General features: G+C 40.5%; 1 protein-coding gene across 5 annotated transcripts; it reads right to left on the bottom strand.

Moving 5' to 3' along the window:
- Positions 19,414 to 80,725, bottom strand: RAB6A (RAB6A, member RAS oncogene family). Of its 5 annotated transcripts, none has more exons than XM_005667096.3 (8): positions 80,032 to 80,725; positions 43,037 to 43,095; positions 41,438 to 41,491; positions 39,238 to 39,343; positions 37,312 to 37,423; positions 28,617 to 28,710; positions 23,501 to 23,567; positions 19,414 to 21,491 (listed from the first exon to the last, which is right to left on the bottom strand). In XM_005667096.3, the coding sequence occupies exons 1-8, from the start codon at positions 80,099 to 80,101 to the stop codon at positions 21,427 to 21,429; spliced, it is 627 nt and encodes a 208-aa protein (XP_005667153.1). In that variant the 5' UTR covers positions 80,102 to 80,725; the 3' UTR covers positions 19,414 to 21,426.

Below are 102,935 nucleotides of genomic sequence, written 5' to 3' on the forward strand. Positions count from 1 at the left end.
CAGTACAAATAAAAGTCCAAGGATGAACTTCTGTTCACCCTGTTGGACGTTAGCCTGACCTGGGTCTCGTGGCCATCCCTGGATCTACAGTGATCTGGAAAAGATGGTCTAAAAACAACAGGATTTAGAGCAGGGGTGGGTAGTGTCCCAGAGAAAATTGAGGGCACTGTTCCCAGAAGTAGGAGGAACAGGGGAGACCTGGGTGGCAAAAATATCAGGTGCCCACCTCAGCCTTATTCCCAGACACCAACTTAGAGGGATACGTAAACAAACAGCAATGACTCCATAGATGAGACAGGAACATGGTGCGGTGGGAGCTCTGAGGGAGACATATCCAACTGGGCCAAGGGTACTGGGGAAAGATTTGAGACAGGAAGTAGAAATTTTATGGGGAGCCTTGAAGGATGAGTAGGAGTTTGCCAAACAGAGAAAGGAGAAAGAACAGATAGAGGAAATGGCATGAACAAAGGGCTAACAACATTTTGGTCCTGAGAGCTCTGTGAAGTTCAGGAAGTCGTTTGCTGTCCCAGCAGGCTGCCTGGTGAGGAGGGATGGCGGATGCGCCAGGCTGTAGAGATCCTCCCACAGCTGGGTTAAGGGCTCTCTGCTGTGTGCACCTACGGTCTCAGGGCTACGTTTGTCATGGTTCTTTCCACTCATCCCACCAAACAGTGCAAAAAAGATGCAAATGGATGTTCCAGTTGCAGTTTGCTTCAAAATTTCTCTACTAATGATTTTAGCATGAATTTTTTTATCTTCCAGCCATTCACTAGACAATTAAATTATTCACACACATATTAAGACAAACACTAATTCTCACAGACAACACAGTATAATCTGGAGGTGGCCTGTGGATCACATTGTTTTGTCTGGCAGCACAGTGTTTTAAAATTTTGAATTAAAATGTGATATCATTATACACCCACCTAAACGGTTAAAGGTGAAAAAGTCAGCATTAAGTACTGATAGGTAACAACGGGAAATCTCATATGAGCATAAACTCGTATAGCTGATTTGGAAACTAATCAGTTAATCCAAACACATGCATAGCTCGTAACCCATCAGTTCTACTCCTAGGTACCCTCAACAGAAACATATATGTATGTTCACACACACACACGTATGAAAGTGTCAAAGAAGCACTGGAAAACACTCAAATTCTAGAATAGGTGGACTCATTGGTGTATTCCATTTACAAAGTGGAATACTATTCAGTGAGAATTAATTATCCATAAGTATATGCAAAATCATGAATGAATTTTAAAAAATCAAAAGACAAGGGGAATGATGGGAAAATAAAGTGATGCTATGGAAAGTTTCCTGTACCTTACATGAAGCAGTACAATATTAAGTATATGCTGATAGGTCAAAAATGCACATTAGAATCTCTAGAGCAACCAATGAAAAGATGAAGAGGTCAAGCTTAAAGAGCTAAAAGAGGAATTTTAAAAACAGATGTAGCAAAGAAAACAAACACCAAAATTTCAGACTTATATCCAAACATATTAATAATTACACTAATTGTAAGTGGACAAAAAACAAAATTAAGAGACAGAGATTGTCAGAATAAACAAGACTCAGCTATATAACTGTATATAAAAAACATACTTTAAAATAGACAAATAAGTTGAAAGCAGAAGGACAGAAAAAGATATACCATGTAAAGAGTAAGCATCAAAAAGCTAGAATAGCTATTGTAATATCAGACAAAACAGACGTCAGGACAAAAACTGTCAGAAATAAGGAGGGACATTTCATAAAAATAAAAGAGTATATATATCAGGAAGATTGTAGCAGTGCTATGAGAGAGATTATCTATAAATGAATACATTAAAAAAGGAAGATCTCAGTAACCTAACTGTACACCTTAAAGAATTAGAAAAAGAGCAAACTAAACTCAAAGCTGATAGAAGGAAGGAAATAGCTTAAAGCAGAGATAAATGAAGTAGAGAAAAGAAAACAAAATAGAAAAATTCAATGAAACCAAAGTTAGTTCTTTGAAAAGATCTACAAAATTGACAAAACTTTAGCTAAGGTGAGGAAAAATTTTAAAAAAGATAGAGAAAGGAGACTGAAATTACTAAAATCAGAAACCAAAGTGGAGACATCACTATTGATTATACTGAAATGAAAAGGATTATAAAAGAATACTATGATCAACTGTATGCCAACAAATTGTATGACCAAGAGGAACCTGTACAACCTACCCAAACTGATTCATAAAGAAATGGAAAATCTGGGAGTTCCCATCGTGGCTCAGTGCTTAGTGAATCCAACTAGGAACCATGAGGTTGAGGGTTTGATCCCTGGTCTTGCTCAGTGGGTTTGGGGATCTGGCTTTGCCGTGAGCTGTGGTGTAGGTTGCAGATGCGGCTTGGATCCCGCGTTGCTGTGGCTCTGGCGTAGGCCGGTGGCTACAGCTCCGATTGGACCCCTAACCTGGGAATCTCCATATGCTGTGGGAGCCGCCCGAGAAAATGGCAAAAAGGCAAAAAGGCAAAAAAAAAAAAAAAAATCTGAATGATATATAGGTAGTAAGGAAACTGAATCAGTAATCAACCTTCTAATAAAGAGAAGCTCAAGACCAGATGGCTTCAGTGGTGAATTCTACCAAACATTTAAACAAGAATAAACATCAACCTTTCTCAAACTTTTCCCCCCAAAAAAAGGAATACGAGGAAATACTTCCAAAATCATTCTCTGAGAGCAGTGTTACACTGATATCAAAGCCAGACAAAGACAATACGAGGAGTTCCCGTCATGGCGCAGTGGTTAACGAATCCGACTAGGAACCATGAGGTTGAGGGTTCGGTCCCTGCCCTTGCTCAGTGGGTTAACGATCCGGCATTGCCGTGAGCTGTGGTGTAGGTTGCAGATGCGGCTTGGATCCCGCGTTGCTGTGGCTCTGGCCTAGGCCAGTGGCTACAGCTCCGATTGGACGCCTAGCCTGGGAACCTCCATATGCCGTGGGAGCAGCCCAAGAAATAGCAAAAAAAAAAAAAAAAGAAAGAAAGAAAAAACAAAGACAATACGAGAAAACTTAAGACCAGCATTCCTTATGAACAGTGATGTAAAAGCTATCAAAAAATTATTGGCAAACTGAATTTAGCAGTGTATTAAGAGGAATGTACACAATGAGCAAGCAGGATCTACTTCTGGAATGCTAGGATGATTCAACGTGTGAAAGCTGATCAACGTAATACACTACACTAATAAAATAAAGGAGAAAAAAGACATGATCATCCTAAGTGATGCTGAAAAAGCATCTGATAAAACTCAATATGCTTTCATGATGAAAACACCCAAGAAATCAGGAACAGGTCTTCCTCAACATGATAAATACTGTTTATAAAAGCCATAGCTAATATTATACTCAATGGTGAAGGACTTTCCCCTAAGATCAGAAACAAGACAGCATGCCCATTTTTCTCACTTCTACTGGAAGCTGTAGCTGGAACAATTAGGCCAGAAAGAGAAATAAGGAGTTCCTTCTGTGGCACAGTGGGTTAAGGATCCAGCATTGCTGCAGCTGTGGCACAGGTTGCAGCTCTGGCTCCGATTTGATCCCTGGAAGACATAAATAAATTTCTATGGTCTGAATGTTTGAACCCCAAAATTCAGCCATTAAAATCCCACCAGAAACTAACACAACATTGTAAATCAACCATACTTCAATTAAAAAGATAATCTATGAGCATTTAAAAAATAAAATCCTAATTTCCCCAAGGTGATAATATCAATAGATGGGACTTTGGGAGGTGCTTAAATTATGAGGGAGGAACCCTTATAAATAATATCATTGCCTTTATAAAAGAGACTCGAGAGAGATCCCTAGCCCCTTCTGCCTTGCGAAGATATTACAAGAAGTCTGTGACCCAAAAGGGGGCTTTCATCCAGCCAACTAGGCTGGCATCTTGATTTCATCAGTCTTTCAGTCTCCAGAACTGTAAGCAACAAATTTCTGTGGTTTATAAGCTACCCAGGCTGTGGTATCTTTTTGTAGAGCCTAAATGGACTAAGACAGAAAATTTTACACCAAAATGTGAGATTGTTGCTATAACAAATACCCAGAGACGTGGAAGCAGATTTGGAGTTGGTTATGGGCAGGGGTTGAACAAGTTTAGAGGTGCACGCTAGAAAGGACCTACCTTGTCGTGAATGAACTGTGAAGGGCAATTCTCATGAGGACTCAGGAGAAGAGGAGAGCTGGAGAGAAAGCCTCAGTCTTCTCAGAGAATACTCAAGTGGTCGTGACCAGATCGTTGGTAGAAGTGTGGACGGGAGACCATTCTAACGAGGTCTAAGGTGGAAATGAGTGTGTTACTGGAAACTGGGGAAAAGGTGATCCTTATCATAACGTTGCGAAGATCTTGGCTAAATTGTGTTCATGTTCTAGTTTTTTTGTGAAAGGTAGAACTTGTGAGTGATGAAACTGATGTTTGGCTGAAGAAATTTTTTTTTTTTTTTGGTCTTTTTTCCTTGTAGGGCTGCACCCGTGGCAATATGGAGGTTCCCAGGCTAGGAGTCTAATCGGAGCTGTTGCTGCTGGCCTATGCCACAGCCACATCAATGCCAGATCTGAGCCGCATCTGCGACCTACACCACAGCTCACAGAAACGCCAGGACGGGAACTCCTGGCTGAAGAAATTTTTAAGAAAAATGTTGAAGGAGACTGCCTGGCTTCTCTAAAATGCTGTTTTACAGTAAACTACGTTTGAAAAAAAAATTCAAACGAGTAAATGTGAAGATTCTAATGCGGCTTATTCAATACTCAAGAATCGTGCAGCACTGTATCTGGCAGATTCAAAGGACCTCTGAGTTATACGAACTGAAAGGCTTTTTTTATAGGCAGAAGAGAGTAGGAAAAGAAGTTTCTAGCAAAGAATGGATTGTTTCAGGCAAGGTGCCCTTCCTATGGGGGAGAGATGGGGTTTATTGGGTGAATTATCTAACTAGTGCTGATTGACTGGTTAAAGGTCATGTTTCAGGGAGAGGCTGAAACTGCAATTAGGTCAGGTATGACATCTTGGTTTGCTGACATTGGGGCTTAGCACAAGTGTCTCCATTTTGGGTCTGTTGTTTCTTTTTTAATAATCCTTCCCAGAGTTGCTATTATGGCTCAGTGGTAATGAATCCGACTAGTATCCATGAAGACACAGGTTCAATGCCTGGCCTCGTTTAGTGGCTTAAGGATCCAGCATTGCTGTGAGGTGTGGCGCAGGCCAGTGGCTGCAGCTTGGATTTGAACCCTAGCCTGGGAACTTCCATATGCTGCAGGGATGGCCAAAAAAAAAAGAAAAAAAAAATCCTTCCCCTTTTGATCAGACTTAGCCTGAGAGATGTGATCAAAGTTTAAGTTACTAGCACCATTCCTAGCTACCAGGTGCAGCAAATAGTGTTAACCACAGCACAAACTGACCTCCTTGTTCAGCTAAAAGATAACCAAAGGCTATCCTACTATCAAGAACAACTTCAGTCAAAGACTCTAAGCATTTTCGTTGGACAGCTGTTGTTTTAGGAGCAGTTCTGCAGTATGTTCAGTTGTTAAGGGGAGAGGTTCCTGATTTGCATTTACTCCTAAGTAGGAAAGCAGGGCTCTGCCAAAGGAAGCAAACCCTAAATCATGAATGCCTCCTGATAGGTCCTTCCTAACTTGAAGATATAAATTCTGGGGAGCTGACCAATGTGGTATCTTAGTTCATCCGTAAATAGTTAGGGGCACAGTTAGATAATCTAAGAGGCACTTTCCAGTTACGTGCCAGCCATCTAGGCATGCAGAGGCCCAAGAAGAATGATAACCACCACAATTAAGGATAAACTCTGTCAGGGCACACACCATTTCTACAAAGGTGGCGCTGTTAATGGACAGATTGGAGTTTTTGCTAATAAATTCAGTAGCTGAAAAGGTTATTCCTCTTGGCAGTGGCCTTGGGAATGTCCTGGGAAAGATAGTATCATCTTTCTAGGCCAATGCCAGAGTAAAGGAAAAAGGGAAAGAAAGAAAAAAAGAAAGGGTATCATGTTTAGTTAAAGTAGGCAGTTGACCTGATGTGGAAGTGGTTTACATAGACGTCAGCTACTTCTTTTCTTAGTCACTATGATTGGTAGGTCTCTAGCATCTGTAGAGGACCAGACGTCAGGTGGTGTCCTCTTTACCTGTGAGATGTGTACCCGAGGTTCAAGTCCCTAACGTTTAGCTGCCATCTGGACAGCAAGGAGGACCTAGGATAGCAAACTCCCAAGGAAATTTAATCTTTGTTCTTAGTGATTCCAAGTCAGAAGGGTGGAGAAAAAAATGGAAACATTAGTTTAGAGAATCACAGCCAGACATTTGATGAAACGAGAAGAATTCAGGACCCAGGCAAATTTCCAGATATATAACAAAATCTCAAAGATAATTAAGAGGACTAGAATCTAATATCTACAAAGTGGCAAATAAATTTTTTCTGTCTAAATTGCCTCCATTTTTTACCAAAGATAATTATAGTAAAACTAATTTGTTTGTGGAGTTCCTGTTGAATGAAGGAAGCTTATTTCCTACAAACAAGGACATACATGTGTGTCATGTGTGTGTGAGAGAGAGACAGAAAGGGGCGAGACATAAACATACAGAGACACAAACAAAGACCTTACAGCTTAGCTTTTGGTTGAAACTTTTAGCCATGAGGCTGATAGGGATGGACGAGGACAGTCACACAGGTCGCTGTCAGAGTCCCAGTAAGGGACACAGAGGGAGAGGGAAACCTAGGGGACTCTGGGAGCTCACGCTAAGTTAATAACTGCTCCAGGGGGCCTTCAGAACTAGGCGGGGTTGCTTGCCTAGTGGAGGCACAAGATATGCCTCAGGTCATTGGGTCGGGGGTGGGGTGAGGCCTACATTCAGGTTCAGACCAAGGACAGGAGTGTAAGGACCACCTTTCTGCTGATTTGAATAAACACCATGACAGTCCTATTTGACCTTATAGGGTCAAATACTCTCTTAAGGGATACCCAGGAGGAGCTACTAGTTGAAGAAAGATGAAGAGGTGGTCTTTTTCCACCCCCACTCCCCTTGGATTATAAAACTGCAGCCCACCTAATCCTCAGGGCAGAGTCTCCTTGCCTACCCACTTGCATCTCTCACAAGCAACTGTTTTTTGTTTACTTTTTTTTTTTTTTTTTTTTGCTTTTTAGGGCCAGATGCACAGCATATGGAGGTTCCCAGGCTAGGGGTCAAATCAGAGCTGTAACTGCCAGCCTATGCCACAGGCATAGCCACGCAGGATCCAAGCCGTGTCTGCGACCTACACCACAGCTCACGGCAATGCAGGATCCTTGATCCACTGAGCAAAGCCAGGGATCGAACCTGCATCCTCATGGACACTATGTTGGGTTCTTATCCCACTGAGCCACAACGAGAACTCCTATTTTTTCTTTTTTTTAATGGCTATATCTGCAGCATATGTCAATTCCCGGGCCAAGGACGGAATCTAAGCCACAGCTGCTCACCTATGCTACAGCTGTGGCAACACCAGATCCTTTAAACCACTGTGCCAGGCCAGGGGTTGAACCTGTGGCTCTGCAGTGACCCAAGCCACTGCAGTCATATTCTTAACCCACTGTACCACAATGGGAACTCCTGGAACATTTTCATAAATCCTTCAAACAGAGGTTTTAGAAGTCTTTTCTTTCCCTCTGGGTACATAGTTTTATTTTAGCTTAAGGGAGAAGGCCTAAAAAATTCTCTTAAATATCTTACTAGTTTCCAGCCAGGACACACAGTAAATATTTCTGGCAGTATTAAATAACCCTTCCTTGGATGTAAGAGGGGTCCCCAATGAGGGTACAAAGGGTACTACCTTCCTAAGATCCAGAAATAGCCAAAAGAACTGACACCCTGTGTATCCAACACAGGCGCAAAGCCAAGTCCCATTCGGAGAATTAAAAACACGATGCGCAAGAAAGCAATCGCTATCCCTGGGAGTGGAAGGATCAATAACAAGTGGGTCTAGATTTGGAAAGAAAGGGGCAGTGTAAAATGTTATTTTCCTCTCTCAACTGGGCACTAGAGGTGGGGATTTCAGAGAACTGACCTGGAAAGAATTCTCACCCTTTACTGGCTTCTACCAGTTTTCCCAGGAGCCTCTCTGCATCTCCAGCATTGGGCAAGGTTTTTCATTAATTTCAATTTTAGTTCCCTTTGGCTGTTTAAGGGAATAACATAGAAGTCTATCAGAAAATCCCTCAGTGTGTTGTCAACTTGGGGAGGGCCCCATTACAGGGCCTTCACTAAGGCCGCTAGCTTGGCAGACTTTTGTTTACAGTTTTGTAGTCAGTTCTGAGTAGAAAGACAATTCAGACTGAAGACTAGTAGAATGATTACTCAAAGGAGGCTAGAGGGGAGTAGCAGGAGTTAGGAGAGTCTAATAGTCTTTGGGTTTAGGTACATTTTGTGTCTTTAATTTTTTACTAGCCTTTACAACAAATCTTTAAAGTTATTTTGGAATTTTGAAGCCTTTTGAAGGCTTCCTCATATCGATTAAAATAGGTGTTCTGCTCTGTTTGATTTGAGAGTGTGGACAAAGAATGCCACCTGCCACATGAGCATGCAAAAGATATTTTGGCCATCCATCAATACAGCCATCCCCACCCTCCCCAGTGGTGCACCCTACGAGGATTCAGGACGGGAAAGGACAGGACACTGGCCCTGGACAGTTAAGGTACACATCAAAGGAATTATTTCAACGAGCCCAGACTCTTGCATCTTCCCATTCGTAGAAAAGCACTAAATTCATTAATATGAGATGTCTGGGTTTTTTTTTTTTTCAGTAACAGTAATCTTTTGATGTCCTATCTGGTTTTGTACAAACTCCTATAAGTCCTGGCTCCTCCCTTACCTCTTTAGAGTAGTCCCTCAGAGTTGAGGGGCTGTCTTCTGGGCTTAAGTCCTCAGAAAGTCTGCCAAATAAAATTTTCAACTTAAAAAAAAAATCCTCGGCAACCTAAACACCCTGTGGGAAAGGAAGGTGGCAGTGGGCACTGCACATGCACGGCCCCCCACCCCCAAGAGTTGAGAGAGGCCGACTCCGGCTGCCCGCCGGCCCAAGCCAAGCAGGGTCAGGATGGACCGTCAGGACGGACGAGGACGTGCTGACCACCCTGAAGATCCTGACCATCTGCGAGGGTGGCGTGGGCAAGTCCAGCCTGCTCTTGAGGTTCACAGATGATACTTTTGATCCAGAACTTGGAGCAACAATAGTTGGCTAATAACAAAGAGGGGAAAACTAAATCACAAACCCCATAATCCACTACACTAGAAGGCAGCTAACACCCCAAACCACGGAATAGGTGGAATGGCTGCCAGAAGCAGTGGAGACTAAGCGGGCCTCCTGTGGGAAGAAGTGGAGAGGATGCCACAGCTGCAGAGCTTGGAGCCAGCAAGAGGTGCTTCGTGAAACTGAGAGGTGCCCCCGAGGTGCACAACCTGATCCCTTATTTTTAAAAGCAAAGCACATTTCCTAAGCTAATGGCAGGAGTTTCCCTGCATCTGGTTTGATCATAGGAAGATGGGGAAGTGAAGCTAAGCAAGGAGTCACACAGACAAGCATTTTTGCATCTGTCCGTCTCTGTAGCAGTGGAGGAGACGCCTTTGCTTTGTGAAAAACCTCAAGGCCGCCTATCTCCTTTGGCTGTTGAGAAGTAAAAAGCTAAATGAATCTCATGTAAAACCCTGAATCAAGACAAAATTTTGCTGGTGCAGAACTGAGCCACTGTGGCCTTCTACATGAACCTCCTGCAAATACCTTGTTCAGAATAGCTCGGCGCTTTCAACAATGACTTAGCAAAGAGAATCCAGCTCAAGGCCACTACCACAATTCAAGAATAGAAAAGGAAGAGAGAAACAGAAAAAGAACAAGTGAAGAATGCTCGTCAGAAAAAAATATTGCTGTAAAGAAGATGAAAATAGGACCACACTCATGGCATGCAGAAGTTCCCAGGCTAGGAGCTACAGCAGCTGGCCTACGCCACAGCCACAGCCACAAAGGATCCAAGCTGCATCTGCAGTCTACACCACAGCTCATGACATCGCAGGAGCCTTAGCCCACTGAGCGAGACCAGGGATTGAACCTGCATCCTCATGGATCTCAGTTGGGTTTGTTACTATTGAGCCATGATGGGAACTCCAAGGACCAAACATTGTGCCATGAATCTAAGACCCTTAGTGGAAATATTTAGCACTGAGAGTACAAAACAGTGATGTAAGAGGTCAGGCTACATGAGAAGATGCAGTGTAAGAAGAATAAATAAGAAAATGAAACCATCACTGAAGTGAAGGGGAAACTGGAAGGGTCACAAGGAACAGTAAAGACTGGAAAACACAATAGAGAGTAGAGCAAGAAAATAATAGGGAAATCAGAAAAGGAATTACATATGTCTATTTCAGTCTCAGAAAAAGAAACATAATGAAATACAACCAATATTTAATGATAAAATCCAAGGTAACATTTCTGACATAAAAATAAACATATAAATACACACAAAGTTGTAAGAAAAAAAAATTCTCCATTTTTATGTTGTGCTTTTTTTTTTAGTTGATAGTAGCCCTTGCTTTCAAGCTTTTTTTTTTTTTTTTTTTTTTTTTTGGCTGAGCCTGCAGTCTGCAGAAGTGCTCAGGTCAGGGACTGAACCCACACCACAGCAGTGACCATGCCAGATCATTAACCACAAAGCCACCTGGGAACTCCTGTGACAGCTTACCTTAACAAGAGCATCTTTGGGTTAGGTGACAAGTGCTCTAGTAGCTTTTTTTTTTTTTTTTCTTTTTTTCTTTTTATGGCCACACCTGAGGCATATGGAAGTTCCCAGGCCAGGGGTCAAATCGTAGCTGTAGCTGTAGGCCTATGCCACAGTCATGGCAACACCATATCTGAGCTGCATTTTTGAACTATGCCACAGCTTGCAGCAATGCTGCATCCCCAACCCACTGAGCAAGGCCAGGGATTGAATCCTCACTGACACTATGTTAGGTTCTTAACCCACTGAGCTACAACAGAAACTACTCTACCAGTTTTTAAAACCTCAACCTATGCCCATCAATTTTGTGGCTGCTCCCAAAATTTCCATTAGCAATAGCTTTTACCTACACAAAAGACAATGGACCCAGTCCAGTTTAAGCTGTGACCTAGTCTGTTTTTTAAGTCAGACCCAGTCCAACTCCAGCCAGCAACCACCAACAGTTCCAACGTGGAATCTGGGGGTTGCAGAAAGGATTGAACCAGTAGATCCCAAAGAATGGGAACTGTGGACTGATTCCAAACAATGGGGAATTACAGCTGCCACAAGCAGTTCCCAATGTGGAATCTGGGGGTAGAACCAAATGATGGCATTTCCCCTTCAAACTGTGGAAAGTCAATTGGATTGGGAACTCAATGCAAAGAAAGCAGAGCTCAGAACTGAGAGGAACTTATCCATAACCTTTGGAAATTGTGAGAAAGAGAATTCAAAAGGGTTTGTAGGTACAATGCTTGTGTTCATTATCCCTAAAGCCATTGGAAGTCTCCTTTGGTCCCACTGCTGCCACCAAATCTGTTAAAAAAATAAAATTCAACTGATTAAATTTGAAGATCTAATGGGCTTTATTCAAGAGTTCCCCCTCTGGCACAGTGGAAAGGAATCCAATTAGTATCCATGAGTATGCGGGTTCTATTCCTGGCCTTGCTCAGTGGGTTAAGGGTCCAGCATTGCTGTGAGCTGTGGTGTAGGTTGCAGACGAGGCTCAGATCCCGTGTTGCTGTGGCCATGGTGTAGCCTGGCAGCTGCAGCTCAAATTTGACCTCTAGCCTTGGAACTTCCATATGTCTCAGGTGTGACCCTAAAAAAGCAAAAATAAATAAATAACTGGTTTTATTCAATGACTCATGAATTACACAGCATCCCATCTAAAAGACAGAAAAGAGCTCTAAGGAGCTGTACACAATTGAAAGCTTTTATGGCAGCAGGGGGTGGGAGAAGGAGGTTTGTAGAAAGAATGGTTGTTTTAGGCAGTGACATTCCTATGTGGGACAGTTGGGGTCTACAGGGTGGGTTACCTCACTAGTACTGGCCAAGTAATTCCAGATCAAGTGGTGAAAGATCACATTTCAGAGAGGCTGACACTGCAGTTAGGCTAGGTGTTAAGTCTTGGTTTTGCCAACATGGGGCTTAGCACAAGTGACTCCATTTTGGGTCTGTTGTTTCTGTGAAGAGAGAAATGATTTAAAGGTAGAATTCTTAACTAAAAGGGAAGCAGAACTTTAAAATCTGAAAAATCCTCAGCCTATCCACATTGAAAGGATTAAGAAAACTCATTTGGGAGAGAATACAAAGAGTGTGGCAGGATTTGATAAGAAGACAGATTTAGATCTATCATTCCAACAGAAGCTAGGAACTATTCAAGACAATGGGGAAACTGGTTGGTCATCTAAAAGACAGTGTATCATCAAAGTCAATAGAAGAATGACCCCAAAGGCACTCCCATCAGAGTCCCAAAATGAAAGGATGTGGGGAAGAATTATTTCAAAGGAGGAGCTTCTGCTGCCTGGCACCCTCTCACATTGCAGGCTCTGGTCCCCCCAAAGTCTGGTACCTAGCACCTCAGCTGCCCTAGATGTAGTGTAAAATGTGGTGGTTGCCCTTTCAGAAGGCAGGTGGTAAACCTTGGCAGCATCTACAGCATCAGGTGTGGCTACATCCACTTAGATTCCACAGGATGGACACTCCTAGAACCTCTGGTGTACAACCCAGAGGACCACTTTGGGGTACACTCCCACCATGGCAATTCCCAGCAGAGCTGTGATGGTGTGGCTACCCTTAAACCCCCCAACTGGTAGAGCCACTGGCATGAGATTCCACCTCCAGAGCCACAGGTGCAGGACTCTAACCTATGAGAGCTGGGGTGGGGCCACTCCAATTAGTCTTAAACAAGTCCCTGCCTCAGTATGCCTTAAGGTTTTGGACTTGCTTGGGATCTGTTACCACTTTTTTCTTTCCTATTCTCCTTTTTGGAATAGGAACGTCTATCCTATGCTGTTCCATCATTGTATTTTAGAAACATATAACCTGTTTAACTTTCAGGTTCATAGGTCATTGCCATAAATGGAATCTACCCTGAGTCTCACCCACGTTAAAAATTAAGACAGAAACTTAGAGTTGGGAGACCAGAAGAGGGAACGCTCACACCCTGCAGTGATAGCCAAGTCCAGCAAGACAGATTAGTCTTCCTTCCTGTCAAGGACTCAGCCAATGAAAAGCCAGACTTTGATTTTCAGAGCCCTCCCAACTTGCTTCTCCCTCTATAAAAGCATTCTTGGAGTTCCCTTGTGGTACAGTAGGTTTAAGGTCTGGCATTGTCAATGCAGCTTCTTGGGTTGCAGCTATGGCATGAGTTTGATTTCTGGCTCAGGAACTTGCACATGCTGTGGGCACAACCAAAAAGAAAAAAGCATTCTCCTTCCCTTGCCACGAAGGGACCTGCATGTGGCTTGCCATGGCTGCATAACTGCCAAATCGCAATTCTCTGCTGATTCTTAATAAACCCATTTTTGCTGGAGAAATAATGGGCAGTGTGTTTGCTTTCAGTTAACACTCAAATCTAATTTAGATGAGACTTTGGACTTGGACTTTTGAGTTGACACCAGGACAGATTAAGATTCTCAGAGTTACTGGGATGGAATGAATATATATTTTGCATGTGAGAAAGCCATGAATTCTGGGTGGGCAGGAGCAGAATGCAATGGTGTGAATGTTTGTGTCGCCTACCCAAATTCTTATGGTGTATCCTCCAAAAGGTGACGGTGTAGTAGGTAGGGCTTTGGGAGGTGCTTAAATCAGGAGGGTGGATCCTTCATGAATAGCATTAATGCCTTTATTTTCCATTTTTTTCTTATTTCTAGGGCCTCACTCATGGCATATGGAAGTCCCCAGGCTAGGTGTCTAATCAGAGCTGTAGCAGCTAGCCTACACCACAGCCACAGCAAGACCAGATCTGAGCCTCATCTGTGACCTACACTACAGCTCATGGCAATGCTGGATCCTTAACCCACTGAGCAAGGCCAGGGATTGAACCTGTGTCCTCATGGATGCTAGTCAGATTCATTTCTGCTGAGCTACGAGAGGACTGCCAGGATTAGTGCCTTTATAAAAGGGCCTCCAGAGAGATCACTCACCCCTCCCACCCTGTGAGAACATAGCAAGAAGGCGCTGGTGATGAACTGCGAAGAGTGCCCTCACCAGGTGACTGGGCTGGTGCCTTGATCTTGGACCTCCCAGTCTCCAGAACTGTAAGCAAGAAATTTTCTGTTGTTTTAAGCTGATCAGTCTGTGGTATTTTGTTATATAGCAGCCTGAACAGACTAAGATAGAAAGACATCCTTTGTTCATAGATTGGAAGACTTAATATTAAGATTAGCAGCAAACTCACACTTCCAGACTTCAAAACTTACTACAAAGCTACAATAATGAAAACTGTGGTCATGGTATAAGGACAGACATACAGAGGAATGGAACAGAACAAATAATTCAGAAATAAATCCTCCACATATAAAATCAATTGACTTTCAATAAGAGTGTGAAGACCATTCAATGAGGAAAGGCCAGTCTTCAACAAACATTACTAGGAAAACAATATCCATACACAAAAGAATGAAGGTGGAGGATCCTTAACTTACGCCATATACAAAACTAACTCAAAATGGATCAAAGACCTAAGAGTCTTAAGAGTTAAAGACCTAAGCTTAAGAGTTAAAGCAATAAAACTGTTTGAATAAAACAGAGGAAAAAAATCTTCATGACACTGGATTTGGCAATGATTTCTCTGATACAAAACCAAAAGCACAAGGGACAAGATAAGTGGATTTGATTAAAATTTAAACTTTTGTGCATGAAAGGACACTATTAGGAGAGTGAGAAGAAACCATACAGAATGGGAAGAAATATTTGCAAATCTACATACCAAAGAATAAGTATCTATATTAAGAACTCCTATGAGGAGTTCCAGTCATAGCTCAGCAGTTAACAAATCTAACAAGGATCCATGAGGACAAGGGTTTGATCCCTGGCCTTGCTCAGTGGGATAAGGATCCGGCGTTGCTGTGAGCTGTCATGAAGGTCACAGATGTGGCTTGGATCCCTCGATGTTGTGGCTGTGGTGTAGGCTGGCAGCTGCAGCTCCAATTCAACCCCTAGCCTGGGAACCTCCATATGCTGCTGGTGCAGCCCTAAAAAGCTCAAAAAAAAAAAAAGGAATGAAATTCTGATAAATGTTATAACATGGGTAAACACTGAAAAACATCATGTCACGTGAAGGAAGCCAGACACAAAGGACAAATATGTATGACTTCACTTATATGTGGTACCCAGAGTAGGCAAATTCACAGAGGTAGCAGAATAGAGGTTATCAGGGAGTGGGCAAAGGGAGAAATGGAGTTACTGTTTAGAATAGCTTATTTCCTAGAATTTTATATAAATGATGACATAAATTTTCCTCTTCTTTGTCCAACTTTTCACTAAGGATAATTTTCTGAGATTCATCTATGTTGTATCAACAGTTCATTCTGCCTTATTAAAGCATACTATTCTGTAGTAAGCATGTACTATGATTTGTTTATATATTCATCTTTTCATGAACATTTGGATTATTTCTAGTCCTTAGCTAATGTAAGTAAAACTCCTATGAACATCTGTGTGCAGTTCTTGTATAGACACATGCTTTCATTTCTTGTGGGTAAACATTTTGGCTATTTTTACATAACTATGTTTAATTTTTTTTTTTTTTTTGCCTTTTTAACATATATGCAGTGTGGTTTTAATTTGTATTTCCCTGGAGTTCCTGTTGTGGCTCAGTGGGTTAAGAACCTGACTAGTATCCATGAGGATGCAGGTTTGATCCCTGGCCTCGCTCAGTGGGTTAAGGACTCAGCATTGCTATGGCTATAGCTCTGATTTGACTCCTAGCCTGGGAACTTCCATATGTCACACCTGTGGCCCTAAAAAAAAAAAGAAAAAAAAAAGTAATTTGTATTTCCCTAGTGGCTAATGATGCCAAGCATTTTTCATGTCATTTTTCTACTAAGTTGAATTCTTCACATATTCTGAATACATGTCCTCAATCAAGCATGCCATTTACAAATACTTTCTCAGATTGTTGTTTTTAATTCAGTTCCTTGCCTGGCTGTCTTACTGAGAACCTCATTTCCTCGTTTGCTGGAGGCTTCCCACAGCATCTTGCTATGAAGCCTCCCCATAGACAACTCACAACGTGGCGGACTGCTGCACAGGAGCAATGAGAAGAATCAGGTTTCGTGAACAGCACAAAAAAGCCAGTAGTGAATCTAACCTTCAAGGTGACACAACCTTTGCTGTATCCTCTTCTTTAGAAGCAAGCCACCAGGTGCAGCCTATATGCAGGAGGAAAGGATCATGCAAAGGTATGAGTACCAGGAGGCAGATACCATTTCAGAAACTGTATCCAGAAGATACAGATACCTACAATAAACACTATCTTCGGAATTCTTTGTCTTCAGTACTATAATTTTGACTTTTATCGTACTAGAATTTCTGAATGTTGCTGCATATACAATCTTTTTCTTTGCTTTCTCATGAGTTTCTCAATTTAATGCTCTCACAAATTCAATCAATATATCCAGCTTACTACTTATCTATGTTTTTTATTTCAACTACTATATTTTTACTTAATAGCTATATTTGTTTTTTTAGGATTCTTGTTCCATATTCCTATCTTATCTCTTTAATAATTATTATGCTATCTTTATTTATTTTTGCTTTTTTTTTAGGGTTGCACTCAAGGCATATGGAAGTTCCCAGTCTAGGGGTAGAATTGGAGCTACAGCTGCCGGCCTACACCACAGCTACAGCAACTCGGGATCCAAGTCACATTTGTGACCTACACCACAGCTCACAGCAATGCCAGATCCTTAGCCCACAGAGTGAGGCCAGGGATTGAACCTGCATCCTCATGGATACTAGTCGGGTTCATTACTGAGTCACAATGGGAATTCCTATTGTGCCATCTTTAAATTACTGGTTCTTTTTAAGTGTTTCTGCTTCAGTTGGTATTCACTCTTTCGAGGCAGTTTTCAGGGATCCAACTACACTGGCTTGTAAGTCCAAATTCTCCTGGGCTATGGGCTATAACTCTGGGAAGGTATACAGAGCAAGGGTCAAAGATTAGAATGTAAGGAGTTCCCTTCGTGACTCAGCGCTTAACAAACCCAAGACCCATGAGGTTGCAGGTTCAATCCCTGGCCCCGCTCAGTGGGTTAAGGATCCGGCATTGCCATGAGCTGTGGTGTAGGTTGCAGACGTGGCTCAGATCGATGTTGCTGTGGCTGTGGTGTAGGCCAGCAGCAGTAGCTCCAATTTGACCCTAGCCTAGGAACTTCCATATGCAGCAGGTGCAGCCCTAAAGAGGAAAAAAAAAAAAAAAAAAAAAAAAAAAAAGGCTAGAATGTCAATTATCTAAGGTGGGGAAGGAATAAACCCTGGGAGAGTTCTGGGAACCACAAGATCACATATAACTGCTCCCATTCAGTATCATTCCACCAAACCAAACTTGACTTCAGGACCTTAGCTTTAAACGCAGTCTTGGAAGCAGTAGCTCTTGCCAGAGGCATTTTTCCTAGATTACAGTCCACTAACTGACGGGTTTTGGAAGGGTAAAGAGTGAGTGAAAGGCCTAGGGCAGGCAGATCATTCCCCACTTAGTTCTTCAACTCCTCACTTATCAGAGATTTTATACTGTCCTGTGTTATCCATGTGGATACCTGCACCTGTAGTCTGGGCTGTGGCTCCCATTTCTATAGCAGAGGGAAAAACCTGTATGCAAAGGTAAGCCCTTTTCTCTTGAAGGGGCCAAAATAATAAATATTTTTGGCTTTTTGGGCCAAAAGATTTGTTATAACTACTCAATTCTCCCTTTGTAGTGAGAAAGTATGGCGGAGTTCTAACAAAATTTAATTTAAAAACAGAAACAGATAGCGGGAGTTCCCTTCGTGGCTTGGTGGTAATGAACCTGACTAATATCTATGAGGACGCAGGTTTGATCCTTGGCCTCGCTCATTGGGTTAAGGATCCAGAGTGCTGGGAACCTGTGGGTGTAGGTTGCAGACTCAGTTCAGATACTTTGTTGCTGTGGCTGTGGTGTAGGCCCACAGCTAGAGCTCCGATTCAATCTCTAGTCTGGGAATTTCCATATGCCACAAGTGCAGCCCTAAAAAGACAAAATAAATAAATAAATAAATAAATAAACAAACAGGTAGCAGGCTGGATTTGGCAGGACAGCCATTTGTCACCCCTGTCCCAAGATAAAGGTGGAATTAGGAGTGAAGAGGCATAAGCAGAACTTAAACTGCTTTTTTTTTTTATTTATTTATTTTTTATTTTTTTGTCTTTTGTCTTTTTGTTTTTGTTGTTGTTGTTGTTATTGTTGCTATTTCTTGGGCCGCTCCCAAGGCATATGGAGGTTCCCAGGCTAGGGGTCCAATCGGAGCCGTAGCCACCGGCCTACGCCAGAGCCACAGCAACGCGGGATCCGAGCCGCGTCTGCAACCTACACCACAGCTCACGGCAACGCCGGATCGTTAACCCACTGAGCAAGGGCAGGGACCGAACCCGCAACCTCATGGTTCCTAGTCGGATTCGTTAACCACTGCGCCACGACGGGAACTCCATCTTTTTTTATTTTTTTATTTTTTTTTGTCTTTTGTCTTTTTGTTTTTGTTGTTGTTGTTATTGTTTTTTTTTTTTCTTTTTGCCTTTTCTAGGGCCTTTCCTGCGGCACATGGAGGTGCCCAGGCCAGGGGTCTAATCGGAGCTGTAGCCTCCAGCCTACGCCAGAGCCACAGCAACAGGGGATCTGAGCTTCGTCAGATCCTAGTCAGATTCGTTAACCACTGAGCCACAATGGGAACTTCTTAAACTGTTTTTCTTAACGCATCCTATTACTGCCTCCACCAGTAGCCCTATCTTTCGAGTTATAGCCACTTTCCCTTACCATCAACAGCTGAAGAGTCTTCTGACCCCCCAAGGGTTTCTCATTTCTGCTGTTGTTTTGTTATTTTCCTGGGTTCCATGTTTCCTTTAATTCTAGGGAGGAAGTAGCATATGCTAATTCACCACTTTGGCAGGAATGGGAAACCAAGTCAATAATAGTTTTCTTTTGTGTTTATTTATACATTTTTGGCAGCAAAATTGTGTTTATTAAAAAAAAAAAACTGTACTATGAACACATATCTCTGCTTCAGTTGAAGAACCCAGCCAAATAAAAAGACCAATATTAAAAGCAGCATTAACTAGTTACTGCCTTAAAGATACATAAAAAGAATCAAATGCTACAGTGTGTAGGACGATCATCACCCCCATGTCAGAAAACACAACCTCTTCCAAATAAAGAATATGACCCATCTGCCATATTGAATTGATATTTATTTCAGGACATGCCATGTCAAAATAAAACAAAAGAGTCAACCCTCGCCTCCAACAATAATATTGTATTATAAAAGCACTTTACAACTCCATCCCGTCTTTAGTATAAGTTACTGGGGTATGTGGGCTAATGATTATCTGAAAGCATTTCCCTATTCAGACCCATAATCCAAGTGCTCTCTGAACATTACAAGGTGACAGTAAGTGGGAAGTGGAGGAGGAAGAGGAAAGAGAGGGGCGTAAGATTCTTCCAGTTAAGGGTGTTGCAATGAGGGGATGGGAAAGTATGAAGATATTTTTGTTGTCTTTTCATCTTTATACTGTGTTAAGTAATGCTTACAACATAAATTCAGCAGGCTTTTCCTGAGCTGTAACTCAGAAATTTTCTTCCTGCAAACAATGTATTTACAAATGTGTTTATTAACTTACACAGCAATCTCACAATAACTAGTAGTTTAAAATGGTGCACTCTTAGTATATTTGTTTGCAGTGTTTTAAGGGAAATACATATTGCCATTGTGATGACGCTCTAAACAGCCTGAATAAAACATCTAAAAATTGAAAGTAGTTTAAAAAAAGGCAAAGAAATAAATTATCAACAAAGAAAAGATTAACTGTAGCTTAAATATAAAACTAAATCACTGGTTAATTAACCAAACTATACAGATCTAATAAAAAGCAAAGCCAGATGGAGAGAACCAACACACACACACAAAAAGCTGAAAAATAAGGCATAAATCTGCATAATATTAAGTTTTATTTTCATTCTCTCCTTTTCCTCTTCTATATATGCTTTTTCAGATCTGTCTCTAGGGGCTTATAAGAAAAGTTTCCATTTTAAATTTGACCTCAAATGTCCTGAGCAAAATATTTGCTATTCTGTTGAGGAGTCTTTAGCTTTAGATATTATTGTTTCTACTGGTTACAGTAGTTTTGATAAAGGTGCCAAATTTAAATTCTTCCACTAGTTGTTAAAGGAATTTGATTTCTACAGGGCCTTGCCTGCACAGCATTAAAAAAAAAAAAAAGAAAGGAAGGAAGAAAGGAAGAAAAGAAAAAGAAAACTCAAGAGAAATCTATTGCTTAAAAAAAAGTTTTTGCTTTTTTTTAAACAAACAGAATAACTATTTTGACAATTTAAAAAGCCTGGGAGAAGTAGTTCTTAAAATACCTCTTTAAAACCTACTCTGAAGCACTTTTATTTTTCTCTCCCAGAGTTTTACATGTGAAATGTTCACTTGTTTTGGTCAGAAATCTATTTTATGTTCATTTACTTGTACGTACACAGGACGTTGTTCATTAAGACTCATTCTGAAAATGTACCAGAACGCTTTTCTTATTCCAGCACTGCCTACTATGACAGTTAAGCTCTGATCTTGATTAAGGTCTAAATAATTTATATCAGTGCTCAAGAGTAATCTTGGGTATCTTGGCCCAAAGCCTAGAGCAAGGGGTATATTAAAACAGAAGGAAAATTCCAGTGGGCTTGGTCTGACTACTGCTTTGCCGAGTCTTGTTTGTTTTGAGGGAGGGAGGGCAGGAGTAGAGAACACAGTCAAGGAGAAGTGAGTGAAACAGGAAGAGATCAAGTAGGTAGGCAAGTGCTCTTGTGAACAACTGCTCCTTAACCAAGCCACATACTGTTGAGATTTCCATCATTTAGAAGTACATTCTCATAACATTAAAAAGGAAGAAAAATGTTAAGAAAATGTATCTAATTGTTAAAGTTATCACTGGAATATGCTGGAATCATTTGGCTTTTTGTAAAATATAAGTAATGAAGACACTGACTTTTTTGTGCTTGTGAAGCTAATAGATCATCTCCATGTGACAGGCAGCAATGATGAATTGCAATACGTTATTACTGAAGGGAAAAGGTTCAAGCCAATATTCACACTGCAGTCAATGAAAGAGTAAGGGGGCCAAAGCAGTGAGCTTCTGGAGGAAAGCTAAAGATGCCACGGGGGATTAGCAGGAACAGCCTCCTTCGCTGACCGGTTGCTCCTGAGGCTTTTCCAGTTTTATGTCAATCACTGAAACAAAAGTTAAGGAGATATAAATGGGAAAGTACAATTCCAATTCTGCTGAACACTGACACCTCTGGTAAGCCTCCCTTCCATTCCTATTTGGCGTCAGAGTCTACCCAGCTACTATTTTCTTTTTCTTTTGTCTTTTTAGGGCCACACCTGCAGCATATGGAGGTTCCCAGGCTAGGCGTCGAATTGGAGCTGTAGCCGCCAGCCTATACCACAGGCACAGCAACGCTGGATCCGAGCAGTCTCTGACTTACAACCACAGCTCACGGCAACACTGGATCCTTAACCCACTGAACAAGGCCAGGGATCAAACCTGCAACCTCATGGTTTCTAGTCGGATTCGTTTCCACTGCACCACGTTGGGAACTCCAACCCAGCCACTACTTTCTATACAGACAGCTCACCATATGAGGTGCTCAGGTGGAATAAACTTGCTTATATGTACTATATGCAGCAAGATTCAGAAAAACATTAATTCCTAATTTTGGGAATCTATACTAAGGGAATTATTCTACAGAGGCAAGAAACCATATAAAGATGAAACTGACACAACTGTGTAAATCAACTATACTCTAAAAAAAGATGATGTTTCTTATAGAATTATCTACAATAAAAATCTGAAAATAGCCTACAAGAGAGTTCCAACACAGGGAGAGAACTGAATAAATGATGGGGCTTCAACTCAATGGAATACACTATGCTCTTAGAATAAAGGGTTGGAAAACAAAACATTTAGAAGTCAGAAGAGCTGAATAAAAAGTGCTATGAGGGAGCTCCCATTGTGGCGCAGTGGAAACGAATCTGACTAGGAACCAAGAGGTTTCGGGTTTGATCCCTAGCCTCGCTCAGTGGGTTAAGGATCTGGTGTTGCCATGAGCTGTGGTGTGGGTCACAGACATGGCTTGAATCTGGCGTAGACCAGCAGCTGTAGCTCCAATTCGATGCCTAGCCTGGGAACTTCCATATGCCGAGGGGGTGGCCCTAAAAAGACAAAAAACAAAACAAACAAAAAAACCTGCTACGAATTCAGTGTTCCCTGATGGCTTAAGTGGGTTAAGGATTCAGCAATGTCACTGCTCAGGCAAGGGTTTGGTGCCAGGTCTAGGAACTTCCATATGCCACAGGTGTGGCCAGAACAAAAACACAACACCAAAGTGCTATGAATTCTATGGCTTAATAAAACGTCTGTATATGAAAAACAATAGAAAGTAAATATAAGACAAACCATGAAAATACCACAATTCAAAAATCTTTCAAATAACTAATATTATATATGCTTCACTATGTCCCATTTCTAAAAGCAGAGATGGTGATAAAACTCCAGATTGAGTTTTTTTCTGCCTATACCAAGTAAAAAGCTCAAATATTAAGGAAAAAAAAAAAAAAGCAGGGGGGGAGAAAGTATGATATAAACCGGGGGTGAAAAGGCCAGATACAAGGGGAGTCAAAATTAAGAAGCAAGAAGCTGGGATTCTAAGAGTTTCCTGCTCATTAAAAATTAAGCAGAAGTTCCCATCGTAGCTCAGTGGTTAACAAATCCGACTAGGAACCATGAGATTTTGGGTTCGATCCCTGGCCTTGCTCACTGGGTTAAGGATCTGGCTTTGCTGTGAGCTGTGGTGTAGGTCGTAGACGCGGTTTGGATCCTGAGTTGCTGTGGCTCTGGCATAGGCTTGGCAGCTACAGCTTCAATTAGACCCCTAGACTGGGAACCTCCATATGCTGCAGGTGCGGCCCTAGAAAAGGCAAAAAGATCAAAAGCAAAAAAAAAAACAAAATGAAACATAAAAAACAAAAAATCAAGCAAACAAGCAAACACAAACCCTCTCAATTATTAATTGCAGTGAGCAGCATGCATTTGATCTCATTTGCTACAGACAAATGCCAAGCTTTTTTGCTCCTAATCCTTGGCTGTAAAAGGTAATGGTATAATATTTCTAAGCCATCCAAGTGGGGCTGTAAAGATTTGTGTTCACAAAAATTTTCTGATGAAACAAAAAGGATACTGTCTTCTCTGCTTCTATCCTGTGTGCTTTCCATTCCAGGCAGAGCTGCTGCAACACGTCGGAAGAGCTGTGGAAAAGAGATAATTGGGAGGGGAATTTTTTTTTAATTACTCAATGAATTTATTACATTTAGAGTTGTAAAAGGGTAATTTTAACAAATGGTATCAAGTAAAGGTAGATGACCATTGGATGGTGAGTTAAACGATATGGCTTCTGGCTTATTCCTTAGACTTCAGCATAATGAAAGCACATTAAAATGTCAATTTATTCTATAAATAAATACTGTATGAAAAGTAGTATACCAAGTACCAAGAGGAATAAAGGTATGATCCTTGCTTTCCAACTGGTCAAATTAGGTATGAGAGAATAGCTAGGAAATAAGCAGCAAAAATATCATTTGAGTCATAAAAACAAAGTATTATGGGAACTCAGAGAATAAGGAGAAATTTGTTCATTTAGTTAAACAGTATTGTGGCATTCCTATCTTTTATAATGAGTTAAAGTCAATCCAGTCAAAATTACCCTTTATAATTCCTTAGGAAATCATTATGTTAGAAACCAGCGTATTTCCTCTCAAGTCCAATAGAATTGGCTTTTCCTTCAACATTGGAAAGAGGAGTAGTAGAAGTAGTTGGCTTGTGTTTTGAGGCATGATGTTATGAAAGATATCTTCAAAAGGAAAATCACACTCAAACCTGGTGAACTGTTCACTTGGAGAGACATATGGGAACAAAAACTGCCTGAAGCAACAAGAGACTCATACTTTCTTCTTTGTGGCCAAATCTAGCTAATCACTTATTGGGTAGAATGGCAGGTGAAACTGCCAGATTATTTCAATCACTTCTCTGTTAGACCTGTAGTGTAAAATTCCTATAAATTAAATGCACATATGATGTAACTACCTTGCACCAAGTACCTGCTTACTTAGAGTCTAAAGTTCTCTAAGGATACAGAAATGAACAAGATGTAGTTTTTTTTTTAATTCCCCCTGCTCTTTAGGGCTGCACCCGTGACATATTTAAGTTCCCAGGCTAAGAGCTGAATCGGAGCTGCAGCTGCTGGCCTACACCACAGCCACAGCAACGCAGGATCTGAGCCGTGTCTGTGACCTTCACCACAGCTTGAGGCAATGCCAGACCCCTGACCCAATGATTGAGACCAGGGACTGAACCCGCAACCTCATTGTTACTAGAAGGATTCATTTCCACTCTGCCACAACAGGAATGCCAAGACGTAGTTTTTAAATTCAAGGAGCTCACGGTTTGGCAAAGGAGAATGACTCAAAACATTCTTTGTGCTACAAGTGATGAGGGCTATAAAATAAGGAAGTTGGAAATGATGAATACAGATGTAAGAAGGCCCTACAGAGGAGGCTGATAAAAATCCTCATGCAATGACATTTGACTTGGGACTTAAAGGCAGTTTTTAAAATTTCATTTGGCTGAAAAACATACTGTACAATGCACTCAAAGTTGAAGTGTTCCATAAATGTTGCTGAATTAAAATGAGAAGAAACAGGAGTTCCTGTTGTGGTACAGCGGAAACAAATCTGACTAGGATCCATGATGTTGCGGGTTCGATCCCTGGCCTTGCTCAGTGGGTTAAGGATCCAGGATTGCCATGAGTGTGGTGTAGGTTGCAGACGAGGCTCAGGTCCTGCATTACTGTGGCTGTGGCGTAAGCCGGCAGCTGTAGCTCCGATTTGACCCCTAGCCTGGGAACCTCCATATATTACAAGTATGGCCCTAAAAAGCAAACATAAATAAATAAACAAAAATAAAATGAGAAGAAACAGAAAGAAGGCCAGAGCTGAAGAATGGAACTCTAGTAATCTGTTTAGAGAAATAAATATAGAAAAGGAGCCCATCTTTATCCGTTGGCAATAGTCTGATGGTTGCCCAACATCACTCATTATTAGAGAAATGCAAATCAAAATTACAATGAGGTGCCACCTTACACCAGTCAGAATGGCCATCATTAAAAAGTTTCAGGGCGGGAGTTCCCGTCGTGGCACAGTGGAAACGAATCCGACTAGGAACCATGAGATTGCGGGTTCGATCCCAGGCCTCACTCAGTGGGTTAAGGATCCGGCGTTGCCGTGGGCTGTGGTGTAGGTCGCAGACACGGCTCAGATCCTGAGTTGCTGTGGCTGTGGTGTAGACCAGCGGCTACAGCTCCAATGAGGCTCCTCATCTGGGAATCTCCATATGCCGAAGGTGCGGCCCTAAAAAGAAAAAAAAGAAAAAAAAAAGAAAAAAAAAAAAAAGTTTCAGGGCGTTCCCTTGCAGTGCAATGGGTTAAGGATTTGGTTTAGTCACTGCTGTGGTGCAGGTTCAATCCCTGGCTGGAGGATTTTTGAAAGCCACAAGCTTGGCTTTAAAAAAAAAAAAAAAAAAAAAAAATCTACAAATAATAAATGCTGGAGAGGATGTGCAGAAAAGGGAACCTTCCTATACTGTTGGTGGGAATTTAAGTTGGTAAACCACTATGGGAAAGCATATGGTTCTTCAGAAAAATAAAAACAGAATTACCATAAGATCCAGCAGCTCCACTCCTGGGCATATACCTCGACAAAACTATCATTCAAAAAAATGTTTATAGCAGCACTATTCACAATAGCCAACGCATGGCAACAACCTAAATGTTTATTAACAGATGAATGGATAAAGATATACATTAATATACAATGGAATACTACTCAGCTGTGAAAAAGAATGAAATGATGCCATTTGCAGCAATATGGACGGAACTAGACATTATCACACTAAGTGAAGTCAGAAAGAGGACAAATATCATATGACATCACTTATATGTGGAATCTGAAATAGGGCACAAATGAACATATCTACAAAACACACTTATAGACATCAAGAACAGACTTACCGTTGCCAAGAGGGGGGAGTGGGGAAAGGATGAATTGGGAATTTGGGGTTAGGCGATGCAAACTTATATATAGAATGGATAAACAACAAGGTCTTATAGTACAGGAAACTATATTCAATATCCTGGGATAAACCATAATGGAAAAGAATATAAAAAAGAACGTATATATGTCCATAACTGAGTCATTGCTGTACAGCAGAAATTAACATAACATTGTAAATCAACTATGTTTCGATAAAAAAATAAATTAGGGAGTTCCTATTGTGACTCAGCAGTAATGAACCTGACTAGTATCCATGAGGACATGGGTTTGATCCCTGGTCTTGCTCAGTGGGTTAAGGATCCGGCATTGCCATTAGCTGCGGTGTATGTCACAGACATGGCTCGGATCTGGCGCTGCTGTAGCTGTGGCATAGGCTGGCAGCTGCAACTCTGATTCGACCCTGAGCTTGGGGACTTCACTGCCACGGGTGTGACCCTAAAAAAAAAAAAAAAAGCCAAAAAAATTTAAAAATTAGTCTGAGGGGGTAGGACTAAGGAGGACCTGAGTAAAATATAACTGTCTTGGTTCTATAACATTTAGTAGTATTTTAGAGACATACCAAAGTTAGGCATTAGCCTCAATAATCAACCAAAATCAGCTATTAGACTTAAAATTGCAGAATGCTTACCTTAACATCATTTCTGGTACTCCAGAAATTGTGCATGATCAAAGATCATGTGGTTGTATAAATTACCATCAATCAAATCAATGTAAGATTAATTGTATAAGGTGGGTTCACTTGCATTAATATATGAATACTCAGTTTCAAACACAGATCAGGAGTCTAGATATAGATATAAGAATAAATGCTACAGGAGTTCCCGTCGTGGTGCAGTGGTTAACGAATCCGACTAGGAACCATGAGGTTGCTGGTTCGATCCCTGGCCTTGCTCAGTGGGTTAAGGATCCGGTGTTGCCGTGAGCTGTGGTGTAGGTCACAGACGCAGCTCGGATCCCAAGTTGCTGTGGCTCTGGCGTAGGCTGGTGGCTACAGCTCCGATTCGACCCCTAGCCTAGGAACCTCCACATGCTGCAGGAGCGGCCTGAGAAAATGGCAAAAAGACCAAAAAAAAAGAATAAATGCTACAATAATTAATATCTGTGAAAGTTGTGAATTTTATGAACCAAAAAACCCTTAAAATTTATGAAAGCAAGAGTTCCCATTGTGGCTCAGTGGTAACGAACCCAACTAGTATCCATGAGGACGAGGGTTCAATTCCCAGCCTCGCTCAGTGGGTTAAAGATCTGGCATTGCCTCAAGCTGTGGTGTAGGTCAGAAACTATAGCTCTGATTCGGGAACTTCCATCTGTCTCAGATGTGGCCCTAAAAAGACCAAGAAAAAAAAAAAAAGAAGAAAAGGAAATGGTATTCCAAGCAAAGAGAACAACAATATGAAGATATGGAGGGAATCAGTGACAACTGAGTATTATTTACATATGTCTCAAGACAAGGAGAGATGGGAAGTAAAGAGCCCAACATGTAAACAATATAGAAGATTTTTCATAAAGCTCTACTTATTCAGTTTCAACGATTTTACTTTAACCCTCTACTAATAACCTAGAATTAAAAAAAACAATTTATTGGTCTGTAAATTCTATAAATCTGGGACCACTACTCTATAAGACATGTAGCCCTGAAGAATTTAGTGGGTGAGTTTTTGGTTACTCCATCTTTTAGAAAACAGTTTGATAATGTGAGGTCTCCCCATATTTTCCTGTCCCCAAAACACTCCTGCTACAAACACTGTTAAAACTCTAGCAGTTTATTAAAGATAAAGTAACCAGAATGTATTTTTACAACAATAAACAAAATGCCATGCCCGAGAGCAAATACTTGCCTTACCACAATCTTACCATCAAACACTAAAATAAGTGTTTTACTGAAACAATGCAGTAGGGATATAGTGAGAATATGCTCAATTTACAACTTAACGATCACACAAACTTGTAATCATAACAAAATACTTGTCCTATGAACAATCTTAAGAGTCTGACAAGTCTTTTCTCTTTTGCCCAGACTGCCACACTGAGGTTTTTTACTGTTCACTGAAATGTTGCTAATTCATAAGGCATGCTATTGCCAACTGTAAGAAAATCTTACGCTAGAGAATAAAACACTCGCACAATTATTTTATACCATGTTTTTGTAATCTGATAACCTCAACCCACTCATACTCAAAGAACACTTACTTGCTTTACATTGTATCCTGCTTTTGCACTAGTTTCAATAAACATAACATTCAGCTCTTTGGCTTTCCTCTCTCCTTCCTCAATTGACACTTGCCTGTAGAAAAAAAAAGACGAAGAAATTCATCTTTTTGAAAGATGATAAAAAGATTTATAAACAAGGTTCTGAAATAACTTTTGTTCACATGGTGCTGGTTATATATAGGTAAGAATAGTTTGAACATTCATTAAAGTGCAATACACTTAAAATATGTGTAGGAGTTTGCTGTGGTGAAGTGGAAATGAACCTAACTAGTATCCATGAGGATTTGGGGTTGATCCCTGGCCTTGCTCAGTGGGTTAAGGATCTGGAGTTGTCGTGAGCTGCAGTGTAGGCTGCAGACGAGACTAGATCCTGAGTTGCTATGGCTATGGTGTAGGACAGCAGCTTCAGCTCCGACTGGACCCCTAGCCTGGAAACGTCCATATGCCACAGGTTCGGCCCTAAGAAGAAAAAAAAAAAAGAAAAAAATATCTGTGCACTTCTGTATGTTATACCTAACTGAACATTTTTTTGAAAGGCTTTTTTTTTTTTTTTTTTTTTTTTTTTGCCATTACCGCAGCATGCAGAAGTTCCCAGGCAAGGGATTAAACCTGCACCACAGCAGTGACTCAAGACAGAGCAGTGACAACACTGGATCCTTAAACTGCTAGGCCACCACAGAATTCTGAAAAGACATCTTTTCATGACTTGCTTTTAGTTGCTTAGCTCATCTTAGGGCTGCACCCTTGGCATATGGTTCCCAGACTAGGGGTTGAATCAGAGCTACAGGCGCCAGCCTACACCACAGCCATAGCAACAAGGGATCCAAGCCGTGTCTGCGACCTACACCACAGCTCATGGCAATACTGGATCTTTAATCCACTGAGCAAGGCCAGGGACTGAACCTGCATCCTCATGGATACTAGTCGGATTCTTAACCTGCTTAGCCATGACAGAAACTGTTCACCTTGTATTTTTTTAATTTTTAAAATCTTCATAGCCTGCTATTTTCTCTTAAATTATAAGCACTTAGGTTTGTGATGAAAAACTTTTTAATGGCTAGACAATTTGTCAATTTACTACCATAATTTGTGTAACCAGTCCCAAACAATTAGAAATGTACATTGTTTTCAAATTTTACACTGCTGGGAAAAATACTGCTAGGATAGTTCCCATTGTGGTGCACAGGTCTTGGAAGCAGTGGGATGCAGGTCCCATCCCTGGCCCAGCACAGTGGGTTAAGGATCCAGGGTTGCCACAGCTGCGGCTCAGGTCACAACTGTGGCTTGGATCTGATCCCTGTCCGAGGGAAATCTATCTGCCGAGGGGTGGCCAAAAACGAAAAAAAAGAAAAGAAATGATCCAGAGTACACAAAGCACAAAGATGTTCAGAGCAACTTTTTTGGCCACCCAAAAAAGATGTTCCCTCTTTTTCAGTCTTTCCTATCTCAGTGAATGACAGTTACTCAGGCCAAAAATTGAAGTGTCCATTGTGACTCTTCCTTCTCCCAGATCCCATATCCCACCCACCAGTATACTTTCCATTAACTGCAGCAGTACATCCTCTAGTTTTATCTTCAAAATGTGTTTGGCCACTGATCACCACACAAGCTACTACAACCTCGGTCCAAGTCATCATTTCTTGCTTGGAATAAAGCCTGGATCAAGCCTCCGCTTTTCTACCGTTACGTATTTCAACAGAGTCAACAGTGACCTATGCAAAGTACGTTACTCCTCTGCTCACACCCCGAATCTTATTCAGAAAGTCTCTGCCCTACATTACCTGGCCTTCGATATCTTTTTTGTGTTTTGTTTTAATTTAACCTCACTGCCTACTACTCTGTCTATCATTCTCTTTACCAGCTACACAGGCCTCCTTGTTGTCTCTTGAATAAGCTAAGTGTTTTCCCAAGTCAGTGATTTTGCGCTTTCTGAGCCATTGGCCCTAGGACTTTTTCCTCCTCGAGATACCCGCATAAACTTCCTTACTTCCTCAGCATCTTTACTCAAAAGTCACTAGTCATCTTCTTGGGGAGGTCTTGCACTGTTATCTCATCTCATATTTGAAGCTTGCCCTTAACATTTCATATTGATTCCCCTTTTACCTTTAGCATTTATTTTTTTTTAATTTTTTTACTTTTTTTTTTTTTTTAACACAACCAAATTTTATAGCATGTCCATTCCAAACCCTCGGTGCACTGCCCCCTCACCCCTCAACCTGTCCATTTGGAAACCGTAAGTTTTTCAAAGTCTGTGAGTCTGTTCTGCAAAGAAGTTCATTGTGTCATTTTTTTAGATTCCACATGTAAGTGATAGATAGCATTTGATGTTGGTGTCTCATTGTCTGGCTTCATTTAGTATAATAATTTCTAATTTTTTTTTCGTCTTTTTAGGGCCGCACCAGCAGCATATGGAGGTTCCCAGGCTAGGGGTCCATTTGGAGCCACGGCAATACCAGATCCAAACCGCATCTGTGACCTATACCACAGCTCACGGCAACACTGGATCCCTAACCCACTGAGAGGCCAGGGATTGAACCCGAAACCTCATAGTTCCTAGTCAGATTTGTTTCCACTATGCCATGACAGGAACTCCAGCATGATAATTTCTAGGACCATACATGCTGCTAAAAACGCCAGTATTTTTTTCCTTTTAATGGCTGAGTCATACTCCATTGTGTATACGTACCACATCTTCTTGATCCACTCCTCTGTCAATGGACATTAAGATTGTTTCCATGTCTTGGCTATTGCAAATAGTGCTGTAGTGAACATCGGAGTACATGTGTCTTTGCGAGTCATGGTGTTCTTTGGATAGATGCCCAGGAGTGGGAGTGCTGAATCAAATGGTAGTTCTATCTGTAGTTTTGTGAGGAATCTCCATACTGCTTTCCACAGTGGTTGCACAATTTACAATCCCACCAACAGTGTACTAGGGTTCCTTTTTCTCCACACCCTCGCCAGCCCTTATTGTTTGTAGACTTTTGGATGATGGCCATTCTGGCTTGTGTAAGGTGGTACTTCCTAGTGGTTTTCATTTGCATTTCTCTAATCCTGAGTGATGTTGAACATCTTTTCATGTGTTTTTTGGCCATCTGTATGTCTTCTTTGGAGAACTGTCTGTTTAGATCTTCCGCCCATTTTTGGATGGGGTTGTTTGTTTTCCTGGTATTGAGCTGCAGAATGTGTTTATAAATTTTGGAGATTAATCCCTTGTCAGTGGATTCATTTGCAAAGATTTTCTCCCATTCTGTGGGTTGTGTTTTTGTCTTGTTTAGGGTTTCCTTTGCTGTGCAGAAAATTTTTAAGTTTAATTAAGTCCCATTTATTTTTGTTTTTATTGTCATTTCTCTAAGAGGTGGATCTGAGAAGATGTTACTGTTGTTTATGTTGCAAAGTGTTTGGCCTATGTTTTCCTATAGGAGTTTTAAAGTATCTGGTCTTATATCTAGGTCTTTGATCCATTTTGAGTTTATTTTTGTGTATGGTGTTAGGAAGTGTTCTAATTTCATTCTTTTACATGTGGCCGTCCAGTTTTCCCAGCACCACTTACTGAACAGGCTATCTTTTCTCCACTGTATATTCTTGCCTCCTTTGTCATAGATTAGTTGACTGTAGGTGCATGGGTCCTTTAGCATTTATCACTATCAAACATACTATATATTTTTTTACTTATTTATTGTCTAGTTTATTCTCTGGAATAAAAGTTCCTTGAAGACTTTTTTTTTTTTTCTGTTCACTACTCTATTCTAGAGGAGCATCCTCTGAAATGTAAATGATACTCAATAAATAACTCCTGAATGAATGATTATTAGCCTGCAAATCCTAAAACTAGTTAGGATTAGGCAAAAATCCTAACTAGTTTTAGAACTCCAAGTCTTCGTAATAAATGGTTCAAAGTTAGCTATAGCATTGGTCCCAACTGTGGTTTGTCAGAAGCAACTAGAAAGATTTGTTAAAATATGGATTCAGGAGTTCCTGTCGTGGCTCAGTGGTTAACGAATCTGACTAGGAACCATGAGGTGGCAGGTTTGATCCCTGGCCTTGCTCAGTGGGTTAAGGATCCAGCGTTGCCATGAGCTGTGGTATAGGTCACAGACGTGGCTCAGACCCCTCGTTGCTGTGGCTCTGGCGTAGGCTGACGGCTACAGCTCTGATTAGACTCCTAGCCTGGGAACCTCCACATGCCGCAGGAAGTGGTCCTAGAAAAGGCAAAAAGACAAAAAATATATATACACACACATATATATGATATATGTATATATTATATATGTACGTAATATATTATTTATATATATTATATATTATATATATGAATATATATTTTATATATGTGTATATTTTACATATATGGATTCAGGGCCCTACTCTGGACTAACTGAATCATAGTATCTAGAAGCAGGATCAAAAATGTTAAAAATTTTAAAGTTGACCATGATACTTTATAGCCATAAAGAGGATATAATAAGCCATATTTACCAAGTGATTCTTGGGTTTGAAACATCGGAATCACTGGACTACAGGGTCAGGAAGAATATTGAGCATCTATATGCTTATAGTGAGACAATGAAAAAGATATATTCTGGTCTTTCCTCCTAGTTTCCACAAAAAGAGTATTTAATTGTCAAAGAAAGTGATAAAGCCATTTAACTGAATTTTTATTAAAATGTTTCTTCTGATTACAAAAGCAATTACTTTTTTTTTCTTTTTGGCCATGCCAGCAGCATGCAGAAGTTCCCAATCCACAGCAGCAACCCAAACTGCTGCAGTGACAACACTGGATCCTTAACCCACTGTGCCACAAGGGAACTCCTAAAAGCAATTACTTTTAAAGGACCAATCATTTCAATAAACCCTCTATAATTCCACTCTCTTCCCAAATATAACTGTAGTTAAATTCCATGTGTCTTAGGCCAAAGAATATATATGTAAACATATATATGCCATCTTACTTTTTTTTTTTAAACATAAAGGATTCATGCTATACACACTGACCATGTTTTTTTTTGTTTTTTTTGTTTTGTCTTTTTGCTATTTCTTTGGGTCGCTCCTGCGGCATATGGAGGTTCCCAGGCTAGGGGTCGAATCGGAGCTGTAGCCACCAGCCTACGCCAGAGCCACAGCAATGCGGGATCCGAGCCGCATCTGCAACCTACACCACAGCTCACGGCAACGCCGGATCGTTAACCCACACTAAGCAAGGGCAGAGACCGAACCCGCAACCTCTTGGTTCCTAGTCGGATTCGTTAACCACTGCGCCACAATGGGAACTCCTGACCATGTTTTTTAAAGCTGCGTGTATTAGATAGAGCAACAAATTCCTCTCATTCCTTCTAGTGGCTATAAAATTTCATTTATAAAATGCTACTACTACTGTCATCTAGACTGATTTTAATTCTTTAATATTATAAATAATTTTAACAGTAATAATTCTTGTATATTCATCTTTTCAAATTTCTATGGGTATATCTGCAGAATAAAGTACTGGAGGTGGGTGTGAGTCAATGAATTTTTTTTCTTTTTTTTGTGGCGATGCCTGCAGCATGCAGAAATTCCTAGGCCAGGGGTCAAATTCAACCCATAGCAGTGACAATGCTGAATCCTTAACTGCTAGGTCACATGGAAATTCTCAATGAGTATTTTATTTATTTACTTATTTAGGCCACGCCTGCAGCATGTGTAAGTTCTTAGGGCCAGGGACTGAACCCATGCCATAGCAGCAACCCAAGCCACTACAGTGACAATGCTGGATCTTTAACCCACTGTGCCACAAGGGAACTCCTCAATGAATATTTTAAATACCAATACTGTTAAACTGTTTCCCCCAAAAACTGTATTTGTTACATATTCAGTATGAAACTTCTTGTTTATTCTGACTCCTGATAATACTGTGCATTAACAATCTTCCGAATAATGGCTGATCTAATAGATGAACATGGTCTTTAATTTATACGATCATGTTTATATTACCTTTTTATTACTCAAGCTTATCAACCTTCCCCTTTATGGCTTCAGGATTCCAGGTTATGTTCATAAAAGGCCACTAACAAAAGATTTCCTTTCAATGCTTTTTAAAAAACATTAAAACTTTTACTCATTTAAAAATTATTTTGTGGAGTTCCCGTCGTGGCGCAGTGGTTAACGAATCCGACTAGGAACCATGAGGTTGCGGGTTTGGTCCCTGCCCTTGCTCAGTGGGTTAACGATCCGGCGTTGCCGTGAGCTGTGGTGTAGGTTGCAGACGCGGCTCGGATCCCGCGTTGCTGTGGCTCTGGCGTAGGCCGGTGGCTACAGCTCCGATAAGACCCCTAGCCTGGGAACCTTCATATGCTGCGGAAGCGGCCCAAGAGATAGCAACAACAACAAAAGACAAAAAAAAAAAAAAAAAAAAAAATTATTTTGTTGGAAATTTGGGACTAACACATACTACTGTGTGTATAATAGATAAACGTCAAGGAGCTACTGTATAGCACAAGGAACTACATTCAATATCTTATAAGGACCTATAATGTGAAAGAATCTGAAAAAGAATAGATACATATATACGTATAACTGAACCACCTTGCTATACACCTGAAACACTGTATATCAACAATACTTCAATCACAAAAACTGTAACTCTTACATTAAAATGTCAATAATAAAAACAGATAAAAAACCCAAAAAATTATTTTAGTAGAAAGAACAAGGCTCCAATTCTTTTATTTATTTACTTATTTATTCATTTTGCTTTTTAGGGCTGCACCCATGGCATATGGAGGTTCCCAGGCTAGGGGTCAAATTGGAGTTGCAGCTGTCAGCCTAATCAGAGCCACAGCAATACCAGATCTGAGCCACATCTGCGACCTAATCACAGCTCACGGAACACCTAATTCTTTTAAATGTCAATAGCTGAAGGGTGACAGTCTGGCAAAAATTATAAGAAAGGCGGCAATTCTAAAGCAATGGACAAATGTTACCCTAAAGAAAAATTACTGTAAATATAATTCAGATAAAATTATTTTCATAAGGAAAAGATGAACTCATATGCTGATTTACTATTAAATTAGGAAAGACTGGAGTTCCTGTGGTGGCACAGTGGTTAATGAATCCAAATAGGAACCATGAGGTTGCGGGTTCGATCCCTGGCCTTGCTCAGTGGGTTGAGTGAGCTGTGGTATAGGTCGCAGACGCGGCTCAGATCCCACGTTGCTGTGGCTCTGGCGTAGGCCGGTGGCTACAGCTCCAATTAGACCCCTTGTCTGGGAACCTCCATATGCCGCAGGTGTGGCCTTAAAAAGACCAAAAAAAAAAAAAAAAAAAAAAAAAAAGACCTAAATAATAAACTAGGAAACACTTCCTTGCCAACTCTCAATGAGGTACCATGGGCAAAAATGTGCTTAACATTTCCACAGGTTTTTGGACATATTGGTTTTCTTTGCAACATTTTAATTAATAGCACAAGTTCGTTATCTGAATTTCAATATCCAACTAACGAATAAACAAATAATAAATAGTAAGAGCTTATGCTATTAAAATTAATGGTCAAGACTATTTAAAGCAGAAAGAATATCCAGTAGATCACTTGGGAATGCTAAAGGCAGATATTTAAGCCACGGGTTCTACAGTGAATGTTAAATACATTTTGCATCCTGTGACTTGAATGTTGCTTCGCTCATTTGACTAAGGTATTACAATCGAGCTATTCAGTTCAACCTCACAGTTGGCTCAACCTACAATTTAAAAAAAGCAAAGAAAAACTACACCACTGAATTACAATGAATATTTATAAGAAGACTATCAAAAGAGTGTGCATTTAATCATTACGAATACTTTTTTAAGATAGGATTTATTTTTTAAAATATCTTGTTTTTTAACAGAATACTGCTCATGTTTATGAGGCCTAAAAAATGCAAAACAGTTATCAGCTTCCTGTGTAAACAATCTCATACAAGAGTTAAACATAGGCTTACGCATAAAAATTTATTTTCCTTTAAAGACTGAGTTTAATGTTTGCATTTCTATTTCAAGTTCCCACACTAAAGAAAAGGGAGTAGGAATTCCCACTGTAGCACAGCAGAAATTAATCCGACTAGTATCCATGCGGATGTGGTTCAATCCCTGGACTTGCTCAGTGGGACAGGGATCTGGCTTTGCTGTGAACTGTGATGTAGGTCGCAGAGAGGCTTGGATCCCACGTTTCTATGGCTGTGGCGTAGGCCAGCCCGTGTAGCTCCTATTTGACGCCTAGCCTGAGAACTTCCATTTGCTGCAGGTGCAGCCCTAAAAAGCAAAAAAAGAAAAAAAAGAAAAGAAGAAAAGAAAGAAAAGGGAGGAGTAAGCACTAAACACTAAACACTAAACATGTATCCTTTTAAAACAACTCGGAGTTCACGTCGTGGCTCAGTGGAGGTGGGTCTGACTGGTATCCATGAAGACGATCCCTGGCCTCGATCAGTGGGTTGAGGATCTGGCATTGCCGTGAGCTGTGTGTGGGATGGCTCACAGACGTGGCTTGGATCTGGCGTTGCGGTGGCTATGGCTTAGGCTGCTGGCTACAGCTCCAATTCGACCCCTAGCCTGGCATGGCCCTAAAAAGACACACACTAATAATAATAATAATTCTTCACTAACAAAAATAACAGGCTGCTTAACAAAGAAATCAAACATTCCACACACATACAAAATCATCCCATACCTCTTGTCAGCAAGATCTGTTTTATTTCCTACTAGCATGATGATAACATCACTTCCTCTTTCTGTTCTGACATCATCAATCCATTTTGTAGTTTGCTGGAATGAGTTAACATCTGGTATATAGGAAAGTGGACAGAGAGATTAGCGTTATTGCAAATGCCTCCCCAAGTAAAGAAGCCAACAAAAGAAAAAAAGCACTGAGGTTGGAAGGGGGTTGGCACATTAGGACCCACCTTTAATGTGCCTGCAACATGACTCCATTTTATCCGAGTACAAGTGTCAGTGATCTAAACAAATCACAAGAATAAAATCCTCAAGATTCCTTTTATAATAGTTTAAAAATTTTGGACATGACCAAGTGTAACACACTATATGTAATCAAAAAAAATATATTTTTAACATGTAAGGACTGCTGTGTCAGATAATACGGTGTCATGTTGCCACAATGCTTTTCTGATTACTTACACATACCAAACATGACAAAGAAAGCATCTCCAAAAGTATGTCAGCCAGTAAGTCCCAACACATCCAGAAAATTTGTAGAGCCCTTAAATAGCTTTCAACACCACTCTGTTTGCAATGCTTATTCAGTTTGTGATCACTTTAACTTGAAGTTTATTCGTTTAATGAGCCAAAATCACTTGTAACAAAATCGATCTTTTCTAGCCTTCAATACATCTTACAAATGCTAAAGAAAATAATTTACTAATATTTTAATCACATGGGCACAATTTTAAAGAAAAATATATCAGATTTCACTTGATTTAGTTAAAGTAAGCACAAACATTTTAAAGCTGCAAAACTTATCAATGCACAATAATGAACATACATATTTTAAACAAGTAGCAACCCAAAGAAAAGCTTCAAGAAAAAGAGAGACTTCATTTGGCAACGAACCAAAAAGAAAAAAAAAAGAAAAAAAAAAAAAAAAAAAGGCCCTGAATGCAAACCTCTTATTTATAATCCTGCCACTGCAATTATTTTTAAGATATGATTTCTGGTTAAGCAAATGTGCAAAATGTATCACTAATAATGTTACTAGCTCAAATCCATAGTGTGTTTACATAAGATGTTTTTAAATAAGCCCAAGACATGATACTATCCTGGTTTCCTATAAATTACGGGGTACTATATGGAGTGATGCTTAATATTGCCTAATATATCATAAAGCAATTTCCAAAGACAATTTTAATCAGAGAGTATTTTCCTGTCAGTCACTAATGTTCCATTCAAAATTTACAGTCACTTAAAATGCCAAAGGCATTATTACTCAGTCCTGAGGGATAAGAAAAAGGAAGACTATTACTTGTTTTAGTTTCCTATTTAAATTTTTTTCTTGGAGAGAAATGAAAGTATAATTTGTTAGCAACAAAGTAAATCAGTCAGGCACAGAATCCAGATTTGATTCAAATTAAAATGATTAACAGAAAACTGCATATTATATTTTCTCTGCCTTCCTCTATAGAGGATGGCTGGAAGGGGAAAACAGAAAAGTTGGCTAATGGAAGCTTTTAATGGCCTCAACAGAAGCCTTGAAAGATTTGGAAAAGTTGGCAAGAGGCTTAAATGCAGATTAATTTATTTTAGAGAAATCTGAGATCAAGTTAAATGAAAAAGGAGACATTCTTCCAACAATAATTATCATGTGGCTTAGGGATAATAGGATATCGAGAAAGCCTTTGAGAGAATTCATAATCAGACATGAAGGAAATTTTCCAGGGCAGGAAAATCTGGCACAATAAAAATAAAGCATATTGATACAAACACCAAAGCAAATATTCTGACCTAGCTGGTCTGGGATAACGTGTGCTATGATAAAACTTGTTTGTACATGCCAGTATAGAAAACAAGCACAAGACAAGAACATGCATGCAACTAAGCTAAAGGATGAAAGAAGATTAGAAATGCAGAATCCCCCCCCACTCACTTGTGATATCATAAACAACAACTGCCACAGTGGAGTCACGAATGTAGCTAGGAATCAAGCTCCTGAACCGCTCTTGACCTGCTGTGTCCCATAATTGCAATCGTACCTAACAATAAAATCAGTCAAACAGGCAAGAAAAATAAGAAAGGTCAACCCGTTGCAAAATACCTACTTGTGATATCGTAAACTACTACGGCTGCAGCAGAATCACGGATGTAACTGGGAATGAGGCTACGGAAACGTTCCTGACCCGCTGTATCCCACAGCTGCAGCCTGATCTGTGGGATGGGAAAAAATAAATAAAAAAAAAAAAAAAACCAAACTCATACTAATAAGAAAAAGGAAATGATGTTTTTAAAGGGAGGAAAGTGGCAAGGAGGTAAAAGGGAAACTCATGCAAAAGGTTGCAGGGATGTGAGAAATGAAAAATAAAAACAACATAAATCTCCTTTTCTTTTACAAAAGGGAGTAAGTAAATATTAAAAATTTGCTTTCTTTAAAGGTACAGAACTAAAAAAAACGGTGGTAGGAAAAATTTCGCACCATCAGAAAGACAGCTTCCTTCCCCCACCCCCCATCACCTCTCTTTAATCCTATGCCTTTCCAGATAGCAAAATAGACTCTGTTGATGTTAAAATAGTGAACATATAAGGGAAAAACAAAGGTAAAAGTCAGTGAGCAGCCCAGGCTATCAGAGTAAAGGAATTAATGCTTCTCTGAAAGGCTCTCTAAAGCTAAAATAAAATGTCTCTTTTCTCTACTGGTCCACAGCACTTTGAAATTAGATCTCTGACTACAGTTGCTCATGGTTTCTCTCAGACATTTCTTCCTAGAACATTGTGTAATGTAACAAAAAGTAGAAATATTGTTTTGTAATTCTACATAAAAATGTCTTTACTCTCTCTTTTTAAGGCCACGTCCGAGACATATGGAAGTTCCCAGGCTAGGGGTTGAATCTGAGCTGCAGCTGCTGGCCTTTGCCACAGCCACAGGAAGACCAGATGTGAGCTGTGTTTCAACCTATGCCTCAGGTCATGGAAACCCTAGATCCTCAACCCACTGAGGGAGGCCTGGCATCGAACCTGCCTCCTCGGGGATACTTGTCAGGTTCATTACTGCTGGGCCACAACGGGAATTCCTGTCTTATTCTCTTACTTTTTCATATCTACATTTCAGAAAGAAAAGCATGAAAATAAGTATTAATTTCTTTTACCATCATAAAGCAGTTTGTTTTCAAATTTTAAGAAATGGAATGCTATACACAAAAACAAAAGAGAACATCCAAAAGAGAAAAACTCACAGATGTATAAGAAATAGCATTAGAGATAATGTTTTTTGGGTGTAGGTCCCAAAATAGCGTGTTTAAGAAAGTCACTGTTTTAAGTGCTAGGAATCTCTTCAAGGGACAGTAGCCTAGAATACAGAATTTATACTGCACTTATTGGGAGCACTCCAAAAGATGGAAGACAAAAAAACCAAGTAGTAAATACACATTGCTTTTTCCTTTTCACAGTCACTTTGGTACATATCATATTCTGACAAATATACCTTGAAGTTCACAAATTGTGTGATATTTAAATGAAAGCTTTTTGAATGCATCAAGAATGCTATTCAAAAGGTCTTTAGCAGCACTAACTTCTTCATGAAAATACTCTTTTTTAATTATCTCAGTGCCACACGTTATCAAATCGACATAAGAATCTTGTTTAACGAGCCTAGGGCCATCAGAGTTTTTACAAATAATGGCTTTCTCTCCCCCTTTGGATTTCACTTGAGGATAAGAAACTCGAAGTGCTAAGTACTACTCATTCTGTAATAACAGTTTTTCTCAAGGCTTTTACATGAAGTTTTGGCATCTTTGCTAAGTACTTCTTATGATGACAATCATTGATTGTAGCTTTTTTTTTGCTTTTTTGGGCAGCACCCAAGGCACATGGAGGTTCCAGGCTCGGGGTAGAATCAGAGCTACAGCTGCCGGCCTGCACCACAACTACAGCCACACCAGCGACCTACACCATAGCTCACAGCAACACCGAATCCTTAACCCAGTGAGCGAGGCCAGGGGTCAAATCCACCACCTCATGGTTTCTAGTCGGATTCATTTCCGCTCTGCCACAATGGGAACTCCTGATTATAGCTTTTATCATAATTTTATATCTTGGAGTACTGCAGAAAATTGCACTCTGAAAACATTACTCACTGTTCGATCCTCCAAGTACATTGTTTTTGATAAAAAGTCAATACCAATTGTTGCCTATAAAACAAAACGAAGAAGTTAAAAATAGTAATCATCTAATGGCAGTCAGCAGCTTAGGGTTCAAATGGGAATTATGACTGTGGAAGAAATAATAAATATATAAACACATCATACCCAAATAAAAATGAACAAAATTTTTAGTGATGAAACCATCTACCTACTGAACACTTGCAGTGCATTAGAGGTTATTTTAGGCCCTTTACATGATCACCTCTAATCCTAATACCTCTCTGCGAAGTAGCAATTAGTATCACTATTTTTCTCATTTTATAGATAACAATATTGGGGTTTGGAGAAGTTAAATAACTTGTCTAAGGACACAAAGCCTCTGTTGTGGAGTTGGGAGTAAAAGTTCAGCTCTTTCTAACATATACTTCTACATATTTATATATACACTTAAATATATATATTTTATATATATTATACATTTCATGTATATTATATATTTTAATAAAAACTTTATATATAATTTAAAAAATTTTAATTGTGGTAAAATACATAAAATTAACCCTCTTAACCAATTTTTTTAAAAGACCACTTTTTAAAGAGCAAAAATGAAAGAAAATACTCTTTTAATTATCTCAGTGCTACATGTTTATAGCACGTTTAGGTTTACAGCAAAACTGAGAGGAGGATACAGAGATTTCCCATATACCCCTTGTCCCCACATATGCATAGCATCTCCTATTATCAACAGCCTCCACCAGAGGGAGAGTACATATATTACAACTAATGAACCTACACTAACACTGATGTAATTTTTTTAAAGATACATTTTATCCTTAAATTGTGGGGAAATACATATATATATCATAAAATGACATTTTAATTAATTTTAAATATACAATTCAATGGTATTAATCATATTAGTTACATTCACAACTATAACAACTGTCAAAACTATTTATTCCCAAAACTTTTTAACCACCCCAAATAGAAATTCTATACCCAATAAGTGATATCATATTACAATGTAGGGATATACCACAATTTGTTTAACCATTCATCTACTGACAGACCCTTTTGGCTACAATGAGTTTCTGTTCTCAATTCTTTTTGGTATATACCTAAGTAAAATTGCTAGGCCATATGGTAATTCTGTTTATCTGTGTGAAGAAATGACACAGTTTTCTACAGCAGTCTTTGACCCATTAGTTATTTAGGAATATGTTATTTAATTTTCCATGTATTTGTGAACTTCCAGGTCTCCTTCTGTTAATGATTTCTAATTACAGTACTCACTTATTCAAGTATAGATCAAAATGTCACAGAATCCTAGACTTGGAAAAAATCTCTATAAGAGAATATCTACTATCATTCCTACTTCTACCTCAGATGGTATTAGCAATAATCTTTCAACAGACTTGGAAGAGGAGCTAAAGATGTCAAATTAAAAACTTGAGGACTATGAGCATAATCAGTTATACTTTGTATTTACATATAGCATTTTATAGATTACAGAAAGTGCTTTCATATCCATGACTGAATGTGAATAAAAGGATCTCAAATAAAGACAACTAGTAGATTGGCAAAACAAAATACCTGATAGGTGTTGTCAAAACTGTCATACATGAATCTGGTAATCAGTGATGTCTTTCCAACTGAAATGAAAAGAAAAAAATTCACTCAGTTAACATACTAAATTGGGTTCTCAAGCAATTTTCCTATAGAGAGCTGTAATTCAATTCATTGGGAAATACCTGCAGTGGTTTTACTACAATAATTTTATTGGATAAAGAAGACATGGCACATATATATTAGAGAATACTACTCAGACACGAAAAAAGAATGAAATAATGCCATTTGCAGCAACATGGATGGAGGGCCTAGAGATTATCACACTAAGTGGTAAGTCAGACAAATGTCATATGAGATCACTAATATGTGGAATCTAATTTAAAATGATAGAAAAAACTGGAGTTCCCACGGAGTTCCCATCGTGGCACAGTGGAAACAAATCTGACTAGGAACCATGAGGTTGCGGGTTTGATCCCTGGCCTCGCTCAATGGGTTAAGGATCCAGCCATGAGCTGTGGTGGTCGCAGATGTAGCTCAGATCCTGTGTTGCTGTGGCTGTGGTGTAGGCTGGAAAAGCAGTTTTGATTCGACCCCTAGCCTAGGTACCTCCATATGCCTTGGGTGTGGCCCTAAAAGGACAAAAGACAAAAAAACAAAAAAAACAAACCACTAAATAAAATGATACAAAAAACTTATTCACAAAACAGAAAGAGTCAAAGATTTCAAAATCAAACTTATGGTTACCAAAGGGGAAATGCTGTGGGGGGGGATGGATTGGGAGGTAAGGATTGGCATATACACACGACTACACACAAAACTGATGGGTAACAGGGATCTACTACATAGCTTGGGGAAATCTATTCACTACTCTGTGATAGCCTCTATGGGGATAGAATCTGAAAAAGAATAAATATATGTATCTATATGGCTAATTCACTTTGCTGTACACCTGAAACTAATACAACACTGTATTTTTTTATCATTTTTTATAAATTTTATTGGAGTATGTATGTATTATACATAAGAATACATATGTACTTAAAGGCAAAACCTTAGAACCATTCATAATAAAGTAAGGAACAATACACATACTACTGTTACTTAATACTGATCAGAATCTATAAAAAATAAATGTAAAAATCTGAAGAGATAAAAGGTGAAATGGTGGGGAAACAGTGATGGGGAAAAGCAAAGATACATATAAGTTATATAATAAAGAAATACAAAATAGCTTCTTTATTAAAAGTTTTATCAAAAGATTAAAATTTCATTACTAAGCATTTTAAATAAGATTCATCAATATGGGATCTCTGCAAATTTATTGTTCTTATTTACCCCCAAACCTTCTGTAAATGGTATGTAAACTTGTAATGATTTGCTTAATGTTTGTTTTCCCTCATAGATTACAAACTCCAAATTTGTCTTGTTTACTCCACATCATGAGCTTAACACATGCTTGACACATACTAGGCAAACACTTTTGCTGAACTGATAACACTTTTTCAAAAGGTAAAAAATACCTATCTAGAGTTATTCAAAATACATCTTAATTAAACAACTTTATTTCATTATAACTTGTTCTACAAAATACAAAAAAAAAAAAACTTTATATGTTAAAAGATACCCAATGAGAATGACTTCTGTTAAATAAAAGTACTACACATTAAGTCTCTATGGCTGCATCACCACAATAAAGCAAGTATCACAATAAAGCTGGTTACCTGAAGAAAAAAGTCTATGGCTTGTAAAGCCAAGTTTGTAAGTTTGCCTCCATGTGCAATAACGCAAAAAAAAAAAATTACACTACACTTCCCCCACTATCTGAAAGTAGAGAGTTCCTATGAAACCTTTCATAAGCCGAAATGATGCAAAGCAAAGCAGCAATTACTTTAGGACGTGTCTTGCTAACCAGATGGACAAAATAAAATCAAGATAAAGCAAGAGTTCCTGTTGTGGCGCAATGGGATCTGCGATATCTTTGCAGTGCCAGGATGCAGGTTTGATTCCAGGCCTGACACAGTGGGTTAAAGGATCTGGCATTGTCACAGCTTCAGCTCAGATTTGATCTCTGACTCGGGAACTCCACATGCCAAAGGGGGCCAAGAAAGGGGAAAAAAAAAAAAAAAAAAAGACGAAGCACAGATGCTCATTGACACAGTTCAAAGTTATACTGGCTTGATGCTGAGTGTAGTTCCTGGGGAAGGAGGCTGGCGGTGCCACTCTTACTGCTGAATATGCGTATTGCTTTGATAACAGCTCGCTACATAACAAACACTGAGCACTATTTTCTCTTTTCACCTTATTTTGGTTAAAGCAAAAATCCTCTTCAGATTTCTTTGGGTTAGCAAAACAGGTACAAAGTGAAGTGGCATAAAGCAAATTTCTGAAAAGCATGGAATATCTGTATCTTTTTCTGTCTCAGATTCTATACTGGGTATTTTATAGGAAAATGGTAACTCCACAAGAGATGAAATTTTATTTCCATTCTTCAAGAAAAAGTAATAACATGCTCAGAAGTTTAGCAAATTGATCAAGGGTAATCAATTCTCTGCTAAAATGTGATTCCATTCCATTCCCAAAGACTGCGTTCTTCTCAATATACTACTTTCTTTTTTTGTTATTTAAAAAAAAGGGGAGTTCCCATTGTGGCAAAGGGGTTAACGAATCCGACTAGGAACCATGAGATTGCAGGTTCGATCCCTGGCCTTGCTCAGTGGGTTAAGGATCCGGCGTTGCTGTGAGCTGTGGTGTCTCAGACGTGGCTCGGATGTAGGCCGGCGGCTATATCTCTGATTAGACCCCCAGCCTGGGAACCTCCATATGCCACTGGTGCAGCCCTAGAAAAGACAAAAAAGACAAAAAAAAAAAAAAGGAACATGGCCATAATGGCAGAAGAGCTATGTTGTACTACCTACCAGTGTCCAGGGTTTTTAAAGAACCAAACATGGTTCTTTAAAAAACCATAAAAAGAGAAAATGAAAGGGAATATATCTTTGAAAGAAAAATAGCAAAGAAAGAGATTTTTCTGGTCTGTAACTTTTTGCCTAAAGCACTATCAAGAGTCAGAGGACAAAGTTCAGGGCTCACAGAACACTTAGAAAGTTTGGGAAAGGAGAATCCTGGAAGGAAAAGAATTGCAAAAAGAACTGTATCCAAATTCATCTCTTATTTCCTAAACTACCAATGAGGACTTGATGGGAAGACCTCAGGGTTCCTAGAAGCAGACATATATTCAAAGAATTCAGGAGCTGTCCTCACAGAGTTTAGAGTTTGAATCCAGTCAAGGTTACTACGTCTAAGACAAAACAACTCTTTGGAGTAACAACAAAATCTAGAGTCTGTATATGTATGTATGTATGTATGTATGTATGTATGTGTGTGTGTGTGTTCTTTATCATGTTCAGTATCCAATCAAAAAAGTACAGATATGCAAAGAAATAAAAATATATAATTCATGCTCAAGAAAAAGAGAAGAAAAAAAAAAAAAAGACTCCAAGGGATTTTTCAGATGTTGTAGTTAGCAGACAAGGATCTAAGGCAGCTATCAGAAATAAGGCATTCCCATCATGGCTCAGCAGAAACAAATCTGACTAGCATCTATGAGGTTTCGGCTCCATCTCTGGCCTCGCTCAGTGGGTTAAGGATCCGGATGCCGTGATGTAGATCTCAGATGCAGCTCGGATCTGACACTGCTGTGGCTGTGGTGTAGGCCAGCGGCTAAGCTCTGATTCGACCCCTAGCCTGGGAACCTCCATATGCCATGGGTGTGGCCCTAAAAAGACAAAAAAAAAAAAAAAAAAAAGCTATCAAATATATTCTAGGACTTAAAGGGAGGTATGCACATGAGATAAAAAGAAGGAAAATCTCAACAGAAATGAGAAAAAATAATCAAATGCAAATTACAAGTACTTATAACTGATAGGAAAAGTAACTGTATTCTCTTAACAGCAGATGGAAATGGCAGAAGAACAGGTAAAAGTCAATTCAGATCAAATGGTGTAACATATGTACAAAGGAAGTTCCACCTGGATAAGAAAGAAGAAATCAGGGGAAAATATTTGTAGAAATATAGCTGAAAAATTCCCTGATACAGTGAAAGGTAAGCACTTACAGATCCAAGAAACTCAATGAATAGGATAAACACACAGAAAAACATGCCCTGATAAGCTATCAAAATCCAAGGATAGAGAAAAAAAATCCATGAAAAAAGGGAAAAATGTATTACATATGGAGGGTGGATGAAGAAAGAGGCAAGGGAGAGTGAATATAAATTTTCATCAACTCCTCCACAGAGAAAATGAGAACAGAAGACAACGGAACTACATCCTTAAATTTCTTTAAGAAAATGAGTATTTTTCAAACCCTATAGCCTATGAAACTACCTTTCAAAAGTGAAGGTTAAATGAAGATTACTGCAGATAAACAAAAGTGAGAGAATTCCTTGCCAGAAAAAAGCTTAAGGAATCTGCTCTGGCTAAAGGGAAATGACGTCATATAGTAACTATAAACTGTAAATACATGGGTAAGGATAGAAAATTATTTTTTTTAATGTAAAAGTCAAATGTGTTTAAAATAAAAAACAATGTACTTATTATACAATTTATAGTACTACCAGATGTAACATAACTGTAAAATAAAGAACAGTGAGATATAAATGCAACTACTATTATTAAGTTTCTATAATTCACATAACTAGTACAGTATAGACTGTGAGAGGTTAATGATGTACTAGCACAACTAGTAAAAATAAATGCAGAAAAAAATAGCTGACAAGTCAGTAGAGGAATAAAAATGAAATAGAAAAGTAAGAACAAAAATCAAATGAGACAAACAGCAAAACTGCAGACCCCAATCCAGCTTTATCAATACTAGAGTATATAAAAAATAGATTTTAAAACTTCAATTAGAAGACAAAGATTGGGAGTTCCCGTCGTGGCGCAGTGGTTAACGAATCCGACTAGGAACCATGAGGTTGTGGGTTCGGTCCCTGCCCTTGCTCAGTGGGTTAACGATCCGGCGTTGCCTGAGCTGTGGTGTAGGTTGCAGAAGCGGCTCGGATCCCGCGTTGCTGTGGCTCTGGCGTAGGCCGGTGGCTACAGCTCCGATTCAACCCCTAGCCTGGGAACTTCCATATGCCGCGGGAGCGGCCCAAGAAATAGCAACAACAACAACAAAAAGACAAAAGACAAAAAAAAAAAAAAAAAAAAAGAAGACAAAGATTGTGGCGCAGCAGAAATTAACCATGAGGTTGTGGGTTGGATCCCTGGCTTCACTCAGTGGGTTAAGGACAGTTTCAGTGAGCTGTGATGTAGGTCACAGCTGCAGCTCAGATCCGGAATTGCTGTGGCTGTGGTGTAGGCTGGCAGCTGCAGCTCCAATTCAGCCCCTAGCCTGGGAACCTCATATGCCACGTGTGTGGCCCTAAAAGGCAAAAAAGACAAAGACTGTAGACTAGACAAGAAGATAAGACAAATATTTGCTGTCTATAAGAGTCACACTTTAAATACAAAGAAAAAAGTAAGTTTAAAGTGGAAGGACTTAGGGAGTTCCCTTTGTGGCTCGGCAATTAATGAACCTGACTAGGATCCATGAGGATTCAGGTTCAATCCCTGGTCTCGCTCAGTGGGTTAAGGATCCCACACTGCCGTGAACTGTGGTGTGGGTCAAAGACGTGGCTCAGATTCTGTGTTGCTGTGGCTTGGTGTAGGCCAGCAGCTGCAGCTCTGATTCAGCCCCTAGCCTGGGAACCTCCATATGCTGTGGGTGCAGCCCTAAAAAGACAAAAAAAAAAAAAAAAAAAGTAGAAGGAATTGAAATTTTCCCAAGGAAGAAAACTCCAGGCCTACACTGGCTTTACTAAACTGCAACTAAACATTTAAGGGAATAAGACCAATTTTACAGAAACACTTTAAAAAAAAAAAGAACACTTTCTAACTGATGACATGGGATGAGCATAGCCCTGATATAAAAATCTGACAGGGAGATCTCTTATTGTGCAGTGGGTTAAGGATCAGCATCATCATTGCAGTAGTTTGGCTCACTACTGTGGCATGGATTCGATCCCTGGCCTTGGAACTTCCACATGCTGTGGGCCCAGCCAAAAAAAAAAATTAAAACAAAACAAAGCAAAAACAAAATCTGACAATTAGAAGGAAAAAAAAAAAAAAAAGGAAAATTATGGACTAATATCTCTCATCAACAGATGAAAATCACTCAAGAAAATATCAGCAAATCAATTCCACCTCTATATATAAAATATACCTCCTAAGTAGATAGGTGTTATCCCAGGAATAAAAGGTTAACCATACAAAATAATCAATCAACGTAATCTAGAATATGAACAGAGTAAATAGGAAAATTCCTGAGAATTCCCTGGTGGTTGAGTGAGTTAAGGATCCACTGTTGTCACTGCTGTGGCTTGGGTTCAATCCCTGGCCTGGGACTTCTGCATACTGTGGGAGGAAACAAACGAACAAAAAATCCTAACATTATCTCAATACAAACAAAGTTGAACTTGTGATGAAAATTCTAAGCGGAGTTCCTGTCATGGCACAGTGGTTAACAAGTCCGACTAGGAACCAGGAGGTTGCGGGTTTGATCCCTGGCCTTGCTCAGTGGGTTAAAGATCCGGTGTCGCCGTGAGCTGTGGTGTAGGTTGCAGACATGGCTCAGATTCCGAGTTGCTGTGGCTCTGGCATAGGCTGGTGGCCATGGCTCCGACTGGACCCCTAGCCTGTGAATCTCCATGTGCCACGGGAGCAGCCCTAGAAAAGGCAAAAAGACAAAAAAAAAAAAAAAAAAAATTCTAAGCAAATGAGCAAAAACAGGTGTGGAAGGAAATTGTGCCAATCAGATAAAAGACATTTACAGAGAACCTATAGCTATAACATTATATGTAATGGTAAACTTTAAATGCCTTCCTTCAAAGAATGGAAAAAAGTCAAAATGTCCAATCCCATCACTTCTATTCAGCATGATACTGGTGGTCTTAGAGTAATATTGATAAGAAAAGAAATAAAAGGCACAGAAACTGTTCTCATTCACTGATGAAATAATTGCTTATGTAGAAGAACCCTGAGAAATTCATTAAAAAAGGAAAAGCTACTAGATCTAGTAAATTTACTAAGATCTCAGTACAGAAGGTCAATATACAGACAGCAACTGCATTTTTAAATACTAGTAACATCAAACACTCAATGTTACTACTCAATACATAGTAACATTAAAAAATACCAAATAATTACACATAAATTTAACAAGATGTGTAAGATCCCTACATTTCTTCTCTTTTTAGGGCCACATCTGTGGCATATCGAAGTTCCCAGACTAGGGGCTGGGTCAAATCAGAGCTGCAGCTTGTGGCAATTCTGGATACTTAACCCAGTGAGAGAGGCCAGGGATCGAACCTGCATCCTCATGAGTATTAGTCAGGTTCTTAACACACTAAGTCACAACGGGAACTCTAAGAAAAATATTTAAAAATGGGACTTTATTAAAATTAGAAACTTCTGTTCATAAAGAAACAATTAAGAGAGTAAAAAGGCAAACCCAGACGGTGAGATGTTTGAGAAGGCAAACAGTCCAGCATGACATTCTAAGAAGTTACACACACTCACTTCCCACAGAAACTGGTATGAATTTAAACCAAAAAAAATTTTTTTTGGCCACACTCTTGGCATGTTGAAGTTCCTGGGCCAGTCATTAACCACTACACCACCAGGGAACTACAAAAAAAAAAAAAAAAAAAAAAAAAAATTACAAGTATGTTTATAGAGCTTTAGTCATAATGGCTACGAATCAGAAGCAACCCAAATGTTTATCAATAAGAGCATGGATAAACTGTGGCACTGTAACAAAGAACTATTACACGCACAAAAATAACATCTTGTATATACAACAACATGGACAAATTTCAGAGACATCACACAGAGTGAAAGGGGTCAGATACAAAAAAATACACACTGTATGATTCCATTTACATGAAATTCAAAACTGGCAAAATTAATCAATGGAAATAGAGGTCAAAGTAATAGTAACTTCTAGAGTTCCCAACTGGAACAGAGAGCCAGGGAAACTTTGAGTGCTGAAGACGACCCACATCTTTTTCTGAGTGGTAGTTACAGGGATGTAAAAACATGTAAACTTTTCAACAAGCCGTACAGTTAAGATTTGTCTACTTTATGCCTTTTACTAGATATTATACTTTAACAAAAAGTGTGGGTATCATGTAATCCTGATATACTGTAACAAGAAGGGTCTTTACCTCTGTTGTAATCTACTCTAGTTTAATGAGAAAAACAACAGACAAACCCAAGTTGGGGGACACTCTAAAGGATACCTGGCCTCAAGACAGATCATGAAAAAGCACTGGCTGAGAAAGTGTCACAAGCCTGAGGAATCTGGGCAAACATTAAAATTTCTGTACCCTGAATTACATTCTGGAACAGAAAAAGAGCATTAATGAAAAAACCTCTAAAACTGAGATAATACCTGGGGAGTTTGGTTATAAATAGTAATATACCGGAGTTCCCGTCGTGGCGCAGTGGTTAACAAATCCGACTAGGAACCATGAGGTTGCCGGTTCGGTCCCTGCCCTTGCTCAGTGGGTTAATGATCCAGCGTTGCCGTGAGCTGTGGTGTAGGTTGCAGACGCGGCTCAGATTCCGAGTTGCTGTGGCTCTGGCGTAGGCCGGTGGCTACAGCTCCGATTTAACCCCTAGCCTGGGAACCTCCATATGCCGCGGGAGCGGCCCAAGAAATAGCAACAACAACAACAACAAAAAAGACAAAAGACAAAAAAAAAAAAAAAAAAAATAGTAATACACCAATGTCAGTTTTAGTTTAGACAAAGGTACCATAGCAATTTAAGATATTAACATGGGGTAAACTAAGTGAGGGTTAAATGGGAATTCTGTACCTTACTGCGATTTTTCTATAAATTTAAAATTACTCCAAAATAAAGTTTATCAACAAAGGTAAAACATATTATGTGTTTGTACAAAATCCCTGAATAAAAAGTTTAAACGATTTGTATACTTTACTGTATATATACTATGCCTAAATTTAAAAAAAACAAAAACAAAAACTAACTAACAAGCCTCTGAGTCTGTACCTGTACCTATGGCTTGATACCTAAACAGTCTCATCTGAAAGCAGTGGGTAAGAGGATTCTGGGTAGCTGGCACCAAAGAGTAAGGGTAGCAGTATCATAACTCTGGAGTGTACTCATACCCACTAGAGTAAACCTTTCATTCAAGTTGGGGAGGATCATCATAAAGGTCAGAAAGCAGGACTGCATCAAGTGTACACACACTGTATGAACTATGCTATGCCTGCCTGCTAATAAATGGTCAATAAATGTCCAAAGGTATGACAGAAAGAGGGAGCAAAACAAAGAAAGGATGAAGGGAGGGAAGCTGGATGGCTACTAATTCAGGGTAGCATAGATGGAGTAGGTGAGAGAAATAAAAACAAGAACTGGCAAAATGCTAGAAACTGAAGCTCTTTGAGGACTGAAAACCAAAACCATACACACTCACATAGTGTACTGTCTACAAAAACATGACTTACCATTCTAGTGCTACCAACCTGACTTAACCACCCTAGGAAATTCTTGTCTAGGGAATAAGAGTTGTAAATAACTATTGTTCCTTCTGGAAATTTCCCAAAGTCCATCAAATTAACATAAAACTGTTCATTTTGTCATTAGATAGCATAAAATCATTGCTTACTCTCATAGATTCTTTGAACCTTATCTCAAAAACCCCCTTAACTTTGCTATGCCCACAAATCTTAAACTATTCTTTTATTTTATGATTTTTATTGTTTCCATCATAGTTGATTTACAGTGTTCTGTCAATTTCTGCTGTATGGCAAAATGACCCATAAATACATACATACACATATATATATATATATTCTTTTTCTCACATTATCCTCCATCATATTCCATCACAAGCGACTAGATACAGTTCCCTGTGCTATACAGCAGGGCCTCACTGCTTATCCACCCCAAATGCAATAGTTTGCATCTATTAACCCTATTCTCAGTCCATCCCAATCTCTCTCCCTCCCCCTTGGCAACCACAAGTCTGCTCTCCAAATCCCTGAGTTTCTTTTCTGTGGAAAGGTTCATTTGTGCAATATATTAGATTCCAGATGTAAGTGGTATCATATGGTATTTGGCTTTCTCTTTCTGACTCACTTCACTTAGTACGAGAGTCTCTAGTTCCATCCATGTTGCTGCAAATGGCATTATTTTTAATGGCTGAGTAGTATTCCATTGTGTATATAAACCACATCCTCTTAATCCATGCATCTGTCAATGGATATCTAAGTTGTTTCCATGTCTTGGCTGTTGGGAATTGTGCTGCAATGAACACACAGGTGCATGTATCTTTTTCAATCAAATTTTTGTCTGGATACATGCCCAAGAGTGGGACTGCTAGATCCCATGGTAGTTCTACATTTAATTTTCTGAGGTATCTCCATACTGATTTCTGCAGTGGTTGTACCAATTTACATTCCCATCTTAAACTATTATAACACAATCCTTACTCAATCCTAATTAAGCCCCATATTTAAAAAGCCTCCTTAAATCAGACCCCCAAATCTGCAAACATCCCTTCTTTGACTTCCTCTTTAAGAGGCTACTGTGTTGGGCTGAATACTGTATCTCCAAAATGCCTGTTCACCCAGGAAACTGAAAAGTGACCTTACTTGGAAATAAGGTCTTTGCAGATACAATCAAGTTAAAAATGTCTGATGCTGGATTAGGGTGAATCCTAATCCAATCACTGGTAACTTTATAAGAGGGCAATTTGGACAAAGAGGAGACACAATGAGAGATAAGACCACGTGAAGATGAGGCAGAGATGGGAGTTACAACAGCAATCCAAGGAAAATCAGGGATTGCTGGCAATAATCAGAAGGCATATGAGATGGCTTTTTCCGCAGAGCCTTCAGAGGGGGATGACCTCCACCCCAGGACAACTAGATTTGGGACTTCTAGCCACCAAGAACTGTGAGATAATAAATTTCTGTTGTTTTGAGCCACCTAGGTTATGGTAATTGCTATGGTAGCCCTAGGAAATTAATATATCTCCTAAGACTAAATGTTATCTCCTTTAGAGAAAATTAGGTTGTGATGATGGTTAACTATAAACATAGTAACATTCATTGAAAAAAAAAATTTTTTTTGGTCTTTTTAGGGTTACACCTGCAGCACATGGAGGTTCCCAGGCTCGGGATCAAATCGGAGCTGTAGCTGCCAGCCTATGCCACAGCAACGTGAGATCCGAGCCAGTCTGTGACCTACATCACAGCTCACAGCAACTCCAGATCCTTAACCCGCTGAGTGAGGCTAGGGATCAAACCCGCGTCTTCATGGATGCTAGTCGGGTTTGTTAGTCACTGAGCCACAATGGGAACTCCTGAATTCTTTAAAAAAAAAAAAATGGTAAGCAATGAACTCAGCTTTACCTTAAAAGCAGGTTGTTTTGGTGGTAAATTCAAAGCATAAGCACTGAACAGGATTCATTATACTATCTGTGTTATATACATTTGAAAACATCTATAATAAAAAGTACTTTTAGGAGTTCCCCTGTGGTGCAGTAGGTAAGGATCCAGCATTAGCACTGCAGCAGCTCAGGTCTGCCATGGCGCTGTGGCACAGATTCAGTCCCTGGCTGGGGAACTTCCACATGCCAAGGTGCGACCAAGAAAAGTACTTTTTTTTTTTTTTTTTTTTGGTCTTTTTAGTGGCTTGCACTCATGGCCTATGGAAGTTCCCGGTTTAAATATTTTCATAATCTAATATATCATGGCCCCAATGTGAAAATCAGCACTTTACAACCAAACCATTACAAAGAATCAAAGGATGTTGTCATGTTCTAGTTCAAATGTCATTTTATGTGAAGCCTTTATCCAATACCCTAAATCTTTGCAGCTCTATCGCTATGCTCTCCTTATACTTGCCAAATTCAGCCTTAACTACAGCACTTTTCCTTAGGTTGAACAGGTCCTTCTACTTGGGAAAGATGAATAAATGAATGGCCTAGACTATAATTCTAACAAATGCCGTGAATTCTAAATAGTATAGTGTTGTGCTAGGTCACCTAATTACCTTTTATTTAAGAGGAGAAGCGTTTAAGGTATTTTATTTCCAATTCCAGTATTAGTAAAGCTAACAGAAAATGCTCCATGGGTGGGAGTATAAAGAACAACCTTTCCTACAGGGCCACTTGGTAATATTTATCAAAAATAGTAAAATGCAGCTCGATCCAGGATGCAGTTTGATCTAGACAGATAATCTAATGAAAACAATGACATATGCCCAAAGATTTAGGTATAAGGCTGTATATAAGTAACACTATCTATAGGAGTAAAATTTAGAAACAGCCTACTTTTCAACAAGAGCCACAGTTATATAATCATGATGCCTTCATAAGGTCACAATGCTATGTATCTATTCAATTTTTGCTAGAGAAATCTCAGTGCCATAGGAAATGAGTAAAAATAATGTAAAAATCAAGCTGTAAAAAGGAAAATCTAATTACCCCAATTTTGCTACAGAAAATATATGCATTCATTATCCACAATCAAGAAGAATTACATATAAAATAATTTAAAATTAAACCTGAACGTTAGAGGAGAAAAAAAAACAACTAAAGGAGAAATTCTTATAGTAAAATTAAATGAGAACATAACGAACAAGGACCTCCTGTATAGCTCTCGGAACTTTATTCAATATCTTGTAATAATGGAAAAGAATGGGAACTATAATGGAAAAGAATCTGAAAAAAAAAAATATATATATATGCAATATGTATAACGGAATCACTCTGCTGTACTCCGGAACCTAAAAGAACACTGTAAATCAACTACACTTCAATAAAAAATCTGTAATAATAGCAACATTGGGTGGACCTAGGAATTATCAGGCTAAGTGAAGTCAGTCAGACAATGAGACACCAACATCAAATGCTATCACTTACACGTGGAATCTAAAAAAAGGACACGGAGTTCCCATTGTGGTGAAGTGGTTAACGAATCCGACTAGGAACCATGAGGTCTCGGGTTCGGTCCCTGCCCTTGCTCAGTGGGTTAACGATCCGGCGTTGCCGTGAGCTGTGGTGTAGGTTGCAGACGCGGCTCGGATCCCGCGTTGCTGTGGCTCTGGCGTAGGCCGGTAGCTACAGCTCCGATTCAACCCCTAGCCTGGGAACCTCCATATGCCGCGGAAGCGGCCCAAGAGATAGCAACAACAAAAGACAAAAGACAAAAAAAAAATTAAAAAATAAAAAATAAATAAATAAATAAATAAAAATAAAAAAAGGACACGGAGTTCCCCTTGTGGTGAAGTGGTTAACGAATCTGACTAGGAACCATGAGGTTGCGGGTTCCATCCCTGCCCTTGCTCAGTGGGTTAAGGATCCGGCGTTGCAATGAGCTGTGGTGTAGATCACAGACACGGCTTGGATCTGGCATTGCTGTGCCTATGGCCTAGGCTGGCAGCTACAGCTCCGATTAGACTCCTAGCCTGGGAACCTCCATATGCCGCGGGAGTGGCCCAAGAAATGGGAAAAAGACAAAAATAAGTATTAAAAAAAGGACACAACTTTGCAGAACAGATACTGACTCACAGACTTTGAAAAACTTATGGTTTCCAAATGAGACAGGTTGGGGGGTGGGGGGATGCACTGAGAGTTTGGGATGGAAATACTATAAAATTTGGTTGTGATGATCTTCATACAACTATAAATTTAATAAAACTCACTGAGAAATAAATAAATATTTACACCATAAAAAAAACCCACAAAACACCAATGAGAAGCCACTTCACAACTACTTGGATAGCTATAATTTTATTAAGAAAGAAAAGAAAAAAAGGAAAATAAATGTTGGCCAGGATGTGGAGAAACTGGAAACCTCATATACCACTGGTGGGAATGTAAGATGGTGCAGTTGCTGTGGCAAAAGCTTTGGCAGAATCTCAAAAGACTAAAGATAGAGCCATCATATGATTCAGCAATTTCAGTTCTAGGTAAATACCCCAAAGAATGCAAAGCCGAGACTTGAAGAAGTATTTGTACAGCGATGTTCGTAAGAGCATTATTGACAATAGGCAAAAGGTGGAAGCAACCCAAGTGTCCATTAACTGGTGAATGGCTAAAGTGTGGTATGTACACAGAATGGACTACGATTCAGCCATAAAAAGAATCAAGTGTTGATATGTACTACAACGTGGATGAACCTTGAAAACCTTACACATAATGAAATAAGCCTGGCACAGAAGGACATCTATTGGGTGATTGTACTTATGAGGTACCTAGAATGGGCAGATTCACAGAGACACAAAGTATCATAGAGGTTACCAGGGGCTAGGGGTGGGCGGAAAGGAGAAATTATTGTTTAATGAGTAGAGAGACTTTTTTGGTGGGTGGGGACGATTGAAAACTTCTGAATGTAGATAGTGGTGGTTATACAACACTGTGAAAGAATTTAACTCCCCCAAACTGTATACATACAAATCGTTAAAATGATAAATAATATATTATGTATATTTTACCACAATGAAAAAAAACTATAATAAAACATAAATAAAATGAATAAATGAGAATAAGACAACTATAAAATACTGGAAGAAAAGGTAGTTATATCTATACTAAATTTTTCTCGAGTATTAAAATATGCACTATACTTAAAAACTAAAATTGGTATGGTTATGCAATTAAGACTCTGAAATGCAATCAGAGAGCCACGAAGAAACAAAAAATTTTGTCCTTATATCAGATTAGCAGATATGTTTTAAAATAAAATGTTTAAAGTATTTATCATTTTTCATTATTCCATATTATATAACTTTCAGTTAATCAATTACCAACATTAATATCTACTGAAGTCCTTTATAAAGAAGCAGCAGTTGTAAATATGAAGAGCAAGCTATACTTCACCCAAAAGATCACTTTCTAAATAGTTGATTTTGGATTAGTAGACTGCAATGAAACATTCAAATATCCCATTTTGATGCATATATTTTTAAATAATCTCTAAAAAACTACAGTGGTATTTACAATGCTGCCTCGATGCCACCTCCAGAAAAAGAAATTCTAGCTCAATTTTCCAACATTTATAACATTTCTGAAATCAGAACATCTGCAAAACGCTACATATATTCTCTTGTAGTTCAGTAAAGACTAGGCATTGACAAGTTCTTAGTGGGATTCCTATTCCATTTTACTGTAACAACTCCTGGGAAACAATTTAGGTATGAAATCTAATCAAATAGTAGGGCTGTATCTTTTAAACATTTGCAGTCAAACATAAGAAAAAAATTCTACTTATTTATATTCATTTTAATAAGCACATACTAAATGTCAGGGATGACATGAATGATGGGGATAAAAAAAGCAATTAAAGGAGTTTCCATTGCAGCTCACTGGGTTAAGAACCCGACATAGTGTCCAAGAGGATGCAAATTTGATCCCTGGCTTCGCTCAGTGGGTTAAGGACCTGGCATTGCTGTAAGCTGCAGCATAAGTCCCTGATGTGGCTCAGACCCGGTGTTGCCCTGGCTGTGGCATAGGCTGGCAGATACAGCTACGATTCAATCCCCAGCCCAGGAACTTCCATATGCTGCAGATATAGCCAAAGGAAGAAAAAAAGAAAGAAAGAAAGAAAAAGAAAAGCAATTAAAACATAGTCCCTGCTCAGGTGAAGTGTGGACTCAGAAATAACCATTGCAGTGTGACCAAAGTACAGTGTAAGTATGCACAGGATGTTGTGGGTGGGAGCAGTCTTTATAATGAAGCTGGAAGGCCAGGAAAAATCTCCCAGAGAAAAATGACTTTTAAAGCTGAGGCCAGAAGGAGAGGTTAGCTAGAATGAGAAAATGGCAATTCGGACCTTAACAAGCACCATGAGTTCCCCTACATTCAAGAGCTTATTTGTGGAGCTTTATTTAATTTTCTAATCTGATCTGGAATACATCTAAAAAGAAATAAATTTAAGAGTACTTGAATTCATCAAAAACAAATTAGTAAAGAACATTCACAATAAGCAAATACATATACAGGATATAACTCTTAAATTACAGGCTAATGAGATTTTACTGCTAATATTGAGCCTATCCCAAACCTCAAAAGTCTACTGAGTTAATAAGCAACATTTGAGCAAGCAGTTTCTGAGCTGGAATCCCAGTACTTTTTTAAAAAACTGAGATATATCGGAGTTTCCACTGTGGCATAACGGGAAAGGTGGTATCTTGGGAGCGCTAGGACAGGTATGATCCCTGGCCTGGCACAGTGGGTTAATGATCCAGTGTTGCCACAGCTGCTGCTCGGATCTGATCCCTGGCCAGGGAACTCCAAGCTACAGGTTGGCCAAAAAAGAAAAAAAAAAAATTGACATATAATTCACATATCATAAAATCACCCTTTTAAAGTGCAAATTTTAATAGTTTTTGGTATATACACACAGCTGTGCGACTATCACCACTAATTCCAGAACATTTCCATCACTCCAAAAAAGAAATTCTCATTATCAGTCACTCCCCATAACCTGAGTCCCCGCAACTATTAATTTACTTCCTATCTCTATGGATTTGCCTATTCTCCAGCCAACTTTTTACCAGTTTGTAACTTGTAAAGTTTACTTAAGCTTTCCTTTTTTTTTTTTTTTTTTTTTTGTCTCTTTGCTATTTCTAGAGCCTCTCCTGCGACACATGGAGGTTCCCAGGCTAGGGGTTGAATTGGAGCTGTAGCCACCGGCCTACGCCAGAGCCACAGCAACTCGGGATCCGAGCCGCGTCTGCAACCTACACCACAGCTCACGGCAACGCTGGATCATTAACCCACTGAGCAAGGGCAGGGACCGAACCCGCAACCTCATAGTTCCTAGTCGGATTCGTTAACCACTGCGCCACGATGGGAACTCCAGTTTACTTAATCTTTCTGTGTCCTAATTTCATCCATGAAATAAGTGTAAGAATAATTCCTATATTACAAAGTATTTATCAATACATACAAAGAGGTTAGTATGCTTCGACATGCTTAGGGAATATAAACAATTATTAGAAAGCATTTTAGAAGACAGTTCTCTTTGTAACAAACAAGACTTCAATAGAAGGAGTGAAGATAATACTAGATGAATCCAGAATCTAGGTATCCCATAATACAAATTAAATGCTAAACCATAAGGAAAGCCTCAACAAATTTCAAAAATTTAAAGTCATACAGAATAGTTCCCATCGTGGCTCAGTGGAAACAAATCTGATTAGCATCCATGAGGACAGAGGTTCCACTCCTGGCTTCGCTCAGGGGTTAAAGGATCTGGCATTGCTGTGGCTGTGGTGTAGGCTGGCGGCTACAGGTCCTCATTCAACCCCTAGCCTGGGAACCCCCATATATCTCGGATGCAGCCATAAAAAGACAAAAATAAAGTCATATAGAATATATTTTCTGCCCTCAGTGAAACTGAACAAGAAATTTATTAACAAAAGATATCTAGAAAGACTAGAGTTTTGGCTGTGGCACAGTGGATTAAGGATCCAACCACAGCAGCATGGGTCACTGCAGAGACACAGGCTCAATCCCTGGCCTGCTGCAATGGGTTAAGGATCTGGCATTGCTGCAGCTATAGCGTAGCTAACAGCTGTGGCTCAGATTCAATCCCTGGCCTAGGAATTTCCATATTCCATGGGTGCAAGAAAAAAAAAAAAAGATATCTAGAAAAATACAAAATGATTGGAAATAAAGTAATACACTTCTAACTCAGGGGTTCGTGAAGAAATCACAAGGAAAATTTTAAAATAATCTAACCTAAATGATAATGAAGATATTATAGTGTATGGTATGCACTATTCATAACAGCCATAAAGTAGAAACAAACCAAATGTCTATCAACTCATAAATGAACAAAATGTGATATAGCCACACAATGGAATATTACTCAGCCATAAAAAAGGAATGAAACACTCATACATGCCACAACAAGGATGAATCTCAAAAACACTATGCTAAATGAAAAAAAGCCAGCCACAAAAGATCACCTATGATTCCAATTTATATGAGCTGTGCAGAATAGGTAAATATATAGAGACAAAAAGTAGATTATTGGTTGCTTAAGGATGGGAGAGGGTAGGGGAACTGGATGACGATAGCTAATGTATGTAAAGATTCTTTTGGAGGTGATGAAAATGTTACAGCATTGATTGTGGTGAAGACTGCACAACTCTGTGAATATACTAAAAACTACTGAACTGTACACTTTAAATGAGTGAATTTATGGTATATGATTTTTATCTCAATAAAGTTATTAAAAATTTGGAGTTCCCATCGTGGCTCAGCAGTTAATGAACCAGAGTAGCATCCATGAGGACTCGGGTCGATCCCTGGCCTCGCTCAGTGGGTTAAGGATCTGGCATTGCCAGGAACTGTGGTATAGGTTGCAGACACGGCTTGGATCTGGTATGGCTGTGGTGTAGGCCAGCAGCCACAGCTCCAATTCAACCCCTGGCCTGGGAACCTCCATATGCCACCAGTGCATCCCTAAAAGACAAAAAAGACCAAAAAAAACAAAAAAACAAAAAAAACAAAAAACCCCAAAACTCTCACTAGCAAAAAAAAATTATTTTTAAAAAATTTAATATTGGAACACCAAAAATAACCAAGTGAATCCTTTAAAAAAAAAGGCTGATTCTTGGAGTTCCTGCTCTGGCAGTGGCTTAAGAATATAACTGCAGCAGCTTGGGTCACTGCAGAGGTGCAAGTTCAATGCCTGGCCTGGTTCAGTGGGTTAAAGGATCTGGCATCACCATAGCTGTAGCATAGGTCGAAGCTGTGGCCTGAATTCAATTCTTGGCCCGGGAACTTCCATGGCTGTGGATGTGGCCATATAAAAGAGGTGGGGGGGGGCTGATTAAAGATTAAAGAAACTAACAATTGAGCCTCTAGAAGACTAAGGTACACTAATTTAGGAGATAACTTTTGTAAGTAGTAAAGTAATTCCTCACATAATATACTCTTAGGAATACTTAGGATTCAAGAAATATAAGACTGATGTTTGCATAAAAGGAGAAGTCTCAATTATTCTACAACCTATATAAACATTTATGAACTGCTTCATAATCTAGTCAGTTGTACTGGCCAAATAATACTGAAACAGACAACTAGATATTTATATTTTCTAAATTTCCCCCACAAAAATAAGCCACTCTAAAATACTGAGTTATGACAACAGCAGATTAAATCAGATGCTAAGCATAAAAACAAAGCAAACAAACAAGTCACTCACTATTCCATCATGATGACAAAATTAAGTGAAAAAGGTACCTAGGGACCACAGCAAAAAAAAAAAAAAAAAAAAAAAAAAAAAAAACCTCAGCTGAAAGCAAAATTCACTACAATATCATAGCCAAGACGTCTCATCTAGATGATGCAATTCTAGAGCAAAACAAACAAGTCAATTAAACCAAACGAATGCTACTCCAATATAGCTAATCTGGTCAACAACACTGAAGTTCAGTAAAGCTAGTAGCCTTTCTCTGAGACCCAAAATTGAATAAAGATTTTGTTTTTCCTAAAGTTTTAATTTTTTTAAGAAAACTACAATGGTACTTGTACAACCACATTTAAAAAATGAGAGTGAATTTGCTTGTATAAAATATTTGTTGAAATAAGTAATTTCACATTTATGGCTCAAAAGTTGTTTTTAATAAAAAATGCTTTATTTCTTTACAATAATATCTATGTTAAAGGCATCAGACCTATGATATGAGTTTTCAGGATGATGAAATGGACACATCCAGAGTAAAAACAAAAAATACTTAATTACACAAGAGATGAAGACAGAAAAGATGCTCACATAAGACCCACTGGCTACTCTTACCAAAGATGAATAAAAAGTAAACAAATATTTTAATTTTTGGATGGCTACTATTTCTCACTTCATTTCAAAACTACCAAGTGCTATGTAGCAAGGAGGCTGGGGGATGAGAATGGAAAAAAGAAAACATGAGTAAGGCCCTGAACACAAAGGAGTTTAGAATCTACCGTAAGAGACAAACATGCACACATACAAGAGAACGAAGAAAGCACTGTGCAAAGAGAGAGTAGATGCTCTATACTGGCAGAGGTACCTTTCATCAATTTATAAAACATTCCAAGGCTCTCTAGTATTTATAAGATAAAGATCCTTAGCAGGCATTCAAACTTGAGCTTATCCTTCTAGTCCCATCTCTACCCCTGTCAAACATAAATATCTAACAATGAAGAAAGGCTATTAGTTATTCTTCAAGCATTCTTCTACCTCCTCTGAGATTTTGCTCATATAATCTAATTTTGTGGAACTTTTCTTTCCTGGTTATATTAACTTATATATTCAATATCAGATACGGTTCTGCCTGGAGGAAAGAAAAATTAAATTACATTTCAAAATTACTTTCAGCCTAAGATTGTATTTCTCGAAGTATTTTATTTTTTTATTTTTTGTCTTTTTAAGGCCGCACCCACAGCATATGTAGGTTCCCAGGCTAGGGGTCTAATCAGAGCTGTAGCCTGTAGCCGCCAGCCCATGCCACAACCACAGCAATGCCAGATCTGAGCTGCGTCTGTGACCTAGACCACAGCTCAAGGCAACGTCAGATCCTTAATCCATTGAACGAGGCCAGGTATCGAACCCACAACCTCATGGTTCCTAGACAGATTCGTTTCCGCTGCTCTATGATAGAAATTCCTCTAGGAGTATTTTAGATGGCAGTAATGTCTTACCTGTTCAACATTCAAGTTGCTATATCTTCCTTGTATTCCAGAGAAAGAGTATAGTCCACTCAGGTGGCTCCTTCACATTGTCCAAAGACTATTTTAGCACCCCTTCATATATTCCTACCCATTTATGATCATAAGACTTCCAGAAATTAAAATAGCTCCTTTTCTTTTTTCTTTTTTAGAGCTGCACCTGCAGCATATGGAAGATCCAGGCTAGGGGTCAAATTGAGGCTGTAGCTGCTGGCCTAGGTCACTGCCACAGCAACACTGGATCGGAGCTGTGTCTGCAATCTACACCACAGCTTGCAGCAACACTGGATCCTTTAATTCACTGAGCGAGGCAAGGATTGAAACCACATCCTCATGAATACTAGTCGGGTTCTTAACCCACTGAGCCACAATGGGAACTCCCAGCTCCTTTTCATAGGAAGATCAGACATCTCTAATTTCAGAACAGCTTTTCTTCAGTATCTGCATTTCTTCTGTATTCATTCAGAGCTCTTTAGCTAAGCATACTTCTCCAGAATAGTTTTCAAAATCCCAAACAGTACATTCATTATACCCTTCTATGTAAAGGCAATTTAAGTGACTGTTTCAAAGCCTAACTAATCTTATCCTGAACACTATGACTATTCATTTTTTGTTCAACAGTATTTTAACATTTGTACCTAATACTTTGGTGCAACCAAACACACAAAACTTCATACAGGGACAATGGGATCAGCGGCATCTCTGGAGCATCCCTGGCCCCACACAGTGGGTTAAGGATCCAGCATTGCTGCAGCTATGGTATAGGTTGCAACAGTGGCTTAGATCTGATCCCTGAAATTGACTTCTTCAAAGCGCTCAGAGTTGGTTTTAAGGGTTAGACTACTTAACACTGTAAGTACTTAAAACAAGGCCTAATCAAATGTCAGCTGATATTTAATAGTTTGACAGGAAATACACATTATCCACTGCAGCTGTCAGGAGGTTTCTGTATTTGGTTGCAAAGAGATATTAGGCACTGTGTTAAGTTGGCTAGAGCTGCTACAAAAAGGTACTACAAACTGAAAGGCCTTAACAATAGAAATGTATTGTCTCATAGTTCTGGAGGCTACAAACCCAAAACCAAGGTGCTGGCAGAGTTAGTTCCTTCTGAGGGCTATGAGAAAAACTGTTCCAAGCTTCTTTCCTGACTTCTGGTGGTTTATTAGCCATCCTTGGCTTTTTTTTTTTTTTTTTTTTTTTTTTTTTGTCTTTTGTCTTTTGTTGTTGTTGTTGTTGTTGCTATTTCTTGGGCCGCTCCCGCGGCATATGGAGGTTCCCAGGCTAGGGGTTGAATCGGAGCTGTAGCCACCGGCCTATGCCAGAGGCACAGCAACGCAGGATCCGAGCCGCGTCTGCAACCTACACCACAGCTCACGGCAACGCCGGATCGTTAACCCACTGAGCAAGGGCAGGGACCGAACCCGCAACCTCATGGTTCCTAGTCGGATTCGTTAACCACTGCGCCACGACGGGAACTCCAAAGAAATTTTTTTTTTTGTCTTTTTGCCATTTCTTGGGCCGCTCCCTCAGCATATGGAGGTTCCCAGGCTAGGGGTCCACTTGGAGCTGTGGCCACCAGCCTTCGCCAGAGCCACAGCAATGTGGGATCCAAGCTGTGTCTGCAAACCTACACCACAGCTCACGGCAACGCCAGATCGTTAACCCACTGAGCAAGGCCAGGGATCGAACCCGCAACCTCATCATTCCTAGTCGGATTCGTTAACCACTGCGCCATGACGAGAACTCCCATCCTTGGCATTTTTTGGTATTCAGAAGCATCAACCCGATCTCTGCTTTCACCTTCACGTGGCTTTCTTTGTACATCTCTGCCCAAAATCCATATACACCCCCTTTATTTGGCCATGCCTGTAGCACATGGAAGTTCCTGGGCCAGGGATTGAACCTGCACCATAGCAGTAACCTGAGCCACAGCAGTGACAATACCAGATCCTTAACCCACTGAGACATCAGGTAACTCTGAAATTTCTTTTTATAAGGACACCAGCCATATTGTATTGGGGCCCATCCTACCCCAGTATGACCTCATTTGAACTAATCGCATTGGAGATACTACAACATACAAATTTAGTAAGAATACAACTCAACCCGTAATAAAGCACAAATGTAAAAATTCTGAAAAACATCACAGTATTTAGAGTAATATCAATCAGACCAAGGTTGAAATAACTATTCAGATTATTTTTACATAAAAGACTATAATACTTGCAATATCAGAAATTTTGAAAACAAATGTACAAGTTTTTTTTTACTTTCTTTTCTTTTTTAGGGCTGCTTCTGCGGCATATGGAGGTTCCCAGGCTAGGGGTCTAATCAAAGCTATAGCTGCTGGCCTACACCACAGCCACAGCAACATCAGATCTGAGCTGTATCTGCAACCTACACCACAGCTCACGGCAACCTACACCACAGCTCACGGCAACACCAGATCCTTAACCAACTGAGTGAGGCCAGGGATCAAACCCGCGTCCTCATGGATGCTAATTGGGTTCATTAACTACTGCGCCATGACGGGAACTCCAAATGTACAACATTTTGAAGAGGAAAGTTCGATGAGAGAATTTTGAATTCTGCTCTATAGCTCAAGGAACCATATCTGATCACTTGTGATGGAACATGATGGAAGATAATGTGAAAAAAAGGAACGTATATATACACCTTTAACTGGGTCACTTCACTGTATAGCAGAAATTGACAGAACACTGTAAATCAACTATAATAAAAATTTTAAAAAAAAGAAAAGAATTTTGGGGGAGTTTCCATCATGGCTCAGCGGAAGTAAGTCTGACTAGCATCCATGAGGATGCAGGTACGATCCCTGGCCTTGCTCAGTGGGTTAAAGGATTTGTCATTATGCTGAGCTGTGGTGTAGGTCACAGATGCCAGGTGCTACAGCTCCTGATTCGACCCCTAGCTCAGGAACCTCCATATGCCTCGGACATGGCCCTAAAAAGACAAAAAATAAATTAAAAAATAAAAAAGAATTTCGGGAGTTCCTGTTGTGGCACAGCAGAAACAAATCCGACTAGTATCCGTGAGGGTGTGGGTTCAATCCCTGGCCCTGATCAGTGGGCTAAAGGATCTGGTGTTCTCGTAAGCTGTAGTGCAAGTCACAGACGTGGCTGTGGCATAGCTGGCAGCTGTTGCTCTGATTCGACCCCTAGCCTGGGGACTTTCATATGCTGTGGGTGTACCCCTAAAAAGCAAAAAAAAAAAAAAAAAAAGAATTTTAAGAAAACAAAAGGAATGGTTTATTTGAAACTAAACCCACTCAGTCTTTTTTCAATTTCGGAAACTTTGTGAGCATTACCTGGGAAGGAATATATGAGAAGGTGCTGACAGTAAGACCCCGAGGGGAGCCTATAAAGGACCACCCAGGCAGGACATACAACATGGGTAGAAAAAAAAAGATTCTTTTCACTTTATTTATTTATTTATTGTCTTTTTGCCTTTTCTAGGGCTAGTATCCATGGCATATGGAGGTTCCCAGTCTAGGGGTCCAATCAGAGCTGTAGCCGCTGGCCTACCCCAAAACCACAGCAACACCAGATCCAAGCCGAGTCTGTGACCTCATGGCAACGCTGGATCCTTAACCCACTGAGCAAGGCCAGGGATCAAACCTGCAACCTCATGGTTCATTAACCACTGAGCCACGACGGGAACTCCTCTTCTCACTTTAAATATGATGAAACTGAAGCATAGATAGATAAAAATGAACTCTTTAAGAGCACATAATGTATAAAATGGCAGGGCAAAGACCATAGTTTAGTTTTCCTAACTCCTGCCCCACAACTTTCCCCCCAAATTACATTAACTGTAAAACTTTCACAGGCCAAGAGTTCCTGCTGTGGTGCAGCAGATTAAGGATTCAGCATAGTTTCTGCTGCACCAAGGATTACAATCTCCAGCACAGTACAGTGGATTAAAGATCCAGAGTTGCCACAACTGCAGCATAGATGCCTGGCCTGGGAACTTCCATATGTAGACAAAAAATTTTTCACAGGACAAAGGAAAGAAGCATTCCATATTAAACAACTTGATTGCAAAACAAACAAACATAAAAGGTTTACAAATTAGTAACTCCAACAGCCATCTGATTTTGTCCTATTACTTAATGTCAATATGCTGGTGCTTGTGTTGCCTTCTTCAAGAAGGAAGACAGACCTATTTACTTAGCTCCCTAATGACTGGACAGATTCAGTATTTTATGGTTTCCTACATGAAGGTCATTATGCTAGACAACAAGGACAGAGATATAAAAGATCTAAAAGTAGATTTTTATGCAGCCTTCAGTACTATAGACCAAAATATCTTTAGTCCTGAGATGGCCTAAAATCTGTCTAAATCTTTGAGTCATCACATTTTGTATTTCTCTATTAGGATCAATTTAACTTACCTTGATTATATAGATAGTTTAAAGTGCACATGCATACATTTCTGATGGGATATTCTATAGTTTTAAGAGAGTGATTAGGGCCAGATAAAGAATTAATTATCCACATAAAGCTACTGAAACTAAAGTGAAGTTAAATAAAATTTTGAGATCAGTTCCTCAGTCACATTAGTCACCATCACATTAAACAGCACAAACATGGAACAGTTCCTCCATCACAGAAAGTTTAATTGGATAGCAAAGATCCAGAGATCCTGATATATTAAGTCTCAAAACATGTAATGGAAAGGAATGTATCCCCAAAACAAAGGCCTCTGTGGGCAAATGTAACCATGAACTTCAAGAATTACCAAGAGTTCCCGTCATGGCTTAGCAGAAATGAACCTGACTAGTATCCATGAGGACTTGGGTTCGATCCCTGGCCTTGCCAGTGGGCTAAGGATCTGGCTTTGCTGTGAGCTGTGGTGTAGATTGCAGACATGGCTCAGATCCCACGCTGCTGTGGCTGTGTTGTAGGCTGGCCTGGGAACTTTCATATGCCACAGATGAGGTCCTAAAAAGACAAAACAAACAAAAAACAAAAACAAAAACCCAGTAAGAAAGTCCTCATCTTTTAGCAGCCATATCAAAATATTTGCAATGACAGGACAAATGGGATTTGCTTCAACTCACTCTGGCGTGTGGGGTGAGGAATAATTACTGAAGCCTAAGTAACAGTACATGGGAGTTTATGATGCTATTCTCTGTACTTTTTTTATGTTTAAGTTTTCCATAATTAAGAGGTTAAAATATTTTAAGAACCCAGAAACATGACTGGTTAAATCAAAAATTCGCTTTTCAAGTATGCCATTTATAACGATTGCCTTCTTGACTCTCCAAAACTCTACTGAAACCATTTTTTTTTTTTAATTATCAAGTAGTTCTTGATAAATCCAACAGCCTTTTCTGAGTCATTTTCCTTAACTTGAGCCACTGGCTCTTCAGAGTCATACAAGATACTTAACCTATCAAAACTCTATCCTCCTGCATTAGTTTTCTTAATTCATTTATTCTGTTGTAGGTATTTTTGCCCATGCCCACGGCTTTTGGATGTTCTCAGGCCAGGGACTGAACCTGTACCACAGCAGTGACCCAAGCTGTCACACTGACAACATGAGATCCTTAACCCATTGTGCCACAAGAGAACTCCCTATTTTTACCAGTAATTATCCTCTTTTATATGTATCTATTATGACAAACAAATTCAAATGCATTCTGAAACTAAGTATGGTAAAAATTATAAATCATTCACTTACTTGAAAATATTTAGTGAGCACCTGCTATATGCCAAGCACTGTATAATATGCTTAGAATATAGCCAATGAACAATAAATTCATGAACACTGCCTGTATGGAACTTACAGAACAAATGGAAAACAGAAATTTTAATAGACAACTACAGTTGTATTAAAGGCAGCAAGGAGAAGTAAATGGTATTGAGAATGTATAAAGAATGAGAAACTAGGAGTTCCTGCCATGGTACAGTAGGTTAAAGACTCAACTGCAGTGACTTGGGTTGATGCAAAAGTATGGGTTCAACACCTGGCCTGGTATAATGGGTTAAAGGATCTGGCATTGCTGCAGCTGTGGCACAGGTCACAGCTGTAGCTCAGATTCAATCCCTGGCCTGGGAATTTCCATACGCTGCAGGTCCAGCCATAAAACTAAAAAAAAAAAAAAAAAAAAAAAAAAAAAAGAAGGAAACTGAACTACTCTGAGGAAGTCAACAAAGCCTTGAAGAAGTGACTTGAAGCTAAAGAATTAAACTGGAGTTAACCAGGCAAAAGGAAGTGGGAGTATGTAACAAGATGGAGATCAGTTAAGAGTTACAACTGAGGAGTTCCTGTCATGGCTCAGCGGTTAACAAATCCGACTAAGAACTATGAAGTTGCGGGTTCGATCCCTGGCCTTGCTCAGTGGGTTAAGGATCTGCATTGCCATGAACTGTGGTGTACGTTGCAGACGCGGCTTGGATCCCGCATTGCTATGGCTCTGGCGCAGGCTTGGCAGCTACAGCTCCAATTGGACCCCTACCCTGGGAACCTCCATATGCCACGGGTGCGGCCCTTAGAAAAGGCAAAAGACAGAAAAAAGGAAAAAAAAAAAAAAAAAAAAAGAGTTACAACTGAAAAAAGGCCAGAATGGCTGAAACAGAGAGAGATGCTGGGAGATACTTTTAAGATACGAACAGACAGATGAAGAGGAGCCAAAATATGCAGCCAAAGCAATGTAGATCATTTGGAAAGATTTTATACCTTATTCAAAGAGTGATTAAAAAAAAATAAAACTACAAAAGTGGGTCAATTTTGAGTTTTTAGAATTAAAAAAAATTGTGATAAACTATATCATTAAGATTTACCATTTTAATCATTTTTAACTATACAATTCTCTGGTATTAAGTACAGTCAAAATGTTTTTGTTTCTCAAGTAAGGAAGTTACTCTGATTTACATTTTTTATAAAGTTCACTCTGGGGAGTTCCTATTGTGGCTCAGTGGAAATGAATCTTGACTAGTATCCATGAGGATGCAGGCTCAATCCTGGCCACATTCAGTGGGTTAAGGACCCAGTGCTGCTGTGAGTTCTGGTGTAGGTCAAAAACACAGCTCAGATCTGGTGTTGCCGTTGCCATGGTGTAGGCCAGCAGCTACAGCTCCAATTCAGCCCCTAGCCTGGGAACTTCCATATGCCACAGGTGCAGCCCTAGGAAGACAAAAAATATATATAAAAATATCAAAGTTCACTCTGATATCAATTTGGAGAATGGACTAGGGGAGAGTCCAAGATAACAGAGGTTGGAAGGTACAAAGCAGATTTAAATCTATTTTATTGTTCCCTGCTAGACTATAAACAAGAAGAAAATAAAGATTACTTCTGAACTGTTAATAACTATATCCCTTGGGACCTAGCTCTGTGCCTGGCACATAGTGAGCATGTGTTAAATAAATGTCTCATAATATTCTATGATTCTTAGAATGGAAGCTTCAAAATGCAAAGATGTATGTTTTGTATAGAATGTACACCTTAGTGATGATTTTTTAAAAAAACCTTTTTTGGCAGGGGGCACAGCGACAGCATATGGAAGTTCCCAGGCTAGGAGTCAAATTGGAGCTACAGCTGCCAGCCTACACCACAACCACAGCAACGCAGCATCCGAGCCACATCTGCGACCTACACCACAGTTCACGGCAACGCCAGATCCTTAACCCACTAAGTGAGAGGCCAGGGATCGAACCTGCCACCTCTTGGTTCCTAGTCAGATTCGTTTCCACTGTGCCACAATGGGAACTCCCTAAAAAAACGTTTAAAAAACCTGCCTAACAATAATAAATAAAGTAAGTGCTAGGAATAAGGTTAGAGATAGGGAGAAGGTAGAAGCCAGACTCTGAAAAGGTCTAATTTGAGCAGAAGAGTTTGGACTTCATCTCAAAGAGAAGTCTATGTGGGGTGTCTGGACAAGGTTTTATGCAACTTCTCAATGGCAAGACAGCATAACAATAATGATTATCAGTTCATTAAAAAAAAAAAAATCATACAGTAGGGAGGTTCCCAGGTGACCTAGCAGGTTAAAGATACAGCACTGTCACTGCTGTGGCTCAGGTTCAATCCCTGGCCTGGGAACTTCTGTATGCCGCAGGTGCAGCCAAAAAAAAAAAAAAAAAAAAAACCATAAAGTAATTGTCCTTGTGTGACTAGCTTGTTTCACTTAACATAATGTCATCAAGGTTCATCCATACTGAAAACATGTGTCAGAATTTTCTTCCTTTTTAAGGCTGAGTATTTCATTGTATGTATATACAGCACTATGTTTTGTTTACCTGTCTATCCATGGTAAACACATGAGTTGCTTCCACCTTTTGGCTGCTGTGAATAATGCTGCTATAAATACAGGTATAAATGAGATGCTTCGGGAGTTCCCACTGTGGCTCAGCAGTAAGAAATCTGATCCGTATCCATGAGGATGCGGGTTTGATTCCTGCCCTCACTCAGTGGGTTAATGATCCAGTGTTGCCCATGAGCTGTGGTGTAGGTCTCGGACACGGCTCAGATCCCACATTGCTGTGGCTATAGCTGCCAGCCTACGCCACAGCTCCAATTCGACTCCTAGCCTGGGAACTTCCATATGCCACAGGTACAGCCATAAAAAAGACCAAAAAAAAAAAAAAAAAAAAAAAAAGAGTTTTAATTTTATAAAATGTACTTGTAAAAAAGAAGAGAAATAAAAAGAACAGAAATTGAAAACCCTAAGCAATACTAAATAGTGAAGTATAAAATTCTCAGAAAATTCAAGTTTGAAGCTAGAAAGCAAATGGAAAAGTGGTAGTTGGCCTAACAGATTCTACAAAGATCAATTTTAAACTGACTATGAGGAAAGCTAAGAAATAATCTGATTTGCACCAGAGGACCACCCCCCCCCCCGCCAATGTCAGCACCAAGTACATCTAGAAATAAATGTAAAGATGGTACTAAAAATGAAAGGAATGGATGAAAGTCTGCTTAAAAGGGAGACTGACAACCTCACATTGCTGCCTCTATCCCACACAGTGAGGTTCCTCTCCCACTTCATCAGAAGAGCGCACAAGATTATGCTATGGGAAAGGAAAATAGAAGGTTTCTAAACTGGTCAATATAAGTTTCCATATAAGTTTCGAGTGGAGGCTAAAGTACAAAGAGTATTTTAAAATTAAATCCATATACTCTATGTTATCTTCAAACCCTGTCTCCATGTAGCTCCAAGAAACCTGGCAACCAAGTTTATCCTCTCCAGCAGGACACTGCATAACTCTTCTTTAAGAAATCTGAGTGGCAAAGACTTAAAAGAGCTAACATCAAAGATGTTCCCCCCTGCAAAAAAATGAGCCAGACTTTTCTACAGAGAAGTCCAAGAAACCCACATTAAGAGCTTAAAATCAAATTTTTAGTGTTCAACTCTTCAACAGAAGTAGATACTCAAGAATGGCTGGAGTTCCTGCTGTGGTGCAGTGAGTTAAAGATCTGGCTTGTCTCTGTGGTACTATGGGTTCAATCCCTGGCCTGGTGCAGTGGCTAAGGGTCTGGCGTTGTCAAAGCTGTGGCAAAGGTCTCAGATGTGGCTTGGATTCAGTGCCTGGCCTGGGAACTTCCATGTGCCACAGGTAGAGCTGAAAAAGGAATAAATAAATAATTGCTAGTTCCTTGAGGACAAGTCAAACAAGAAAGAGAAAAACTAAAATAAACAGGAGTGAAAAGCAATTTACAAAAAAACTGAGTATTTAGAAGAAAGCCATATATCTCGTTAATATCCTCAAAATGACAAGAGAGATACTAGAATCAAAAAGACGCTACAGACAGAAACAATCAGAAAACAAAGAAGAGCTCTTTGAAATAAAGATGATAGTGGAGATAAACTGTAATAGGGTAAAACAAAGTTGAGAAAATCTTTTAAGAATTAAAATAGAGGAGTTCTTGTCGTAGCTCAGTGGTTAACAAATCCGACTAGGAATCATGAGGTTGAGGGTTTGATCCCTGGCCTCGCTCAGTGGGTTAAGGATCCAGGTTGCTGTGAGCTGTGGTTAGGTGGCAGATGTGGCTTGGATCCCGTGTGGCTGTGGCTGTGGCGTAGGCCGGGGGCTACCACCTCCGATTAGACCCCTAGCCTGGGAACCTCCATATGCTGCAGGTGCGGCCCTAGAAAAGACAAAAGAGAAAAAAAAAGAAAGAATTAAAATAGAAACAAAGAAATGAAAAGGGACAAGATGAAATGAGAGGATCAATCCAGGAAGTCTAACAGGAACTGCAGAGAAAACTGAAAACTCAGAGGAGTATCATACTAGTTAGGCAGCCAAGAACTTTTCCTGAGTTCTCCTGTGCACATCAGGTTAAAGATTTGGGGCTGTCACTGCAGTGCATTGGTTGCTGCTGTGGCTAGAGATCAATCCAGGGATCTTGCGCATGCTGCAGGCACAGCCAAAGAACATTGTGTTTTTAAAAAAATTTAAATAAATAAAAACAAAAAAATTGAACAGGAAAGCACTCTAAGTACTAATGAGAAAAGATCTCTAGAATATATTAAGTGAAAAGAAGTGAGGCACACAATAAATCTGATTATCTCTTATGTAAGGAAGAATAAAAATTATATTCACATTCGCTTGTGTCTACATAAAGAAATCCCAGAAACACACGTAAGAAAATATATGTATTTATAATTTCTGAGGGAGAAGGGGGTGGGGAATGAGGTCACAGAAACAGGGGTGGCAGTAAGTTTTCTCAAAGTATATCTTTTCTCTTTTTTGCTTTTTAGGGCCACACCCACGGTATATGGAGGATCCCAGGCTAGGGGTCGAATTAGAGTTTCAGCTGCCGGCCTACACCATAGCCACAGCAACACTAGAGCTGAGCCACATCTGTGACCTACACCACAGCTCATGGCAACACTGGATCCTTAACCCACTAAGTGAGGCCAGGGATCGAACCCACAACCTCATGGTTCCTAGTCAGATTTGTTTCTTCTGAGCCACAAAGGGAACACCCCTCAAAGTGTATCTTTTATACAATTTTGATTTGTGAGATATGCGATATATTAACTGTTAAAAACAAGAGTTAGAGCGGGGGGAAATGGTCCAGTTTAAAGCCCTAAGAGAAATGGATTAGGTGAATTCTTAAAGTTTCCTCCATCTTTAGTATACTCCAATTCAAGAATTTCAACTAGGAGTTCCCATGTGGCTCAGCATGTTAAGTATCTGGCATTGTCATTAGAGTAGCTCAGGTCACTGCTGTAGCACAGGTTTGATCCCTGGCCCAGGAATTTCCTCATGCTGTGGCAAAGCCAAAAAAAAAAATTTTTTTTTTTTCAGTTAAAAGATGCTCAAACTATTGGTCAGTCGTATTTATAATGTGCCTTCCCTGAAACTCCATGCTCCCAGTCACTTCTTTGTAAGTATTTTTTTTGGGGGTTTTTTGGGGGAGCAGGGGGCACCCACGGCACATGAAGGTTCCCAGGCTAGGGGACGATTCAGGACCTGTAGCCGCCGGCCTACGCCACAGCAACACCAGATCTGAGCCACATCTGTGACCTACACCACAGCTCACAGCAACACTCGATCCTTAACCCACTGAGCAAGGCCAGGGATTGAACCTGCATCCTAATAGATAGTAGTCAGATTTGTTTCTACTGAGCCACAATGGGAATTCCACTTCTTTGTAACTTTCAACTCTACTTAAAGCAGCTGCACTCATCACACTACAGTGTGTTAAGTATTACATATTTCTTTCCTGATGAGATATTTCTTAAGAGTAGGCGCTACCAAACCACTTGACAGTAGCAGTTTTCAGTAAACATTTGTTAAAATATTTACTAAGAACTCCCCATGTGCCAGACATTCTTCTAAATGTTTTACATTTATTAGGTAATTTAATCTTTACAATAACTCTATATGATAGGTCCTATTACTTTACAGTTAAGGAAGTTAAAACAAGGAGGTCAATAATTTGCCCAAGGTCAGTGATCAGGGCTAAATCATGAAATCCAGACTCTGCTCTTAATCACTAGCTCTACTGATTAATTTTAAGGTTTCAAAACTAGGTTGGAAAAAATTTCCTTTGTTCTAAATGCAATACAAAGCTACAAGATACAGATGGCTTAATATCATCTAGAACCTAGCAGTTCTCAAAATGTGGTTGAATGACTCCCAGGATTCCCAGGGCCCTTTGGCTGGGCCCACTACCCTCCTGAAGGTCAAAACCATTTTCATAATATCAAGATGATACTTGACTTTTTTTATTTTCATCCTCTCATGAGTATATAGCAGAGTTTCCCAGAGCCTATGTGATGTGTGATATTACAAGAGATTTAATGCAGAAGCAGCTATGGCCAGATGTCTTCTAATACATCAGAACTAACAGAGATTTGCAAATATGTAAAACAATGCCACTCTCACTAAATCTGTTTGAAAAATAGTTTTCTTTCATTAAAAATGATTCTGTTAACATATAATAGATCTAACACTATTATTTTTAAATGAATTAAACTTTCTCAGTTAACTTTTGACACAGTAAATAATGATACAAACCACATAAACAACTCTTTAGAAGCCTCATCAGTTTATAAGAGCGTAACAGGATCCTGAGGGGAAAAAAAAGTTTAGGATTACTGATCCAGACAATATAAACTGTTCAGTATTCCTGGTATCTGACATTACGACACTTTTTTCCTACATACCATGTTTTAATTCAATTATATATATAATATATATAAAAATATAATTATAATACAGGACTGATGTAAAAAAAGGTAATATAAAGTGAAAAAAATAAGCAGCACTAGGCCTAAATATGTGCTTCTCTTTGGGATTATATTTCTTAATTTGTAACTCATAACATTTGTTTATAGAAATATCTTCTGCTGTAAACCATGAATGACATTCCTAAAAATGCCTCTGATTTCAAGACAATACCCAAAAATAGCAACCAAAGAGGTTCCTCAAAGAAACTTCAGATTCAAGTTGTATATTCCAACACTCTTTTATTAAACCATGTATACTGCTAAAATATAAACCATAAGAATTTATAGGAAGATTACTAAGACTGATATCATTAATTTAATGAGGCCTCAAATACTGAAATAATTCATCTTCATTCATCAAAGAATGTTAAATTTTTGAAAAACTAAATTAAACAGTCTACCTAACTTCAAATCTGTTCCATGAACATGGCTTTAATTGACATACTTTTAGGTGCTATACCAGTAACAAATAATTTAACAATAGTTTTAACAAACCTAATTTTGTTCAACTCAAAAAAAGGTATAAAATTCTAGTCAGTCTTTTTTTTTTTTTTTTTAGTGACATGGTAAAGGCTATAAATTATTGGGTTCCCTGTGCCCTGGGCATCTGGAGTATCCCTGTATACAGTCAAATAAAGTAGGTATAAAATGTTATTGTTATATTATTAATTGCACAAGAAAAAAAAAAAAAAAAAAACATAGACTTCACCAGAGCAAAGATGACTACTAGCTTTGGTTACTATTAGATTCAACCATCATTCATTCTGAGTACAGCTCCAAGCTTGGCACTATCCTAGGCACCAGGGATACAATGAACAAAAAAATAATAGTTTTTAAATCACATGGGATTTGCATTCTGCTGTGCGAAGTAGGCAAAAACACACACACACACAAAAAAAAAAAACACAAAAAAATAAGAATTATAAATGTGGTAAATGCTATTAAGAAGACAAAGCTTTGCCACAGATTGGTCTTGAAAGCTGAATTGTGGAATTCCAAAACCTAAAAATAAAAAATTCATGAAGAGTTACATCTAGATGACATGGATTCTACAGACCTTTGCTAATGCATAAGAACACTACAGACACTGCCTGTGAAAAGAGATCAATCTTTCATTGTCGAAGCTACTGGATGACATTACTTAGCAATATAGCAGCCTCAAAGATAATTAACCTCACAGTTCCACCGAGTTAAAAAGCATGCAAACACAATTTTAAAAAAACTTAGAGGAGCTTAAGGAGAAAGACAACCATAAAGTAATGTGGTATCCTGAACTGAATGTTGGAACAGAAACAGATAAAAATGAAGAAAATCTGAATAAATTAGAGACTTTACTTAATAATGCATCAATATTGGTCCATTAATTGTAACAAATGTGCCATACTAATGAAAGATGTTAATAATAAGGGAAATTGGGTGGGACTCTATGTGAACTCTCTGCATTATCTTAATTTTTATGTAAATCTAAAACTGTTCTAACAAAATTGAGTTTACTTTTAAAAAAATCTAAGATGGCTTCAGGAATTGGCAGGAAGGGGATTTAGTAAAGACTTAAAGAAGTTAAGAAATGAGAAGCTATAAAACTCTGCAATGAGAATTAGAAGTAAATACCCAAGAAATTCAAAGGAAACCTGCAGATACTTAAGTTATGACTATTCATACTAAAATTTTCCTAGGATGGAGATTTTTCATGCAAACTAAATATCTCTGCATCACAACATCAGGCAGGCAAAAACATCCCTAGAGTGCACAATAAGCACTTATCCTATCAATAATGACCAATAGCTATATTTTATGAATGGCACTGCCCTAAAATTGTTATAATACCTGGACAAGGATCAACCTCACAGGTCTCAAGTTACTTAAAGAAACAAATTCAGAAAAAATAAACAAAGAGGAAACTTGGTAAGACAACAAGGAGAAAAAAATTATGTATGAAAGGAGAAAAATGATTTCTCAGGTCTAATTGGAAGCAATTTTGCAACTATTATTAACCTACTTTAATGTCACACAAATTAGTGTAAATAGTTCAAAGTAGTAACAAAAGCCTTGAATTAACATCAGTTATCTTCTTCCCAATCAAAAGAAATAAATGTCTTCTATAGCCTAACCTAAAACACCTAACAGATAACAATGTCTAATGACTTCGTAAGAACTAATCTCTCACTGTCTCAATTTTAAAGACAGCCAGGAAAAGTGAGAGAAAAACAATGAAGGGTGATCACCTCTAAACTGCAGAGTATGAAGTGTGTATAACACAGCATAAAATTGGAATTACCACAAGAAGTAATTTTAGAGACAGCAGCCATCACAAAATAAGGACCTTTATCTAACACAAAGTAAGGACCTTTATCTAACACAAAGTACAATGACGGCAGAAGCATGGTCAGGTAAACAAATGATTTTACTCATCAGATACAGTGGAATATTAACCATAAAAGAAGCATTTCGCCAAAATGGTATCATGTATTTATCTAACTTAGATAACCAGATGAAAAACCCATCTCTTCTCTCTCTCTTACTCCCTGACCCCAAAGGAAATCCTACAAAACAAAGATGTTCGTTATCCTAAAGCCTTCTCTCACAGGAATCCTCAATCTATCATTGGAAAATACTCAAAAAGAAATGGAATAATTAGCATTTCCCCAGTAATTCCTGTTTGCTCCACTGTGAGGAGAATCAGACCCCGCTTCGTGTTAAAACAGAAAAAGGAGAGGTGAGATGTGAAAAATTCCAAGTAAAACGATCATGACATAGCACCTGGCAGAGACTGGAAAAGCATCCACGCGGCCAAAAGGATCGTCAAGGATGAAAGTCAGGAGAAGAAAACGAGGTTTTCCAACAAGCCGCAGCCTAGCCCATCGGGTAAAAATCGCCACTGCCGCCGCCCCTCCCTCACTCCCCCACCACTCCATCCTCAAGTCGCCTCCAAGGCCGACGTGGACCCTCTGGAACCCAGGCCAACCCCCCACCCAGGTGAAAACAATCCAAGAATTTTCTAGGACTCCCCACTTTCCACCTTCCAGAAGATCTGCACTTCTCAGGGCCAAGCCTCTGGGGAAAACAACGCCCAGATCCCCCCTCCCGGCGCGAGGTTCCAAAGAGCCGGGTCCCGCCGGTGGGCCTCGCAGGGCTGACCGACCGGGATCAGAGCGAGGAACAAGGGTGGGGCTCAAGGAAGGGAGCGGGAGCTGGCGAGACGACGGAGACCGGAGGAAGAAAGGGATGGACAGGAGGCTGGGCGGGGTGAGGACTGGGGAGGGCACGTCGACAGGGGAGGGCCGGGCTGCGGGGAGAGGAGCCGGCGGAGTCGGGGCCAGAAGGGGCAAAATCCGCCCGACGGATCGCGGCGAGGAAGCACGGGGGGCGACGAGGGGGCGGCCGACGCGGGGCCGGGGCAGGGGGCGGAGGGCGAACGCGAGGGCCGCAGCAGCCTCCGCGGCCGAAGGGCCGCACTGGGGGCGGTGCGGGGAAGCCGCGGCCAGCTGCCAGGAGTGGGGGAGCCGCGCACTCACCGCTCTGCTCCCCCAGGAACACCAGCTTGAATTTCCTCAGCGGATTCCCGAAGTCTCCGCCCGCGGACATGATGGAGCCGGAGGAGCTGCGCCGCCTCAGCCCAAAGACCTCCCGGACCGACGCGGCTCCAAGCAGTGGACGGAGAGGCTAGAGAATGGGCGGGCGCCCAGCTCTCTCGGCCGCTGCAGGGCCCGGAGCGGAGCAAGACCGGAGGGCAGGGCCCCTCGACACAGACAGGCAGCCGTCGCCGCCGCCTCCCCTCAGAGCCGCCTAGCACCGAGCGAGGCCCGAGGCTGGGAAGGGAACGAAGGCGGTGTCGGAAGCAGCCAGGGGAGTGCTCAGGGGTCCGAAGGCCAGAGCGGCTCCCTTCTCAGCACCCGGCTCGGAGGCTGGGGTGAGGGCGGAGGAGCCGGAGCCGCAGACGCGCCTGGGACCTCTCACACGCAGCGCTTCAGCGCCTCAGCTGCCGCCGCCGCAGCCCAACCTGCTGAGTGCGCGAGCCTGTGGCGCGGCGCGGGGCGAGCCCGGGCACGAGCCTGCCGCCCCGCCAGCCCCAGCGTGCGTGCGTGCGTGCGTGCGCGTGCGCGCCACAGACGGCGTCTTCCTGGTTTAGCCTGCTTTCCCGGCTCCGCGGCAGCGGAGACCGGGGGTGGTTAGGTGTACGCTCGCGTCGGGAGAAGCGGGGAGGTGGGGTGGAGCCTGGAGGAACCCAAAGGGTGGAGTAAGGAGCGCTTTCGTCACTTATACGATGAGCCAATCGGAAGAGGTCAAGGGCGGGCAAGGATGGGAATGAGGTGGCGGCGCGAGAGCGCGCTCGCTGCCCTCGAGCGGTGGAAAGTGTCTCACAGTGGCGGCCATGTGTAGTGTGGCGCGTCCGAGCCTGAGGGGAGGAGAACAGAGAGAAGCGGGGTGGAGGCGGGGCCGGCGTGGAGGTGGAATTGACCCCTACAAGAGCGGATGAAGTCAGAGAGTACTAAGGTGTTTAGAAGGTTCCTAGTTCTGAGCCTTTAGCCCTGCCTCAGATTCCTGCGAGCCCCACTTCACCTATGCCCCCACCTTCTCCAACCTCTTCTTATAATTCCTGCCATGATACCCTCCTAGGTACATTCTCCACTCCTGCTCCCAGGAGTTTCATAACTACCAGAAGCAGGGCCTCCACGTTTTTACAGATGAGGAAACTGAAGCTCGTAGGAAGGAAATGACTTACAAAACCCACAGAACAGTAAAATTGAAGCCAGGTTTTGTCTTTTTCCCCCATTGAACTTCTGCAACCTGCTAGTTGATAAGACCATCCTTGGCCTGATGTGGCTTGGCCTTCTGTTAGCAACCTCTCTTCCTCAGATGGGCCAGCCCAGGTGAGCCCACCTTCTACTGTGATCGAAAAGGATTTAGATATCATGTAAACATAGGGTAAAACTGAGGCTCAGGTAGGAAAACAAGTTTGCAAAAAGGTCACACAACAAATTCGTGGTAGAGCATGCCCCTGATGAAGTGGGCTTTTTTTTTTTTTAACAGCCACACCTGTGGCGTATGGAAGTTCCTGGGCTAGGGGTCGAATTGGAGCTGTAAATTCAGGCCCATGCCACAGCTTCAGCCACACCAGATCCTAGTTGCTTCTGAGATCTACCCTGGAGGTTTCCACTTTGTAGGATCCGTAACCCATTGAGCAAGGCCAGAGATCAAACCCGAATCCTCACAGAGGCAAGGCAGGGTACTTAACCCACTAAGTCACAGCAGGAATTCCTGAAGTAGATATTGTATTTATTTATTGGGGTTTTTTTTGTTTTTTGTTTTTGTTTTTGTTTTTTTTGGCTTTTTAGCGCCATACCCGTGGCATGTGGAGGTTACCAGGCTAAGGATCAAATCAAGAGCTACAGCAGCTGGCCTGCGCCACAGCCACAGCAACACGGGATCCAAGTTGAGTCTGCAGCCTACACCACAGCTCATGCCAACGTCAGATACTTACCCCACTGAGTGAGGCCAGGGATTGAACCCAAGTCCTCATGGGTACTAGTCAGGTTTGTTACTGTTGAGCCACAGTGAGAACTCCCTCCTGAAGTGGACATTTTAAAGATCACCCAGTCCTCCTAAAGGATTCAAATCCCTTTTGAATCTGCTATTGGTGGAACTACCTTAAATTACACGTCTACAATATGTGTATTTTTCTGTGGACAGAATCCATACTTTTCATCAGATTTTTCAACCCAGTTCATGACCCCAAGAATGAAGGTTAATGTCACACTCAAGAGGAGCCCACAAAGACATGACAGTTAAGTGTAATATGGATATAACTATCATGATAATTAAACTTTTAAGTTTTAACCTGAATTGGATTCGGGAACAGAAAAAGGACATTTGGCAAAGACTAAGGAAATCTGAATATAGATTTTAGTTGTGATATATCAATATTGCTTCATTAATTGTAACAAATGTATCATGCTAATATAAGATACTAATAATAGGAGCGAAACCAATTAGAAACTATGAGGTTGCGGGTTCGATCCCTGGCCTCACTCAGTGGGTTAAGGATCCAGCATTGCTGTGAGCTGTGGGGTGGGTCACAGACTCAGTTCGGATCCCACGTTGGTGTGACTGTGGTGTAGGCCAGCAGCTACAGCTCCGATTGGACCCCTAGCCTGGGAATCTCCATGTGCCGCAGGTGCAGCCCTAAAAAGACAAAAAGACAACAACAACAAAAGATACTAATAATAGAAGAAACTGGGCTGAGGAGAGGTTTATGGAGATTTTCTCTACCATCTGCTCAATTTTTCTGTTAATATAAAACTCAAAAAAATTTATTAAAAAATATAAATGTTAAAAATTATCAAATTAGGAGTTCCCGTCGTGGCGCAGTGGTTAACGAATCCGACTAGGAACCATGAGGTTGAGGGTTCGGTCCCTGCCCTTGCTCAGTGGGTTAACGATCCGGCGTTGCCGAGAGCTGTGGTGTAGGTTGCAGACGCGGCTCGGATCCTGCGTTGCTGTGGCTCTGGCGTAGGCCGGTGGCTACAGCTCCGATTCAACCCCTAGCCTGGGAACCTCCATATGCCGCGGGAGCGGCCCAAAGAAATAGCAACAACAACAACAACAAAAAGACAAAAGACCAAAAAAAAAAAAAAATTATCAAATTAGAGACTTCAGCATCCACACCTTACCATACTTCAGCCACAACTAACCATAATATGGGACAGCATTTGAAAAAGCAATACTTATCTTTGAAAAGGACACTTTCTTTTTTTTTTTTTTCTGGTCTTTTTGCCATTTCTAGGGCCGCTCCCGTGGCATATGGAGGTTCCCAGGCCAGGGATCTAATCGGAGGTGTAGCTGCCAGCCTACGCCAGAGCCACAGCAACGCAGGATCCAAGCCACGTCTGCAGCCTACACCACAGCTCAAGGCAACTCGGGATCCTTAACCCACTGAGCAAGGCCAGGGAACGAACCCACAACCTCATGGTTCCTAGTGGGATTTGTTAACCCCTGAGCCACAATGGGAACCCCTGAGCCACAATAACTCCACTTTTAAACACTGGTATTAAAAATACTTCCAAGTTGAAAAGGGAACCCTCCTACACTGTTGGCGGGAATGTAAATTGCTACAATCACTGTGGAAAAGAGTATGGAGATTCTTCAGAAAACTAAATATAGAACCACCACATGATCCAGCAATCCCACCCCTGGCCATATATCTGGACAAAACTATAATTCGAAAAGATACATGTAGTTCCCATTGTGGTTGGTTCAGCAGGTTGAGGACCCGACATAGTATCCATGAGGATGGGGGTTCAATCCCTGGCCTCTCTCAGTGGGTTAAGGAACCAACATTGCAGCAACCTGCAGCACAGTTTACAGATGTGGCTTGGATCCAGAGTTGCCATGGCCATAGTGTAGACCTCAGCTGCAGCTTTGATTTGACCCCTAACCTAGGAACTTTCATATGCCATAGGCACAGCCATAAAACAGGGGGGAAAAAAGATACATGCACCCCTGGGTTCACTGCAGCACTATTCACAATAGCCAAGACATGGAAACAACCTAAATATCCATTGACAGATGAATGGGTTAGGATGTGATACATATATACAATAGACTCCTACTCAGCCATAAGAATAAATAATGCTATTTGCATCAACATAGATGCAACTAGAGATTCTCATACTAGGTGAAATCAGAAAGACAAATAGCATATGATATCACTTACATGATGGATCTAAAATAGGGCACAAGGAGTTCCCGTCGTGGCGCAGTGGTTAACGAATCTGACTAGGAATCATGAGGTTGCGGGTTCGGTCCCTGCCCTTGCTCAGTGGGTTAACGATCCGGTGTTGTCGTGAGCTGTGGTGTAGGTTGCAGACGCGGCTGGGATCCCACGTTGCTGTGGCTCTGGCGTAGGCCGGTGGCTACGGCTCCGATTAGACCCCCAGCCTGGGAACCTCCATATGCCGTGGGAGCGGCCCAAGAAATAGCAAAAAAAATAAATAAATAAAAATTTAAAAAAATAAAAAAAAATAAAATAGGGCACAAGTGAACCTATTTACAAAGCAGAAACAGACTCTCAGACTTAGAGAACAGACTGTGGTTGCCAACGGGGAGAGGGGAGGGAGAGGAATGGACTGGTAGACACAAACTATTACATTTAGGATGGATATGCTATGAGGTCCTACTGTGTAGCACAGGGAACTATAGCCAATCTCTTATGATAGACCACGATGGAAGATAATAAGAGAAAAATATACATATATAGGAATATATGACTGGATCACTTTGCTGTACAGAAGTAATTGGCATATTATAACAACTATAATTTTAAAAAGTTAAAAAAATACTTCCTAATTAATCATAAAAAATAAGTCCTTAAATTTGTTTATAGTGCCTTGCCATTTACAAAACACAATTATATATATTTTCTCATTTGGGGAGGTTATTATTTACTTAGCTATAGAAATGGAAGGATCAGACAAATGCTTTCTCCAACCCAAGGATGAATTGATAAATGAAATAGAATAAACTAAGGGGAGGAAGAGAGATTCTTAAATTTTCATCTATTCTGGCCTATCAAGACAACAGCTATAGGAGTTCCCGTTGTGGCTCAGTGGTAATGAACCCCAACTGGTAACCATGAGGACACAGGTTCGATCCCTGGCCTCGCTCAGTGGGTTGAGGATCTGGTATTGCCATGAGCTACGGTGTAAGTCGAGGACCTGGCTCAGAACCTGCATTGCTGTGGCTGTGGCATAGGTCGGCATCTACAGCTCTGGTTCCACCCCAGCCTGGGCACTTCCATATGTCACAGGTGCAGCCCTAAAAAGACCAAAAAAACCCAAAAACAAAACCCAAAAAAACTAACAACAACATCTATATCCCCAAACCTCCCTCTCTATCAAAATTTACTCACCTCCAGTTCTGCTCAGCCAAGTACCAGAAAAATTTTAGAGCATGCGTCTAAAATGAAATGGCAAGGAGTTCTCTTGTGATTCCATGGATTAGGGTTCCAGACTGTCACTGTAGCAGCTCAGATCACTGCTGTTGCAAGGGTTCCATTCCTAGCCTGCATCCCTGTCCTAGGAACTTCCACATGCCATGAGCAGCTGGGGGGAAAAAAAAAAAAAAGGAAAGGAAAAAGAAACAGTAAAAACCTGAGTCATGACATTGTTATTTGATTTTTTTTTTAATATTTGGTTTTAAAGGTAGCTCCGATAAGGCTCTCCCCACTGGTAACCCAGAACCCTGGCACACACAAAGAACAGCAAATACCAAGAAAGTGTTTAAAAAGAAAAGCTCTGCAAATAAAATGAGTGGCTATTTTTTCTTTCTGATGGGTACCAGGTTTTCATTATGTTTCCTGAAATAGCCTTGAAAGCAGCATCCGATAATTACTGGAACTATAATTACTTTGTACTTCCTCCAGAACTTTATGAATCAATTCTTTCCTGCTGCTTTCGCCTCTGTAACCACCTAGACAGGTAAGGCTATTTCTATCGTTTTGAAGAGGTGTGATATAATCCACCTCTTACCTCAGATGTTTTTAATGTTTTAACCTAACATATTGCATTGACGCATATATGGCTTCCTTCTCGAAAGCCAAATTCCTGTTTATCAAATGTTCTGTGTAAGTCATATGTTCTGTCTTCAGAGATCTTATGGTCTAAAAGTTGCATATGATGTGTTATGGGGTTCATCAAATGGAGAAATGAGTTGGGAAAGGGAAGAATTAAAGAGGCCTTTTTCAAGGGTGCTTCACCAATACTTCCATCTCCATGGTTTCTCTTTATCTTCGGCTCTCGCGTCTCCCTTCTTTGTCCCGGTATCTGCTCATTCTTCAGGTATCATCTTTTAAAAGTTATCAAAGGGGAGTTCCCATGGTGGTGCAGTGGAAATGAATCTGACTAGGAATCTTGAGGTTGTGGGTTCGATCCCTGGCCTCGCACAGAGGGTTAAGATTCTGGCTTACTGTGGTTATGGTGTAGGCTGGTAGTTGTAGTTCTGATTGTAGTTCTAGCCTGGGAACCTCCATATGCCGTGGGTGCAGCCCTAAAAAGCTTAAAAAAAAAGTTCTCAAAGGGATTTCCCTGTCTGCCCCCATCCCCACTAAGAATGTTAAGTACCTCTGCCTGTCCTCCCATTGTACCCTACTGCTCCCTGTCACTTAAGTGTTATATTGTCTTTCTCACCTGACTGTAAGCTTCATGAGGTCATTATCACCAACACCTGCAGAGGGCTTGCTCCATAGTAAGCATGCAACAGATATTTGCTGCATACATAAAGGAGAGGGACTATTTTAGTTTTCTTCAAAAGGGGAATGGGATTTGGACATGTGGAGATGGAAGGGCAGCAGCATTTGGGAGAAAGAGAACGTCCCTTCAAATCATGTGGCGTAAATAAATACCACATACTTTAAGACCGCTTATGAAAAAGATGCTCAGATCAGATCTTACAACTGAAAACAGGGGGAAATGGGAGAAGACGTCCTTGGCAGCTCCAAAGGGAAAGTACCTAAAATAGTCTTCTTTGATCAACTTAAAAAGGATTATTGGAGTTCCCTGGTGGCTCAGCAGGTTAAGGATCTGGCCTTGTCACTGCTGTGGTACTGGTTGCTTCTGTGGTATGGGTTTGATCCCTGGCCCGGGAACTTCCACATGCCACATGTGCATCCAAATAAATAAATGGATAGATAGCTAGATAGCTAGATAGATAGGATTGTTCATTTGAAGCCCATGAGTATGACCAGGAATCTAACACACAGAAATTGCAGTGTAATTAGAGCTCACCTTTCTGCTCCCAGAGACAAAAAATGTCTTGAGGGAGGACTAAGATTTCATCTTCTACCCTGTGGCCGGCACTAATTTTTTCCTACCCAACAACAACAACAACAACAACAACACACACACACACACACACACACACACACACACACACTTCCACAATATATACTTGAAATGACAGATACTTTTCCAAACTATAGTTGGGTGCCTCTAAATTCCCTTCAACTAAACTCTAGGTGCCTAACTGCATCTAGGCCAGTGGGAGACAAAGGAAATGGGAGAGAGATAAATTTTCCTTCTTAGTAAGAAGAGATGGATGAGGAAAAAACTGCCATGTTTCTGCCATAGTATGTGGTTACGTAAGGATGTGACATCTAGAACGAAGACTTCTTGTGAGCATTAGTATACAATCCTGAAGAAAAAAGCCACCCTCCTGATGATGGCTAAGCAAAATCTAAAAGGCATCCCTGGGCCACTGTGCCAACCCTGGACCTGGCCTTCCTCTGGATTTCTTTTTAGAAAAATAATAAACGTCTTTATATTTAATAATTTCCTCATAATTTGTCTTTGTCATTGTCATTGTCACTTGCAGCTGAAAGCATCTGGCAATCTCACCTTTAGATCCCTTAAAGCACCTCACACAATTCCTTGATCATTAGGGCCCTCAATGCTCGGTGTCTTTATATATACATAACACAGTAATGGTTACCAAGCCTGAATGCCTTTTTCTGTTTACTCCTCCCTAAGAAGGATTTATTTCTCTTGGAGAGGCAGGAAATCAGCTAAAGAAGAAAAACTGCCCAGGTAGAAGGACTGAAATCGTATTGCTCATATTTGAAACAAACAACAGCTCTGGCAGGAATTCAAGTTCTATCAAACGTGAAGCCCTTCTAGCCTACTCTGCAGGTGATTAGAATCATTGCTACTTAAAAATAATAGTGAGTCAATATACTAAGGATAAAAATGACAAGGGCCCAATAATTCGAGGTGACCAATTAAATGAGCACGATTAACACAAGGTATGCTTAAGCAAGTCTCACTTCAAAAAGACTACAAGAAAACAAAAAGATGTGGGAAGCATCATGTCAAAAGCTGTTTTCCAAACACCTTGACCTAGAAGCCTGTGCTGTGGGAGGATGATAAAGGGTATTCAGTCAAGGTGGAGGAGAAGCCAGTGGAACGTCAATGGAATGGTTCTTCCTGTGATTATGGCCGATTCATACGCTAAGTCAGAAGATATTTTTGCTACAGATTGATCTACAGCATCTATTTTTGATAATTCCATTTTGTCCTGTTCATGTGAATCATGGCCCTTGTTATGAATAATGTGATTCCCCAGAGCCTCCGATGTGAGGTGTTCCATCTAGGCTTTGCAACTGCACTGGGGGAAGAGGCTGCTGCTTTTTAGGCTAGTCCAGAATGTGTAATACCTGACACATTGCTGGAGCTCCCTTCTCCCCACCCTCTACCCCCCACAAATAATAAAGTCTCCTCTAAGATGTGCAGGAGAATGAATCACTCCACCTGCTACTAAGAGATCATCACTCTCACAGTAAAAGAGAACAGTTGCTTCCACTGCTGTTTCTATAAAGAACAGAGCATCTTAGGGCAGAAAAACGAGACCAATGACATTTGTACTGAAATGCCAACTGGCCGTACAGCCAAACCGTAACTTGTCTAAGATACCAAGAGAAACCATCTTTTAATGACCATTTCTTCAGATTTTTGAAATTTATATAAAAGTCAAGAGATCAAAATCATTGCAGCAGTTTGTAAGCTGACACCATCCAATGAGACAACAAGCCGCGACACCATTCAGAAAAATTGAACAAACTTCCAGTTTTAGGATGGTGGATTAAAGTTGTTTCTGCCTCCTTCCTTTTCAGAAATTGTTTGCAAATGAGAATTAAAAAGTAACAATGCAGGAGTTCCCTTTGTGGCGCAGCAGAAAGAATCCGACTAGTAACTGTGAGGTTGCGGGTTCTATCACTGGCCTCACTCAGTGGGTTAAGGATCCGGGAGTGCCATGAGCTGCGGTATAGGTCGCAGACGCGGCTTGGATCTGTGTTGCTGTGGCTCTGGTGTAGGCTGGCAGCTACAGCTCCGATTCGACTCCTGTTCTGGGAACTTCCATATGCCTCCAGTGCGGCCCCAAAAAGACACACACACACACACACACACACACACACACACACACACACAGACACACACACACACAGTAAAAATGCAAACTCTGGCTTTGACATCTCTAATTCACAGCCATAATATTTTAAGTTGGGAGACAAAGATAAATCAATGGTAACTGATTAAATAGAGGATAGGTACTTATTATTAAATAGAGGATAAGTCCTTACCGAAGGGGAAAGTAACAAGAAGCAAGTCAACCAGCCAAGCAGAAGGGCTCAGGTATGGGAAGCCCCTGGAACCACAGAAGGTAGGTAGGAAAGGGGCCCACATAAGGGAATTGGATCAAAGACTGCATAGACAGTAGCTGTAAACCTTTCCCTGTCTATGGAAGAATGGAACACATGAGGTTCTAGACCCATAAACCAGGCATAATAGAGAACTAGGGTGAGGTGCCCTCAGACAAATGGGGATTGATAACCAGTGACCTCTATCTAAGCACTTTCCATAACACCAGCAGCACCTTATAAGCCTGAAAAAGAAATGAAAAGATCTTTCTGTAGAAAAGCTGAAACATTCCAGAGAAAGGACCTGTAAATTCTCAGTATAGAAGTAACTATAAAAGGCAGTTCACCACCAAATCATCCCATAATGAACGCTTCTAATCAATAAATTCCCTCCTCTCACATTGGGTTTCCAATTAGTTTGATGCTTCTCTGAAATCTGAACAAACTGTGAAGGTTCACCATACATTTCATAAAACCTCCAATATGAAATAAAGAGAATAGTAGTTCTCTGGTGGCCTAGTAGGTAAGGATTTGACATTGTCTTTGCTGTGGCTCTGGCTGGATCTCTGGCCTGGGAGCTTCTGCATGCTGGGGGCATGGCCAAAAAGAAACAAACAAAAAAATGAAACAAAACAAAACCGATAAACTGGCAAAAAGAAAAAAAAAGGAAAGTCATTGCAGTTGTGAGGGAAGAGCAAGGTTCTATTTTTAAAAATGGAACACTGAAACAAAAACAGTCTTTCTTGGAAATTAAAATTATGATAGGAGTTCCTGTCGTGGCGCAGCAGAAATGAATATGACTAGGAACTATGAGGTTTTGGGTTCGATCTCTGGCCTTGATCAGTGGGTTAAGGACCTGGCATTGCCATGAGCTGTGGTGTAGGTCGCAGATGTGGCTCGGATTGGGCGTTGCTGTGGCTGTGGCATAGGCAGGCAGCTGTAGCTCTGATTAGACCCCTAGCCTGGGAACCTCCATATACCTTGGGTGTGGCCCTAAAAAGCAAAAAATAAAAATAAAAATAAATAAAAAATAAAATAAGGAGTTCCGTCATGGCTCAGTGGTTAGCAAATCCGACTAGGAACCACGACCGAGGTTTCAGGTTTGATCCCTGACCTCACTCAGTGGGTTAAGGATCCGGCATTGCCATGAGCTGTGGTGTAGGTCACAGATGCGGCTTGGATCTGTGTTGCTGTGGCTCTGGTATAGGCTGGAAGCTACAGCTCCAAATGGACCCCTACTAGCATCCATGAGGACACAGGTTCGATCCCTGGCCTCGCTCGGTGGGTTAAGGATCCAGCGTTGCCCTGAGCTGTTGGTGTAGGTTGCAGACATGGCTCAAATTCCACAATCCTGTGGCAGTGGTGTAGGCCGGCAGCTACAGCTTGGATTGGATCCCTAGCCTGGGAACTTCCATATGCCACGAGCATAGGCCTCAAAAGCTTTAGAAAAAAATTAATAAAGATTTGAACAATATTTCAAAACTATAAACAGAGCTCTCACAATTGCCAAATAAAGTATAAAGGCAATTTACTTGTGTAAGAGATTAGAGGAGAGAGAGTTACCTCATGATGCATTATGTTTATGGAAAGGGTGAAATCTCAGTTGCATCTTGGCACACTGGCAGAGCTTGAATAGATTAAAAAGGAGGAGAAAAAAGTAAAAGTACCGAAACTTGTATACAAATATTTTAATAACTACAAAGAACAAGTGTCAATATATACCTTCAGCTCTCCGGAATATCATTACTATTGGGACTCTCCCCTTGTCTGAAAATGCCAGCATTCTCCTGAGTAGGAGAATCAGGCTGAAAATTCTCATTATTTTCATGAGTAAAAGCAAGAAGTTTCCATATCGGTGATCCTAAAATCTGTTTTCCTGTCTTCATCTGACATGCTAATTATTGTTTTTAATTGCCCAGGTCTGAGACTGTCGAGGTTTGTGTGCAAATGGTCTTTTCAGCGGAGGCTTGGCCAGAACATCTGCATTGCAGCTGGAGTCCAACACGGACCATAGAGATGACCACAGGGTCAACATGTGCCCCTTGTCCACACGCCACTGCAGTCTAGTGAAGAAAAAAAAGAGAGACACAGGTTGTTTGCTATGTTATCCGTTTACTAACATTATCAGTTAGGAACCTTTTAGCTGGAAGAAATACAAACTTCAACTCTAAATAGTTTAAACAATACGGAAAGCCACCTAAAGAAGTCCCATGCGAGGACAGCTTCAGAGTTGATTCATTTCCATCCAGCAATGTCTGCAAAGACCATCTTTTTCTGTCTTTCTGTTCTGCTTTCCTCAGTATACTGATTTTGTCTTTAGATATTAACTTCCCCAATAATCACAAGGTGGCTGTAATAGTTCAAGTTGACGGAGTTCCTGTCGTGGCTCAGTGGTTAACGAATCCGACTAAGAACCATGAGGTTGCGGGTTCGATCCCTGGTCTTGCTCAGTGGGTTGGGGATCTGGCATTGCCATGAGCTGTGGTGTAGGCTGCAGACGCGGCTCGGATCCCACGTTGCTGTGGCTCTGGTGTAGGCCAGCAGCTATAGCTCTGATTCAACCCCTAGCCTGGGAACCTCCATATGCCGCGGGAGCGGCCCAAGAAATGACAAAAAAAAAAAAATAGTTCAAGTTGACGCTTTTAGACACTCTAAGGTCCAAAGAAACAAAATGCTTCCACATATGTCTATTTATGGGTTTGGTGTGGGCTTTTTTTGGTCTTTTTGTATTTTTCTAGGGCCATACCCAAGGCATATGGAGGTTCCCTGGGCAGGGGTCCAATTGGAGCTGCAGTCGCAGGCCTACACCAGAACCACAGCAACGTGGGATCCAAGCCGAGTCTGCGACCTACACACACCACAGCTCACAGCAAGGCCGGCTCCTTAACCCACTGAGCGAGGCCAGGGATAGAACCTGAAACCTCATGGTTCCTAGTCAGATTCGTTAACCACTGAGCCACAATGAGAACTTCCCACATATCTCTATTTATAAGTGAAAAGATTTTCCTAGAATCTCCCCAGCAGACGCCCCATTACATCTTACTGGTCAGAATTTCTTCACATATCCGTCCTAAATCTGTCACTGGCAAGAGAAATGGAATTACTCTGATTAACAGAAAAGTGTATGGCTATGTGGAGGGATATGGATTTTTCTAACACAATTTTGTTACAGTTCCTGTTGTGACTCGGCTGTAATGAACCCAACCAGTATCCATGAGGACCTGGGTTTGATGTGGGTTGGGGATGCAGCATTGCCATGGACTGTGTTGTAGGTCACAGATGCAGCTGGGATCCTGAGTTGCTGTGGCTGTGGCCGGTAGCTGCAGCTTGGGTTAGGCCCCTGGCCTGGGTACCTCCATATGCCATGGGTGCTGCCCGCCCCCCAGCCAAAAAAAAAAAAAAAAAAAAAAATTGTAAAAAGGAGGAAACGTCGGAAAATGACATTTGGCAGTCCACCACCAGTGTCCATACACCAGTTCAGTTTCAAGTATGTTCTCTCAGAGTCATTTATTCATTCTACAAACATTTTTTGCCCACTTTCCACCATGCACTGAGCTTTCCTATTGGAAAGACAAAGCAGAAAAGATTTTTCTCTTCCTATCTCTGAGAATCTGACTTTAAGTGGTTCTGAGCTCCTAACCGCAGGGCGTTAGGACCTTGGAAAGCTTTGAGGATGACATCACCTCTAGAAGTCCCCGGCCTCCAGGGAACTGGACTAGTGCAAGAGACCTCTGCTCTTCACACAAAAACCCTGCTACCAATGGCTCTTTCCTTTGGGTCCGGATGACCCTGGACTAAAGAGAAACACTGGGAAGGTCTAAGCAGAAGCCAAAGAGCAAACGCCCCACCCTCCTCCATCCCGCCACACTCAGCATGGCTGCTCCTGTCGCAAGTGGGGGAGGGACCTCTCCCGGAGGGCGGGCCTTGGAGGCCAAACGAGTTTCGGCGGACCAATGGGGAGAGGCAAGGGGCGGGGCATTGCCAGGGGCGTGGGCCGGAGGGCCACGGGGGCAACTCGGGCTAGGCGGGCCTTGCTGGCGCGTTGCTCCTGCCACGTTTTTCCCAGTTTTTGCAGCAGAATTTTGCCCGGTAGGGTGCCACCGTCAGCGCTTCCGGGTTGAACCTCAAACTGAGCTGATCAGTCCCCAACCTATCCAGGGCTTGTTCCTCCCCTTCAGAGCCCAACTGGCCCCTCCCTCACTATTGAGATGACTCATCTCTATATGCCAACTGGGAGATTAAATTTGTGGTGACAGGTGTGGCTTAACGCGTTTGATCTCAAATGTGATTATATGTATATATGAACAACTTAAAAAATTGAGATGTTGGAAAAAGCATAAGGAAAATAGAAATGCCATCCCACCGACCAGAAATCATCATGATTAATTTTTGTCATTCTTTGTGTATGTGTGTATCTTAACACAACTGGGGCAATGCGGTATAAAGTTCTGTTTATCACAAACTAAATATTTTTCTTAGTCACTTTCATTGAATACATAGTATAAAGTATTCCATGGATGAATGTGCCGTAATTTTCATATTTTTCCAAAAGGCATTCAAACACTTGGAACTTTAAGTGAATAGCAGATTGAAAGTAGGGCAGGTAGAGAAAGAAAGATAGCCAAGAACTGGCTAGTCCACAACTTGATCTTCCTTTTGTAAAATTGTTCCACAAGAATTACAAGTTCTTATTGATTGATTGCTTTTTTGGGCTGCACTTGAGGCATATGGGAGCTCCTAGGCTAGAGGTCAGATCCCAGCTGCAGCTGCCAGTCTACCCCACAGCCACAGCAACTGGGGGTCTGAGCTGTTTCTGCGACTACAGCTCACTGGATCCTTAACCCACTGAGGCCAGGGATTGAACCCACTTCCTCATGGATACTAGTCAGGTTCATAACTGCTGAGCCACAACAGGAGCTCCAAGATTTACAAGGTTTTAGAGCCTTTAGAAACTTGAGAGTCTTGGGTTCCCGAGTATTACAGTCTTGAGAAACTCAAATCATAATATCTCTGAAGGATCTCTGAAGAAACAAATCCAAATTTCACCAAATGTAGAAGTATCTAACAATCAGAGCCTTCTCCAAAGTTGAGTCCTTTACATTTAAAATGTCACTTCTTAATTGAATCACTCTGTTCTACAGCAGAAATTACCACATCATTGTAAATCAACTATAATTCAATAAAACTTAAAAAAAAAAGAAAAAGTTACCTCTTTCTTGCTACATGTAGTCAGTCTTTCTCTTACATTAAGATGACTCTAGCAAGTCTTTACAGACAAGAAATCAGTTGTCTCTGGCCTCAACTTCTTTCTACCTGGGAGCTTTCCCAGATAGCTAAATGTTTTTTGTCTTGCACTACAGTTTCTAACTAGGCAGATAAGCAGAGAAGGAAGGGGGAGTTTTCCATGGATTTATTCACTTATTTATTTGATAGGAGAGAAATAAGTTTTGTTCTCCTTTGGTCCCTTCCATGGACCTTCCGTGGAGGTAGAGGGAATGACTTCTCAGGGGGCTTGTAATAATGATAAATTGGCTTAAACGTGGGTCTCCAATAACAATTATCAAATGAGGAGTTCCCATTGTGGCACAGCAGAAATTAATTGGACTAGGAACCATTAGGTGGTGGGTTCGATCCCTGGCCTTGCTCAGTGGGTTAAGGGTCCAGCCCTAAAAAGCAACCCCCCCAAAAAAAAACCCCACAGTTATCAAATGAGATAATAGAGGTAGAGGTTAGATGACTTTCCAGATGTTAAGCAAGTCTCTTCAATTCTCTGTCTTAATTTCCTCGTCTTGTGGTGAGGATATTAGTCCTTTACTCGATTTATAAGATTGTGGTGAAGAATAGTTGAGCAACTGTCTGTGAAAGGGTTTTAGAAAAAAAGAAAGACTGTGTTACTGTTATTACTAGACAGCATAACAAATTTTAAGAGAAAGTTTTGAAACTTTTGAAGAATCACAATCCAGAAAATTGGGGGAGGAGATGTGGCAAAGGTCAAGCGACTCTCCCAGGTCTGCAGAGCTGTGCGTGTAGAGGAGTCCTTCATGAGGTCAGTGACCCCTTGTTATGCCACGACGGCATTATCAACGCAGGTGACTTCTGTTTCATGGTAAGGATATGCCTGCTGTAGGACCCTGAAGTGCTGAGCAGCCCAGTTTCGGGAAGAGCTGGAATTCAGGAAGAGAGGTGGTTTTGGATGCGGGGGGTGGGGTGTGGTGGGGCTAGGGACCAAAACAGAGTTGGAAAGTCTGTCTTCCTCTTAGCCAGACATGAAGAATAATCCATTCACTTGGATTGAGGCTTAGTGTTCTCATCTGCGAAATGAGAATAACAATAGAATTGTTCCCTAACTGGGTTACTGCCTATGTAGGATGGAATAATGGAATCTAGGACCATAACAGATGGAAGGGCCTCGGGGATTATAAATAAATAACAGATAAAAAGGGAGCTGTTGTGATTAAAGAAGAAGGCAGGAGTTCTAAAGGGTAGTCCTGTTGACTTGGCCTTTCCCTTGATCTTAGAACTCTTAGTCTATACCATTTATTGGATAATGAGGTCTAGGGAGAAGGTGTTACTTGCTCCAGGTCACGAAATGGTAGTGCTAGGACTTGAACCCAGATTTCTTGAACCACAGTACTATATTCTTTGCCTGAATATAAGCTGCTTCCTAATACACAATAGGAATATGTATAAAAGGTTGAGGAGTTCCTGCTGTGGTGTAGTGGGTTAATGATCCAGCTTGTCTCTGTGAAGACGATGGTTCCAACCACGGCCTGGTGCAATGAATTAAGGGTTCAGGGTTGCTGCAGCTGCGGTGTAGGTTGCAGCTCCAGCTTGAATTCAATCCCTGGCCCAGGAACTTCCTTACACTGCAGGGGTGTCCGAAAAAGAACAAAAAAAGAATGTGTATAAAAGGGTGAGAATAAAAATAGTAAGGATAAATAGGTAATGGACATGAGCTAGCAATTCACAAAGGAAATACCACTAGATAACAAAGCAAGGGGAAATGCTCCATCATACCGACAGCACGAAATGAAAATATGCAATTTATGAGCTATCAAATTTGCAAAGATTTTTGATGTGCAACTTTTTACTTGCAACATTAGAAAATATATATTAATATCTAACAGATTCATAGCAAATAGATTAATGTTCAGTGCTTATGAAGGTGTGGTAAAACAGGAAATACAGAGAAGTAAAGCAGTAATAATTTGGAAAAATATATCGAAAATCTCAAAAATGAACCTATCTAGAACTAATTCTGCTTTTCGTGATAGCTATCATAAGAAAGTAATATTAATGTGAACATTTAGTATAATCTGTAATATTAAAAATAGACAATTTAGTATCCAATGACACATCTTTATAATAGAATATTATTCAGCTACAAAATGATATTTGCAATGAGCTTTTTTAATGTACTAGGGTATAGTTTATGTCATAATATACTGGAAACAAAACTACCTCTAAAATAGATGCAGACTATATTAAGATTATTTTTATTTATTTTAATTTTTTTTGGCCTCAGCCTGAGGCAATGCAACAAGAGAGCCACAGCAATAACAACACCAGACTCTAACCTGCTGAGTCACCAGGGAACTCCTAAGATTGTTTTTAAGACACATGGATAATAGAGAAATATAATGAAATGTTAAGATACTGGCCATCTCTGGGTAGTATTGATTTTGTTTGTTTCTAATTTTCTGTCCTCTCCAAATAATTTGCAATATGTATGTCCTCTTCCCCTCCCTCTTTTCCTTTTTTTTTTTTTTTAAGTAAAATCTATCAGAAACTCAAGGAGCAGTTGCTTATCATGAGAACCATTTCTATTTTGCTTAGAAAACCTTGGGGCCAAAAGTGTTAGTATTCTTTAGCAGGTCCAGTGTTCATCCAGAAGAAATATTTTATGGTGCCTCTGATATGTACTTGCAATAAAGATGCTGAGAGAAACACAGTGCTGAATCTGACAAGGATTCTGAAATCAAAGAGCATGATCTGGTGGTCAGATAGTATCTGGTGGTCAGATATGTACTTTAGGAAGGAAGCTTTTGGAAATAAACTGGAATGAGGATTTGACTAAAGGCTGGTATATCAAATAGAAGCCAGCATAATAAATAGTTCAGGGGAGAGACTGGATCTTGCGAAGTAGATGCAGAGGTAAAAAGGAGAAGGCATTCAAATAAAGACAGAGGATAACTGGAGATGAAAGTCAGAAGCTCCTATTGCAGCAGATCAAGGAAGTGTGAGGAATTTATTTCAGAATCTGCCTCTACATCATGATTTGGTAAAATCTTCACCTGTATCTCCTATCCGAAGCTGCCAGACAGGAGAATTACCCTAGAGGCCATGTGTAATTTGCTAGAGTGAAATTATGGTGTTTCTGTTTCTGTTGTTCATTACACATGTAATATTGGGGCTTAGGCAGAAGCAACGCAAAAATTCTTCCTAGTCCATAAGAAGAGTTTTGCTAACGTGTGATAATGGTATGAACTATAAAAGATGGTTTAGTGCAGGCCAACCTGAAAGGCATGGGAGGAGGCTAGAGAAAAGAGTGGCTCAGGAATCCAAGCGCCCCAGTATCGCTATGCTGGAGGAGTTTGTGTCGCAGGTACTCCCAGTATTCCTGTCCTGGAGGCTGGGCTGGACCAACTGCAGCACTGGTTCTGGGCTTCTAGAAAATTCTCCCCTGAGTTGCACATCTAACTGCTTGGTGGGCGGCTCTGTGCACCCTCTCCCTCCCTTTGTGTGGGCCTCTAAGATCTCAGCAATCACTTGAGCTTCCTCTTGCAGCCTCTTTCATCATCCTCCCTCCCTCTCTCTGGGGTTAGGTAATCCCCACGCCCTGAGCAGAAGACTCCTGGTAAAGCACGAGTGGGGAGTCAGGTGCATTTATCCCTGGCTTTTTTTTTTTTTGGAGCTAGCTCTCTTCCACCTCTGGCCTTTTATCTTTTTTCTCTTTTAAGTATGATTTTCTTTGTACCAAAACTGTACCCCAAAAAATAGAAGCAGAAGAATCCTACTGAAGCTGAAATAGTTTTCAATTGGAGGTAGCTTCATGCATATATTCTCACTTAAGCCAATTAGAGCCACTTGACATCCTTGGGACACTTTTATAACAGGTACCAGAGAATTATAAGTTTAAAGGAAGTTTAACCTGAGATCAAACATTTTTTTAAAGGGCCTCCTTTTATTATCTCTTGTTCCCTAAAGCTTTCTCTGATGTGGTTGTGCAGAGGGCTGGAACAGATATTTTAAAAAGCTTTTAAAGACAGTTGGCTTATAAAAATAAAGCCAGAAAGGTCTAAAGTTTCCTCTTTCTTTCTTTCTTTTTCTTTCTTTCTTTCTTTCTTTCTTTCTTTCTTTCTTTCTTTCTTTCTTTCTTTCTTTCTTTCTTTCTTTCTTTCTTTCTTTCTTTCTTTCTCTCTTCTTGTGCAAGATCTGGAAAAAATCTATAATAATATCTGGGAACCTTTAAGTATTCACTCATTCATTATTTCATTTGACATATTCGGAGCCTCACTATGTCCTATGACCTGTGCCAAATGCTGGAGATACAAAGAAAAATGAGGAATATGCCTCTATAAATATGCTACACAGGACTAAGCATAAGATTAAGTGAACAAAGATTGGGAGACATCTATCATGATGGGGAAGAAAAGCTTACAAAGCTGAAGTAGTTGGTGCTTCAGTGCATTTAGCCTCCATTCTTACCTGGAAAAAGACTGACCTCATTATTAGTTCCTCAGGTAAGTTACTTATGGCCCAAATTCATTTGTGTTGTGTCAATGCTAATTCACCAAGCGTTAGGTTTGAGATTTAGGGCTGGCAATGCGAAGATCTCAGAGCTTTTACTTTGCTTTTGCTATTGCTGACCATAAGAAGGGACTTCCAGAACTAAAAGCCTATTGTCATTACCGTGTTTTTGTCAGGGACAAGTTGTTTGAGAAAGCCTCTTATCTTCCTCCCTTCAGTTTTGTCATCTACAAAGTGAGAAACCATATCTATCATCCTACCTTTGATGAAAGTGCATCATGTTCATGCAGGTGGTTTGAAAAGCACAAAAGAATAGCACAACAATACCTGTGTTAATCTTTGAGGTGGAAAAAGAAAGAATACTCTTTAAAAATGCTCACAGGAGTTCTCTTGTGGTGCAGCGGGTTAGAGATGTGTTGTCACTGGAGCAGCTTGAGTTGCTGCAGTGGCGAGGGTTTGATCCCTTGCCTGGGAAATTCCACATGCTGTGGGCATGGTCGAAAAAATAAATATTTTTTTCTTTTTTGCTTTTTAGGGCTGCACCCACGGTATGTGGAAGTTCCCAGACTAGGTGTCACGTCGGAGCTGCAGCTGCTGGTGTACACCACAGCCACAGAAACTCGGGATCTGAGCTGCATCAGTGACCCACACCATAACTGACGGCAACTCCGGATCCCTGACCCACGGATCGAGGCCAGGGATGGACCTGCATCCTCATGGATACTCGTTGGATTCATTTCCACTGAGCCACAATGGGAACTCTCAAATAAATTTTTTTAAAAAGCCTCACAATTGGAGTTCCCTGGTGGCTTAGTAGGTTAAAGATCTGTCCTTGTCAGTGCTGTGGCTTGAGTTGTTGCTGTGGTGCAGGTTATATCCCTGGCCTGGGAACTTCCACATGCTGCAAGTATGGGGGGGCAGTGGAAAGGAAGAAGAAAAGGAAGCTTTCAAGCAGTTCTCCATGATATATTATCATGGGCCAGGCCTTGGACTAGATGCTGGAGTACAGAGACAAATCCTTTCCTTTGAGCAGCTCACAGTCTGTAGAAGGATGAAGTAAGAAGGTGGGAGCCTTGTTACCTGGAATGTGACCTGTGCTGAGGTGCATCTTGGTTTCCCCAAGGGAGCTTTATTTTTTGGAGGCTGGAGACAATATAAGTCAGAGAAGCTAAAGAGTAATGGATGTGCAAGGATATATGATGTGTCCTTCTGGGAAGTTCAGTAAGCTCATTTTCCTTTATAACACATGACATCATCAACAGAGCTTGGCAACAATAACAGAGATTCCGACGCATTCATGGATATTGCTAAGGTGTCTTTACATCTGTATACACCGATTTCACCTCCCTTTTAGTTACTTGATTCCTTACATTTTAAAGCATTCTAGGAGTTCCTGTTGTGGCACAGCAGAAACGAATCTGACTAGCATCCACAAGGACTTGGGTTCAATCCCTAGCCTCACCCAGTTGGTTAAAGGATCCGGCATTGGAGTTCCCATTGTGGCTCAGTGGTTAAGGAGTTCGACTAGGAACCATGAGGTTGTGAGTTTGATCTCTGGCATCGCTCAATGGCTTAAGGATCTGGTGTGGCCATGAGCTGTGGTGTAGGTCGCAGACACAGCTCAAATCTGACATTGCTGTGGCTGTGGCGTAAGCCAGCAGCCACAGCTCCGATTAGACCCCTGGCCTGGGAACCTCCATATGCCACTGGTGTGGCCCTGGAAAAAGAATAAATAAATAAATAAATAAATAATAAAGTATCCAGTATTGCCAAGAGCTGCGGTATAGGTCGCTGTTGCAGCTTGGATCCCACGTTGATGTGGCTGTGGCCTAGGCTGGCAGCTGTAGCTCCGAATCAACCCCTAGCCTGGGAACTTCCACATGCTGAGGCTGTGGCCCTAAAAAACAAAACAAGTAAAAAAATAAAGTATTCTAGTTGTCTTGGGAATCCTTGTACTTTGATACACAGAACTAATGGTCCCCTTCTTCCTCCTCTTCCCTCTTCTCTTCTGCTTCCTCCCTCCCCAGAGTGTATGAACAACACAAAGACGGATTTGTCTCTTACCGGATCGCACATATGTGGACTAGACAAGGAAGGACCAGACTCTTTGGCCTAGCCAGTATGCCCTTTTGGAAACTCATAGTTGCAGTCCTTTGCAGCAGAAGGAGCTCAGGTGCTGAAATCAGCCAGCTCAGCCCTTACAGTGTGACTTACGTAAACCAGGTAACCTCCGTTCCTCATCCATGAAACGAATGCAATGATCCTCAGCTCCACAGGGTCGGTGGGAGGATAAAATGAACATACATACCTGAAAAGATCTGGCCTAGCACAAACCAAGAATTCGAAAGTGTTTTTTTTTTTCCTATTTAATAATTGACTTCTGAAATCCCAAGAGCTTTTAGATAACCGGTCACTATGGTGGAGGTGTGACTTGTATGCTATTTCGCCAGGAAGAATTAATTGCCATCTCTGTCTTGCCTCAGTACTTTACACACAATTCTGCTATTTCATCTGCCACACTATATGATAATTATTGGTAACTTTCTCTTTCCCATGTTTGATGGCAAGTTCCGCAGGCACTGAGATCCTGTCTGATTAATTCATGCCAACATCTAGCACAAGATGTGGAGATGTGACTTCTAACCTTGACTTAAAGGCTGACTGACCCTAAGGGAAATTTTCTGCAATTCAATTGCCTCATAATAATTGATAATAACTATTTTTTTTTTCGGCTGCATTTGCAGCATGAGGAAGTTCCCTGGTCAAGGATTGAACCCGTGTCACAGCAGTGACCACACCACTGCAGTGACATTGCTGGGTCCTTAACCAGCTGAGCCAGGAGGGAATTCCTCTTTTGTCTTTTTGCAAGTAGCCATTCTAACATGTGTAAGAGGATATCTCCTTGTGTTATGATTTGCATTTCCCTGGTGATTAGTGATGTTGAACATTTTTTCGTATTATCTGTTGGCCATTTGTATGTCTTCTGAGAAAAGTCTCTCAGATCCTTTGCCAAATTCTAAATCAATTTTTTTTTTCTTGCTATCAAGTTCTGTATATATTTTGGATATTAACTTCTTGTCAGATGTAGGATTTATAAACATTTTCTCCCATTCCATAGGTTGTCTTTTCACTCTGTTAATTTTTTGCTGCACAGAAGACTTTTAGTTTGATGCAATCCCTCTATGAGCTATTTAAGTGCAGGGACCTTGCAATACTCATCTCTGTGTTCCCAAGGTTCTATCAAAGGACTGGTACAAAGTCATGCTAAGGTGATGGACAATGTGTATAAAATAAGTAAATGAATGTGGGCTGTGACATTATCTCATGTAAGAAGGCGCGTGTCAGAGGGAAAACATATTGCATAAATGAGACTGAGTTTGAAACTCATCTGTGCCTCAGTTGGCTGGCCCCAGATTTATCTCTGAACCTCCTGCAACATCTTCACATGTAAAATCCAGTGATAATATTTCACTAAGGAATAAA

Source organism: Sus scrofa, chromosome 9 (genome assembly GCF_000003025.6).
Source record: "Sus scrofa isolate TJ Tabasco breed Duroc chromosome 9, Sscrofa11.1, whole genome shotgun sequence".
Classification (NCBI taxonomy): Eukaryota; Metazoa; Chordata; class Mammalia; order Artiodactyla; family Suidae; genus Sus; species Sus scrofa.

What these genes read in the sequence shown, in the direction of transcription:
- RAB6A (XM_005667096.3), bottom strand. Translation starts at nt 80,101, where the DNA reads ATGTCCGCGGGCGGAGACTTCGGGAATCCGCTGAGGAAATTCAAGCTG. An exon ending in GTTCCTGGGGGAGCAGAGCG is followed by an intron (nt 43,096 to 80,031) that starts GTGAGTGCGCGG and finishes TTTTCATTTCAG; the next exon opens with TTGGAAAGACATCACTGATT. An exon ending in GGATAGAAGCAGAGAAGACA is followed by an intron (nt 21,492 to 23,500) that starts GTATCCTTTTTG and finishes CTTTTGTTTCAG; the next exon opens with TGATTGACATAAAACTGGAA.